At 44.2% G+C, this 130,516-nt stretch overlaps 11 protein-coding genes, 3 long non-coding RNA genes and 1 pseudogene across 19 annotated transcripts; 10 read left to right on the forward strand and 5 right to left on the reverse strand.

Moving 5' to 3' along the window:
- Positions 1 to 15,286: 15,286 nt before the first annotated feature.
- On the reverse strand, positions 15,287 to 24,850 carry LOC100836035 (receptor like protein kinase S.2). Of its 2 annotated transcripts, none has more exons than XM_010235715.3 (12): positions 24,641 to 24,850; positions 24,407 to 24,557; positions 22,423 to 22,675; positions 22,086 to 22,314; positions 21,276 to 21,426; positions 20,963 to 21,169; positions 18,556 to 18,613; positions 17,118 to 17,278; positions 16,772 to 17,033; positions 16,292 to 16,517; positions 16,047 to 16,194; positions 15,287 to 15,941 (listed from the first exon to the last, which is right to left on the reverse strand). In XM_010235715.3, the coding sequence occupies exons 2-12, from the start codon at positions 24,533 to 24,535 to the stop codon at positions 15,735 to 15,737; spliced, it is 2,031 nt and encodes a 676-aa protein (XP_010234017.1). In that variant the 5' UTR covers positions 24,536 to 24,557; positions 24,641 to 24,850; the 3' UTR covers positions 15,287 to 15,734. The 2 variants fall into 2 exon arrangements, with proteins under 2 accessions (XP_010234017.1, XP_010234016.1); XM_010235714.3 differs by having other exon boundaries at positions 24,679 to 24,849.
- LOC112271594 lies at positions 17,352 to 18,549 on the reverse strand. The gene is made up of 3 exons (XR_002964848.1): positions 17,859 to 18,549; positions 17,656 to 17,729; positions 17,352 to 17,416 (listed from the first exon to the last, which is right to left on the reverse strand). It is a non-coding gene; the product is annotated as an uncharacterized LOC112271594 (long non-coding RNA).
- Positions 24,851 to 33,781: 8,931 nt separating the features above from the next.
- Positions 33,782 to 39,901, forward strand: LOC100836344. The gene is made up of 2 exons (XM_010238029.3): positions 33,782 to 35,032; positions 39,497 to 39,901. The coding sequence occupies exons 1-2, from the start codon at positions 33,901 to 33,903 to the stop codon at positions 39,538 to 39,540; spliced, it is 1,176 nt and encodes a 391-aa protein (XP_010236331.1). The 5' UTR covers positions 33,782 to 33,900; the 3' UTR covers positions 39,541 to 39,901.
- Positions 39,902 to 42,437: 2,536 nt separating this feature from the next.
- On the forward strand, positions 42,438 to 42,856 carry LOC104583460. The gene has a single exon (XM_010235717.2). It carries the CDS (start codon positions 42,536 to 42,538, stop codon positions 42,779 to 42,781), a length of 246 nt encoding a protein of 81 aa, XP_010234019.1. The 5' UTR covers positions 42,438 to 42,535; the 3' UTR covers positions 42,782 to 42,856.
- Positions 42,857 to 49,743: 6,887 nt separating this feature from the next.
- Positions 49,744 to 54,726, forward strand: LOC112271531 (annotated as a pseudogene).
- Positions 54,727 to 58,271: 3,545 nt separating this feature from the next.
- LOC100824703 (plastidic ATP/ADP-transporter) lies at positions 58,272 to 61,723 on the forward strand. The gene is made up of 5 exons (XM_003571530.4): positions 58,272 to 59,081; positions 59,443 to 59,709; positions 59,794 to 59,937; positions 60,024 to 60,371; positions 61,050 to 61,723. The coding sequence occupies exons 1-5, from the start codon at positions 58,359 to 58,361 to the stop codon at positions 61,437 to 61,439; spliced, it is 1,872 nt and encodes a 623-aa protein (XP_003571578.1). The 5' UTR covers positions 58,272 to 58,358; the 3' UTR covers positions 61,440 to 61,723.
- Positions 61,724 to 62,588: 865 nt separating this feature from the next.
- LOC100826556 (U1 small nuclear ribonucleoprotein 70 kDa) lies at positions 62,589 to 67,749 on the forward strand. The gene is made up of 9 exons (XM_003571533.3): positions 62,589 to 62,801; positions 64,025 to 64,123; positions 64,197 to 64,630; positions 65,882 to 65,942; positions 66,070 to 66,123; positions 66,705 to 66,773; positions 66,935 to 67,000; positions 67,096 to 67,164; positions 67,335 to 67,749. The coding sequence occupies exons 1-9, from the start codon at positions 62,691 to 62,693 to the stop codon at positions 67,422 to 67,424; spliced, it is 1,053 nt and encodes a 350-aa protein (XP_003571581.1). The 5' UTR covers positions 62,589 to 62,690; the 3' UTR covers positions 67,425 to 67,749.
- Positions 67,750 to 73,049: 5,300 nt separating this feature from the next.
- On the reverse strand, positions 73,050 to 74,171 carry LOC112271566. Its single transcript, XR_002964696.1, has 2 exons — positions 74,030 to 74,171; positions 73,050 to 73,650 (listed from the first exon to the last, which is right to left on the reverse strand). It is a non-coding gene; the product is annotated as an uncharacterized LOC112271566 (long non-coding RNA).
- On the forward strand, positions 73,770 to 80,642 carry LOC100826869 (ABC transporter G family member 39). Its single transcript, XM_010235718.3, is given in 24 exon segments — positions 73,770 to 74,379; positions 74,469 to 74,589; positions 74,711 to 74,799; positions 74,891 to 74,975; positions 75,102 to 75,261; positions 75,381 to 75,457; positions 75,578 to 75,628; positions 75,711 to 75,801; positions 75,899 to 76,200; positions 76,271 to 76,552; positions 76,634 to 77,111; positions 77,190 to 77,293; positions 77,373 to 77,535; positions 77,622 to 77,744; positions 77,821 to 77,930; positions 78,023 to 78,355; positions 78,448 to 78,738; positions 78,839 to 78,922; positions 79,001 to 79,134; positions 79,213 to 79,440; positions 79,532 to 79,703; positions 79,797 to 80,051; positions 80,142 to 80,337; positions 80,340 to 80,642. Coding segments are annotated over 24 exon segments (4,347 nt in total). The 5' UTR covers positions 73,770 to 74,029; the 3' UTR covers positions 80,408 to 80,642.
- On the reverse strand, positions 74,533 to 81,310 carry LOC104583461. Its single transcript, XR_731215.3, has 3 exons — positions 80,943 to 81,310; positions 75,123 to 75,228; positions 74,533 to 74,969 (listed from the first exon to the last, which is right to left on the reverse strand). It is a non-coding gene; the product is annotated as an uncharacterized LOC104583461 (long non-coding RNA).
- Positions 81,311 to 86,454: 5,144 nt separating this feature from the next.
- On the reverse strand, positions 86,455 to 87,324 carry LOC100828400. Its single transcript, XM_003571537.4, has 2 exons — positions 86,964 to 87,324; positions 86,455 to 86,871 (listed from the first exon to the last, which is right to left on the reverse strand). Exons 1-2 carry the CDS (start codon positions 87,194 to 87,196, stop codon positions 86,781 to 86,783), a joined length of 324 nt encoding a protein of 107 aa, XP_003571585.1. The 5' UTR covers positions 87,197 to 87,324; the 3' UTR covers positions 86,455 to 86,780.
- Positions 87,325 to 90,365: 3,041 nt separating this feature from the next.
- Positions 90,366 to 95,129, forward strand: LOC100830830 (MOB kinase activator-like 1A). The gene is made up of 7 exons (XM_003571543.4): positions 90,366 to 90,569; positions 91,117 to 91,165; positions 92,543 to 92,651; positions 92,833 to 92,926; positions 94,212 to 94,345; positions 94,449 to 94,612; positions 94,712 to 95,129. The coding sequence occupies exons 1-7, from the start codon at positions 90,367 to 90,369 to the stop codon at positions 94,784 to 94,786; spliced, it is 828 nt and encodes a 275-aa protein (XP_003571591.1). The 5' UTR covers position 90,366; the 3' UTR covers positions 94,787 to 95,129.
- Positions 95,130 to 97,264: 2,135 nt separating this feature from the next.
- Positions 97,265 to 103,719, forward strand: LOC100836963 (death-inducer obliterator 1). Of its 3 annotated transcripts, none has more exons than XM_010235720.3 (5): positions 97,265 to 97,500; positions 98,163 to 100,363; positions 101,117 to 101,237; positions 102,229 to 102,288; positions 102,381 to 103,719. In XM_010235720.3, exons 2-5 carry the CDS (start codon positions 98,250 to 98,252, stop codon positions 103,395 to 103,397), a joined length of 3,312 nt encoding a protein of 1,103 aa, XP_010234022.1. In that variant the 5' UTR covers positions 97,265 to 97,500; positions 98,163 to 98,249; the 3' UTR covers positions 103,398 to 103,719. The 3 variants fall into 3 exon arrangements, with proteins under 3 accessions (XP_010234022.1, XP_010234023.1, XP_010234021.1); XM_010235721.3 differs by having other exon boundaries at positions 98,221 to 100,363; XM_010235719.3 differs by having other exon boundaries at positions 98,228 to 100,363.
- Positions 103,720 to 111,146: 7,427 nt separating this feature from the next.
- On the forward strand, positions 111,147 to 114,399 carry LOC104583462. Of its 2 annotated transcripts, XR_002965313.1 has the most exons (3): positions 111,147 to 112,082; positions 112,156 to 112,807; positions 113,921 to 114,399. XR_002965313.1 is itself a non-coding variant. In XM_024462022.1 (1 exon), exon 1 carries the CDS (start codon positions 111,563 to 111,565, stop codon positions 112,139 to 112,141), a length of 579 nt encoding a protein of 192 aa, XP_024317790.1. In that variant the 5' UTR covers positions 111,147 to 111,562; the 3' UTR covers positions 112,142 to 112,291. The 2 variants fall into 2 exon arrangements, 1 of the variants encoding a protein (XP_024317790.1); XM_024462022.1 differs by lacking the exon at positions 113,921 to 114,399 and having other exon boundaries at positions 111,147 to 112,291.
- Positions 114,400 to 118,970: 4,571 nt separating this feature from the next.
- Positions 118,971 to 122,292, forward strand: LOC100837268 (protein IWS1 homolog). Of its 2 annotated transcripts, none has more exons than XM_010235723.3 (3): positions 118,971 to 119,555; positions 121,103 to 121,361; positions 121,511 to 122,292. In XM_010235723.3, exons 1-3 carry the CDS (start codon positions 119,175 to 119,177, stop codon positions 121,882 to 121,884), a joined length of 1,014 nt encoding a protein of 337 aa, XP_010234025.1. In that variant the 5' UTR covers positions 118,971 to 119,174; the 3' UTR covers positions 121,885 to 122,292. The 2 variants fall into 2 exon arrangements, with proteins under 2 accessions (XP_010234025.1, XP_010234026.1); XM_010235724.3 differs by having other exon boundaries at positions 118,972 to 119,549.
- Positions 122,293 to 130,516: the final 8,224 nt, after the last annotated feature.

The raw sequence follows: 130,516 nt of genomic DNA on the forward strand, positions 1-130,516 counted from the left end.
CTCGCCGTACGGTTGCTACAATTATTGTTTGTACAACTGAAACCATCTCCTTCCTCTACGGCTCTAGACGTACAGATATCACATGAAAGAAACCATCATGTTTGCCCTTTAGCCACAGAATCAATGCGCACTTTACACCATAACATTTTATTCTACGATAAAGGAAACCAGATAAAATGAGCCTCTCTTACACAAAGAGTAATTGAAAAAAAAAGGGGTACAACAAAATGTACCATAGCATTGTGCGGTATGAGAGCGGCCAAAGCAACAACATTCGTGTTCTCTATACCCATAGAACTATAACGACGACCACGCTCGGCAATCCATTCAACAGAGTAACGAACGCCAACAACTCTACGCAAGGAACACAAGAGAAAGAACCACAATAAAAAAAATACACAAAAACAGTACACAACAAAAATACGTAAAACCACAACGCACCTGTTGCGCAGAGGTACAACATCTCAATTAGCGATATTGATACATATCTTGGAACCAAAACTCGCCGATAAACTTATCATCGCTGAGTTAAAAGAAAGAAACAACAAAATGTGTTCAATGAACCCATAAAAACCCGACACAACGCAAAATGAAACCCACGACCCACCGTCCTGCATCCTAAAAGTGCAACCCAAAATAAGCGTGACTACAGGCTAATGCTCGCTGAGTCGAACGAGTGCACGAGCGTCCAGCCTCTCCGCGTTCGTTCCCCATAACGAAACAATTGCAGTATGCCTTAGAAAAACAAAGCAGTTTTAATACAAATGACGTGCACATATCCACAAACATGTAGTGACTGCAATCAATAATTAAAAAAAAAAGACCAATCATCCCAATAAAAGGTTCAAACACACCGTGTATCCGTCAATCGAATAATTCTCCTGGATACAACCCGGCCCTTCACATCCACAGATAAAAGCTCTGACACACCAGTAACGATACCCAGCACATCTACATACGGAACAAATAATACAACTAAATAAAAAACCACATATTCCGCTAAATCTCGAAAAATAACAATAATGACATGAGAACAACGTACCAGCCAAAAATGTCTTGTCCGTGACACTTTCCATTATATTCTGAAAAGTACGTAGCTTGTATACATGCAAAGGAAATTCAGGAGGGACAGGATCAATCACACTGACAGTTGTCCATGAAGTAAACCTCATCTCGTACTTATGATCAACTGCCCGATAATTATCTCTTGCCAATGTCACCTAGAAATTTTGTAAGTAATAAACAGATCCCTCCTTGATAACATACTTAAACTTAGCGATCCAACCTGTTGGAACAAACCCATGCATACCACCCGCCTACACAAAATGACAAAGAATCTTAGGCCAACACGATAAATAAACAACAAACATAGGAAGAGAACATGCACGTATCTACAAATACACCCCTAAAAAACCCAACGCATACCTTCTCATCGACCACCACAAAATGGAGATGAATTAATTCATCATCCGTCGCGAAATCACGTTGTTCCCAGAGACGTGCAACCCTCACTCGTACACGCCAATCTTCGGAATCATCGTTGAGTTCACGAAGCAAGGAGTAAGGAACCGTCGACATGTCAGCCTGGTCAACAAAATATCAAATTCAAAAATGCACCTAATCCATCCGAACACCTAACACAATCACAAACTCCCACCCCCCCCCCCCCCCCCCCCGCCCACCATCTGAAAAGCAAACAAAGTTCAGCGAGAGGAAGAAGAATAAGAGAAAAAGAAATAAATATAAACAACAACCAAGAAACAGCAAAACACACTTTATTCATAATGGAGACAAAGCCGACAAACAAATACAAAGCAACAACACAATGAACACACCAATACAACTGTCCTACGACACAAGGCATCAAGCACTTCGGTATACACAATATTTTTAGTAAACAGGCCGGAAGAACCATCGTCCTCTTCTATGAGAACCCTAAGCCCAGACGGGGAAGTCACACGGGAAACGGCAACGTATAGCTGCCCATGTGTAAACACTGGACTACGAAGATACAACCCAACTTTTTGAAGAGTCTGACCCTGACTCTTATTGATAGTCAGAGCATAACAAACCCTAACGGGAAACTGCCGTCGCTGCAACATAAAAGGCCACTTCGGATTAGATGCATTGAGAACGATCCTTGGTATACATATATGCTGCCCAACAGCAAGACCACTGAGCACAACACCTTCGAAGACAAAATCGAACAATTTAGTGACCAAAAGTCTGGTGCCGTTGCACAATCCAAGCGACAGATTTATATTCCTCAACAATATAACAGGGACACCAACCTTCAAAACCAACCGATGATGAGGATAATTGGGAACAACAACAGTATTCAGGAATTCTGTAGGGTATAACAACTCCACATTCGGAACCTGCTCAGACGACGGTGCCACCCTGTCTGCACTAAGATATTCTCTTGACTTGCTGGGAACCATAGAAATAATATACTGATTGATTTCATCGACAACTACGTTTGTCGGACAAACAATAGCCCTAGCGGCAAGATAGTCTATGTTCCGGTAAGAAGACATAAAGCCATCATAAACCTCAGCAACAATGGAAGCAACCTTATTGTCACCAGCAGCAACCAAAAACCTATCAGGAATACGCACCCAACAACATTCTGGATCGTCACCACACATCTCACAGGGAAGAACACCATCTCCCATGGAAAGCACCCAATTAGCAAACCAAGACAATTGCTCCGTCTCAACCAACGACATTTCATCGGATTGCAACCTCTGTTGACAGTGAGACCAAACACATGAACATCTCGCCAAAGGACAGACCTACAAAGAGCAGCATCCAACACCTCTCGATTGGAGGCACCAGGAAGCACAGGCAAAACCTACCTAAAATCACCACCTAGCACAACAGGCAGTCCACAAAATATGAGACTCGAATTACCAGACTGATCTTCGGATAAAATGTCTTTTAAAGACCTATCCAAACACTCAAAACACCTACGATGAGACATTGGAGCTTCATCCCAAACAGTGAGAGAAGCTTGTCTGATCAAATCAGCCAACATTGTTCCACGCCGAAAACAACAGTATGACTTGTCATCAACATCGATAGGGATATGAAACCGCGAATGAGCAGTGCGCCCTCCCGGCAACAACAAAGCAGCCACACCCGAAGATGCAACAGCCAATACAATCTTCCCTTGAGAACGCAGTTTGGCAGAAATCGTCCTCCAAAGAAAAGTTTTACCAGTCCCACCATAACCAGATACAAAAAAAGCGCCTGGCCTTCGCTGATCAACTGCATCCATAATATCATTATACACAACAAGCTGATCGACATTTAACTTAGAATACAAAACCCCACATTCCAATGCCAAAGCATGCGCATCATAGCATGTCTCCTCGAGATCCAAACGATTAACAGACACACCACCAGCCGGAGTCACGGCAGACGGCAAATTATAATGAGAAATGGAACCACCATTGTCAGAGAATAAAGTAGATAGCTTCCGCAGTAAATGCACACGTAGCAGAGAATCCGGAATCACATAAGACTGATTACGAAGAGCTTGGTGCATTGTATACTTGATATCCTCACACATATACTCCCAATAAACAGTAAACAAGGACCCAGCGTCCGCTACATCGCAGAACATCAAAATAGTAACAAACAAATCACGCAACTGACGAGGTGTAGCGCATAAGACTGTCTCGTCAAACACACGTGCCCACTCTCTGTCATCACCAAGCAACCCACGTGCTTGACACGCCTCACGAAACGTCGAATAGAGCTGAGCACGGTAAAATCGCAGATCCTCAAATCTACGTGCACCACGTACAGACATAAGCAACATCCTCAAATAAAAAAGCTCGCCAGTCGTGGGATGAACATACCGAATTCTCCCGATCTTAGTCCCGCTGCCACGCGGAGTCCATCTCTTATGCTCGGCATACCAAGTAAACGTAGAAGTGAACTCACAATATGTAAGATCACGACAATGCACATACCTCTGATTCATAGCAAACCACTTCGTCAAAGCACTCTTCTGAGACTTTTCTCGCCTAACAACATCAACAAGGTTGTCATGTTCTGAATAAGTAACCCTATTCGTCCCAGGAAGATGAATCTCAAGCCTCTCCACAGAAGGCTTCCTAACATGCACATCAAACGAAAACAACCGCCATATAGCCTCACAAGATGAGAGATAACGACAATTGACATACTCCTCCACCTCGTCCACACCATCCTCCAAGCTATCGACATCACCGGCCACAGAATCTCTCAAGCAAATGGTAGGATCATGAATCCTAACCCTGGCACGATCGTTTCCTTTAAGAACATACTTGAAAAGATATTTCACCAAATGCGTCTTCTTGCACCACTCCACATTAATATGTCCTTGAAATTTCTATAACAACACAAGATTATAAGGAACAACCCATCGATTATCAAGCGCATGTATACCCTTCTGCACAAACATGCCATTATCACGCCGCCTATAAGAAACAAAACCATCCCTGTCAATAGATGTATGGGCATTGAATTTCTTAGGAAACCTCTTAGAACAGGACCCCTTTTTCATACAAGACAACCCTCGTTCATTCTACCACACGGACCATGAACCATAAATTCATCCACCAAGGCATATCCTAACGGATCAACAGAAATATCTGGCAACTCAACTGATATTAACCCATCAACGAAAGACACATTCAAATCAGTGCCAACATCTGTAGCCGTCCACTCAGTCGTGTCAAGCCAAACCAACATATGGGCATGCGGCAACCCCCTCTTCTGGAATTCCACAGTATAAAGAGCTGCAACGAATTAAAAAAAAATAAGCACCGAAACCCCAAGAAAAAAAACAAACACCATACCAAATAAAACACAATGGCACCTACCAGCATGAACTAAACCGAAAGCTTCTCCATGCCTAATATCCCAAAAAAGCTCATCGAGCTTCATCTTGAAGACACGAGAGACAATATCCGACCGGTCGGCAGACGACTGTCCAGGCTCCAAACGCAAAGCGTCAGATATCTCATCCCATTTAGGATTGCACGTGAATGTCACGAATAAGTCGGGAGCCCCAAAAGCCCTACAAATTGCCATAGCGTCCTGGTAATTCTGTGCCATATACCTCCGTGACCCGACAAAGCTAGCAGGCAACAAAATCTTCACACCAACGTTACTACCACAGGACGCACCCTGGCCAATGGCGTCAGTGAGCCCTTGATAAGACTCACCTCTCAGCTTCCTCTGATTACTCAAAACAAAAGACAGTCTGTCACATTCGACACAAGAAAAGGCATCCACTTTCGACCGATCAGACAAACGTCCAAAGCACACATAAGGATTTGGCTGATTCTGCCTATAATGACATCGGTAACAATGATATTCAAGCATAGTAACATCAGGACGACCACCAACATCATCTTCGTCCAAACGAACAAGTTTCATGCAGAGATAAAAACCTTTCTCACCATAAGGAAACAAAAGTGGATACTGCAACGCCATTAAAGCCGGATGAAGCTCAGACACATGCCGGAGAGGTCCATCCTTGCACTCAACAACAATATCAAACTTGCATCGATCCGCCGTGAAGTCACCAACCACCAGAGCAGCCAATTCAGGAGCCGTGGGAGGACTATAAACGCTTGGATTAGAAGAATCAGACCCAAGTATCCTATTGCCAAATTAGGACATTGAGTGGAGTGTAAATGCTCAGATGCCATCCGAAAAGTACGAACCAACAAATTATGCTCATCCAACATAGCAATCAGAGAAGCCACAATATCAAGATCAGGAGAACCACTGGGATCACCATCGCCCCCAAACACGCCAAGGCGATTCGACAATTCATTCGCCACATCATACACATAAAGCTGAGCAAACTGAGGGACTTTCCCATCAACGGGAACCAAAGACCCAATACGGTGATGAACTTTACCACAAGCACGAAAAACATACGGCCCGTTCCCAGTATTGATGCTCTTATCGATGTCAACATCCAAAGAAGTAAATGCAAACAGAGAATTATACGACCTGATCAAATGCATAAAATGTCTTGACTGCCGACCACCCGAAAAAGATGCCAACTCACGCAATGGAGAAGGCCACTCTCGATACACCGGCAACCGCACGCGTCCACGCCTGCAACAAAGATTGTACAGCACATTCCTGTGGATGCTACGAGTGACAATTTGCTCAGAAAACTAGAAAAGAGCCCCGCAACTAAGACACACATAATCGAGTCCACCATGATACGACCTCCCATCGTAACCAACTGCACGTCAAAAACAACAACCCATCAGTACAACTCAGGAAAAGAATATCTGAGACTAAAAACCCAACGACAGTACGAAGAACGGGACTGAAAGACGTACCTTTCAAAAAAGAAACATAATCTTTTGAAAGAACCACTCGACTACCAGCAGACACACAAAAGGACAACTGATCTACAAGACGAAACCACAAGACCAGCATAAAAACACAAGGCATAAAAACCTATCAATAAAACACATCCCTGCACACAAAAAAACACCATGCTCACCAAAAAGATAAGGACGAAGCAGCAAACGCTGGCGTTTTCTCTTTGACCTTGCCTCGAAGGCAGTAACATGAGGCAATATATGATTACCTGTTAAACAAAACAACATACATCAGACATAACTATGCAGATATACCAACACGCAGCGAAAATTCAGGAAAAAATGGGCAACTACCAATTAAATGCCCACAGACAACGGGAGGCCCTCCGGCAGGAACAATCTCCGCCACCGCAGTCACGGAAGCCTCAGACACATCAACAGGTGCAACCAAAACCTGGCCAGCACCACGGCCAGCACCACGACGACCACGGCCGTGGCTACGTCCGGAAGCACGGCCACGCAAAACATCTGTGAATTCCTCGTCATCTACATACGCAGTCCACCCAGCCCCATAACCTCGACCACGAACATGAACACCATTAGAACACCCTCCACGAACATCAGTCGACAAACCTCCAGGCCTCGCAGGCCCTTCCCGCCCAACTCCCCGGCCACGACTCCGACCACAGCCCCTACCCCGGCCCCGACCACGGACACCAGCATCCTCAATCGCATCAACAGGCCCTGGAACCTCAAAACATGTACGACCACGCCCACGGCTACCACGCCCACGACCACCACAACGACCACGCCCACGAGCAGGCACAGCCACAAGCTCCTGAGCCCTAGCAAAACCCAGCCTAGAACCATCCATGACAACAAAACAACACAACAACAACGTGAAAAGAAAACACAGACGACGCACGGACAGGACAACATGAATCAAAATCAAGAACTACGAAACGAAGGAACCCCAAGAAGTCACACACAAAGACGACAACAACACCACATACCTACACGCAACGATTAAGAGGCAGGAGAACGCACCAACCCAGCTCCAACAAGAGGACATGTCAATCGGAACCGGCTGAATCAAAACGAGCGACCACGCAGCCTATTTATAGAGCACGTACGAATAAACCATAAGAACCACATACCTAGCAAATGAAGCATCTCCTGAACACTCTCCACCGCCGGCACACACTACACGTATCACGTTTTGACGACACGTTAACGAAGAAATGCGACGACTCACCAAAATGAGCAACCCACGCGTCAGCACACACGCAAATACACCTAGCGCATGCAAACCATGCAAAGCACAGATGAACAACCTCCCATACCCGCAAGCATCAACCAACTGACGACGGACCCCGTAAGAAAAGACGGCCCACATCCAGGGACAGCACCAAACGCACAGAAAGTACAAAAAAAGACAAAATCGCCGCAAACAAAAACGAATAGGCATAAAACGCTATCGTGGAGCGCAGAGAGGCCGAATAACTCCTCGGTCTTAGGAGATGCATCTTATTAATATCGTGGTCATCGCTGGACAATTACTAAGAGAAATATACACAGGTAGTTTGACGTTTCAGAGCCGAGATGTGTTCATTTCCCTTTTGTTTGCCTCACATGTTGTATGAATTCAACATGAATTGTAACTACCGTCAAAATTTCCGACCTGCATAACTTTTCTTCTTTGTGTCATCATTGGACCACCCAGAACACATGGTAATAAGTATTATGCCTTTTGTTGTTTCTTTGGTTCTTTTGTAGAGTAGATTTGTGCTCGTGCGTGGCGGCACCGGCGGCCTCCAAGCGGCAGCGATCTGCATGTATGTTCTTGAACATATATGAAAAATGCATTGCCATCTTATTCTCTCAAAGCTAGCAAAATGGTGCCCTACTATTGTTTTTGTAGATTTTTGCAGTTTTTCAATATGAACTCACTAATAGCATTGGTATGTATTCCCCAAACCACTGGAACTTTCTTGGTACAAAAATGCATGTAGCCTGCACACTATTAATCGGGCTTCATATACTTATCACACATCATTGTATCATGGTGCACACTGGAATTTCCTATTTTGCAATGGCTTAGGCATGTGCAGACCAAAGTCTGAGAAGGGAAGAGATGAACCTGGTCTTATCGGTGTTGATCTTGCGACACGGCAGATGTTGGTGCCTCCATACTGCGTGTAGGCCCTAGCTGCGTGCATGTTAGCAGTAATCTCGCGCACGTAGTTTCCTTTATTCAGCAGATTAGTTTCTTTTCTATTTCTGTTTATTAGGCATGTCCCGACTCGTCTGCGCACGTTGCTTGGGGCATGCAGATCGGCCGCTTTGGCCATTCGTGGGGGTGCCTGGTTTAGCGCCTTGACTCGGCCGTGGGATGGCGCGGGATCACCCGATCGTGGCGTGGCTAGCTCCCTGTTAGTTGTTTCACTTGAATAAAAGGAAGAGAAAAACCGCCAGAAAAGCTGCGGCAGGTTGAGCAGCTCAAACTTCACTCTCTTCTCTCTGTGATTCTCCCGTCTAGTGTTAGGATAGCCACGATAACATTTGGTATCAGAGCCACGAAAGGCTCTGGGCGCCATGGCCGGCAGTCAGGATCGCTCACGCAAGCGGTCTGTCGGTGGTTCGCGGTCGGCTTCGTGACGGCAGCGAGGTTGGAATCCTGGCGCGCGGCAGAACGACAACCGTCAGATAATCGTCCCAGCGGTTGTGGACGGCCATGATCGCTGAGGAGGAGGACGAGATCAGCGAGGTCGATGAGATGAATGCCCTGGCGGCGTTGATCAAGGCCGTCCCGCTGGAGATGAAAGGCATCATTGCCTCCAAGGAGACGGCCAGGGAGGGCTGGGAGGCCATCAAGCTCATGCGCCTCGGTGTGGAGCGCGTGCGCGAGGCGGCGGCGGAACGCCTTCGCACGCAGTGGGAGCGCTTCGCCTTCAACCCCGGCGAATCCCTCGACTCGTTCGGCATGCGGGTCAACAACCACATCAACCACATGGTGACGCTCGGCGATTCGGTGGCGCCGGTCACGGTGGTGAAGAAGTTCCTCGCGTGTGTGCCGGAGAAATACATGCAGATCGCGATGTCGATTGAGACGCTGCTCGACCTCAAGCAGGTGTCTCTGGAGGAACTCATCGGGCGGCTTCGCGCGGCGGAGTCCCGATACGCTCTCAGCAGCGGCTCGTCCAGTGCTGCCGGAGGCCAACTACTCCTTACCGAAGAGGAGTGGGAGATGCGCCGCAGCCAGCGGCAGACGGGCCAAGGCAGCGGTGGCCAAGGCCAGAACATGGGCGGCACGAGCCACGCCCAGAACACGAACGGCAACGGGCGCGGCAAGGCTCCGAAGCAGCAGGGCGTTGGACATGCCCGCAACGCCAATGGCAACATCGACATGTCTAAGGTGAAATGTTTCAATTGCAATAAGATGGGCCATTTCTCGAAGCACTGCCGTGAGCCTAGGAAGGAACGGAAGGGGCGTGCCAATCTCGCCCAAGCCGACGACGAGGAGCCGGCGCTCCTCATGGCGCGCACGTGCGCGCTGACGGTGGTCACGGACGACGCCGAGGAGCGCGTCATGCTGAACGAGGAGCGCTCTAAAGCGCGCGCGGCTCCCGGCGACAGGCGCTGCGACATGTCATGGTTCCTGGACAGTGGCGCGTCGAACCACATGTCCGGGCGCCGTGAACTCTTCTCTGAGCTGCACGCCGGCGTGAGTGGGCGCGTCAAACTCGGGGACGGCTCGCTTTTCAACATCGAAGGGCGTGGCAAGATCGTTTTCTCGTGTCGCAACGGTGAGCACCAAGTGCTCATGGACGTCTACTTCACCCCACGCCTGGAGAGCAACATCATCAGCCTAGGGCAGATGGACGAGAACGGGTGCGAGACGAACATCCACCGCGGTGTCCTCCAGCTGTGGGATCCACAACAGAAGCTGCTCGCCCGTGTGAGGCGAAACCAGGGGCGGCTGTACGTGCTCCATCTCGAGGTGGCACAGCCGATCTGCCTCTCTGTCCGAGGCAACGACGACGCCTGGCGTTGGCACGCCAGGTACGGCCATCTTCATTTCGATGCGCTCCGGAAGCTGGCCAAGGACGGCATGGTTCGAGGCATGCCGACGATTGATCGCGTGGATCAACTCTGCGACAGTTGCTTGGTGGGGAAACAACGTCGAGTCCTTTTCCCCGCCAGGCAAAGTACCGCTCCGACGCCCAACTCGATCTGGTCCATGGTGATCTCTGTGGGCCGGTCACTCCGACGACACCAGGAGGCAAACGTTATTTTTTGCTTCTTGTTGATGATCACAGTAGATACATGTGGCTAACCCTGCTGTCCAGCAAAGATGAAGCTGCCGGCGCAATCAAACGATTCAAGGCGCTGGCGGAGAACGAGTCACAGCGGTCACTGCGTGCCCTGCACACGGACCGTGGTGGTGAATTCACCTCGAAGGAGTTCGCTGCTACTGCGAGGAGTTGGGGGTCACGCGGCACTTGACGACGCCGTACTCTCCCCAGCAAAACGGCATCGTCGAGCGCCGGAACCAGACGGTCATCGGGATGGCGCGCTGCCTCCTGAAGGCAAAGGGCGTGCCGGCGGAGTTCTGGGGCGAGGCGGTCACCACGGCAGTGTACCTGCTGAACCGGGCACCAACGGTGAGCGTGGTTGGCAAGAACCCATTCGAGGCGTGGTTTGGATGGCAGCCGGATGTGCATTACTTGCGCACGTTCGGCTGCATCGGCCATGTCAAGACGGTGAGCCTGCACTTGAAGAAGCTGGATGACCGGAGCCGTCGCATGGTCATGTTCGGCTACGAGCCAGGGAGCAAGGCGTACCGCATGTACGACCCCGTGGCAAGACGAATTCATGTCACTCGTGACGTCGTGTTCGACGAGGAGGCCGCGTGGAACTGGGGCGAAACTAGCAACGACGACAACACTGGTATGACAGACTCATTTACTGTTGAGTATGTTGTGCATACGGCCGCGCCCACGCCGCACGGGGCACTGACCCCAGCTCCAAGTGGCGAAGAGGGCGACCCCATGCCGGCTCCTTCGACTCCAGTAACGCCGACAGCTCCGCAGCAGGTGCAGGTGGAATTCGCAACTCCACCAATGATCGAACCTGAGCTGTTCGACAACGACGACAACGTCAATGTGCCTCACCGATATCGCACTGTTACGAACGTGCTTGATGCCGGTGCTGCACCACGTCTCAACCTCCTACTCGACGAAGAGCCTGTGAACCATCGTGATGCAGCTCAGTATGAGTGGTGGCAGAGGGCAATGTCTGAGGAGATGCAGTCCATCGAAGCAAATGACACTTGGCGTCTCGTGTCACTGCCAGAGGGACAACGTGCCATAGGATTGAAGTGGGTGTACAAGGTTAAGAAGGACTCGCGCGGGAAGTGACAAAGCACAAAGCTCGCCTCGTCGCAAAGGGCTATGTGCAGCGTCATGGTGTCGATTATGATGAAGTCTTCGCGCCTGTCGCCCGTCTGGATTCAGTCCGGCTGCTGCTCGCTCTCGTGGCACATGCCGGATGGACGGTACACCACATGGACGTCAAGTCTGCCTTCCTGAATGGTGAGCTTGAGGAAACGGTGTTCGTGGCGCAGCCGCCGGGTTTCGAGGTGGAAGGCCAGGAGCACAAGGTCTATCAGCTCCGCAAGGCGCTGTATGGCCTGAAGCAGGCACCCCGGGCGTGGAATGCAAAGTTGGACAGCTGCCTGCAGTCACTGGGTTTTGTCCGAAGTGAATTGGAGCACGCCGTCTATGCCTGGGGAGATGGCGAAGCTAGGGTTTTGGTCGGGGTCTGCGTTGATGACCTGATCATTACTGGAGCAGACGAGCATCAGCTGGGGAATTTCAAGGAGGAAATGAAGCAGTTGTTTGCTATGAGTGACTTGGGGTCACTCAGTTTCTATCTTGGCATTGATATGAAGCAGCACAGCACTGGCATCACCATTTGTCAGTCTGCATACGCGGCGAAGATCTTGGAGCGCAGTGGGATGGCCGGCTGCAACTCATGCCAGAACGGCTACGCCAACAGATGCCTCAGAGTACAGGAGCATTGTTGGATGCCTAAGATATCTTGTTCACACACGCCCTGACATCACGTTTGCATTAGGCTATGTGAGCAGGTTTATGGAGTCCCCAACTGTCGAACACTTTGCAGCCGTGAAGCATATTCTGAGGTACATCGCTGGCACTCTGAATTTTGGCTGCAAGTATGAGCGGGGAGCAAACGGCAATGCCAGCATCACAGGTTATAGTGACAGTGATCTAGCTGGCGATGTGGATGACGGCAAGAGCACCAGCGGCGTCTTCTTCTTCCTCGGGTCGAGCCCGATCAGCTGGCAATCAACCAAACAGAAGGTAGTGGCACTTTCGTCCTGCGAGGCAGAGTATATTGCTGCAACCACTTCCATCTGCCAGGGAGTCTGGCTAGCTCGTCTCCTCGGCGAACTGAAGATGGAGGAGGCGGCTCGCGTCAAACTGTTTGTCGACAACAAGTCGGCGATCTCTCTCAGCCGTAATCCTGTGTTCCACGACAGGAGCAAGCATATTGACACTCGGTATCACTTCATACGGTGGTGCATCGAGGACCGACAGGCTGAAGTGGAGTTCATCTGGACGGAGGTGCAGCTGTCTGACATTCTGACGAAGTCACTTGGCAAGATCAGATTTCTCGAGCTGCGGTCGAAGATCGGCATGATCGAAATAAAGTAGGTGCACGAGATTAGGGGGTGTTTGTTAGCAGTAATCTCGCGCACGTAGTTTCCTTTATTCAGCAGATTAGTTTCTTTTCTGTTTCTGTTTATTAGGCATGTCCCGACTCGTCTGCGCACGTTGCTTGGGGCATGCAGATTGGCAGCTTTGGCCGTTCGTGGGGGTGCCTGGTTTAGCGCCTTGACTCGGCCGTGGGATGGCGCGGGATCACCCGATCGTGGCGTGGCTAGCTCCTTGTTAGTTGTTTCCCTTGAATAAAAGGAAGAGAAAAACCGCCAGAAAAGCTGCGGCAGTTTGAGCAGCGCAAACTTCACTCTCTTCTCTCTGTGATTCTCCCGTCGAGTGTTAGGATAGCCACGATAACAGTGCAGTGAAGAGTGGCAGGTAAATATTCTACATACTTCAGTTTCATATGGTGGGTTGTGGCAGATTAGTAAAAATGAGAACAGTTTGATGGATTATTTTTTTATCTTGGCAAAGACGGGTTGCATTTTTGAGATGATAGTACAAGATGTAGCTTTTATTCTGCTAGAAAAGTGTGAGTGTTCTCCTGCCCGCTGAATCCCTTGTTTTGCTCACTGGTCGTATGACAACAGGTAAAATGCTTGAACTTCTTGGGAAAAAGGCTGGCGTGTTGTGTTGTCAGTTTCATTATGGCAGTGCATTTGATGAACCAAGTGGAAAGCTCATAGAGTTGAAGACATGAGGTATGTCATCATAATGTTTTTTTATGATATGACGATGTTTGTTGATCGCAGAAACTTGGTTTTAACAGCCTTGTTAAATTACTTAATTAATGAATGTCTAACAGGTTTTTTGGCAGAGGAGAATATGACAAGTTCTGTTACCAACCTCATTGATTTTATGTTTTTACCATCTGTAATCTGTTCTGTAGTTTGGTGACTACAGTCGTATGTATAATGTATGATGTCAGTGTATTTAATGTATGCTGGATGCATGTGTGTATTATTACATGTGCTGGATGCATTCGTGTATCACACTTGCTGGATGCATGCGTGCTTTTTTTTTAAAGCATAAATTATGATCACTGACGCTTCAAAGCAAGTACTGGTCAGAGCTGCATAGCCACTACTGACATTTCTCAGCATCTACATGTCAGTAGTAAGTTTTCATTTCTGACCCGTCTTAGCTATAAAGAAGCGTCAGCAGTGGGCTAAGAAGCGTCAGGGGAGACAAAGTCACTGCTGCTGCTTTTCGAAGCGTCGGAAGTATCCGAGCCATTGACACTTGATCAGTGACGCGTGTGATTTGCGTCAGACTAGAGGTTTTCGGACGTATCAGGATTCTGTAATAGTGTGCAACAATTTGCTAACAGTAAGTTGCGTGGACTGGTCGGTCCATAGTCGTGTTTTTTTAGTCCTCACGTTGAGGGTTTTTCACGTTAAATCATTATGCCACTTGTGCATGTTGATTTGTGTTTATTTAACTGCATGTTGAAGCTATCTCAAAGCTCATTGCAAGATGGGATTGTTATTTACTTTGTTGCTGTCCAAATACCAAAACCTTAAAGGCTCATCGGGACCAGGACGTCGGCATGTCGGCACCGCATTGCACCTGACCAGTGGGCCCCAATGGTCAGAAATCATGTCAAAACGCTTGAATTGGACGGTTAGTGATATTTGCGACATCATGACCTGTGACCCAAGGTTTTTTGAAAAATGCCCAAAGAAGATGTGTAACCTTGTTTTCAAATGTGGTGGTTTATGTCATTCACTCTCTCTTAAGACAAGACTTTGACCAATTGCAACTTTTATAATATGTAATTCATACGATTGGAAATCACGATTATCGGGAACTTTGTAGATGAATCTGTTGATGCAAGTTTAATGTCTTCAAAACCACATATTAATAAACTTTTGGTCAAAACAAGTACTAACGAAACTAAATACACCAACCTTTGTGAAATGGGAAAAGTACAAACAGTGGTGATTAATGGTTACTTTGTTCTGAAGAGAGTTTAACCGAGTCGTCCTGCAGCTCCACCCCTAAGTACAAGTGAACTATACTAAAGGCCAAAAATGACAAGCCACTACAAGAAAGAAAATGCCAACAAACACATACTCCATCCGTCCCAAAATAAGTAACGTGAATTTGAATAGATTCTTATACAAATCCACGTCACTTTTTTTTTGGAAAGGAGTGAGTAGTATATATGAAACATCCAAGAGCGAGGGTTGGTTCTACTAGTAAAAGCCAGTCCAAATTAACTTTGGATAATCATCGTCATATTTCAAATACATGTCCATGCACACGGACAATCAGACCCAACCAGCAAATTGTAGAATCACGAATTTCATTGTTGAGGTCGGGTTCAACCAATGAAGGTCATACCAGCGGCCCTAAAAACAACACTCCAACAAGGAAACTGTTATAAATAGACCACTACCAGGTGTGGCACTTACATCTCTCGGTCCTTATTACAAGAAAAGTGGTCTATTTTGAACCCTAATTACTGGGAATGTTTTCAGGAATAAAAATCTAGTCGTACTTCTCATATATTCTTCAAGTACTTAATTAACTTGCCTAAAGAAAGATAGTTGAACCAAACATGTATTCAAGATTTTCCTTCCACAAAGGTAAAAGATTTTCCGATGCATTACTGTAAACTACATCGTACCGACGTAGAGTACTATTGATGTTCTCCACCAATTCGATCATACCTTGTTACTACGCCATTTAGCCTGTCGACAATGTTCTCTATGGATGGCCTCTTCTGCCGATCGATCTCAACACATTCTAGCCCAATATCAATGCAGGTTGTTATTTCTTGAAGGTAATCGGCACTTAAAGACGGGTGAACCGATACTATGTGGTCGAATGTCCATTTTTCACGTACCTGTCAAGTTTGAACGAGAACGACAAATGCCAAGAATAATGTAAATATAGCAAAATAGTTTTCAAAAGAGCCAGATTTTGAATGTATCTTGTGCATTTGCCTTACCATCTTAATAAACCGAACTCCAGATGGTTCATTACTGGCGCTATTTTTCTCTGCTGTCACGGTTTCCAGAACTGTAAGACCTAGGCTGTATATATCTGTCTTGGTAGAGATTTCGCCTCGGTATAAATATTCTGGGGCGATGTATCCACTGAAGCACACATTAACATCAGCATTCAAAGCATTAATAAGAGGAGGCAAAAACAATGCAAATATTATAAAACTAAAATATATAATGTTGAGCTTACTAGGATCCCACAACATTCTGTGTGTTCATCCGTGTTTGTTCTTGACCGAAGAGCCTCGAGAGACCAAAATCCGCAATTTTTGCCACCATAGCATTGTCCAACAATATATTTTCTGGCTTAAGATCCATATGGACAATAGGAATGGAATGTAGAAAGAGTAAACCTTGGCAAATCCCTTTAATTATTTTGAACCGTATGTCCCAGTCATTTGATATACTGGATCCAGCTGAAGTAATTTAAACATGGGATCACGTAAGTATTGGGAGGAACAGAAATGAAGTTGACAAATGAGTTCTCCTATTGATAATATGCAATTCTGCATTAGTTACGATTACCCCCCTTTTTTGTCATTGGACGTATATCAGTGTAAAAGCTAAAAGGAATATATAGACAATCTGAACAGTGTAAAGAATAAAAGAAAACCGAAGATATATGCAAAGTATGTCGATCGGATAGTCTACTGTACAGCAAAGTACATACCAGCATTATACTTGCCAAGGCTTCCGTTAGGTAAATATTCATAGCAGAGTAAACTTTCTACTATGTCTGCAACAATATATCTTCCATTGTTCTGCACAACTTTCTTTTGTGTTTCTTGACAGTAGCCAACTAGCTTTACTATATTCTCATGCTCGAGAGCCATAATATTTTGAACCTCATTAGCAAATGCTTTATCTCTTGCCACTGGTGAATTTTCCGCAAGTTTCTTCACAGCAATTACTTCGCCATCTTCCAAAATTCCCTGTTTAGTCTCAAAGATAATGTACGTAGGCACCTTCTCAATATCAGGTTCCAAATAATAGAAAATGCTAAGGCAGGCTCATACCATGTAAAATGTTCCAAATGCACCCGTACCAAGTGTTCTCTCTTCAGAGAAATCATCTGTAATTTTCTTCAAAAAATCTAGCGGCAGGTCCTTCGGTAGTGAACTTAGAATGCTCGGCTTGCTCTCTCCGGTTTTACGTCTGCTGATGACAGTGGCCATTTCTGATGAATGAAGCAGTTATGGATATTGTCGGTCATTTCGGATGGCTAATAATAAGCTTTCGTCGAGAGTTTAGTTTGAGAGCGGTCACTTCCCGACCAAATGAGTTGGGCTCATTTTCCGATCATATTCTTCTTTTCCTAAGGGAAAAATGACCCTATTATCTTATTTGCTGACTTTTTACTGTGTTAACTAGATGATGTCCCGCACGTTACTACGGAAACATGTTAAAATATATAATGAGAAAGTGTAAATGAATACATGCAAGGCCTCAAAATAACTAAATACATGCATTTCTTGATAATGTGGCATGCATGCTTGCATGTTGAGAGAAATCATGTAGAGAGAATCTCCTATTTACATATAAAAGATTACTTACCAATCTCATCTACACCAACTAATTTTGCAAAGTGGATTTGGCAGATATGTATTCTTTGAGACCCATATTGTTCCCTGTGATATGATATCTTGCAGTGAGTAATTTTTTAGGGAATTTCAACTATTTACAAACATAGTCAACCTAGTATTTACAACCTTGGGACCATATTTTTAAGGTGGATCGTTAAGTATGAGGTATAGTACCTTTGCACAGCATTCTCTCTTTCCATTACATCGACCTTTTTTTAAAATTTAGGAGTTCTATTTATTCCGAATTGTAGTTTTTCTAATCCATAAAACACCTGATAAGCATTAAGTGTCCCTGCAGTAAGCGAGCATGCATTTGTGGGTGCCTCTCAATGCAAGCCAACATAAAACATTAAATCTCTGTTAGAAAATATCAAATAACAAGCTTTAGTTCCGCCATTCCCTTATACAACTCATATATGATTTTTTTTCCATTTATTTCATAATATTGCTCATTTTTCTTTTGGCTCCAGCACTCGGCCAATAACTCAAATTAATTTATTCTCAAACCAATTTAAATTGCCAAACACTAGAAATGAGAGTTGTCTTGGTTTAAGTGCACAAATCTATATGAGCTTTATTATGAAATGAAGGACGTAAGAAACAATACATTGAGAAGCTGATCCTTTAGAATTTATTGGACATTAAAAGATAACAACTAAAAGACTGTGCATTAAGAGAAGTCTTACGAGACGTGATTAATTAGCACGTCTATTCCCCCTTAACCTCCTTTAGTCTACGCAAAGAAGATTTTACGTTTTAATAAAACATTTTTTAATGGAACGGATATAGTATCTTTTATTTGGTGTTCTAAGGAAAAGGAAAAATTATTAAATTGAGATAAGCAAGACAGTTAAGAATATAACGTGCTAACCTTTAGGAGGCCTCTTCGGGGTGTCTTTCTTGAGAAGAATTGATTCTTCCTGAGTGAACTGTCATGAACATGGCCGAAATCAAGTAAGGATGATTGTAGTTGAGGTTTACTTGAAACAGCTCTAGAGGAGAAAAAATAAATTTTAGAAAACGACGCTATCTGGGACGAGGGTTTCACGGAGACACAACAGAAGAGGTTTTCATCAGCAATCCACCATCCTAGAGTCAAAATTGTTTCAAAAAAACCCTAATCAACCCTACTTTGACTGATTAGTGCATTTGGCAGCATATCCGACAAATCTGCCCGCATATGAGATGACAAGTAGCAATTTGGCCCCACCACTTGTCGACACCTAACGGGTCCGCGTGATAGTTTACTCATCCTCTCCTTTGCTCTGTTTTTCTTTTCTCCCTCGCGTTCGACAAACTCACTATCGTGGCACTCCACCCGCTTCGACCATCGGCTCGCAACTGCGTTAGAGAGTTGTGTTTGCTGCCGTGAGCCCAATTTGTTCCACCATCATGCCAATTTTCTACCAATTTATTACGATGAGGAGGAGCATGCTAATTCGTTCCGTGATGAGGCCAATATTCTCCCAATTGGAGCCCAAATCAGCCAATTCGCTCCCAATTCTAACCTAATTGGCCAATTCGATTTTGTTCGAGCCCATATCAGGAAATTTGTTCCGAATTCGAGACCAGATTCTCTCTTAGCGTCTACGGGAGCTACTACAGCTACTATTCCCTCCCTTCGATTCGAGACCAGATTCTCCCTCGACGGCTACGGGAGATACTACTTCCTCGCTTCGAGAAGCCCAAAATCCCAAATTCATTCCTTCTGGGTGACTGCTACGACATCATTAGGATTGAGCTTGCCACTGAAATCATTGCAACTGTTGGCAGCGTAACGTACCGGCCACCGGTGGTTAACGGGGAGATGGAGACTAGCTAGGTTGAGAGTTAGATTTTCACAAGGACCCTAACACCCACTATTGATAACCTATGCACATCTATACTACTTGGGATATCACACTTACTAGAAGGAAACTCAAAAAACTTTGTTCACTCTGATAATTTTGGTCCAATATTTTTTCAGCGTTTACTGTATTACCACGAAACCATAATACTCAATCACGATAGCTCACAATTGTTCTCATGGTGGTACTCTACTTCTTGGTGTGATTGTAGTACCCATGGGAAGGGAGAACACCCCTACTTATAGGATTACAACATCTTTGGATTAGTGCCAAGTTACAACCATCTAAATCTTACACCTACAAATATTTGTTACTAGAATACTCTACAAGTATTTTAGTTCTAGAGAATTATCACTTACTCATGAAGCTTACTTTAGAATCTTGCACGGTAAATATTATATCCTTTTATGCAATCTTTCAAGCCTTTTAGAATATTTCAATCTTCTCAAACATTTATTAGAAGGCTCTTTATAATATCTTATTTCTTTTATTATCCAAAGTATTCTAGAAACTTTTCAGGTATGCATTATTGCTAATTTTCAACACTCTCCAGTTATCCAAAGTATTCTAGAATTTTCTCAAGTATGAGAGAGCAGGCTGGCAGCAATAGCAGCAAGTTTTATTGACATTGGAGAGGAGGCAGGCCATCGAATTGTTGATCGTGATAGGAGGTGGAGATCGGCTATTAGGTTCGGGTCGGGTCAGGCGGAAACCATTAATGGTCCGACGTGGATGAGTGGGCTGGACCAAATGGCCATCTGGCACATTACACACGGGGCCATACCAGTCGGATTTGCTGGCAAACGGTCTAATCCGGCAGATTAGGATTTTCTGAAACAATTTGACTCTAGGATTGTGTCTTGCTGATGAAAACCCCTTCGGTTGTGTATCGTGAAGCTCTAGCACCAAATAGTGCGGTTTGTGAAATTTACACAAGGAGAAAACAAGCATGCAAGCACTTTCTCTTTTCGAAGAAGCAAAAGGTTTAGTATGCACTATGTTCTGACATATCCGTAAGAATTATGAAAATAATAATTGAAAGCTTCCGAAATACCTCAACCTGGTACGTGACTTTAATCTTGACTATCCTGACTCTTGTTGATCTGGATATTTCTAGAAAATAAACTTTGAACATGGGAATATTTTATGAGACTACTGAATCTACTCTTTAAAAGGTGAGCAACTATAGTGGAATCATAGTGCCATTGTTTTGTAAGGTATACATAGTGTCTTGAAGATTAGGATTGTTGAATGTTGATCCAAAGTGTTGAAAGCACAACTGCAATTAAGAAAATTTCAGACAACTTACCCGCTAATTTTTTTAAAAAAAATCAGGAAATTTAAGGTTGACAATGCAAAAAAACTGTACTCTATATAAACTATAGTCTTCAACAAATTGAAATGACAAATATGTGTAACAAGTGATTGAACCTGTTCTGTCTGTAGCCCAAGGTCACCTATCACTGTTTCTGTCTGGATCAGCGCAGTAACAATATCCTGAATTGTAGGTCTTTCACGTCGTTTCCATTTCGTGCATTCTAATGCTATCTCAATGCATCTCTTCACCTGTTGGCAATATGCTTCGAGCGATCTGGGACTCAATGTTTCACCTAACTTTTTCCTCCAATTACCATGTACCTGCAAGTTAAAATGTTGTACCACATAAAGGCCAAACATACCATACTGTTTGGTTCAATATGGACGGTTGGAATTTTTTTGACTCATTAAGGAAAACTTGTCTTACATGGTCAACAAATTCCTGGGTCGTCATGTCATCAATACATGAGTAGCCTTCGTGTCCGGCCATTATCTTTACAATGATAACACCCAAGCTAAATATGTCAAATTCTTTGGATATTATCTGACTATTTATGTATTCTGGCGGCAAGTATCCACTGCATGCCAAGATACACGGTACAAATTAGTGTTACTTAGTTGACGAAAAGGATGCGCCAAAAATAGATACGTACAGACATAAAACCCATATGCAAATGCTAACGCCTCTTCCACTACCACCAATATAGATTGTATCTTAGGCATATGCCTAAAGAAATCACTTATTAATGGCTAGCGTGGTACTACCTACTCCCTCAATTTCTAAATATAATATGGTAGTTTATAAAAAATTCTATCAGCATTTACAAGGTTGAATTAGTCTTATTGAGTTCATCATGATATATAACTTCATAATATATTCATCTGATATGGTAGATATTAGTATATATTTTTAAAATTTGGTCAAACTTAAAAGAATAGCTGCCGCCCCTAGCTCTCGACGGACTGACATCATTCGAATGTTTGTGTACCTATGGAAATTCGTGAAAACTCATAAAAGTACGAAAACATAAAAACCAAAATGTACAACAGAAAAAAGAGAAGTACCGAAACATATGTGTCCCCCTCATGAAATCATATACTGCCCTAGAGAATAAACTACTCCCTCCGTTCCTAATTAACTAAAACAACGACAAGAATTTAGGAACAGAGGTAGTATTCTACACTCTGCCATAGAATTGCCAAATAGGATGTTTTGGTTTATGAACTGGTAGCTCACCGTGTACCTACAGAACTCATTGTCTTTGTTGTATACTCTTCACCGAGGAGCCTTGAGAAACCAAAATCGCCAATCTTTGGCACCATGTTCTTATCTAGCAATATATTATCAGGTTTTAAGTCCAAATGCCATACAGGGAACTCCAGTCCCTCGTAAAGATATTTTAAACCTTCACAGATCCCTTTGATTATCTTGTAACGTGCTCGCCAATTCAGTCCCGTCTGTTCATCTGTAACAAAGCCAAGAAAAAGAGTATGCTAAAAAGCTTTATCTATAGAATCATTTCGTGTGTGCTGAAGAAAATGCACCTTCATGCGCGGGGAGACCACTTAATTACCAGAAATATGCTTCCCAAGGTTACCATTCTGTACATACTCCAAGCAGAGTGCTGTATGCATCTTGTCCGCAATAACTTCTTGTCCTCCGAACTTCACATATTCTTGTTTTGATTCATTGCAGAAGGCCACTAACTTTACGACATTTTGATGGTTGAACCTCCTCAGGTTCTGAAACTCTTTCTGAAATTCGCCATCCTCCAATCTTGGCACGTGAAATACCTTCACGGCGATCTCTTCACGATTGAGCTCACCCTGTTCAACATCACTGGCTAGTTATAATATTCTCTCTGATCCATAATAAATGTCGGAGATTTTGTACAAACAGTACAACTTTGTACTAAATATCCAACACTTATTATGTATCGAAGGGAGTACTAAACTTTGTTATTCGCACGAGTAGCGATGATATTGTACATGAATTACTAGTATGCAACTGTGCATTCATACTTTCATACTACAAAAATCTGATTTATTTGTCTTCTAGGTTGGCAGTGCGATCTTACTCATACATCTTTGCTAATTTTTCTACATTTGTCTTCTCACTACATGTAAAAAACTGTCACAGTACTAAATCATATATAACCGCAAGGCTGTAATTCTGAAGTTGTATACGTACTGTTATTATTTCCACCGGAAAAAATATCACTTGATCTCACATAATATAAAACAGTGATCCATTGGAGATTGACAAACATGCACACCAAGGGTCCCGTGAAAGAGCTCTACATATACTAGACCTGATGGGTAAAAATTGATGCGGAGGCCCAAAGAACGAAGGAGCTCTATGCTCCTTTGATGCACTTGTTGTTTTTCTGACAGGTCGTTTGGTCGGGAGTAATTAAATATAGGTAATTAATGGGAACTAAAGTAGATAAAGCTTTAAAGTCGAGTTTTTTTGGTGCACTTGAAGAAAGATTTCATTTCATCAAACAGAGTTTACATCCGGTGTGTCCCTATCAAGAGGATCACACCCCAACCAGCAGGCAGTCTGCTGCCTAACCTAGCTCCATCCGACTAAACCTGTCTTGGTTCGATCTTCAACCAAAGAGAAAACGAAACGCGTTTCATTTCCTCAACTAGGCTACAAAATTTAGACAAACTCACGATCATAGAAATCATATCGCTTGTGTGCAGTCCGTCTCCAGTACAATAGGACTATTGGACCACTGTATTGCCATAGCAAGTCCGTCCATGCTGACAATTCCGCTTCCGGTGCACTTGTACATCACTGCATCTCATTTCATTTCCCCAACCAAACATATAATGAACCATTCCATTCCACTTCATTTTATCTCGTCAATCAAACAGGAAACATTCCACTCCGTTACATTCTTATAGGAACAAAGACATTCCATTCCATCTTCCTCTGCAATCAAACACTACTAACTTTAAACCAGCACCAGCCCATGCTTAGAGGGATCCAACCTGCTGTGTTAGGCGGTTTCTTCTCCTTCTCCTTTGCACCCACCAGCTAGCTTCGGTTGGATGGATGTGAGGCAGTGAGGGAGACAATCTGCTTCCCTTTAACTGGATGTTTCGCCGGTGACTGTTTAGTGCCAAGAGTTGTTCCACATGCATAATTCTGCAAAAATCGCTGCTCGCTAGCTGAGGGTTTGTAGTAAATGTAACTTTAGCTGAAGTTTTCGCTTCGCGCGACAGTCTACTCTCCTTAACACGTTTGGTGCTGGAGGGGAGGCCCAAAGATCACCAGACGTCTGTATTTCGTAGCTATGGACGCGTTTCGTTTTCTCTTTGGTTGAAGATCGAACCGTAAGTTTCTAACGAGACAATACCAAATGGAAATCACATCTTCCATGCAAATCGGAGGGTTTCCCCTCGTTAATAGGAATCCAAGGGTTCCCATCTTAAATAGAGTAAGTGTTATTGGCAGAAAATGTATAGACATGCTGCGCCAAATTCCTAAATCTGACATGGACTGTAGATGCATGATCGAAAGCTAAGCAAACATGATCTTAATCATACCTTGTAAACTATTCCGAATCCCCCACGACCAAGTATTCGGTCCTCATTGAAATCATCAGTAATCTCTTTTATCGATTGATACGATAGCTTTCTTGGCTCATCGCTTAAAAGCGGTGACTTGTTCGCCATGATATCGTGTCCGGCGTGAATCCTGTGAAGCAAGGTTTGTGCTAATTAAACAAAACTGCGACGCAACCTTTTCAGAACCACCTGAAACTTTGGAAGGAATCACACCTGAAAAGAGAGCCCCTTTCCTGTGTCAAGGCACTTACTTGATGAGCAGGAGGAGAGGCCGGCAGGGCGATCTACGTGGACGAAGGCACCGCCGGTCGGAGCGAGATGGGGATAAGAGCGAGAGTAGCTTGGCCCTTCAACATACGGGAGGGAGAAGGATGGAGTCAAGATCTGAGATACAACTAGGATGGGGTATCGCAAGTGGCAGCTACATTAATGTGCACAGTTTTATTGACAAGTCTAATCTCACAAAAGCCTAGACGAACCAATTTAATTTGATCTCGATTCTCGATGGCCTATAGGCATGTGATAGATACTTCCAAACTACTCCCAAACTAATAACAATAACATAATCGGAACTTGTAACTTCAAGCACGTCTGCTGTTTTGTTCTTATATAGCGACCCTTTCTCGTTCGTCCCGTCTGGCATCCTTCCCGCGACACCCCTTCCTTCTCTCTCACACACGAGAAAATAATCGAAAATAGTGATGGGCGCCCGAGCTGCACATGGCTCGGTATCCTGCCCTAGGCCATTCCTCTGGGTGGTGAAGGAGTCCGAGCAGGCCTCGCCGAAGGCGCAAGCACTAGAGGCCCTGGAGACGCGCACGGCAGGGCAGTCTCGTGATGCGCGGCTGGGTGCCGCGGCTCGCCCTCCTATATACTCTCTCCGCTCCAAAATATAAGTCACTTGCGCATTTCAAGATTTTGTTTTGACAACCAATTAGACTAACAAAATATGAATTATGTCTTATAAAAATTATACCGTCAGAAACTTGTTTTAGATATGAATCTAATGGTATAATTTTTATAACACACAATTCACATTTTGTTAATTAGTCTAATTAATATTCAAAATTGAATCTCAAAATACGTGGGCGCCTTATATTATGGAACATGGAACCGAGGGAGTATCGCACCGAGCCCTGGGGGGCTTCGTGACGCACTGCAGGTTGAACTCACTGCTGGTGTCCATCGCGCACGGCGTGCCGGTGATGACATGGCAGCACTTCACCGACCAGTTCCTGAACGAGCAGCTGGCCACCGACGTGCTCGCTCGGGATCGACGTCCCCATCGGCGCCACGCCGCCCGTGATGATCTTGTACGACGATGCGACAACCATCGTGCTGGTGCTGCACGGGCACGTCGCGTGCGCCATGTTTGAGCTCATAGGGGAGGAGACGGAATAGAGGAGGAAGGCCAAAGGAGTACACGTCGAATTGTCGAAAGCTCGCGTGGCCATGGAGAAAGGATTCGACTCGTACAAGAAGCTTGTGCAGCTGGTCGATGGAGGCAAATAACGTTGGAACTTGGAAGTCCAATTGACTAGATTCTTCACCCCTTTTTTTTTGAAATGTACATCGAGCTGATAAAAACAATAAACTCGGGTCCTGCAACAAAATATATCGACAAAGCATCGAGTACACACATGCAACTTTTCAAAGGATATGTTGGGGTGACAATAATGATGTGGAAAGTCACTATTTTGAGAGTGGTAAAGGGCTGAGGCAAGGGGACCCACTATCCCCTCTGCTTTTCAACCTTATGGTAGATGTGTTCACTAAAATGCGCTCTAGAGTTTTTCAACCTTGTGGTAGATGTGTTCACTAAAATGCTTTCTTGAGCTACACAAAAACAACTTGATCTCTGGTCTCTTGACCAGGCTTATTCCTGGAGTTGTCATCAGCCTGCAATATGCTGATGACACTCTCATATTTCTAGAAAATAATTTTGTGAAAGCCCAAACCTTAAAATGGATCTTGGCTCTTTTTGAGGAGTTGTCAGGTATGGGAATCAAATTTGATAAATGTGATCTAGTTCCCATCAACATCCCTGAATCTGACTCTAGTGGACTTGCCCAGGTGTTTGGGTACAAAATTAGCCAGCTGCCTATTAAGTATCTTGATGTGCCACTCCACCACAGTAAACTGACCAAAGAGGATCTGCAGCATGTGGTGGACAAGGTTATTAAAAGAGTTGCTGGGTGGAGGAAGAAACTTATGTCATATGGTGGTAGACTAATTCTCATTAGGGCCTGCCTAGCTAGTAGAGCTCTTTTACGGTACCCCGGAATTAATACGGACCGTCTATCCAATCAAATCTAATGGCTAATTTTGTCTGGTACTCCAATCAAGTTCGCAGGAGTACCACCTCAAACAAGCAGAGAGTACCATGTGATATTTTGCTCTTTTATCCCTATTCTCAATGCTAATCCCTAATCTTCAAATTCGCCTAATCCGTTGCACTCACTGCGCCGGTGAGGCCGCCGCCACGATGTAGCCTGGTCGCGTCAGAGTAAGCAATTCACGAAATCCTATGCGTATTGCGTATACATGCAACGGAGATCGAGCTCATGCCCAATCCCAAAATCCAGGCCAGTGGCGACACCATTGCAGCCCAAGTCCGACGCTGAAGAAAGAACCATCCGAGTCGTACGTGCAGCGTGCAGTAGTTCATAGTCAAACCATATTCACAAGTTCTGATTGTATGCGGATCGAATAAAAGTCAGGATAGATGAAGAAAACACATCGAAGCTTTTTAGCCAACCAATCACTTGATCTATGGAGTATCCAGGGTTGTGTACTATTCAAGAGGAAAAAGATCCACATGTTCTGTCTGCGGCATTTCTCAAGTTTCTGAACAGAAGCGCAGAAATTGTTGGCACGCACGCAGTCCGCAGGGAGGAGCCGGCCTGATCACACTCGATGCAGAGGAGAAATGACGGAGCATGCAATGGCTGGAGTGATCGGGACGAAGAGGCGGCGGCCTGAGCCGCTTAATCGGGATGAGAACAGTTCGCAAACAATCTATTTTTTCCGACGAGACTGACGCTCGATTGGGGATAATAAAAGTCTAGCGTCAAAATCACCCTCTCATTGGTAAATATTAACAGTAAGACCCCTTCAATCGGAGGGCCAGATTTGATTGGTACTCCGTTTACTCTCCAGGGAGTACCGGGGTACCGTAAAAATTCTCAGCTAGTATTCCTATCTACTTGTTGTATGTGATTAAATTTCCTGCTTGGACACTCCATGCTATTGAATCCCAGATGGCTCATTGGCCCCAAACCTGAGTACATTGTGCCCATGCATTCTTATTAGCCGACGGAATCATCAACACACACTTTGCTCTCACCGAACACGAACACAAATCAATCAACATGAGCATTGCCGAGAACCAATCTCGTCAATTGGCGACGTCTGTGGGAACAATTTGTGTTGGATTCACGATTTTGACGGGCTCATCATCATCGATCGGCAAATTGCCGGACCTGAAGTAACCGATCTACCCGTGGATCAACGATCGATTTCCACGACTTCTCATCAAGCGCAGGTGCGGCCTACCCGTCTAGGCTCCATCCCTGCGGAATTCCCATGCCAAGCCGATCTACATCAACTTACACGCGGTCGTTATAGGGGTGCAACTTGGTGACCCTCAGTAGTTTTTTAAAAAGTTATGTCATTTTAAAACTTTAGTTCATTTGATTGAACTAAGTAGAGTCAATGGGTATCCTTGATGTCGTGAAATTGCAACTCTGGGTCGTCAACAACCACCGCCTGCTACGCGAGATCTACGGCTGGCCCCACGCGCGGCTGCACAGCCTGCATCTGCTCCGATCCATCGACTTCAACTCTCCAGCCGTGTCCTCATCCCCAGGAGAACGATCCCCGTACAGCCCAGGACAGAACGAGTCCGCCTCAATTTTTTTCCAAAGCCCAATTCAGTCCGTGGGCCTAGGCCCACCCATTACCTGAGCCATAACGGCACAGCCTCACGTGGCTACTACTTCACTGAAGACCAAAGTCAAGCACGAAGCCAGGTCCTGCGTGCATACGTGCGCATAGACTGGAGCACAACGGAGTTAGGAAACAAGGATCTCTTGCTGACCCAATCGGTCGCAAACAAAGAGAAATGACCGGCCCAGTCGGCCACGTTACAACGTCGAGATCGTCTACACGAAAAACACCAATCTACGCCGCGACGACTCCGTCCGTACCGTACGTGTCCATCCCGTCCGACCGAGCGTCCAGAGGCACGAAAATCGAAGGTAAGTTTAAATCCGTTACAGTATAGGTGTCTCAATTCAAATGTACTATTTCTATCTATTCGAAAAATATTTTAAGATTCTTATGATATAATTAAGTATATCTATTATAAGGAATATTGACTATTGTATTTTTTAGTTTGCAAAATAAATATTTTTATAGAAGATTTTTTTCTGTAAATACTGCGTATTTGATTCTATTATCATATGATAATAGTATATTTGATTTGTAATTTCTTTTTTTTGTCTCATCTCATATAATCAAGGAATTATATACATCTAAAATCCAATCCAATTTCGCCTATAAAAGAAAGATTACTATGGTAATGCGTAGGAAGAAGGGTGTCATCTTTTTCTTTTTTAGGGATAGAGAAATTTCGTCTATATGGTTCATTTTATATAGCATAACGTTCTTAGGCAAGAGTTTCTGATCACATACGTATTCCAATAAGGAAGGAGGATTTTCAATGCGGAATATAAAAACATATCTCTCTGTAGCACATGTGCTAAGTACTCTATGGTTTGCTGCTTTAGCAGGTTTATTGACAGAAATTAATAATTTATTCCCAGATGCTTTGCCGTTCACTTTTTTTAATTCTAGTTATTACAATGCGAGAAATCAAATTTTTCATGACATGAAGAAATTTTTACCCTTTTCAATCCTTTTTTAGTGTCGGAAGGAAAAAAAACGAAATGCTGGTCCGATGCGACTTCACTGTCTCATCGTTGCCGTCCACCGCACGCTCTGTCAGACTGAGCGTCCCCTGCGCCTCCGCTGCCTCTTCGACTCCGTACCCCCGAGCGTCCGTCACGACTCCACCGCCCCGTCGACTCCCTATGTCACGTCGACTCCCTACACCATGTCGACTCCGTGTTTCATCCGCCTCCGCACGCGACACTCGGGGGTTGCGCGGCACAGGCACATCGCCTTGGCCGCAACCGACAACCGGTAAGAAGCAAGAACGAATGAAGACAGAGTCGGTACATCAGCTCCACCGCCCTTCGGGTTCTCCGGCTCCCCCGCCCTTCGGGTCCGACCCCGCGACCCTTCGGGACCGTCAGCTTCGCCATCCTTCGGGTCCTCAACAGAGTCGACCATGATTATTTGCAGGCGCCCAACCAAAGTCAAGTCCTCTCCTTGGTCGGCCGCATCAGCCAATGCCACAGCTCATCTACACTTGACTACGAGCAGTAAAAAATTTACCAGGTCACATCTGCTGCGGAAACATAACCGAAGCCACGTCTGTGACGTGAAAGTAAGACCCGTAGGTTTCCTACTGGGCCTGGAAGAGCACCAGCTGTGTCTATCCAGTTAATATCCATGCCCACGTCGTGATTAAAAATCCCGATGGACGCATCGGGATCCCATATTTTGTACTTGACTTCGACTCTGTGAGACCTCCGCGACTTGAGTCGAATGACACCATTTTACCGGTTTCGAGCCCGAGGACTCGAATACTGATGTAGGCTGACGCTTTTTTTGCCCTAGTCCAATTAACTGGACCCGATCCGTCGTGCATTTCCAGACACGTTTTTCCATTATCCCTATGACTGCAAAATTGCCTATAACTGGGGGAAACTTTGACTCAACGTGCTTCTGAGTCAACGGTTTTCCCCTGGTTATATATCGAGTACCCACAAGGTCTCGACTCGGCATACTTCTGAGTCTATAAAACTGCTTTCGACGCGACACATTGTCGAGTCAATGGCCTCTGATTCTTGAGTCCCTACTCGAGTCTACGACTCAACTAGGCACTCGGGAGCTTTTTTTTAGGGGAAGGCACTCGGGAGCTAGTGACATGGGTACACCCTACCGGGTCCCCACTTTCGGTATACTTCCTCCGTTCCAAAACACAACTCATATAGATTTATGCACTTGAACCAAGTCAGCTCTCGTTTCTAGTGCCTGGCCACTCATATTGGATCAATAGTAAATGGTTGTGAGTAGTTATTGGCCGGGTGCGGGTTTCAAGAGAAAAATGAGGTGTATTGTGAAACAAATGAGAAAAATCTATAAGTTGTGTTTTGGAGTACCTGGCATGGTCCAATTGGAGGCCCACTTGATGACCCCCTATGGTCCATGAAGTTAAGAACCTTGGAGTGCGGCACAAGAAAGGAAACCGAATCAGGGTTTATCTCTAATTGTAATCAACCCATACTCTGCACCCGAGACCTAGCCTAATATATAAAGGACTATGAGAGAGAGCCGGGGAGGACAGATTACTCTCACATACACACCATGCTAGATCTCATCTGCGCACTAGAGCTTTCGCGGCATCATTGTAATCTCATCATTAATACCAGCACCAAAAAACATGAGTAGAGGTATTACCTTCTCGAGGGCCCCGAATCTGGGTAAATTGTGCCCCTGTGTCCTTGTGAGCCAACAGAATCACCAACACATACTCATTGCTCTCACCGAACACAGGTCCATCAACATGGGCATTGTCGAGAACTGATATCGTCAGACTGCACTTTTATCCAATTGATCACAAAAACATCACAAAAACAACGCATGTGCGTTGTGAGGCCAACGCCTCAACCTTAACCTATCGGCCATCCAATTCCTGTTCTGCGTAAGCAATCAGATGTACAATTTCACTTTTCTTTCCATCTTCAGAGTCCAGGTTCTTTTCAGAAGTGGCTTCACAATTGTGACAATAAACTAAATCTCATAGGCAGAGTTTGCAGAGTAACACCCACACACCGTAAATTTCCATCGAGCCGCGTCTCGCGTATAAGTAGCTTCCTGAATCTATTACCATAGGTGCATGAGTTGATCCAGCTGAGATGTAGCTGCTTAAAAAGGGCCTCATTTGGCGCATCAACTCTGGCTCCAAAGTGCGAATATGGCGAGATAACTGGATGCCTAGAGGCGATAATAGGCAGAGGGAGAAATTCAAGAGTGAGGTGGGTTGCTGATCTCATTAATGAGACACACACCTCGAAAAATGACTTGGTAAATGAAATTTTTCTTGCCCCATGACGCTACGGAGATCCTTAATACTATCAGATTGCCGGTCAATCCTTTTTTTGACCGGGTCGCCAGTCAATCCTCAGGAGGACTTGGTCGCTTGGTCTCTTTTTGTTGCCAGCAAAAACTCATCGCCTCTTATAAACTACAAAAGACTAAGATAATTAAGGTGATGTTTATCATTAAAGTTGGATAGAATTACTATCGAGTGTCATTAACATATAATAGTGATTTAGTCTAATTTGATCTATCCGTGACACAAATATTTTAGCTAGTTTTGTTCTAGTATCTCTGAGGTTCCACGAAAGATTATTGTTTTATAAAAAATTTCTTTTGGTTTTATTAAGGTTTCACAAGAGGCAAACTTTTTTTAGAATGTCATTCGGCTAACTTTATTGATCATCAAACATGGATACTGTTTATCAGAACCAGCAAAATAAAGTTAGGAGGATCATCGTCCCATGTACGATCAACTCTAGAAAGATAACAACTCCTCGCAATTTCGTCCCTTGGACAACGAGACCTTGAAAAACAAGATAAGAGCACCTTTGCAGTCGAGGAACACTCATACAGCCGATGTAACGGAAAAACCATCATCTTGCATTGCATCGACCAGCTGGACATTATCAAGTTGGATCGTGAACTTATTAAACGCGAAATGCTGAGCTAAACAAAGACCCTCACGCAGCACTATTGTTTCATTAACGCTTGATCTTGTTATAATTAAGACTAGGAATGTTCATGCATTTCACTGTTGGGTACCAAAAATCCTTACATTTTCTTGTATGCCTACTTTTAGAATGTACTCCCTCCGTTCCGAAAAGGAGGGCGCACAACTTTTCGATGGAAATTCGGAAAGGAAAGCGCGCTGCGTACTTCTCGTCAGTCCAAACTCCCTTTTTCCATCCCATTCTGCCTGCCCGGTCCAATCAACACCTTTTGTGCTAGCGCGTGGAAGAAGGAAGATGGAGCAAGGACGAGGAGAATTAGATTTTCAGTTGATGAAAGAGATGGCTATTCATAGGACACAGCCAGTTTCAAATTTCAATTTTGTTGGCAGCTAATCAGCTTAGCTTGTTCCCTCCAAAATTTCCCTTGGACAAACAATGTGCCATGCCACTGATCCGTGTGCTACCGAGCTGGCCAATGAGAAAGCAGTTCTTTTTTTTGAGGGAACGAGAAAGCAATTCTTTGTTATCTGTTCGCACACCGGCCTTCCATGGTGCATGCAAAGAAAAGGAGATGTGAGGGACGTGGGCAGCTACAAACAGGATAGTGGTGGGGCCAATGCAAATTCTTTGAAATTGAGTACGCACAGACAGGAGAGAAAAGAGCTTGCAGACAGAATGAGTAAACTTTTCGCTGCATTGGTCTTACTGCAAGATGTTATGCTCCCTCCTTTTTGGAATGGAGGGAGTAACTCACAATGCCGCTGTTGTTTTTATATTTAGGATGTCATTATGATCTTGCCGTATGTGAAATAACTAATTATAAAATATGTTTTTGTTGTGTTTTCTAAATGACACGAAAAGACATAAGAGAAGACACCTTTATCAACCATTATACATGACTGGAAAGCGAGTACAAGAATATAATTTCGTTTCGGTACTCGCAAAAAAAAGAATTTAGTTTCGGCGGCCGTTTCGCTGGAAATGGCCGCTCCTGTTCTGCTCTGTCCGATTTTTGTGTCCGTTTCTGTTTCTGTGTCTAAACTCCGTTTCCGCGGAAATTTATGTATCGGTACCAATTTTTATCCCAACATGCCAACTAGACCTGGTTTGGAGAACTGCACCTAGCACAGATGGTAGGACATGCAGTGGGGCAGCCTGCCCTCGCAGAGTTCGAAGCCTGGGGCCTCCGGATTTGCTTGCCTCACCGAACAGTGCTTCTACTAGCAGATGGCCTCCACGTTCAGTGCGTCTTAGTGGTAGTGTGACGTGTACCCGTCGTCGACAGGGCCTAGTGGTTCTGGGAGTCTATTAAAGCATGCCTGTTAGGTATAGTTTGTAGGTTGGTGTGCGTGCTTGTGGTGTGAGTTGCTGCGTGAGTAGGTAAGTCCAGATGCTACAGCTGTAGTACTAAATAAGAAGAAGGCCTTAAAAAAAGCTGGGCCTGGTTTGGTGTTGGGCTGTTGGCAGTCGGGTGATCCGACGAACGGCTTCAGTGTTCATTCCACTGCACTCAAAACTCTCCAGACTCCAGTCTCCCGTCATCTTCCCTAAGCCCTAGCGGCATCGAGAGGCATGGCGACGCAACCGCCAGCGTTGCGCCACCGCGACTCGGCGCCGGCGATCCCGGACGAGCTCTCCGAGGAGATACTCCTCCGCCTCCCGCCGGGCGACCCATCTTGCCTCGTCCGCGCCTCCGCCGTCTGCAAGCGCTGGCGCCGCATCGTCTCCCAACCAAACTTCCTCCGCCGCCTCCACGAGCTCCACGGGACACCACCCCCGTTGCTGGGCTTCTTCCACAGCGATTACTCCAAGCGCTTCGCCGCCCGGGTAGATTACGGCCCCAGCACCAAGTTCGTGCCCACCACCCCCTCCGCCTTTTCCCTTTCCATCCCCAACAGCCGCAAGTGGTACGCCCTGAATTACCGCCATGGCCGCCTTCTCTTCTGCTCCAAGGTGACCCAGGAGGGCCAGGACTTCCTCGTCTGGGAGCCCATCACGGGCCACCAGCGGATCCTGCCGGTGCCCGGGGCACCCAAGAATTATGTAATGGACGCGGCCGTGGTTTGCGCAGCCGACGGGTGTGACCACCGCGATTGTCAGGGGGGGCCCTTCCGCCTGGTCTTGGTCTACCTCGTCGAGAATGTGGACTCGCTGTTCGTGCGCGCCTACTCGACAGAGACCGGCTCATGGGGCGACATGTCCACCGTCACCTACGAGCCCATCAGGGAGAAGTCCAGCATCCTTGTGGGGAAGTCTCTATACTTCTTTTCCATCTTCGACCGCATGGTGAAATATGACCTGACCGGCCAGAGTGGCCTCTCAGTGATCAACCTCCCGGAACCGGAAGTGTTAGCTGATTGCCGCGGAGTCACTGGCCTCGTGCTCACGAGAGAGCGTGAACTGGGAGTTGCTGGAGTCATGGAGACACGTCTCTACCTGTGGTCGAGTACGGCGGGTGACAAGGGTGAGCTACAGAGCGAGAACTGCAGGGTCATTGAATTGCACAACATGCTCCCAGCTGCTGCTCTCTCAGCCTCAGAAAGGGTAGATGTGGTTGGCTTTGCCGAAGATGCAAATGTGATTTTCCTCAAAACAATTGCTGGCGTCTCTGCAATTAACCTCGATTCAGAGCCGGCGAGGAAGGTGTACCAGACTAGCGAGACCTATGAAACTTTGACTGCGTTCAGCAGCTTCTACATTCCAGGTACCGCACATTCCCTTGTTTTGTGATTTTTAATAATAATGTCAGTTGGCTGCGCTAGAATTATGAGATTGTGTATTTATGGTACCTGTGAGGCAGTTAAAAATTTAGATATGTAGTTTCAGTGAATTTCAACATTGTTTTGGACTGTCCAAGACATACATACAATGTGAAAAATTAAATATTTGTATTCTATGTGCCCTCAGTACTCTTAGTCATTTGCATAGGTAAACTAATTCGAGTCTTTGCTGTTAGTGCTAAAATTATCCGGCACTCCGGTCTCTAGCTAGATATTCACAGCAGCTTGTTTTTTCCTTGATATAGAGTGCAAGTTTATCTAGTACAAAGGACATGTTTGTACCAACTCCGATGCCCATATGGACAGCTACATAACTGCCAACACGGTTTTCTTTTTTGTTACTGCAAAGGCTTATGATCAGTTGATCACTACATATCTTTAAGCAGCCAGCCAGTTTTCTTTTTTCTGTTAGTGCAAAGCTTTTTATTTACTCAATTCAGTGGATGATAGTGACTCCTGCAGTGAGCCAGCAAGAATTAACTCAAACAAGTAAAGCATACAGAGCCAGTTACTACTTGTTGCCATATTGTTTGTGCAATTTGAACAAAGACCATGTTTGTATTTTAACCTTTTAAGAGCATTACTGTCATTTTGAATTTTAATTCTAGTTGCAATGTAGGTTTGTGAGGGTATAACTTGAGCAGGTCCAGCTCATTGATAAGGAGGACACTTTTATGTGAACTGAAAGCGCCCTGCATTTTTACCATGTGGGGTCATTACATGTGTCTTTCTATAGTGAATATCACATTTTCATTGTGAAAGCTTAACTTCCAAATTCTTGGTGACTGAGTAGGCGATTGATGCTAAAAAGAAAAAATCTCAAGAAAGTGTTCTCCGGTTCTCCCTGTACTATTTCATGATTTTGAGATTTGCTTGGTTACTGTGTAGGGGACATTTTTCTAAGCAGAAGAAATCTTAAGGGAATTAAAAAAAGTAAAGTATCATTGTACCTTTTCATGTTGAGAAGACTAGCTTTCAACTACATGTTCTATTTATTACCTCTAGCACAGTTGCCCGCGCACGTGATGAGGGGGCAATATCTTAATATATCTAATTATTTTTATTTTGTTGTTGTTTGATAATACTATTACTATCAATACTTTTTTTCGTTATACGTTTTAACCAATCCCAAAGAATCCGATAAATGTGGACATATATTTTTAAGCAAGCCAACCTAAGAAAAGTACTAGCTTTACTCCTATAAAAGACTTGATTGGTGGCGGCGGTCCGTCAGACCATCACACCTTCAAACTGCATCACTTGTTGATTTGGTATACATCAGTGAGATGAGAACAAATATGGAATAGATGATAGTACAACATTCCCTTTAAATAATGTAGTCTATTTTGTTTAATCCGTAGCAACACATGGATAGTGTGCTAGTACAAATGTACTAATTTACATTAATAATAATGTTTTCCTGGTGATTTAACTAGGGGTAATTATGCTTTAAATATTTGACTTGACTTTTTAGAATTTCTCCAAAGCCATGTAGATGTGTTGATCTGCTACTTGTACCGGTTGTGTGTGATTTGTTGATCCTTAAAATGTCTACTATACATGGTGTCAACATTCACAAATGACCATCAAAATATGCTTTCGTGGGAATGACCTCATTATATTAGCTCCACATGCATGAATGAACTATTCACATTTGAATTTTTCGTATCTGGCAATTTTTGTACTAGAGAGAGAGAGAGACAGAGATATGAGATGAGTGACAGCCATTTCTTCTTTGCACCCATAAGCCTTAGCCCATAGCATACCGTGGCAAAAATTGTGTATCTCGAGAAACAAACATTGCATAGGTGGTTAGTGCATGTAGCTGTGTTGATCTGTGACCAACTCGAATCTAACTCCATGTTTGACCTCCTGTTTTTTTCACCATGATGAACTATTTTTTGAGTGGTGGGTGACTTACCCATAGGCAGCGAGCTGTCAGTGGTGAATTTGTCAATCTTGAAAGTCAAGTCCACAGTGCACATTCGTATACAAGTATGTGCATGTGGTGGTGTGTCTGCTTGTGCATTTACGTGTTACATACTCGCTGTTTCAAAGAAAGGAACTTGGTTTATCTTGGTGTTGTTTGGCATTGACTAGCTTGCAACTTCTCTCGAATAAAGTTGGACAGCCCACCTCACTGAACATTAATAAATCTGAAAACTGCCTTCCCTAGTGTAGACCATCTCTCTGCAAATTCCTTCGGCAGGTCACATGCATCTCCATTCTCCAGATCTACCAACCGTTCTTCTCTTCCACACTGCAAGAATCCCTGATACATATTGTGTTCCCATTTTACATGAGCAGGCAGTGTATTCCTTGTGTAATATGTTTTCAACAATGATGACAAACATATAGAAGATAGGTCATCTACAACTTGGTCCGTTTTGATAAAGACAAATCATGTGTGGTAGGAAGTGACTTCATCAGGGAGTGGATGTATAATCCCATCACTCGGGTTCAAGTTCTCATGGACACAAATTCAAGTTCCTACTTATACCGTAGAAGTATCCCTTATATTTTACTTCAAAACAAATCAGAAAACGTTTACGATATACGTAATTGAAAAATATTTACCATATATGTAATCCGTTCTTTCCTAGGCATTTAATTCACCACAATGATCCACTTGAGCAAACCACATCTATCTAGACCTAAAAAGTATCGAGCCGACTACTTTATACATGACGTTGGATTATCCTATTATTTCATAAAACTAAATATTGGATCCCGAAGTGTGGGTGCAACACAATTGATGTGCAATTTTCAGTTTTGGATTTTCTATTATTACTTTCATACTGTCTTTACAAAATACATAGACATGTGATGTTGTGCTATTTTGAAAAAGGAAGATCCGGTTGTGTGAAAATCTCAAAATCATCCAAAATTTATACCTGTGCATAACTCTTAATAATGACAAATTATTATTTTATGTGAACATATTATATATACATTTATTAATGTATGAAATATATAGGAATAAATGAATGATGTATCTATGCCATATGAATAAAGGTCGAAACTATAAAATTTGTGAACATGTGAACGTTCTAATGAATTAGTACAATAAAATAATAGCTGTCACCACGACCACTTTTTTTTACGAAATATGGACAGTGCTGCATTTTCGTTTGCAGAAGAGGGAACCAGGTGCATACACATGTAAGTAACCTGCTGAAACGAAGGCAATAGCCAATAAGTAACCTGCTGACATGAAGGCAATAGCAAAATAAGGAAAGCTAAGAAACAAAAAACAGGAAAGGTGAAGGGGTGTGCTCTGTAGAAAGTCATTTTTTATAGTTTTACTAGAAATTCGATCCTTCTTTTTCTCTCTATAGTGGAGATCGTCACTCGTAATGACGGAGAAGTCTTTGTATGCTCTTCATTGCTTGTATGTCTAAGGCCTATGTTAGAGTATATAACTTTGATCACAGGGATCGATTTCTAGTCGCATAGCTTCATAATAAGTTTGCAAAGCTTCTGCATAATTTTCGTTGCAGTTATTCATTCTATTACAAAATTCTGCGTTACTCCCCAATAAAGCATATCTCTAGGCCTGGATGGCAAGAGTGCCACGAGAACGTCCAGAGGCGCCCTTCATCGAGGAGGATTTAATTTGTGCAGCACTTAAATGGTGTGTATTGTTTGTTGCCAGAAGTACAATAATCCTCCTCTCTCTCCTTTACTGTCTTCCAGCCTGGTACTGCTTAAGAGAAAAATTTAGGCAGGAAAGGAGGCGATGAACTGCATATATGTAGCAGCACATGATTTGTTTCCGATTAGGGAGATCTCTGAGAAAAAGGAAATCTAGAGGCTTGCAATACTCCAGTGCCTCGGTATGATAGCCTCATCCGATTCAATCGTGAAGAGTGCGCGAGGGTTTTGGTCGAGCAGCATCATAATCTGAACTGGCAAACAGGCAGGAGAGTAGAATACCACATTGTTAAGCTCCTATTAAAAGGCAATCATAATTTGGTATTGTTATATAATAATTTAGGTCAGTTTAGTGGGTGATTACATCAGCAATTTGTTGTTGATGTATCAGCCATTGAATCCACAAATTGGCAAGTACAGGCATCGTACCAGAGGACATGCACCCATGCCCTGTATTGCCGTTTGAAAGATCATGGTATACTTCCCAGCACCGCCTGCACAAATCCACCAGCCCAAGATTTGCGATGTTTCCTCCATGGCACATGGCTTCTTGCATTTGTTGTAAATTGAGACCTTTTTCTGCTCCTTGCATAGGAAGTTCCGTTATAAATGATTAGGGCGAGTATCTGTAACGGTTAGTCTAGCTGTTGTGTGCCAAGGTCGGAAACAAGGCATGATTTGTTATAGTATTACTGCATGATCCTAAGAGTGTGTTTATCACTTGATACCCACAGGTAAACGAGTTGCTTCGGCAGGAGGGGGCGAGGGGATGCCGTAGGTTGCTATGCTGAACTTACTTTGGGAAGAGAAGGGGGTTATATTCCTTTGTGAATGAACTCAACTGAAGACAGGAGAGAAACGCACCGCATGACCAAAAGAAAGTGTAAACGTTGTTTGTAAGGTCTCAATTGTATGTTTGCAATCCTTTGGAGTTTACTGCTGCTTATGGATTCTAGTTTAGTTTCTTTAAACATGCAGAAAGTCTGGGAAATGTTCATTTTGCATGCTATTGCCTCTCTTGTTGTTGCCTTTATGCTAGACACCGATGATGCTGTTCGTGGCTCACAACTTGGATAATTTCTCCAAGACGTGTGATACTTGCGTCCATTTTGTTTAATTTTAGCTGTGTTCAACTTGCAGATGGCTGTTCTGAAATTGCCGAGATATAGCTGATCAGTTGAAACGTACGTAATTTCTAGGTGTATTTTGGCGGCATTACTATCCAAAGTTATATACTCTAACAAGATGGCTGTTCTGAAGTTGGCTGATGTTATCTGCTATACTATCCAATAAGAGTAGGGAACTTTCTATGTCTGCTTTTTGTTTCGGTCAAAGCCATCCATCATCCATCCAGCCACATCCATCATTCGTTTGTCTGGCCTTACTAATGTTTGCTTTTCGTTTGTGTCAACATCTCAAAGTCATCATGCAACATGTTTACTAGACGTTGTCTCAATCCAACTAATTTATTAGAAGCGAACTTAGTTGTTATAATTAGGACCCACCATGAGTCAGCGGTGCAGATTATTTGGCCTATATGGACGAGCATGGTGGCTTCTTATCCTTGTCTTTCAATTAATTTTGATTCTTAGACCCGCAAATATTTCAAGTGCACGCTTGATCTCATATCCTTAATTTGTTACATAGAAAAACAACTGACATGCGAAGAAAATCGTCAGACTAGTCATTAGTAAACTATGACACTTTGCTGTTAAACGAACTTCAGCGATTGTGCAGTCCAAAATTTTGATGTGCTAGGCAAGTGTCATAGATAACTTACTACAAGCCCTCGCGGGTGTTATCTCTCACACTCTACTCTTGAAGCGTCAGAGGTAGGCTTGCGTCAGTGGTGCGCTTCCAGGAGTAACGATTTTAGTAGTAGTAGGTCCTCGAGAAAGGAAGAGCAATCAAGATATTTCAGAGGTCTACGATACACATATAGCCCAAGTGGACTCATCAATAATCCCCCATTGTAAATGTTGTTGTATTGTGTGGCTCCCAATGATACAATCAAGTGAGGAATATACCTATTACCCAATCAAATCCCCCATTGTAAATGTTGTTGTATTGTGTGGCTCCCAATGATACAATCAAGTGAGGAATATACCTATTACCCAATCAAAGGGGGTTCCGAACGAAAGTAACTCTATGTTTTTTATTTTGACAATAAAGTAACTCTATGGGTTCGTACAATTGATATCCCGAGATCCTCCCGCATCTAAATAATGTTGAGAAATTTGTCTTACAAAATCGCTAGAACATCTTATATAAATAATTCACCACGTAGTTTTTAATATGCAAATAAATATGCGCCTCCCTCTTCTGTATCTTTCGCAATGCAATGTCTCTTAGCACGTTATTTTAGGCTAACTCCACAATGCATTTTCTCTTATTTGTTGTCTCTGAATAATGTTACATTAATTATTGGAGAAATTAATTTGTTTGCCTATGTCTACGTGCAAGAGTAGTATCTCTAACAAGAGACAACCACTCTCTTGTTTTTCATGAATTAGCATGTCACATCAGCAAAATGCCTAAGATATTGTGTTAAGAGACCACCATTGGGAAATGCCTAATTAGCGAAACAGAACTCAAGATGGCAATGGGCCTCGAAACCCGAAAACACGTGGGTTTTTACCCCATTAGGGGACGAGTTTGGGTCAAATTCAATCCCTGCGGGTTTGCTCATGAGTCAAAAGGGTTTCACGGGTTCAAACCCGGTCCCGCACTCCCCGAACCCCGTACCCATGAAACCCATGAAAACACAATATGGCCCATAAAAATGGCCCGATACAGCTCATATTTCTATCCCAAAAGGTGTTGTTACATGTGAGAACTAGTATATGATATTGTTATATGTGTGAAATGGTGCCTAAATTATAATGTTTTGTCTTATCTTGGTGCTGAAACGGATTGTTTTTCATTCAAGTTGCTGCTGCAACTTTGGCTTGGTGCTGAAATGCTGGTGGTTTGGGTTCCCTGACGAGGAAAAAACCTGATGGGGACGGGGCTAGGAGAAAACTGAAACCCGCGACCGGGGACGGGGACGGGGATGGATGATGAAGGTCGTGGGGACAGGTTTGGGCAGCCACTACCCGGCGGGTTTCGTCCCCGTTGCCATCCGGAAACAGAACTGCTGACATGAAAAACTTAGCCTGATGCTGGCTATAAGATTTTACCATGTCATCTTTAACTAACATATAGTTAACATGTATAATAAGTTGGTTATAAGAATGTACTATTTTATTATGAGCAGACCCATATTTTAGTTTCATAGAGTCTCTAGGAGCACGTGCCGCAACTGGCTATTAGATAATAGTCCACCTCTCCTCTCTCTCATTTTCTCTTCCCTACAACTAAAAAAATACTTTTATTATTTATATATATGCCTCTCCTACTGTTTTCTAAAAAAACTAAAAAAATACAATAGTTAAATCCTAATAACCTCCCTCCGTCACGTTATTATTTTTGCTCTTAGCAAGGCTCAGCTGCTAACAATAATCGTGTTGCGCTTAAAGAGGAAGTACAGAGTTTTTTTTAACTCTGTTCCAGATGCCTAAAAAGCTCACACGTGTCCCAACCACAGCAGGTGACGTGGTGGTAAGATGCAACACGTGTTACTTTAAGAACAGTCTAGACGAGCCCGTGGCGCGTCTTCTTAAGGATGGCGTGTCCTTGAAAATTTTCTACACATCGCAGCTGACCTGATCTCCCACGAACCAAATACGGCCCGAGCCATCGACCGATCCAATTCCAATTCCAATCCATCCCCGATGGAGCAGCGTCACGCGGACCAAATGCAGGGCGAGCACCCGAAGCGGGAGTCTCCTGACCATGGCCAGCAGCAGCAGCCTTCCTCCCTGAACCCGACGGCCGCGAGGCTGGTCCGGGAGTCCATCCTCTCCAGCAATAACCCCAAGCCGGCGGACGGCGAGGATGGGAAGCCGTCGGCGGACGTCTCGTCGGACATCCTGGCCTTCGCTCGCTCCGTCGACAGGGTGGACTCCAGCCTCGAGTGACCTTAATTACCTCGCGTTAATTTGTACCCACTTGACTGTAGTACCGTAATAAAATGTTTGGCCATTTCTTTCGCATCGTTGTTCTCTTGGGTCGTCGGGTACCTATGTTCGCTGAGATTACCAGCTTGGTAAATGGTGTCTGCTGCTGCTGTGTGTGTGTGCATGGTTCAATTTCATTATACTAGCGGAGGCGGCCCTGGGGACGGCGGAGTGATCCAGTGCGCGGAGGTGCTGCCGCTTGCGAGGACGCTGAATTTTTAGCTGATGGGATCTGGTGACAGAAATATCTTGCCTGTTTCCACTATATACTTTAGTTTAAGATTTTCTAATCGACATCTGAAAGGCCAATCTCACTTCGGAGGAGCCCGGAATCTCGAGTGGCGCACGTTCTGGCCTGGCGACCTGACGATGCCCGTGAGCACTTCATGGTGCTGAATTTTGTTATGTGCATTTCATCGTTAATCTGTGTGGCTGTGTGCAGTGCTTATGCCCTTTCAGAACAAAAATCATACACTCACATTTTGTGCATTGATATAAATACAATTGAGGATTTGAATCTGCATGGAGTTCAGTATCTAGCAATTGGAAAGCTTCTAAGCGGACCTGCAACAGGTGACTCTTGTAGTTGAAATTATATATGCATGGATTCATCTTCAGATATACCAGTAAAGAAATTCGGGAGACTACCTGAAGGTATCTAAGAAGCCTTTTATTTCCTATTCAGATATGACCATAATGTGCTGTATTCATGAACAATGCAATCATACAGAAGAGGAAGTCCACAGCAAACATTGTGTATGGGGCCTTGCTTTAGCCACCTGCTGTCACCATCTTTGCCAATTGACGCATTATGCAAGTAATTCTGCCTGACAAGCTGAAAAACAAGATAAGAGCACCTTTGCAGTCGAGGATGATTAATTCATACAGCCGCTGTAACGGAGAAACCATCATCTTGCATTGTATCAACCAGCTGCACATTATCAAATTGGATCGTGAACTTATTAAACCTGAAATGCTGAGCTAAACAAAGACCCTCACACATTGCTTTATTGTTTCGTTAACGCTTGATCTTTGCTATAATCAAGGCTAGGAATGTTCGTGCATTTCGCTCTTTGGTACCCAAAAAATCCTTGTCTACTTTTAGAATGTAACGCACAATGATGCTCTTGTTTTTATATCTTGCCGTATGTAAAATAACTTGTTGTAAAATATGTTTTCCTTGTTTAACACGAAAAGACATAAGAGATGACACCTTTACGGACAATTATACATGCACTAAAAAGCGAGTAAAAAAAGAATCTCGTTTCGGCGGTCGTTTTTCTGAAAATCGCCGCTACGTTTCAAGTCTGTCCTATTTTTGTGTCCGTTTTCTGTTTCCGTGTATCAACTCCGTTTCTGCGGAAAGTTACGTAGCGGTACCAATTATTATGAGAGAATCAACATACATACAGTACTGCTATTTGAAACCGAATGATCCAAAATTCCACTCAAATACCACTACAATTCAACTTTTCATGCCAAAATACCATTAGAGACTAATAGCCCTTGACGGCCACAAAAATGAGCACATATATATACCTTTATCTCTTCACAATTCAACAACATTTGCTTGAATTTCATCGGCAGTTGTAACATCCCAAAATTTCAAACTTTTTCATGTGCATTGCATCCATGAGTATCATGCCACAGTTGCATCTTTGAATTCAAATTTGAATCTCAAAAGGCTTTAAAATATTTTTATTCCAAATTAAACCCTAGGGTTTACACCGATTTGAGCTTTGGATCTTCAAACCAATAGGGTTTACATATAAAAGGGGTTTATTGCATAAATGAACTATCCCATAATTTTTGGATAATTTTTGGAGTTGAAAAACTATTTTATTTAAATGGTTATATAGCCCTAAAGGCATTTATAGGGCAAAGGTATTTTTATATATTTTATTTTGAGGGGAAACTACTCCCAAAAGTTAAATCATGATAGAACATGATTTTACACATTTTCTGGAATTTATTTGGACCTATTTGGATTTCAAATCAAAAGTTATCAAAGAAATGAGAAAAGGGAAAAAAAGAAAAAAAAAGAGGGGGAAACCGGACCGGTCCGACCGCTTGGGCCGAACCGGCCCAGCTTCGCCCGCGCCCGAACCGGACCGAGCCGGTCCGCAGCGCGCGCCCGCACGAGCCACCGACAGGTGGGCCCCACCTGTCGGGGTCGTCTTCCCCGCAGGGAAAGCGACCGCGCGTCACGCCACCGAATCTGCGCGCGTCGTCGCCGCCCTGATGCCCGCGCCGCCCTTTTCGGCCTTCCCGAAACAAGCCACTCGCGTCCGTATAAAGCCCGGAGCCCCCTCTCTCCTTCCCCTCTCTTGCTTCCCCGTCTCCCTGCGACCACGCCGCCTAATTGCTCGCCGGAGTCGCCGTCTGCTGCCGTCGCGTTTCCTTTGTCGCTGGTGACCTGGTGAGACCCCGCCGCCGCCTCTTGCTCTATTTTTCTCCGCTCGTCATCGCGCGCCTCCTGACGCGGTTGTTTCCGCGCTTGGTGCACCGCCGCTCGCCGTCGCCGTCAAGCCGAAGCTCCGCCGCCCGCCGTCGTCTTCCCGTCGTCCTAGACGACGACCCCGTCGCGCCCGAGCCTCGCCGACGCCGCCAAAGTCTCCGCCTCGCCCCGCCGCGCCTCCCGCGCACTTCCCCGACCCGGAATCTCGCCGGAACCACCCGCCGCCGTGTCCCCGCGCTCGCCGGAACCCTAGCGCTGCCGATGAGCTCCATGGTCCATCTCGGTCGTTGGATCTTGATCAACGGTCAAGATTAGATTGCCTAAATTCTTTTTAAATGAACTGGTACCAACCAATCAGGAGCTGACACGTGGCATTGCTTTATTAAAATAAAAATCTAAATTTAATCCCCAGAATTTTAGAAATGGCACTTTTGCAGAAAAGCCCCTGTAACTTCAAATGCTTATAACTTTTAAACCCTTTGGCCAAATTTGACAAACTTGACCTTTTTGGAAAGCTCTCAACCTGTAGAATCTTTTGGCACTATCCAATTTCAAATTTGAATATTTGAATCACATTCAAATGACAGAATAGGTTTTAATGTCAGTTAATTCATAACTAATTATTTAGAAGTCTTTTTTAATTGAAACCCGTGCCCAAAATTTTGTTTAATTATCCTCTGTCCAATGGGACAGAGAAATAAATATTTTGAATTAATTTTTTTGGTTGGCGCCAATAAAATCTCATTTTAGGGTTTAAACCCCAACTTTTGCTAATTGTTTAAAACCCAAGTTACATGTGTCTGGTTATCAACGTTTTGGACCAGTAGATCACCCGAATAAAATAAACCCAATCATGTCACATGTTTGCATCGCATCATAGCATACTTTCTTTTGTCATGTTTGAATTGTGTGTTTATGTGTGTGTATATTGTTTGTATTTGAATAATTTTCTCGGAGAGCGAACCTTGTGATTGTGACGAGTGTTTGAACTCCAACTGTTACCAAGGCAAGTTCACTTTGATCATTTCACCTATTATTTTACTATACACTAGATGTTTTATTAGTTGCATTGTTAGGAATATTATTATACCTATGCTAGCTATGAATCTCCTAATAGTATAGGATACCCCTGCCATGTTCTTCCCACCAATCGCCAACGTAGGTAGTCAAATGCTATGCTATGTTAGTAATCGAGGGTGGTATTATTACAATATGTTATCATTGTCATTGAGGAGTAATTTTGGATACTTGGCAAAACAACCCCAATGAACCATCCTGGGTGGGCTGCTTTGAGACTTTGAGATGTTATGCGACGTCAGGTCCATTTCTATGGGTCCCTCTGAGTCGAGTCTCCGTGGATTCGGAGATGGATCATCCATGGACGTCTCTTCCGTGGATTCGGTGAGCGCTTGCGTCGCAAATGTGGAATGCCACCTGGGGTAACGGAGACTGGACTAGTTTTTCTGTTTAATAGCTTCCAGTACAACCACATGGTAATATGGGCTCTGCCAGGATGGATGTAAGACATATGATCCTGGATCCGAGGGATTGTGCAGATGTAGCCGTGTAGGTGGGAACGTAGGTCCCTCAGGTGGTCCGGGTGATTATGGTCTGAAAATTCCTGTAATCGATGTCGTTGCTACTCTACCCTGAGGACAGCAAGGGATTAACACGTTGATTTCTGTGGGGAATGTGTACAACCTCTCGAGAGTGTCAAACTAAGTACTTAGCCGTGTCCCCAGTTACGGACAATTATGAGCAACTAGATATGGGGGCTGTAAGGAAGGTCTCACTCATTCCAATTTTTTAAATAAAATGAATGGTTTGAACAGAGTAGGGGCACTTGATGTATCTACTCAATGTGCTCTAGGTTAATAAGAGCATGGGTGTTTCTACCCCGTGTCCAATAGTGATAAAACTATTTAATAAAATGATAGGATGATATATTGTTGCTTTTATGCAATTAGCCAAACCCCACCTTGCCAAATACTGCATATATTTGACAGGATCTGTTATAACCCTTTTGTGAACTTGCCAATACATTCAATGTATTGACCCCCTAGTGGCTGCAACATTTAAATGTTGCAGGTTAACCAGGTGAAGAGTGAGGTACGAATTGTTAGGGTTACGAGTTTACATTCAACATGTTTCGACTGTGGAGTTGTTATGGGGCTCCTACATCTTCTGCTTTCCGCTGCAAGATTTTATCTTCTTCTGAGCTAACCCACGAGGTTACGCAATATGTAAGGTTCTGGATCAATGCGATGTAATATACTTTTGACCTTTGTATCTTGATATTACATCTTAAAACTGTGTGTGCTAGCGAGTCGATCTAGGGACTAGCACTGTAACACAGAGATCAAACCCAGTACGGGGGCGGTCGCTTCAGATGGTATTATTCAGCCCAGGACAGGTTTCGAACCCAGTACCGGGCTCGGGCCTCATTATTCAGCCCGGGACAGGTTTCGGGCTGGGCTCGGGCTTTAAAATTTGGCCCAAAAAAAACCCGGCCCGGCCCGATAATACGTAACAGCAGCAGCCCAGAGGAAAATAGCCCATTAGCAGCCCAGCAACAGACACATGTATCATGTATTCATGTATGCTCCTCGTCTTCCGCACACGGCCGAACCCTAGAAACCAATTCCCCACTCGTCGTCTCCCGCACATAGGGACAGCGCTATGCCGGCGGCGGCGGCGCGACCCGTCAACGGCCTGACCGCCTCCCTCCGTCCCTCGTCCGGTGCTGACTGAGCTCGCCGGCGACGGCCTCCCTCTCCTCCGACCGGTCGACGCCGACAGCGACCCCGTCCGTTCCTCTCCTTTGACCGTGATCCGTGAAGCTCGAAGTCGACGGCCTCCCTCGTCCGTGAAGCTCTCCGTCTCGCTCTCACTGAAGCTGACTGAGCTCGACGGCGACGGCCTCCCTCTCCTCCGTCCAGTTTACTTCATTGCTCACATGAGAGTGAATTTAATTCTTACTCTTTTAATTGTAGGTGGGGAAGAGGAAAGGGAAAAGCAAGGGCAATCTTCAAATGCCAATCCTAATGACAACGAGCTCTCATCAGATTCTGAAGATGATGGCTGCTGACCTGTTGTTGAAGAAGATGGATCTGGCCGCTGCTGTTGATGCTACAAAATGGCTCTTTTTACATGCTGTTTGTGATTTGTGAACCTGTGTTTTGGTCCTTTTGGAAGATGGAACTTTATTTTGTGATTTGTGACCTGTTGTTGAAGAAGATATAACTTGTAGTAGTTAATTTATGGCCTTGGTGCTAGAGTGCTGGACAGTAGATGAAACTGAACTTTTATGCATGTGTCTGTCAATGTGTGGCTTGGTGTTGGTGTGCTGGACACTTGGACAGTAGATGTTGAAACTGAACCTTTTATCATGCATGTGTGGCTTGGCTACAGCATATGGAGGAGGCTTATTATGCATGTAATTTTGTAGTTGTGTTAATTGTTGAACTGTTAGCTGTGTTATTAAGATTTACAAACCAGTATATTGTCATTGCCAGGCTTCGGGCTTTTTGTCGGGCCGGGCTCGGGCCTGACTTTTGAGAAAATAATGGGATTCGGGCCGGGCTCGGGCTTCAATCTTGACGGTCGGGCTTTTATAAGCCCGGCCCGGCCCTAAAAATGCCCAGGTATACTGGATGGGAACGAGTGGAGTTGGTCGAGGATAAGGTGAGTTTTTTCTTTTCTTCAGAGAAAGAGAAGGGCATTGTTGGAATAACATGATGACTCACATCTTTCTAATGGTTTTGACTAACAGTCAACTGATGGCGGTGCTAACTTGGCATGAGAAAACTGGATTAGAGTGGTATTTTGTAATGGGTGCTTATTTTAGTTGTATTTTGGAACATTAGGTTTCACGTGGTGGTACCATGTCAATTTTCTCAATTTTATCCCAACGTGCAAACTGAGCCTGGTTTGGTGTATAGGTGGCTATCGGGCCGCTTTGGCCCGGCTCGGGTAAATGGGTCTGGCCTGGGCGCGGTCCGGTGAAGCTCGAAAATAGAGGGGCCAGGCCAGCCCAGGCCGGCCCAAGAACGAAACCTCCAGGCCGAGGTGTGGCCCCAAGCCCGCCCGGGCCCATTAAGGCCCGACGGGCCTACCTCGGCACATGGGCCAGATCTCTGAAAAAGAAAAAAATATATGTCTAGCCCTAAGTTGGTTGGGCTGGGCCAAATTAAAGGAAAAATGAAAAAATGAACAAAGTGGCTGGGCCAAAACAAGAAGAAATGATGGGCTAAAATAGAAAATAATAGCCAAATGTGTAAAATAAGAAAACATAAACGGGCATGTGCCGGACCGGCCCGTCAGGCCTCGGTCTGAAGCACCGGCGCGGCGGGTATAGTTCGCTGTTGGCAGCAGAGTGATCCGACGAAAGGGCTTCACTGTTCACTTCACTCAAAGCTCTCCAGTCTCCCGTCATCTTCCCTAAGCCCTAGCGGCATCGAGAGGCATGGCGACGCAACCGCCAGCGCTCCGCCACCGCAACTCGCCGCCGGCGATCCCGGACGAGCTCTCCGAGGAGATCCTCCTCCGCCTCCCGCCCGGCGACCCATCGTGCCTCGTCCGGGCCTCCGCCGTCTGCAAGCGCTGGCGCCGCCTCGTCTCCCAACCAAGCTTCCTCCGCCGCCTCCACGAGCTCCACGGGACACCACCCCCGTTGCTAGGCTTCTTCCACAGCGATTACTCCAAGCGCTTCGCCGCCCGGGTAGATTACGGCCCCAGCACCAAGTTCGTGCCCACCACCCCCTCCGCCTTTTCCCTCTCCATCCCCAACAGCCGCAAGTGGTACGCCCTGAATTACCGCCATGGCCGCCTTCTCTTCTGCCTCCAAGGTGACCCAGGAGGCCCAGGACTTCCTCGTCTGGGAGCCCATCACGGGCCACCAGCGGATCCTGCCGGTGCCCGGGGCACCCAAGAGTTATGTGATGGACGCGGCCGTGGTTTGCGCAGCGGACGGGTGTGACCACCGCGATTGTCACAGGGGCCCCTTCCGCCTGGTCTTGGTCTACATCGTCCCGAATGTGGACTTGCTGTTCGTGCGTGCCTACTCGTCGCACACCGGCTCATGGGGCGACGTGTCCACGGTCACCTACGAGCCCATCATGGAGAATTCCAGCGTCCTTGTGGGGAAGTCTCTATACTTCTTTTCCATCTTCGACCGCATGGTGAAGTATGACCTGACCGGCCATGGTGCCCTATCAGTGATCAACCTCCCGGAACCAGAAGTGTTAGCTGATTGCTGCGGAAACACTGGCCTCGTGCTCACGAGGGAGCGTGAACTGGGAGTTGCCGGAGTCATGGAGACACGTCTCTACCTGTGGTCGAGTATGGCAGGTGACAAGGGTGAGTTACAGAGCAAGAGCTGCAGGGTCATTGAATTGCACAACATGCTCCCAGCTGCTGCTCTCTCAGCCTCAGAAAGCGTAGATGTGGTCGGCTTTGCCGAAGAAGCAAATGTGATTTTCCTCAAAACAATTGCTGGCGTTTTTGCAATTAACGTTGAGTCAGAGCCGGCGAGGAAGGTATACCAGACTAGCGAGACCTATGAAACTTTGACTGCATTCAGCAGCTTCTACATTCCAGGTACCGCACATTCCCTTGTTTTGTGATTTTTAATAATAATGTCAGTTGGCTGCGCTAGAATTATAAGATTGTGTATTTATGTTACCTGTGCAGTCGTTAAAAATTTAGACATGTAGTTTCAGTGAATTTCAACATCATTTTGGACTGTCCAAGACATAGATACAATGTGAGAAAAATAAATATTTGTATTCTATGTGCCCTCAGTACTCTTAATAGTCATTTGCATAGCTAGACAAATTCGAGTGTTTGCTGTTAGTGCTAAAATTATCCGGCACTCCGGTCGCTAGTTAGATATTCACAGCAGCCTGTTTTTTCCTTGATATAAAGTGCAAGTTTATCTAGTACAAAAGGCCATGTTTTTACCACCTCCGCTGCCCACGCCAACACGGTTTTCCTTTTTCTGTTACTGCAAAGGCTTATGATCAGTTGATCACTTCATATCTGTAGCAGCCAGCCAGTTCTCTTTTTTCTGTTAGTGCAAAGCTTTTTATTTACTCAATTCAATGGATGATATTGACTCCTGCAGTGAGCCAGCAAGAATTAACTCAAACAAGTAAAGCATACAGAGCCAGTTACTACTTGTTGCCATCTTGTTTGTGCAATTTTAACAAAGTCCATGTTTGTATTTTACTTTTTAAGAGCATTACTGTCAGTTTTGATTTTAATTCTAGTTGAAAAGTAGGTTTGTGAGGGTATAACTTGAGCAGGTCCAGCTCATTGATAAGGATGACGCTTTTATTGGAACTGAAAGCGTCCTGCATTTTTACTGTGTGGGGTCATTACATGTGTCTTTCTGAAATGAATATCACATTTTCATTGCGAAAGCTTAACTTCCAAATTCTTGGTGATTGAGTAGGCGATTGATGCTAACCAGAAAAAATCTCAAGAAAGTGGGAATTAAGTTCTCCCTGTACTATTTCATGTTTTTGAGATTTGCTTGGTTACTGTGTAGGGGACATTTTTCTAAGCAGAAGAAATCTTAAGGGAATTAATGGTAAATTATCATTGTACCTTTTCATGTTGAGAAGGCCATCATTTCAACTACCTGTTCTATTTATTACCTCTAGCACAGTTGCGCGCGCACGTGATGAGTGGGCAATATCTTAATATATCTATATTTTTTTATTTTGTTGTTGCTTGATAATACTATTACTATCAATATCTTAGTATATAAGTATGTGCATGTGGTGGTGTGTGTGCGTGTGCATTTGCGTGTTACATACTTGCTGTTTCAAAGAAAGGAACTCGGTTTATCTTGGTGTTGTTTGGCATTGACTAGCTTGCAACTTCTCTCGAATAAAGTTGGACAGCCCACCTCACTGAACATTAATAAATCTGAAAACTCTCTTCCCTAGTGTAGACCATCTCTCTGCAATTCCTTCGGCATGTCACATGCATCTCCATTCTCCAGATCTACCAACCGTTCTTCTCTTCCATGCTGCAAGAATCCCTGATACATATTGCATTCCCATTTTACATGAGAAGACAGTGTCTTTCTTGTGTAATATTCTTTCAACGATGATGACAAACATATAGGACGGTAAGTCATCTACGACTTGGTCCGTTTTGATAATGAAAAATCATGTGTGGTAGGAAGTGACCTCATTAGGGAGTGGATGTACAATCTCAGCACTCAAGTTCAAGTTCTCACGGACACGAATTCAAGTTCCTACTTATACCATAGAAGTTTCCCTTGTATTTTTACTTCAAAACAAATCAGAAAACGTTTACCATATACGTAATTGAAAAATATTTATCATATATGTAATCCGTTCTTTCCTAGGCATTTAATCACCTCAACGATCCACTAGAGCAAACCACATCTAGACGTAAAAAGTATCGAGCCGGCTACTTTATACATGACGTTGGATTATTACATAAAACTAAATATTGGATCCCGAAGTGTGGGCAACACAACTGATGTACAATTTTCAGTTTTTGATTTTCTATTATTACTTTCATTCTGTCTTTACAAAATACATAGACATGTGATGTTGTGCTATTTTGAAAATCTCAAAAATCATCCAAAATTTGTATGCTGTGCATAACTCTTAATAATGACAAATGAACATATTGTATATACCATTTATCACCCGTTCTTTCCTAGGCTTGTACGAGCACAAAATCCGCGTTTTGTTTTATGTGAACATATTATATACTCATATACCATTTATTTATGTATGAAATATATAGGAATAAGTGAATGATGTATCTATGCCATACGAATAAAGGTTGAAACTATAAAATTTGCGAACATGTGAACGTTTTAATTATTTAGTACAATAAAATAACAGCTGTCACCATGACCACTTTTTTTTACGAAATATGGACAGCGCTGCATTTTCGTTTGCAGAAGTGGGAACGAAGTGCATACGTATGCAAGTAACCTGCTGACACGAAGGCAATAGCCAAATAAGGAAACTAAGAAACAAAAAAAAACCGGAAAGGTGAAGGGGCGTGCTCTATAGAAAGCCATTTCTTTTCTAGTATTTACTAGAAACTCGATCCTTCTTTTCTCTCTATAGTGTAGATCGTCACCCGTAATGACTGAGAAGTCTTTGTATGCTCTTCAATTCTTCATTGCTTGTGTGTATAAGCCCTATGTTATAGAGTATATAACTTTGATCATAGGGATCGATTTCTAGTCACATAGCTTCATAATAAGTTTGCAAAGTATTTTTCGTTGCAGTTATTCATTCTATTACAAAAGTCTGCATTACTCCCCAATAAGGCATATCTCTAGGCCTGGATGGCAAGATTGCCACGAGAACGTCCTGAGGTGCCCTTCGTCAAGGAGGATTTAATTTGTGCAGCACCTTAATGGTGTGTATTGTTTGTTGCCAGAAGTACAATAATCCCCCTCTCTCTCCTTTACTGTCTTCCAGCCTGGTACTGCTTAAGAGAAAAATTTAGGCAGGAAAGGAGGCGATGAACTGCATATATGTAGCAGCACATGATTTGTTTCCGATTAGGGAGATCTCTGAGAAAAAGGAAATCTAGAGGCTTGCAATACTCCAGTGCCTCGGTATGATAGCCTCATCCGATTCAATCGTGAAGAGTGCGCGAGGGTTTTGGTCGAGCAGCATCATAATCTGAACTGGCAAACAGGCAGGAGAGTAGAATACCACATTGTTAAGCTCCTATTAAAAGGCAATCATAATTTGGTATTGTTATATAATAATTTAGGTCAGTTTAGTGGGTGATTACATCAGCAATTTGTCGTTGATGTATCAGCCATTGAATCCACAAATTGGCAAGTACAGGCATCGTACCAGAGGACATGCACCTCAGGATGCACCCATGCCCTGTATTGCCGTTTCAAAGATCATCGTATACACAAATCCACCAGCCCAGGATTTGCGACGTTTCCTCCATGGCACATGTATTCTTGCATTTGTTGTAGATTGAGACCTTTTGCTGCTCCTTGCAACATGTACCATGCATAGGAAGTTCCGTAAATGATTAGGGCACGTATTTTGTAACAGTTAGTCTAGCTATTGTGTGCCAAGGTCAGAAACAAGGCATGATTTGTTATAGTGTTACTGCCTGATCCTAAGAGTGTGTTTATCACTTGATACCCACAGGTAAACGAGTTGCTTCGGCAGGAGGGGGCGAGGGGACACCGTAGGATGATATGCTGAACTTACTTTGGGAAGAGATGGGGGTTATATTCCTCTGTGAATGAACTCAACTGAAGACAGGATAGAAAGGCACCGCATGACCAAAAGAAAATGTAAACGTTGTTTGTAAGGTCTAAATTGTATGTTTGCAATCCTTTGAAGTCTACTGTTGCTTAAGGATTCTAGTTTAGTTTCTTTCAACATGCAGAAAATCTGGGAAATGTTCATTATGCATGCTATTGCCTTTATGAGACACTGATGATGCTGTTCGTGGCTCACAACTTGGATGATTTCTCGAAGACGTGTGATACTTGCCTCCATTTTGTTTAATTTTAGTTGTGTTCAACTTGCAAATGGCTGTTTTGAAATTGCCGAGATATGGCTGATCAGTTGAAACCTATTGCATGTCATTTCAAGGTGTATTTTAGGCTTTAGCGGCATTACCACATAGTTAGATGATGTTATCTGCTACTCCCTCCGATCCTAAATTGTTGTCGAAATATTAAATGTATCTAGATGTTTTAAAAAAAATAGATACATCCATATTTGGGCAAATTTGAGTCAAGAATTTAGGATCAGGGACTAGTATATACTATCCAACAAAAGTTGGGAAATTTCTATGTCTGCATTTTGTTTTGGCAAAAGCCATCCATGCTGCATGCAGGATTTTATATGAAAGTAAAGCATCCAGGATTCCAATGGAAAGTTCGCTGTAAATGCATTTGTTTCGTAGGAACAAGCAAATTGATTCCTTAGACATCTTATTGAAATCCTTTGTTTTTGGAGGAAATTGAATATTAGGTCCAACCTTTTTTTCCATAGAAATGAAGTTGGACAATTTCTTAGGATAGCAGGTGCCACCTATGACAATATTAAGTTTTGCTATTTTTCTATGTTTTGCTTTTCTTTGAACCAGAAGAGCCCTTAATGACTTCGTTTGGCTGGCCTTAACTAGCTTATCTATGCAACCTGTTTAATGTTCACCGGTGCATGTGTTCTCTGCAATACCTGGAACAGAACCACGAAGCAAAAGGTGACCCCCTCCAAGATGAAATGGCAAAAATGGCCTGGCGGAAGGTCCGGAAGATGCCACGTAGCACTTCATGCCAATGGCATTGGAGGAAAGTTCTTAACTCCAATTGTGTTGGAGGAAGGGCCTTAGGTCCAATTGCATTGGCGGAAGGCCTATGCATGGACACTTTAGGGCACCACCCGATTGATTTCTTTTTCGTTTTCTTCTTATACTTACTTGTTCTGATATTTTTAAAATTTATTTGAAGATCCAAACGAACTCTGATATTTATAAAATTTTGAGGATAAGTTTAAAATGTTGTTATCCACCTAGGGTAAAAGTTTAAATTATTTTGGAGCAATTTTGAAATTCTGGGATCTATTTGAATCCAAATCTTTTTTAATTCAAAATTGCTCCAAAATAATAATAAAATTACTGCAGGTGGGTAACACCATTCTAAACTTACCTTCAAAATTTCATAAAGATCGAGTTCATTTGGATCTTCAAATAAATTTACAAATATCAAAACAAATCAGTATAAAAAGAAAACGAAAAGTAGAACAATCGTGCGGGCCCGTTTGTCCTAAACTGCCCATGCATAGGCCTTACGCCAATGCAATTGGAATTAAAACCCTTCCTCCAATACAGTTGGATTTAAGTACTTTTCTCCAATGCCATTGGCACAAAGTGTGACGTGACGCATTCTGGGCTTTCCGCCAGGTCATTTTTGGCATTTCGTTTGGGAGGGGGTCATTTCTAGCATTTTCGTTTGTAGGGGGGCCAATGGTGCAAAAAATTCCAGAACCACTGCGTAGTCCATGTTCTGTGCTTAGGGATCTGCAAGTATGAATCCAAAACTGAAACTCAAAACACACAAGCATGGCATGCTCTCTTCGATAGAGTTGTGCTCCACTACCTACCGGTATCTAGAGCCGGGCCCGTGTACTACTGTTTTCTTATATACTCCATCTGTCGGAAATAAGTCACTTATTTCGGAGTGGAGGAAATATATTTTTCATCTTCGATGGAAATTTAGCTGGTCATGAGAGTCCGGTAATGTTGACAGATGCTAAGGTCACAGGGCCTGCCGGTTGCGCAGTTATCCGGATGATCTTGCTCCCGTGATTTGTATAGGCTACTCGCTAGTCCAACCTGCTATGTACTCCCTATGTTCATAATTCTTGTCTTAAATTTGTCCAAAATTTGATGTTTTTATTTCTAAAAAATGTCTAGATACATGTAAAATTTCGACAAGAATTATGAAATGGTAGAGTAGTTCCGTTCCCCCATCTCTCTCTCAAAAGAATGGTTCCGTGCGAGAAGCCACCGGTTCCAGGTTCCAGCGTCCAACTCCTGTACAACACGCGACGTCAAGCAAAGCTACGGACGAAATTTAACCGGGCCAACAAACCACTCACGCGACGTCGATTTATTATTCCACAGGAGGGGAAAGCCGGAGAACGGAACAGCACGGGACGTGGACATCGGCAGTGTCTTCTTCCACAGAGAAGAGAGTCGTACTCGCCCGGCCCTGCCTTTATGATGGCAACTCAGGCCGTCCATCGTCGGAAAGCATCCGAATCTCGTCCTATCGCCGGCCCTGTATATTCCCGATTTTACATCAGAAGATCCCAGATTCAAGACGAGGCACATGGGAGATTGGGATTTGGGAGGTGCCACCGTGTGCCAGCAACGGAGCAGAAACCAGCGCTGCGAGATGCCATGCCACGCACGAAACGAAGAGGCCAGGCAAGAGGGCGCGTTGCTGCTGAAAAGAGAAAGGGGAAATGAGTCACGGCAGCGAGAGATTTCTTCACATCTCGCGCCGAGACGCCCGTGAAGGTCACGCGCGCGTGAAGCCAAAAAGAGAGCCATGCCCATGCATGCACCGAAGAAGTGAAGAACCGCACCCCACCCCAACTGCACAGCGTGCGAACCTGCCACCCCACCCCGACCACGAATTTTACCACGAGCCGTGGAGTCATTTCACTCGCATTCACGTGGGATTGGAAGGCGACGGACGGTCCAGCACAGCCGAATCGCTGCAGTGTGCAAGTGCACGGCGCGTACTGGCTACTGTCCACTGACATGGCACCGTGCAACAACGGTGGGGAGAAGAATCACTGGGAACGTACGGCGCGTTCCTGGCCGTCAATCCGGGCCGTCCCCTCCCTCGAGCTACGAGCCCACCCGCCCAGGCCGCGACACCTCTTCCCTGGGGGTATATACCAATGATTCGGGCACGCGGCTCTGCGATGCGAGTCCCGACAGGGGCGTTCGTCTCTTGGGATTGGGGGTGGCATGGGAACGTTCTCGACACGCACAGCAAGGCTAGTTCGCTTCTTCGGGTAACTTGACTCGAGGCACATGGCACGTTGTACGCTCGAGCGAACCAGGTCGTGAGAGTTCCCCAAAAGATGGAATGCTCCTTCTTCCCTTTTACGGCAGGCTAGACACTTTTGAGATTGAAGTACGGCATAACCAAAGAGAAGAGAAAAATGAGAAATCCACCTTCAGGAAATAAAAACAAGAAGCCATCAGTTGGATCCACTATTGCACATTTGTCCGTGGGAAATAATCTACTCGTCGAGAATGTCGCCGGTGTGGAGTACAGTACCTTGTAATTGTAGACGAACTCCGGAGGCCACAGTGTTTCTCCTAACCACAATTACCGATATTGATCTCCTTCTCTAACCTCCCTCGTCAGTGCTAGGGCGCAGCATCAGTGGAGTGGTGGTATAAGACAGAACCCTCCCTTCCCAAACCCCTGCTTTTGCCCGAGCGCCTGACCTTATCTCCTCCCTCCATCATCCCCGAGAAGAGAATCCTCCCACCTCCGCGCGCGCGCCCATGGAGTCCGGCCTCGTCGCAAGCCACCGCCTCCGCCTCCCGGCCCTCCCTTCCGCCGCCCACGCCCACCTCCTCCGCCACCGCCGCCTCGGAGCCGCCGCACCCCTCCACCTCCCCACCACCCCGTCCCCTCTCCGCCAACCCGCCGCGCTCCCGCTCCGCCCCTGCCTCCGGCCTCCCCGCGCCGCCGCATCCGTCGCCTCCCCCGCGCCGGTCCCCGGCGATGGGGCCGACAATTCCCGCAAGTTCCTCGGCGTGGACGCGCGCACGCTGAAGAAGATCGTGCCCCTGGGGCTCATGTTCTTCTGCATCCTCTTCAACTACACCATCCTGCGGGACACCAAGGACGTGCTCGTCGTCACCGCCAAGGGGAGCAGCGCCGAGATCATCCCGTTCCTCAAGACCTGGGTCAACCTCCCCATGGCCATCGGCTTCATGCTGCTCTACACAAAGCTCGCCGACGTGCTCTCCAAGGAGGCGCTCTTCTACACCGTCATCTTCCCCTTCATCGCCTTCTTCGGCGTCTTCGGATACGTGCTCTACCCCATGCGCGACGCCATCCACCCCACCGCGCTCGCCGACCGACTCCTCGCATCGCTCGGCCCCAGCTTCCTCGGACCCGTCGCCATCCTCCGCGTCTGGAGTTTCTGCCTCTTCTACGTCATGGCCGAGCTCTGGGGCAGCGTCGTCATCTCTGTCCTCTTCTGGGGATTCGCCAATCAGGTACACTCAGTTCTTCTATTTTAATTCGCAATAGCTGATGGCGTTGCCGTGTTCATGTGCAAAATTCCAAATTCTTGGTGTGTTGCTTTGCGCCCTTGTTCCAAAGTAGTGGGAATAACTAAGTGTGTGTGCATAGGAATTTAAGTACTCCCTCCGTCCAACAAAAGTTGTCTTAAGTTTGTCAAAATTCGGATGTATCTAGATGTGATTTAGTGTATAGATGCATTCAAATTTATTCAAAGTTGAGACATTGGACGGAGGGAGTATAAATTATTATTCCAAAATCAATTTAGTAGTCAAATTTTGCTACAGTAGTAATTATATAAATTCTCAAGTGCCGTGCTGCCCTTCGTGTTTGTAGATTACTACGGTGGAAGAGGCTAAAGAGTTTTACCCACTGTTCGGACTTGGAGCCAACGTGGCTCTCATCTTCTCTGGTCGCACGGTCAAATACTTCTCAAATATGAGGCAGAATTTGGGTCCAGGGGTGGACGGGTGGGCAATTTCACTGAAGGGCATGATGAGCATAGTGGTTGCACTGGGTTTTGTCATTGCTGGTATCTATTGGGGAGTGAACAAGTTTGTTATTGATAAATCATCTCTGCCAGCAGTCGAGCGGAAGAAGAAGGTTAGATTTGTTCTGGTTTCTGTGATTTTTCTACTTGCGTTTATGGAGCCTCTGTTGATCGTGCTGTAAATATTGACCTTGCAGAATAAGCCAAAGCTTAGTATGGGGGAGAGTTTGAAGGTACTCGTGTCATCTCGTTATGTGAGGGATCTTGCCACACTGGTCGTTGCTTATGGTATAAGCATTAACCTTGTTGAGGTGACGTGGAAATCGAAGTTGAAGGCACAGGTAAGTTTATCCGTAAAACACTGCTTTATAAATTCTGTGCAGTATATACAAGACATGGTAGTCAACTCTGTGTTGTTCTGTTGCAGTACCCAAGCCCTAATGAATATTCTTCATTCATGGGTGATTTCTCAACGGCTACTGGCATTGCTACGTTTACAATGATGTTGTTGGGGAGAGTAATTCTTAGAAAATTCGGGTGGGGAGTTGCGGCTACAATCACCCCTGCTGTGTTGCTTGTCACTGGAGTTGGATTCTTCTCACTACTTTTGTTTGGCGAGCCACTGACTCCTCTTCTAACCAAGTTCGGAATGACGCCTTTGCTTGCTGCGGTCTTCATTGGGGCATTGCAGAACATTTTCAGCAAGAGTGCAAAGTACAGTTTGTTCGATCCCTGCAAAGAAATGGCATACATTCCTTTGGATGAGGACATGAAGGTTGGTCTTCAAAATTACTTGTTATTAATTTAGTGAATGTCTCTGTACTTTACTCATGTCATATGATAGTGTGGGCTGCTGAACGCACCAGATAAGCCCTGGCATATGCTAATTCTGCAGGAACCAGGATTCAGTTCCTGCCATTGACTGGACGCTAGTATTTAGATCAGTAAATCGGTTACTGGCAGGAACCAGTCAAATTTCGTATGGTTTTGGAGTTTGAAAATCTGAATTCAAAATGACTTGTAACTGAACAAAAAAAAAACAGGACATGGCATGAATCATGAATCATGAATAAGCTGCTATCAGCATAGTATAAAATAATACTACACATGTGAAGCTCTGTAGTTCAACTGTTGTGTGATTAATTCTTTGCTTATAACTGGAATGTGGTTGTGTTGATATGATAGAACTATGTTAAGAGTTATTGTGCTTCTTTACTCTTAATTCTAATCGTAGTTGTCTCCACACACTAAACACAAGAATACCCTTTCAACCTTACTCGTGTTATTTCACTGTTATCTTCACTTCACTCTCAAAAGTTTTATGATGGATACAGTATTCATGATGTGTCAGAGACCTTGACACTAACACACATATCTGACTATGCCCAAATTCTTGATACATGTTGAATAACATTTTTCTCTATGTGTTTTTTTGCCATGTTCACAATTGTAGGTCAAAGGTAAGGCAGCAATTGATGTGGTGTGCAACCCTCTGGGGAAATCGGGAGGTGCCTTGATCCAGCAGTTCATGATCTTGTCATTTGGATCTCTTGCGAATTCAACGCCATACCTTGGGGGAATACTGCTGGTGATTGTTCTTGCGTGGTTGGGTGCCGTGAGGTCCCTCGACTCACAGTTTTCTCCCCTGGCAAAGCAAGATCTTGAAAGGGAACAGATGTTGAAGGCAAATGCAGTCGAAACAACAGCTCAAGTTGTTGGGACAGGAAATGGCACCCTTCAAGAAAATGTTGCTAGCCAGAGCTACACGAATGGTGCGGTCATCAAACAATCTCAAGAACCCGAGAGTGCCGAACCTGAAAAATCTGGCCAACAGTCCCAATAAGTCCCCCCCCAAGAATTTTAGTTAGTACAAATCTTTGAAGGAACCAAATGTTGCTTGGTTATGTTCAGGTTAGGCCTGGCAATGGGATCTGTTGGTGAAGACAGCAGAGTGATAAGAAAAATAAGAGGCCTGTTGTTGTAGCATATATTGACTTCACCGTGGGAGAGTCTGTAGCTGTTTTCTTGAGAGTATCTGTAGCTGTCTGGAGTTCCATACGGTAGATATGAAACTGGTTTTCTTTAATGTTCATTACAATTTTGCGGAAAAATCTGTTCTGTTATCTAGTCCCTGCCCCCAGTCCCAGATAGCTGTTTCTGATCTTGTCTTGAAGGTAACCATCGCCTTTCCAAATATCTATTGTAGCAAATTGTAGTCAGGGGTTTGCCGTTCTGTCTGCCTGAATCCTAACCAGCGTTGGCATTCGACGTGGACTGAGCAGGGTAGACATATTTCGGAGCCTCTGCAAAGCTAAAACTCCTTATTTCTTGCGCAAACCAGTATATTGTTTTCTGTAAAAAAAAAGTGCTCCATACATGACCTGATGCCCAAAATACAACAAAGCTTCCAGCAAAGTTCAGAAAGGAGCATATGCTTCCACATCCATGTTTCTACACATTCTCAGACCGAGACGACGGCCCTATAAGCCGTATATCACAGATGATTTAGAGAGGTAAACAAAACATCGTCCTAATCTGAACCTCTAATTCTTTGTGTTAGGCGCAACATTTACGTTGATGCTTGTTGCTGTGTGTGTCACTGATCGCTCACACCATCCCTGGAGAGGATAAGCACTCAATTATCAGAACTCCTGTACGACACAAAAATAATTATCCGAACTTTTCCATACAGAATATAAAGATATAGACGCAGAGTCCTGTTTTTTTTTAACTAGAATACAGGCTCTTCTTAGGAAAAAAAAACGACACGAAAATGTGCAACATGTATAATTCATCATGGGCTCATGGCTACTTTACCAAACAAGGAATATATTGCTAAACCAAACAGGCCGTAGAGGTCAACCTGGGCCAGATTTCGGAGGTTCCGACCTCATCGCGTCATCGGCCTTATCAAAATGGACGGCGCAGATTGCCCGAGTGCAGGAATCGACGGGCACACGTGGATCTGGAATCCCGTACTACTTCGTCAGATCCGACAACTCTCTCCTCACCTCGCCTCGTCTCGACCCTCTCGAGACTCGTGGCACAGGGGAAGAAAAAACCCCAAACCCTAGTCCTCGTCGCCGGCGACGAGATGGCGGTGAACGAGGACACGTCCGTCTACGTAGGCGGCCTTCCCTACGACGCCACCGAGGAGAAGCTCCGCCGCTACTTTGGGTCGTGCGGCGAAATCATTGCCGTCAAGGTCCTCACGCCCCGCCGCTTTCTTCTTTCCGCTCCTCTCCTTAAATCTGAAAAGTGATGGGCTTGGTGCTATGGGGCGTCTGGGGGTGTGCGTTGTGCCGTGTTTTTAGATAAAGAGTGCGTTGTTCCATGTAATTAGAGGAAAACGTATTTGATTTCTACGATGCAAAAGCATGCGCCTTTCGGGTTTAGGTGGCTGAGATGGTTCAGGTTAACAGACGGGATTTTTATTTATGTTTTAGTTATTATTACGTGCAAATGAGAGCGCGTGGAGTGGTTGTGTAATCGCGATTCTGGAGTGATGAATTTAGAGTGCTGCACTGATGGTAGCAGATGATGTTTCATGTCACTCGTGGTTGAGCTTAATTCTGTGTCTAGCTGTATTGTAAAATTAGACAAAACTGGCTGCAGATTCCAGTTCTATTTTTATCCTAGAAGAGGCTTCACATAGATTTCGTCCTTCCTCTTGTGTGTGATTTAATGCATAGAAGAATTTGGTAGTGGAAACCACTGCAAGCCAGTCCAAGATATTAAGGCATGAGTTTGAGGGCGTAATGGTCTAGTTTGTGAGTATAATACTCTGGTTCGAGTGGAAGAGGTATGGCCATATGCAGGCGTCATTTATGGCCAAAATCAAGAACAAAGATGGTTTGAAAACATCAATTGTTAGGTTGCTGATGTAAATCGCAGCATCATAAATGACAATGGATTTATAGGTCATGGTTCTGGCACATTGATTGCCAACTTACACACACTCCTACCCAAAGCCAAGCCTTTGGGTACGTTCCATTCTTTCAAGTCCAGTTGTAGAATTCAACCATCTCAACTTTCCTTTGGGTATGTTCCATCCTTTGCCTCTGTACTCCACTCGGATGTCCAAACCATCTCAGGTGGTGTTGGATCAACTTTCCTTACATGGTACTACTCCTGCCTTCAAATCTGCATGTTCCTTTTATGACCACAGACCCACCATAGCATATGCATCTCGGCTACAATCATCTCGTGGATGTGTTGTCCTTTAGTATGCTAACATTCTGCACCTCACAACGTCACATGCCGAAAGGTCTATGGAAGCAAAACAGTTCTTTTTGTCGTGCATGTTTGCTATGAATTGGCCAATGCTAAGTTCCTATCTGAAGTGGTTTCCTATTATATGGCCAATGGGAGACTAAGACCGTGCAAGATTGAATACCCATTCTTTCATAACCAATTTGTGCATTGCAGGTGATAAATGATCAGAGAGTCAGGGGCAAGTGTTATGGGTTTGTTACTTACAGTCACCCTAAGGCTGCTCAGCGTGCTATCAATGAAATGGATGGCCAGGTATGATTTCTATTTGGAACTTTAACACCTTTTTTATTTTCTCTTTTATTAAATATTTTGCTATTTGGAACAGCAAATAGGTAATCGCGCTGTTAAAGTAAATCAAGTGCGTTCTGCAAGAAGTGGTGGACGTGATTTTGGTGGTCATGATGGCTTCCGACGAGACCCTGGAAGGGATGGATACTGGGACCGAAGGGATAGGGATAGGAGTTATGATCGTGATCGTGATGGAGATCCATACCATGACAGGGATATTGATAGACCTCGTGACCATGATAGAGACAGGTACTATGAACGTAGGGGATTTGATCAGGATATTGACTATCCGATGGATCGGGATCATGAAGGAGATGAGAGGAGACCTAGAGACCATGATCGTGGAGACCATGATCATCCAGTGGAGACGCATAACATGGATTCAGATAATGACAGAGACAAGGAGAACTCTAAAGGCTATGGTAGCGACAGAGATAAAGACAAGGATCAGCCACCGAGGAAAAGGTTCAGGTATTACTTTTTCATAGTTTAGTCATGTTGATATTGCTCACCATGAGAACTCATTTGGGCCAGTATGGGATCATCATATCTTCTATGAAAAGTATTTATACTGCCATAAAGTTTTATTGAAATTTTAAGCCATCCTAATTGAGTTGTTGCAAGTATGGTACACCTCCCTGGGCATTGCATTTTATTATCTTGTTAAATAAATAAGATCTTTCACCCTATCGTAAGTTTGATCAGTGAAGGTGGATGATATCCGTATGTACCATGCATGTTATTCTGTACATTCAGTTCTTTTCCTAATGTAAATCTTCAATTGGAAATCCATAAGTTACAGATTGACTACTTGCTGAATTGTATGTTGATCATGCTTAATGTTAGATTGCTTTAGTCCTGCTAAACTGTGCATCCAGACAAACCACTTGTAGAATCTAACAACCTGCTGTTATCTGCATCGAAATTACTTCACATACGACACTTTTGGTCCGATGCTTGTACGATGGTTAATCTAGCCGTCTGCTGCACTTTAGAATGTGACATGGATGGTGCGATGCAGAGTGTCGGACAAAGTTTGGATGAATATGGTCGTACGTGTAGCAGCTCTGTATCTGCGTATGTGTCTTTCATTGTTGATTTTTTTTTACTTTGTTAGTTCATGGTAGATTTTTAGTTGGTTTGATACTTAACTAAAGGCATTGGAGGTACACAGTTCAAGTAAGCTCACACTACACTGACAAGCCAATACACGAATCGACAGGTTCTAATAATGAATTTATGGTTAATGGTTTGTAATCATTTGAAAACAAGTGGTCTACTGGACTGAGATATATAATGTCTGGGCCCATGGTACTCAATTTGAACAGTCGAAGTACTTTCTTGTTTTGTCATGCTTGAACTTGGCAGCCCAATATTACTAAAAATATTACTGGTAAAATATTTCAAATGCTTATTTTATTTACTTGTGCTTTCATTGATTAGAATGAAATTCGCAAATGGGACAGATGAGTTTCGACATTGAAAATGTGATTTCTGCAATGGTGCAACCTTATCTGTTTGTTTCTGCTTCTTAAAAACCAAATATTTTACTCCCTCGGGTCCTAAATTCTTGTCGTGGTCTTAGTTCATGAACGTGATTGAACTAAAACCACGACAAGAATTTAGGATCGGAGGGAGTAGATGCAAACTTTTTTCTAGTCATCAAGTTGCAAATAAGACTTTTCCAGGATTAGCTGCTTATTTTCCTAAAAATTTATGCAGCCGTCCAAAAGGTCGTGATAGCAGAGATATATCAAGTTCCAGTGATGATCTTCACAGTGACGTAAATGCATCTGTCCTTCTTCTATATTATTTCAAATGCTTATTTGTCCTCCACAGCTTTCGTGACTCTTGCTGTCAATCGCTTCTTGTTTCGGTAAATATGCAACATTTCCTTGTGTTTGTATCAGGTGAAACATCAACTGGAGAAGGCCATTCAGACGCACGATGACCTTGAAATTGAGGTGCTCCATTTATGTTAAGAGCTCTGTGCTATAGTATTCTTGATTTTTGGATGGTAAAACTAATTTATACCATCTTGTTTGGATGGTCAAACTTGAATCTACCTTGTGCTATAGTACTTTTTTTTGGATGGTCAAACTAGAATCTAACAATTGATGCATCATGTTTTCACTGAATCCATTACAATTGTTGACTGATAGAATCCATTTGACAAGGCTAATGTGAATTTCTTATTCATGGAATCCATATGACTCAACATGTCTACGTTCCTTAAATATGAACAGCCAGCCAACGAAAGCCCATCACGTGTTCAAACCTACACACGTGTTTACTTGTCCTTAACAACTTTTATCTTTTTAATTCTAAAACGAACTGCTGTGTTTTTTTTGTTTAGTGTAGATATATATATCAGTGACATAGTATGGAGGACTCAGGATATACTGATCTCATACCCAACTGTCATAATTTTAAGACCTTTCAGTTGCTTCTCAGCTAGGCAGTGCGAACTTTGTTAACAGCTTCATTTGTTTGCATTCCAATTCCAAGTTATGAAAAGAGTATTTTTAATGGTGGGATTTTGCAGGTTGCTCAGATTAAAGATAAAGTTACATCCAAAGAACACCAAATTGCTGATTTGCAAAGGAAATATCAGGTAATGTTTAGACCTGATATCGGAATATTTCTTCTCTTCATTTACCACATTCTTATTGAGCTAGCTACTGCTTGGTTCTCCCCATGAGGCCAAGACTCCCGAGTCCCGACTGGCTCAAATTGTAATGACAAGTTCCAAAATATTTTCTTGAAAAAATGCAGAAATTAGAGGATGAATTGGCTGCTGCACGGAAAGTTTCAACAGAGCGACAGGTAGTTGTCACAAAGGTATGTTTTGTTCACTGTTTAACTTTTGTTTCATGAAAAGAAGCGAGTCGAGCAACTGATATTTAATACACATCATATTTTAACATTTTATGCAGTTGTACAAAACTTTTCTTCAAGTCCAAGACTTCAGTGAGAGGGCCAAGATATATGAAAAGGAGCTCCAGGTTGTTCTCCCAACACAAGCTTTCTTTATCTTACATGGAATACCATTTCCCAGTATGAAGTAGTGTGCTGTTGGTTAAGCTGGCTGCAACATGACAGTTGCTAGTTCTGACAAGCACATTTTCTTTCTACGGTACATGCCATATTGATTTGCTCTTGTTTTCCATATCAGTTGCTTGTCGATGCTGCGATGGTTGAGGTCGACATGGCTGAAGATGCGACAACCAAAGATGGTTCAGGGTACGAGAACGGTGTGGTCTGACGATCTCCACCTTTCAAAACCGATCCTTCAGAATTATGACTTGGCAATGTAGAGCTCGGACAAGTAGCTCATGCAAGCGAGGTCCAGGACCATGTATTAGTTTAGTTTGCACATTGGTTAGTGATGTTGTGAATTTTTATCAGGGTAAGTTGTTACCCTGATGCTTTCTTGTCTGACATCTCCATTTGTAATGTAAGCTGCCCGCAGTACGTTTTATGTAGGTTTGACTTGGGAAATCTCTTCATTGGGCGGCCAGAACTTTGATGTATGCTGTTCAGGATTTTTGCCGCGAAGTATTTATAATTTCTGCTCTTGGTTTGAGGAATGTACCGTCGCATGGCACTTGTCTGAAAACGAGGTCGAAGCTTAGCCCGGGTCCAGCCGATGCAAAGTTCTTGAGGATTTTTTAGATTCTGGTCGAACTTACAAGTCAAATCAGGACCGGGTTCCAATTGAAGACATGCTTAGGACCTTTTTCGATCAAAGGAGTTCAAGTAGGAGCTGCAATCCAAAAGGATATGTTCCTTCAACATCTATTGAGCAATATTTTATTGCTCAATTAGAGAATATTTTATTTTTCTAAAAAGGAGTAGCAATTTCTATAATTAGAATAAGAATAAGGTTTCACCACCACTCCACCAGGGCTGTTTGACTACCTAAAAATGGCAGTATATGATAGGTTCAATCTTGCGATCATCTTCTTTTTTTAAAAAAAAATCAATGTTTTTATGAAATTTTACTCTAAAAACTCAATTGGTGGCTACGGTGTACGGTCCATCACCTTAGATTGCATCACATGTTTTTTTTCCGTCACTTATTGATTCCCACACCAAGATGACAATAAAAATAAATTACCTAATATAAAATACTCCCTCCGATCCATAAAGTGTCTAGGGTTTAGTACAAAGTTAGTACTTCCTCCGTCCCATATTAAGTGCCGAAATATTACATGCATCTAGATGTATTTTAGTATATAGATACATCCGTATTTAGATAAATTTGAGTCATTTAATATGAGACGGAGGGAATACAAATTTGTAGTAAATCGAAGACATTTATTATGGATCAGAGGAAGAAATAAATAATAATACAACCCACGTTAAACTTTTTAGTCCGCAGCAACACATTTGATAATGGCTAGTTTCCAATAATTCCTAGTGTAAACACGAGTTAGAAGTTAAATATACTACTTCCTCCGTCCCATATTAAAAGACTTTTTATTACATATATCTAAACGTTTTTTAAATATAGATACATTTGAATCACTTAATATGGGACGGAGGGAGTATTAAAAATTTACAAAATCTACCTCCACGAGCTTGTTGGGCCCACATATCTTTGTTTGTTCGTCAGTGTGCAAAAGTTATCTTGTAAAGTTGTACTCGCTGAATAACATCCAACAAGTTTGCGCTGAACTTGTGGTGCGAGTGTAAGGCTAATACCCTCAGTAGCCAGTACCAAGTTCCAAGTGTTTTGTTTGAATTAAAAGATATTTAGAAAGATAATATTCCATTTCCATTTGTCACCCAAACGATGGATCAAAACTGAATTCTAGAGCGCAAACGAAGAATAAGAGTATTAATAAGCCCACAACGTTTTGCACATTATGATTTCGAAGGATCACAATGATTTTTTTTTATGTGAGGGCAAACGTTTTTTTTAACGTGAACGCGTAGCTCAGGTGATCTGGTTCCTTCTGGTGGAATTAGCCCACCCAGGTTCAAGTCCTAAACTTGACATGGGTGTCACATTTTCCTGGATTAACCGGCGCTATTTTTTCAATGGTAGGTGACGTAGGTGAGTGTACGCGCGTGTTGTGAGTTTTACAAATTATTGAAGTATCCATGCTTTTTTTTGACCGGAAAAGTATCCATGCTTTGCTATAGATAAACAAATTAGAAATCTAAAAAATGTCGAGCTAGTTTTATCTTCCTCGTGCCGATCGTTAAAAAAAATTCATTATCCGTGTTTTTCCAAATAGCTCCACGTGCAAGAAAATGAAAAAAAAAACATTGGACAGACGATCGTCACTGATTGAAATATGTATATTTGTATAAATATATCGAAGCGATAAATGTATAGGGGCATGGAACCCCCTAAAATTTTGCAAAATAACTGATACCATGTGATATTTGTACATCAATCTAGCAACTTAGCTAACCCTAGCCTCAAATATACTCTTCTAACCAAAGTCTTTATGGGCTTAAAAACAATTGGGATGTAGTTTTGACCAAAAAAAAAATTGTGTAATATTTGTGATATTGTGTGATCTATGCTGTCAAAGGTGGCACCCCAGCGTTAGCATCCTAGATCCGTCACTGAATACCATGTTCTTCATGCTCCCTCCGTTCCTTAAATTAGGGCGTATATTGTTTTCTTTAACCGAGTCTTTGACCAAGAATTACTCTATCAACGTGTGATTTGTGTGATACAAATCATAACTATAAACATATTTTTTTGAATATGAATACAATGATATAAATTTTAGTTCACAAAAAATATATATCAATAGACTAATTTTTTTTTGAGAGATCAAAGGGGGGGGGGGGGGGGGGGGGATCCCCACCTGAATACCATTACTCAAATGAACGGAATTACATGGGTCGAACCCACGAGGATAGGTAATCACGCCACATGGTGACCGCTACCTTAAGATCGGCGTTCTTTAGCCGATGAGACCAAAGCATAAAGTCTTCACATGAGGAGGTAATGTTACATGGTGAAAAACCACACTATTTCTTGCATCCCAAAGTTTCCAAAGAATGGAGATCACCATAGCCGGCCATAGTAGTGTTGAGGGAGCTTCGCCCGGCGGCGATAAAGTCCAAGGCGCAAGCGTCGGCGGTTGAGGGGCGAAACCAAGTAGATCCCAGACCATGCGGCTCTCTGTACAGTGGAAGAATAGGTGGCTGGCTGTTTTGGAAGCACAGCCACACCTGGGGCAACCACCGTCGGAGACAATCGTCTTCTTAAGGAGGTTCTGCATGGTGTTGAGTCGATCGCAGAGAACCAGCCATGCGGAGATCTTCACCTTTAAGGGCACATGACAGGACCAAATAATCTCCGCGGACAGATCGGGATCTCCTGACAAAAGCATCAGGTAAGCGCCGCGTGTGGAGAAGGGTCGTCCGGAGAGCAGAACCCGCGAGTCATCGGCATCAGAAGGTGTGAAATCCTGCAAAAGAGAACACAGCGAGGCAAGTTCCTCCTCCGCAGCCGCAGTTAGCCTGTTCCGCAAGCTCAAATTCAGTCCATCGCAAATCACAGCACTAACACGGGCAAAGGGCGAGGTGCAATGAGAAAGAAGTGCAGGAAATGTGGTGGACATGGGCTCCGGGAGGAGCCACCTATCTAGCCAGAAAAAGCATGATTTGCCATTACCAACATGAACAGACGTGATATGTCTCAAAACTAGGAGATGTTGTTTGATAATGCTCTTGAGGTGTGAGAGGGGGATGGTGGTGGTTTCTAACTCATCTCCCAAGTCACGATGCAGCCATGTTTTCCATGGCAGATTGTCTTCGTGCAGGAATTTGAATGCAAATTTTAAAAGCAAACAACAATTTTGAACCTGCAAGTTTTTTACACCAAGACCGCCGAGTTTTTTTGGTTTTGAAAGAGCGTCCCAAGCAACCAAACATTGTGACCCATTACAGGTGTCCTCTTGTGTCCAAAAGAAAGCACGTCGCTTCTTGTCAAGACTCTCTGTTGAGGTCAGGTTTAGGTCAAAGGCGGACATGAGTAGGTCGGTAAGCTATCAAAGACCGCCGAGACACGGGTTAGCCTACCTCCTTTTGACAGGAGCTTTGCTCGCCAACCTGCCAAGTAAGAGCTACACTTGTCGATTAAGGGGACGAAGGCAGCACTATGAAGTTTATACGGGGACAACGGAAGCCCTAGGTATGTCTGGGGGAAGGACGCAATAGAGCACTGAAGGGCTGAAGCCATTGAGAGAGCATCGATGTCAGACACATTCATGGGTATAAAGGTGGTCTTATGGTAGTTGATTGCTAGGCCAGTTGCCTCGGAGAATTGTTTCAAGATTTCTTAGGGCTGCGGGTACCGTAGCATTAGCAAGTATTAGCGTATTGTTCGCGTATTGCAGCACGGCCGCCGGTAGGTTATCACAAATGGGATGGCAAATTAGACACTTTGAAGTTTCGATCTGATCATTCGCCGCAACAGATCTGCAACAATGATAAATAGGTATGGTGACAACGGGTCGTCCTGACGAAGGCCGTTTCTGCAGGTGATTCAAGGTTTAGGGATGCCGTTCAAAAGAATGATAAATATGCTAATTTTTGGTCAAAAGCTCGGTCAAAGAAAACAATATTGACATTAATCTAAGAAACGGAAGGGGTACATCCTATGATCCTCGGTTCCGCACTTGCATTCTTGCTAAGACAACGCTAATTTTCCACTATTCCCGTGTTATCCCTTCACTGTTTCTTTTAACCCGAAGTCCACCGCAAGCAACAGCCCCGTATCTCTGTACGACAGATCCCCTTCTTTTGTTCAAGGAAGCACGGTAGAATCCAATTAAAATCAAGAGCTGGTCACGTCACGGCCAGGCCATCCATCCTTGACCAGACCCACGAGACTTCATCAGAGTCAAGACAGCGACCGAGAGAGAGATTGAACAGGGCCAAAAGGCCCTTTGAGATGTGAATGAGCTGCGCTGCGGTGGCCGTGGCGTGCATAAAAATCAAAATCAAATCGTTGCCGCTGCCGGCCGCCTTAATTGCTCCGTGGCGTCCGGAGGCGCAGGCCGTTGTTGACCCATCCGTGAACTCTCACGCGGCGCAGCTCATCCATCGGCCCCGCGCTGATTCCTCTTGACTCGCTCTCCATCGACTTATCCGAGAAGATCGAAATAATCCTTTTTGCTGCACCAGGATCCTCTGATGTGATAGCACGAGCTGCTGACTGATGAGTGACGCGAGATAAAGCTCGGGCTGGTCTCCTGCGTGGTCTCCGGATAAAGCCCACGGATCGTTGTCAGAATGGTACAGTGACCCATTGCAAGTCATGATATTTTTATAATTACCATTTTTGCAATGACATCCTCGCATTCTTTTTTTTTCTAGAATACACTGAAACAGGTGTATCATCCATTAAATAAAAAGACTGCGGAACAGTTTAGTTCTGTCCTAGACGGGCAAAGGAGTAAACTCACATTCTCAATCATCATGGTATTCCCACAAATTTTATCATTCCAATTTTATCGGATGTCACCTTAGGGTGGAATAACTCGGTCATTCAAGGTTGACCTTTTATTTAGAAAGAATCCCTATTTCATGGAGAAAAAAAAGGGGTAAAAACCTCCCCACAAAATAGAACAACTCGAGATACATCCAAGACGTTAAAAAGGAAGAGCATTTAAACATCCAAACTCACAATGAGTTGCAAACTTAAAGAACGAAAACGTGTCCACCCGAGCGACCAAGACGGCTTACCGACCATCCCCGCATCCACCCATGTGCCGACCAAAGCAGTCGTCAAGCCGCATTTCTATCTCTAGCCACCACCAACAGAGAGAGGACACTAGCAAACGATCAGCCTCTGAGAACAAAGGATGTAGAAGCTTCCAAAAAGGAGCCTTCTCGATATTTTCTTGGGTTTCCATTTTGCTCGTGCATGTCATTGTAATGCACGCCATTTTCTTTCTGTGGTATATACGGTTAAATCTCATCTCATCCCAATTTTGCTACTCCTTCCGATCCATATTAATTGTCTCAACTTTGCCCACATATGGATGTATGTATGAATAAAAAAATGTACAGATACATATAATATTTCGACAACTAATATGGATCGGAGGGAATAGCCTTCTCGACATTTTCTTGGGTTTCCATTTTGTTCGTGCATGCCATTTTGTCGTCATAAACGCACATTTTCTTTCCATGGTACATACGGTTACATGCATCTCATTCTATCATAATGCATGCATGTCCGGAAAACCCGTGGAAATATGGAAAATCCAGAGCCCGAACACGCAGCCATCATCCGTTTACCTGCACAGCTGACTTATGCCAGCCCTCCCCGTACGGAAGCCTCGCCGACACGCCACGTGTATCATCCATCGGGCGATGGACGGCCGCGATGACCCCGATGCGATGCCCCGGCCGGCCGGTCCGAGTCCCATCCCACAGAGGCGCCCTAAACTGAACGGGTCAAGCCGCTCAGGCGCGCGGCGCGGGCAGGTCAAACTATGCATGCTCAGGACCTGATATAAAGAAAGAAAAATTTAGCACGCCAGCAAGCACCAAAGTAAGCCTTCCTAATGACGACGACCCATGCAAATTAAGCAAAGCAAATCAACGCAGCGCTCGCCAGCTCGCCGCCACCCCCGCGTTAATCTTTGCTTATCACGCCCTGATACTTCCTGCCAGTGATGAGCTGAAGTCTCGAGCATATATACTTCCTGCCGCGGCACCTTGCTAGTACGACATCACAGTACTAACTAACCTTTCCTTTCCCTCCCCCTCTTCTTCTCCGTCAATCTCCACGGCAGCGGCGAGAAAGTAAAGAAGAAGAACTCGGGCGGGGCAAGGAGAAGGACACAAAGAACAAAAGGAAGGAAGAAGGAGAGAGAGATCACCAACATGGAGATGATGAGGATGGGGAGCACGGCGGCGGGCGGCGGGAGCATGCGGCGGACGGCGTCGTCGTGGCGGGGCGCGTCCGGGCGGAGCGACGCGTTCGGGCGGTCGGTGCGGGAGGAGGACGACGAGGAGGCGCTGCGGTGGGCAGCCATCGAGAGGCTTCCCACCTATGACCGGATGCGCAAGGGCATCCTCGTCCCCGGCGCCGGCGCCGGCGGCGGGGCTGGACAGGAGGTGGACATCCAGGGGATGGGCCTCAACGAGCGGAAGAACCTCATCGAGCGGCTCATGCGCACCGCCGAGGAGGACAACGAGCGGTTCCTCCTCAAGCTCCGGGACCGGATGGAGCGGTACGTGTGATCATTCATGTCACGAGCTCCCAATTCTCCAACAACACTCTTGATTCTGAAGAAGAATGCTGTTTTTTGATGTTTGGCAGGGTTGGGATCGACCACCCGACGATAGAGGTGCGGTTCGAGAACCTCAACATCGATGCCGAGGCGTACGTCGGCAACCGGGGGATCCCCACGTTCACCAACTACTTCTCCAACAAAATCATGGTATGTGCATTCTCAGTAGGACCAGCTCTTGATGCTTCTTGGAATGGCCTAAAAGTTCAGTACATATGCATGTTGAGTGGTTTCAGCTATGCTGCTTCTGATTCTAGCTTGGGTTATTCAGGGTTTTTTGAGTGCCCTGCGCATTGTTTCAAACGGGAAGAGGCCCATCTCTATCATCCATGACATTAGCGGAGTTGTAAGACCCGGCAGGTGAGGAATCAATGACAGTTTGTTTCAAATCATCTCGTTTTTGTTGCCTTCTCTGGAGGTTGCAGTTTTTGACCATGTGGAGTTTCTCCAGAATGTCTTTGTTGCTTGGGCCCCCTGGTTCTGGAAAAACTAGCCTCCTCCTAGCTTTGGCAGGGAAGCTGGACTCAAGCCTGCAGGTACAACATCTTCACATCCTTCTTGATTTTGAGCAAAAAAAATTCATACTATATACAGAATAGTTGATCAGGGAAGATTAGTTGTGTATTTAACTAGATTGATGGATTTGAATTGGCAATGTTCAGGTGTCAGGGAGAGTGACTTACAATGGGCATGACATGGATGAGTTTGTCCCCCAGAGGACCTCAGCATACATCGGGCAGCATGATCTTCATGTCGGTGAGATGACAGTGAGGGAGACTCTGGCCTTCTCTGCGAGATGTCAAGGGGTCGGAACTCGTTACGGTACGTATACACACACGTGAAAGGGAAAACCTTAACATGATAATTATTCTGGCATCTTTTTTGTTGAAATAATTATCCACATATTGAAAAATAATTCTTATCGTGGTTTCATATTACAGACATGCTTTCTGAACTCTCAAGAAGGGAGAAAGAAGCCAACATTAAGCCGGATCCTGATATTGATGTTTACATGAAGGTGATTTGTTATTTCATTTGAACCGAAATCCTTATTTATTTAGAATTAAAGAATACCTTTTTGACGGGTATAGAAATAAACAAGAAATACTCAAGTTACTCTGCTCTTCTGTTCAAACAGGCCATCTCTGTTGAAGGTCAAGAGAGTGTGATCACAGATTACATCCTCAAAGTGAGTACCATATAGTAATAACATATAAAAGAAGAAGCCACAGAAATGCATATGCCCTAACAGACTTGCATTTCTCGTGCAGATTTTGGGTCTGGAAATCTGTGCAGATACAATGGTGGGTGACAGTATGATCAGAGGTATCTCAGGAGGACAAAAAAAGCGGGTCACAACTGGTACGTGCAATATACAGTCGGGGAAAAAATACACATAACTATACTCTTCTGATCATGAAAGCAAAATGTGACCTCCCAAATTACTGAATTCACATAGGTGAGATGCTTGTCGGGCCAGCAAAAGCATTGTTCATGGATGAAATCTCCACCGGTCTGGACAGCTCCACCACGTACCAGATCGTCAACTCCCTCAGGCAGTCCGTCCACATTCTCGGAGGCACCGCAATGATCGCATTGCTTCAGCCTGCACCCGAAACATATGAGCTGTTTGATGACATTGTTCTGCTCACTGAGGGGAAAATCGTGTACCAGGGCCCTCGAGAAAATGTCCTCGAGTTCTTTGAGGCCATGGGATTCAGATGCCCTGAGAGGAAAGGTGTTGCAGACTTCTTGCAAGAAGTAAGTAATCCACCAGAGTTCTCTATGCTGCATGTTAGGACTAGGAACCGTTCTCATTCTGAATTTACAGGTTACATCTAGGAAGGATCAGCACCAGTACTGGTGCCGCGTTGACGAACCATACCGATACGTCTCGGTCAATGACTTCACGGAGGCATTCAAAGCATTCCATGTTGGCCGTAAGATGGGCTCAGAGCTTAGGGTACCGTTTGATCGAAGTAGGAACCATCCTGCTGCGCTCACAACTTCGAAGTTCGGTATCAGTAAGATGGAGCTTCTCAAGGCATGCTTCTCTAGGGAGTGGCTGTTGATGAAGAGGAACTCGTTTGTTTACATCTTTAAACTAGTCCAGGTATGGACCCTGCTTCATGAAACCTTCTTTACCTCAGAATTCAGAAAGTAAATTCTGATGAATGTTACATATTTGTACCAGCTCATAATCCTTGGGACCATCGCAATGACTGTATTCCTGCGTACGAAGATGCACCGTGGCACTGTCGAAGATGGGGTGATCTACATGGGTGCGATGTTCCTTGGCCTGGTAACTCATTTGTTCAACGGATTTGCAGAGCTCGCCATGAGCATTGCAAAGCTGCCCATATTCTATAAGCAGAGAGACCTACTCTTCTATCCATCATGGGCATATGGATTGCCTACGTGGCTGCTCAAGATCCCAATATCATTCTTGGAGTGTGCAGTGTGGATCTGCATGACATACTATGTCATCGGTTTCGATCCAAACATTGAGAGGTTCTTCCGCCATTACCTGCTGCTTGTACTGATCAGCCAGATGGCTTCCGGTCTTTTCCGGGTTCTTGCTGCAGTAGGAAGAGACATGGTTGTTGCCGACACGTTTGGATCATTTGCTCAGCTTGTTCTTCTGATTCTCGGCGGCTTCTTGATAGCTAGAGGTATGTCAAATCGTCATTCAGCAACCGTTTAGGTAGTGTCAACTGTCAAGAACATCATGCTGAGTCATGTTTCTGCAGATAACATAAAAAGCTGGTGGATATGGGGCTACTGGTGCTCCCCTCTGATGTATGCGCAGAATGCCATAGCGGTGAATGAGTTCCTTGGCAATAGTTGGCGGATGGTAATGCAGCGTCTCCTGGTCACTTGATCAGTCTAATTTCAGATAGATAACTTACAGACAAATGTCAATCTTTTGACAGGTGGTTGATCGGACAGTAAGCAACGACACACTTGGTGTACAAGTCTTGAATTCCCGCGGCATCTTTGTCGACCCAAACTGGTACTGGATCGGTGTTGGTGCCTTACTTGGGTACATCATGCTCTTCAACATACTCTTTGTTGTGTTCCTCGACTTGCTTGACCGTGAGTACCTTCTCAACCATAAAATGCACTGATTCACCCAGAGCAAACATCTTATGCTGGTACTGACATCCTTCTTGGAACTACAGCTCTTGGAAAGGGACAAAATGTTGTTTCTGAAGAGGAACTGAGGGAGAAGCATGCCAACCGTACTGGAGAAAATGTAGAGTTGCGGCTTCTTGGAACAGATGCTCAGAATTCACCTTCCAATGGTTAGCAGCGATTCTCATAAAATGCAATATAAACTCATGCACTGTTGTATCTGTGTAACAAGTAAAACAAATACAGGAAGAGGAGAAATCACTGGAGTCGACACCAGGAAGAAGGGAATGGCGCTTCCATTTACTCCTTTGTCGATCACCTTCAACAATATCAGATACTCAGTGGACATGCCTCAGGTAAGCATAACCCAGGCCAGAAGTTCTGTCATGTATTGAACCCTGTCATTGCTGATGACAAATACTAATTCTGATTCACAAATCTTTGACAGGAAATGAAAGACAAAGGTATCACCGAAGACCGGCTACTGCTCCTGAAAGGTGTAAGCGGCGCTTTCAGGCCAGGAGTTCTTACAGCATTGATGGGTGTTAGTGGGGCTGGTAAGACCACTTTGATGGATGTGTTGGCGGGACGGAAAACTGGCGGTTACATTGAAGGAGATGTCAGCATCTCTGGTTACCCAAAGAACCAAGACACTTTTGCGCGAATTGCTGGCTATTGTGAGCAAAATGATATCCACTCTCCACATGTTACTGTGTATGAATCCCTAGTGTACTCAGCATGGCTCCGGTTGTCTCCTGATGTAGACTCAGAAGCAAGAAAGGTAAGCTGATGACCTAGTACATAAGTAGCGCATTATACATTTAGTATTGCAACTGATCACTGGAGTCCTCCGGATTCACTTCATGGACGCAGATGTTTGTCGAACAAGTCATGGAACTCGTCGAACTAACATCACTGAGGGGATCATTGGTGGGACTGCCAGGAGTGAATGGTTTATCCACTGAACAGCGTAAAAGGCTCACCATTGCTGTTGAACTTGTTGCCAACCCGTCCATCATATTCATGGATGAACCAACTTCTGGACTAGACGCAAGGGCGGCTGCAATCGTGATGAGGGCGGTCAGAAACACGGTCGACACAGGAAGAACAGTTGTTTGCACCATCCACCAGCCCAGCATTGACATCTTTGAAGCTTTTGACGAGGTATTTAATTCGCAGCATGGATGAAAAAGTTGGGATCTTTAAAGTATTGGACGTCTCTAATATGAACACACACTCACATGTTATTCTTGAACTGATGCAGTTGCTCCTGATGAAACGGGGAGGTGAAGAAATTTATGTCGGCCCCTTGGGACACAACTCGTGTCATTTGATCGATTACTTTGAGGTGAGCCTCAGTACTGACTATTGAACAATTTCGAACTTGTGGCATGCATGATAACCTTGCTTGGTGCACCAAATCTAGGGAATACATGGAGTGAAGAAAATCAAGGATGGTTACAACCCTGCAACATGGATGTTAGAAGTGACCACCCTAGCTCAAGAAGATGCCCTGGGGGTCAACTTTGCCGAAGTATACATGAATTCTGACTTATACCGGTATGTTCAGTCCCAGAATGATGTTTCACATTTTTTGCTATTCTCTCTCATTTCACGGATTCAAATGCATAATGGCAGGAGGAACAAAGCTTTGATCAGTGAACTAAGCACACCCCCACCTGGATCGACGGACCTGCATTTCCCAAACCAGTACGCACAGTCCTTTACCACACAATGCATGGCTTGCCTGTGGAAGCAGCACAAGTCATACTGGAGAAATCCATCCTACACTGCAACTAGGATATTCTTCACGACAGTTATTGCCCTCATCTTCGGCACCATCTTCTTGAACTTAGGCAAGAAAATGTAAGTACCTTTGCTGACAACCCCAACTGAGACCATATACACATAGCCATACTGTGAGAAAGAAACTCATTTGTACTTTAATTCCTTTCAGCGGCAAGAGACAGGACCTGTTCAATTCTTTGGGATCCATGTATGCAGCAGTTATTTTCATTGGGATTCAGAATGGCCAATGTGTTCAACCAATTGTAGAAGTTGAGCGAACAGTCTTCTACCGAGAAAAAGCTTCTGGGATGTACTCTGCTGTGCCCTATGCATTTGCACAGGTAATGATTGTCACAGAAGATTTTAAAAGAAAATATTGCACTTTTATTCCTTAAATGTACTTCTAAATTCTAACAATGTTAACTTTTCAACAGGTTCTTATAGAAATTCCACACATCTTTCTACAGACCATTGTTTATGGTCTGATTGTCTACAGCTTGATTGGCTTGGACTGGGCATTTATGAAATTCTTTTGGTACATGTTCTTCATGTTCTTCACATTCCTGTACTTCACATTTTATGGGATGATGGCAGTCGCCATGACACCAAACAGCGACATTGCTGCCATAGTTGCAACTGCATTCTATGCTGTGTGGAATATCTTTGCTGGTTTCCTAATCCCCCGACCAGTAAGTGTCCATGACTAGTTCATTTGTAAGCACTAACCCTTGCATTTTCTCCATACTGTTGATGCTAAATTATATATGGCTTACTTGCAGAGGATACCAATTTGGTGGAGGTGGTACTCTTGGGCTTGCCCAGTGTCATGGACTCTGTACGGACTTGTTGCCTCACAGTATGGAGATATCGCAGACGTTACGCTGGAGGGCGATGAAAAAGTGAATGCTTTCATCAACAGATTCTTTGGATTCAGACATGACTACGTAGGTATTATGGCTATCGGTGTTGTGGGATGGGGCGTTCTCTTTGCTTTCGTCTTTGCCTTCTCCATCAAAGTGTTCAACTTCCAAAGAAGATAAGATAAGCCATCGGAAAACAGATTCAGCTCTGCTTCAGCGCACTACAGTGTTCGGCTGTTTGCAGTTTGTCACACAGCGGAGTAAATGAAGAGACAACATATCAGTATTTGTTTTATTCTTAGGAAATTAACACTGTTCTTAAATCAGAAGTTCAATCATGTATATATATTGTAGTTGACAGAAAAGGGCCTGCTGTAATTTTGTAAAATTATCTACCGTTCAATGATAATGTTTTCACAAGATTGTCTGTCCGGTTCGATTGGTACTTGTTTCCTTACAAGATCCTAGCATCAAAACCTAAAGGAGAAAGAACTCAAAATTGTGGACAGCATGGCAGTAGGTTATTTTTTTTAGTAATATGCCAGTAGGTTATCATCCGTTATCTGGGGGCTGCTATCTGAAGATGCACTTCAGACCTTCAATTATGGAGGAGCCCCGAATTCAATTGCGTCAGTTTAATAACTAGTCATAATAATCAAATTTGAGAACGGGCATCCACTAGTCCACCAGATTGTAAAAACTACAGAGTATAGAGACTACCTCGATGAATATCGCGGTCACATCCAAGGGGATCACTCTCTCACCTCCCCTGCCACCAATCGAGCCCGTCGCCGGTCGATCGCGCCTTGCCCGCTGCCGAATCGACATCGACTCCTCTGATCCGTCACGGGCACGGCAGCACCACAAGCTCGTCTGCTTCGAGGTAAAGCTTCTTCCCGGCTTCCCCCTCTTCCTCTCCTCTGCCCGGCTGGGCTGATGCAGTGCGCTTGGTTACTTGTGCTGTGCAATTGCTCATATACTACGCGCCGCCATGGTGCGGGCGCGAGCGCCGCGCCGGGCCAGGACGTCGACGGCACGAGCCTCCGCCCGCCGCCGCAGCCTCTTGGTTTTATTGAGCACAAGGGATTGAGGATTGAGTGTTCACGTACTAAACCCTGTACGACCGTTGGATAGGAAACGGATGCGCAGGATCGTACCCAGATTACGTATGCAGTTTTTTTTTTTGAAACTGATTACGTGAGTCAGTTTAATACGGAGTACTAACAAATCTTTTATCCCTGCGTCAGCTTTTTCTTAACTATGCCACATAAAATAATGGCTGACGTAGAATAGAAAAGAACAAAGAAAGACACGAGCTTTTTCTTAATAAAAAGATAATCTCTTCACAAGAAGTATAAGGGCATGTACAATGGTTTATAAGACCGTCTTATCTTATGCGTTCCACGTCATTTACGAAAACAACAAAACATGTTGTACAATATGAAATATGATATCTTTTGGTGTCATATCTTCAATTAATACTTATACATAAATAAATTTAACTAAATAAATGTTACGCAAATGGAAATCTAGTACAATGAGAAATTTGGGTGATCTTTGTCTTATGATCCTTCTTGTGAAGAGATCTTCTCTTAATTAAGAGAAAGCTTATCCATTTTCTTCATTCTCTCTCTTTCACGTCAGATTTTATCCTACGTGCCATCATTAAGAACTGGCTGACGTCACCCGGTCACCCCACCATTGTACATGCTTTAAGGCAATCATAAGGCAATTTCCCCGTTGTAAAAGATTTCACTTTTTCGTAACATTTATTTCATTAATTTATCCATGCAAACATTAATTGTAAAATATGACACAGAGAGATGACATGTTGTATATCAAGTTTTGTTGTCTTTTCTAAGTGATGTGTAGCACACAAGAGAAAGCACTCTTATCAAGCATTGTGCATTACTTTAGTGATTCAGATTTCGTTTTAAGACAATCATCAGATTTAGTAAGAAATCTTTTATTCTTTTTATAGCTTATTAATTAAGGGAACTACTGTAAAAAAAGCCATCTATGTAGGACACGATAACAACTACAAGATATTTTCACCAAGGTTACACAAAGTTAAGAAAATCAAACCTGAACTTTCAATAGAGATGTAAAATCATAGTTCCCTCCGCCTCATGGTGTCAGATAGGTCTTCGAAGACAAGGAAAAATAGCGGAGAGCACCGGAGCTACGGCGGTCAGGTTTCTTCCCTCTCATGGCTCTTCGTGTTAGTTGTACACTTTTCCTTTTTGTGCATGGAGGTTACTCATAGAATGGATTAACATGGCTTTAAGATTCGCGACTAAGAATTTTCCAATAAACTTTATCAACCCTCGTGAATTTGACTTGTCCTTTAATTTGATGGTTTATGTACAGAAAATTAGACTCTCATTTTTTATTTTTCATGTTTTATGTGAGACTAATACCTTTATTGGGGTAGACAATAGGAATATGTACACAAGGGCAAGAAAACCAAAGAACCAAAAAAGACAGATCTCACAAACTCTATATGAATTGAAAACAGAGGTCGTTGGAAAAGTATAAAAACAAAGAAATTTTGGTGGGATGCTTCAATGGGAAAGATGGGAGAGAAAGAACAAAAATCTTTGACTTCTCGAAGAAACTTTTTCAAGAGGTTTTGGACCTCTTGGTTTGAGGGGATTCCAAAACAGATATGAAGAAAAGACAAGTGGCTCAATATCACATTATCCCTAATTCTATATATTTATTGCACCATACAAAAAACCCAAGGGCCTCTTGGGTTGAAGAATTTCCACAAGAACTTTGTAGCATTCTGATCCGCATGATTGTTTCCCATGGAGATCCTATGTACCAAATTATAAATGAGACCATAAAGCTTTTATGAATTGCTTTCCTACACCCCCAATTTCATAGGATTTCTAGCAAGAAATCCTAAATATCATTTTTTTTCTTATGTGCCTTGTACTCTCCCTCCCTCTCATGCAAAATTCTTGCAGCATCCAAAGAGCCATACTTGTGTTTTCTGTAGGATCCAAGGAGTCATGAGATTATAATTAGTACCAAGTTTTCCCTATTTCTTCATTTTTAGACTTTTGCATTTCAAAGAGTTAATGAAAGTCATCGCTTGATCGGTCACTTCCTTTTTCCACCAAGTGTTTGCTTAGGGACCACAGCCTACAATCTAGGTTGTTTCCTTCTTGACTTTTGATGGGAATAGAAAAGAGAAGCCATTGGAAAAGTATAAAAACAAAGAAAATTTGGTGGGAGGCTTAGATGGGAAAGATGGGAGAGAAAGAACAAAAATCTTTGACTTCTCGAAGAAACTTTTTCAAGAGGTTTAGAACCTCTTGGTTGAGGGGATTCCAAAACACATATGAAGAAAATACAAGTGTTTCAATATCACATTATCCTGAATTCTATAGATTTATTGCACCATACTAAAAAACCCAAGGGCCTCTTGGGTTGAAGAATTTCCACAAGAACTCTGTGGGATTTTAATCCACATGATTCTTTTTCGCATGTGAAAAGGCATTTCGATCCCTAAGTTTTTTGGTGTTAATGACAACATGACTCGTGGACTAACCGTGTGCTCGAGTGTTTCAGATGTGAGATCAAATGGCACAAGACGGTTCGTTGCCCTCAAAAAGGAAAGAAGCGTAGAAAGATTTACGGCTTTTTATTTATATTGAGTCGTAGGAAATCCGTACTATTAAGAGGGAGTCCACAAGGGAAAGATTTGGATGAATCAACTTCACGTACACAAATCTATTATATTTGCACCCACATAAAGCCGTTTCCTAAGTGGGAGAGAGACCACCTCATAATCTTAGCCTAAAATTTAGTGCCTAAATGTCTCCAAGGCGGCAGTGCAGCTCTATCCAGGCCGGTAGTACCGGGGCCGGTAGTTCCGCCCTAGTATCGGAACCGCACCTAAACGCTACTGTCTTCTAGTGGTACCGGAGCGGTAGGTAGTACCTCTGCGCGAAATACACATAACGGTCATTTTTTGAGGCGCCCTTTAAATAGGAGTCATCCCCTACCTCGGGACTACTCCTCAACCGAGCTATTCCTCTCTCCCCCAAATACAAGAGCTTCAAATCCCTAGATCTCCCTCCCTAGTGCTTCCCCACTCTTGATTCTTTGAGGATTGGAAGAGAAGATCTTGATCTAGGGTTTCACCAAATTGAAAAGTTGATTCTCCTTGTTTCCTTTGTGGATTTTGTTACTCTTGAGATTTTGGGATCCCTAGATGGAAGGTGTCTTTTCAAGGCCTCCAATCTTGTGAGGTGGTGCATGAGGATTCGGAAAGGAGCCTCCAATTAAGTTGTGGAGTTGTGCCCTTCTCCTTGTTTGTAAGGGTTCGGCATTCGCCCTCAAGGAAGCCACTAGTGGAACTCACCTCACCTTTGTGGTGTTGTGAGAGCTCATCCCACCTTTGTGGTGTAGTGAGTTGGAGAATAGAGTGAGCTTTTGTGACGCCTCTACCTTTGTGGTAGAACACTCCTCCAAACGGAGACGTACACCGACCCTAATTGGTGGAACTCCGGTGAAATCTTCATCTCCCCGTGCGGTATCATTCTTGTCCCTTTACTTACTCGCAAAACTTAATTGTTTATCATGTGCTTCGGCTATCAAGCAAGTTTCAATTGATTATCTATTGCTCGTGCTCGTACTTCGGCTATTGCATCATACTAGGGGTGTTCATCATTTAGACGTTTTAGTGAACCCATGTATTGATGCTTGTATCCCATAAAAGTGAAAAGAAAAAGTAAAATTTGTTAGTCGCCTATTCAACACCCCCCCCCCCCCCGCTTCTAGTCGACCATACCGATCTTTCACCATGGAGATCGATCCGATGTACCAAAGAAATGAGACCACAAAACTTCTATGAATTGTTTTCATACACCCCAATTTCACAGGATTTCTAGCAAGAAATCCTAAATATCATTTTCCTTTTGCGCCTTTTACTCTCCTACCCTCCCTCTCGTGCAAAATTCTTGCAAACCATCGAACGAACCATACTTGTGTTTTCTGTAGGATCCAGGGAGTCATGACATTATAATGAGTACCAAGTTTTCCCTATTTTTTCATTTTTAGACTTTTGCATTTCAAAGAGTTAATGAAAGTCATCGTTTGATCGGTCACCTTCTTTTCCACCAAGTGTTTGCTTAGGAGTTTAAAAAAAAAGTGTTTGCTTAGGGACCCCAGCCTACCATCTAGGTTGTTCCTTCTCGACTTTGGATCTTAGAACTCAATCAGTCTGTTTGTACTAAGGATGACGACATGTAATAAGGGCCCCCCTAGTCTATTGAGTGCTCTACCTTGGGCCATCGACATCATACACTCTATTGATATAGATATCGTGGACAGCCAGCTATATCCGACCTCCCTAGCCACAACCATCCCCATGTATTGCCACATAGGTGGGTTCGGTCTTTGAAACAGGATGCACCAAATCTCATAGAAAAAGGTTTCTGTGGAATACTACACAATCTTACAAATCAACAACCAACAAATGAAGACTCGTAAGGATTAAAGCCTCTGAAATCCTATGTTTCTTTCAAAGAAAAGGCCTAAGCAAAAAAAAAAAAACCAAACAAATCATAAAAATATATTCCAAAGATATTTTCTTTAGATTCAGAAAATCCTACAAATCTCAGCTAATTCTCTTTTGTTCCAAATGAGGTCTAAACACTTATCCGTGAAATTTCTATAGATTTCCTATGAAATTTATGCAAATCAAGGAGACCTTAAGATGCTTATACATGCTTCAACTAATGTCTTGAAAGGACTTGCATTGTTCTTTGATTATCATCAAGCATGACGTTTTGGCTCCTGGGTGCGCGCCTGCAACCGGGATGAACTATAAAATCGGCAAAATATTAAACGGTGTTGGATCTTTTTTTCTAAAGTAAGCACTACATTTGTGCAAGCCTTGACATGCTTGTAAAGTTTCTTCATGTAAAAGGAGCTTTTTTTGTGTCCTAAAAGAACAGCTTTCATTGTTTAAAAAACCAAAATTTTAGCACTAATGTCTTTTTCCATAAAGTAACAAAGCTTATTGTGCACCTTTGAATTTCCTGGTCCTCTACTCCTGTTGTACCAACGAAATTACACAAAATATCCACAAAGTAGAAAGATCAAGCAAGCAGCTGCAAGCAAATAAAGTAAAACCTTCTCAGTCTTCTGTCAATCAGATGATGATGATGCAAAACTGCATATATGACGAGAGGACATGCAGCAGAACTGTGCACCATACGCAAACGCAAGAGGCCAAGATCTTATTATTCGATAACAGGAACATCTGACCCCATCTACTGAATCCTACAGACAGTTGTCTCACTCGACATCCCCATGCTGTCCGTTCTTGCAGATGCAGATCGAGCATCAGCTAACTGCAAGCAAGAGGAAGAGCAGATGTACTGGTTGCGCCTATGACATGGCAAATCGATCGGCAATCAAACTGTAAATATACAATTCGCAAATCCACAAGTACAGCTGCTTCAAATGAAACAGAAGAATCGACCACACTAGCTAAGTTTTATATATTTTGGATAAATACAAGCAGGTTCTGGACTTGGGTCACTCGTCCTTGTTGCCGCAGCAGCAGAAGCACTCGAGGCAGTGCTCGCAGGCCTCGTAGCAGCAGAAGCAGCAGCACAGCATGAAGAAGCTGCAGCAAACAAAGGCAAGCTTGTGTGATCGATGCTGCAGAACCGAACATATATACTGCAGATGCTTGCAGTGTATTAAATTTATACTGACCAGGCATAGAGGAGGCCCTTCTCCTCGTGGCGCTTCTTGACGTGACCCATGGCCGACAGCTTCTGCTGGCCCTCCTCGCCCTCGTCCATCCTCGGCCTTTTCGCTGCGGTTGGAGGGAATTGGAAGTTGGAGTCGAGCGACGAGAACAGGAAGAAGAGGGTAGGATGGATGGCGAAGAGACCGGGGCTGGGATTGGTGGCAGCTTCAGCTTGTTCTTGCTTCTGTCCTGGCATGATATATAAAGAGGAGGAGGAAGAAGAACCTGGCTAGGCTAGCTGCTGATCCCCTTGCTTCATATGGAATTGTTTAATCCAGCAGGACAGCCAGTGCATTATTGTTTCTTTGTTTTGGGTGTCTGACTTCTGCTATTTATTTCCTGTCTTATTTGAAGTGCTGATACACGCGTTAATTCCCATCGTAATCATTTTGCTCCCCATCAATTTTTGAAGTTAGAGACGTGGATCGAACAAACAAATGATAGCTAGGAGTTAAGGATACCTTGGAAAGATTCTCTGAAATATATCACTGTCAGAAGGATATGTTCTTGTTTTTTGCGATAAAGGAAGGACATGTTGGTGGTTTGTGTGGTTACATTAACACCTATACCCTCCGAAGTCTGAGTCTTCTTGCGAGATGGATCAATGGATGGCTTTGGACTGAGATAGAGATCTTCGACCAACCAAAGGAGCGGTTCATGGAATCGTTGTCTATCACATAACTCTTTTCATTCTGAAGATAACCATGGTAAGCCTGTCTGAAGATAACCAGAGCGTGGATGCAACAAGTTCTGCGGAATCAAACATTCTGCCATCACTCGCCAGCTGCTAAAACATACCGTTCCTTCATTCATCAAGCACAATCCAAAGTCAATGTTTCGTTTAGGTCATTAGGTGATATGCCACCAAATGAGTGATAGCTCCTTATCGTCTGACCAAATGAACATTATTACAGAGTAACATAACCGCATGTTCCAGGAGCATATTAAATTTAGACACTGAAGAATTAATTATTACAGAGTATCTATCTTTCGTGTCAGGGTAGTAAAGATTAAAAGTTAGACACTGCATAGATCTCAAATAAAAATAAAGAACATGAGCAGCATACCACATGTTCCAGAAGCATATTAAATTTAAGAGTTACATTGGCAGTTGTAAAATTGTTTTCAGGTGTTATTTTCAGTGACTTGGCTTATTATGCCAAAGTCTCCACTAGCTGTAAACATCATCTCAAACTCTCAATAGGATGAGTGGCCTAATACTAGAGGCATCAGGTGTGAATTTTTAATGAAGAAAGGCAGATATAGAGCAGGTCAAATTTGCTGAGATAAAGGATCAGGATTCAGAGAATATCTTCTGCATCAGCATATCCCATTCATGAAGAAAGAATGTTGGTTAGAGATCATCTGTATGTGCATTTTTCTGTCTGGCCTGAACTACTATGGTACTACCTCTGTTCCTAAATACTATAAGACGTCATAACTTTGTCGTAAGTTAAATTTCTTCAAATTTGACCAAGTTTATAAAAAAATCTACCAACATCTACAACTCTAAATTAGTTTAACTAAATATGTAATTAGGTTTTTTTTTGCATAGCATACCTATTTGATATTGTAGATCTTATTAGATTTTTCTATAAACTTGATCAAACTCAAAGAAGTTTAACTTAGGACAAAACTTGTACTTCTTATATTTAGGAACACAGGGGATATCAAATAAGTATATTATGAAGATATATATCTTGATGAATTTAATAAAACTGATTGTAGTTATAGATGTTGGTTTATTTTTTATAAACTTGGTCTCAAAGTCCAGAACCAAGCGAACTTAACTCGATCTTTACGACGTAGATTGTGTCCGCCTAGAGTGACAATCGTGCTGCGTGAGACGCCTGCTCAGTGCTCACCGAATTTGTTGAAGAATCCTGTTTATTGAGATTCATGTGTTCTTAAGTACTCTATCAGGGAAACAGTCTAGGAATAATAATCCTGGTGGATTAGTGACCATATATATAATATATTCGTTCATAGAAGATAGAAGGTAGCATGTGTGGTGTCCTCAAAGTGGATTGGGCACCTTTGTCGCTGATTCAAGAGAGCGTGATCCTCAAAGTGAGTACCATATACAATACGAGGATTTCCCCTTCCCTGCCGCCTGGCTGCTCAGCAGCAGGGTTGCGCCGTTCGTCGTCATCATCGGCATGTGACTGCTCTCTCGCTGGCGAGGCTTTCTCCTTGTCCTCTGCGGGGGCTGGCGTGTTGGGTTGCCAATGGTGTTGTTCGACGTTCTCAGCGCCGTTGGGGCCTGCTGTTCGAGCCGCCCGTCGTTCTTCTATCCTTCTCGTGCTTTTTTTTTTAATCGAGTAGCTCACAGTCATACCTCGTAGACTCTGATGTGTATGTATTTATTTTGTCAGTTGTTTTTTGATTTATTTTTTCTCAAACATGCCCAATAGCGTGTCTTTTTCATAAAAAAAAGGGAGAGGCGCAAGAAACGCAATTAGATGCAACAATATAAAGCAAAAGTTACATAATAAAGTGAAACAAAACTATAAGGGGCAAGCGGAGGGTGGAGTCAGGTAGCGAGTGTACAGTGGGAGGCCACGAAGAGCACGAGCACCAACACTGCCCCACAAACTAGCCTCGTGAAGTATATTCTAAACGAGAGAACCAACTACAGGGAAGACATCATTGAAGACGCGGTTGCAAAGCTTCCAAATGCACCACAACAACAAGGTGAGGAGGGAGCGAGCAGCCTTGGACCTGCCGCTCGCTCTGGCGACAGCGGAACCGAGCCATGAGATGAGGTCCTCATCGGGCAGGGGCGAGCATTGGGACAACCCGACTCTCGAGAGGATCGCTTGAAGCACCCCACAAGTAAAGACGCAATCCTTGAGCAGGTGAGCAAGATCACGAAAGGGACAGCAGACATTGAAGAACAGATTGCGACGCCAGCAACATCAAGAAGCCAAAGCCAAACTCCTGGTATGTTGTTTTTCCAAAAAATAATCAAAAACAAAATAAAACGAGGACCGCCAAATTAGAAATGGAGACCCGTTTAAATTTTTGAGGGGGAGAAATGCAGACCCTTTTTTTTAACATGTGCTGTTCTCAAATGGAGACCCATGTGTTGCGTACAACTGTACATTTTTTTTTAGTGTTGCGTACAACTGTACATGCACGAGAGTACGGCAGAAACGTTCCACGGACGCAGGCACGAGAGGGCCACTGGGCCAGCCAGAGATCTTGATCCAGAGCCCGGAATCTCGGGCGCTGGATCATGGATGCCAGCCAGGCCTCGGCCATCCCGCCGTCCATCTCCACGATCCGACGGCCTACGCCCCTACACGGGGCCCCAGCTAACTGCCGCCTCAGCCGGCCCATGAAAGATGCCTCGGGCGCCGCATCATGCGCTGGGGCGAGCCAGCCAGCGACCGGGGCCAAAATCATTTGTCCGCGTCGCAGTCCACCCCGCCGCCCAACAGCAGCAGCACCACCACCACCGGCACAGCTCCATCCCCCCTCTCTGCTTTTCGCTCCTCGGATCGGGAGGCGAGAGGAACCGGCGGCAGCGGCAGCGGCGGCGGCATGAGTCTCTTCGGGCTCGGGCGGTAAGTGCGCGCGCGCGCGATCTCGAATTCCCCAGTCCCCTTTTCGCTTTGCTCTGTTCTTCCGACCACGATCCTCACTTTCGCGACGGCGTCACCGAACCTTCTCCGGCCGACACGCTTCCGGATCCTGTACAAGGAATTCCCGTCGTAGTCGGCGCTGTCCTTATCAGTTAGTTGTATGCTGGCGTGGCGTGGCGTTGGAGTGGGAGATCCATCGCGCTGGTGACAAGCCCTAGCTTGCTTGGAGCTCGTTGCGGTTTTGTAGCCGAAATCGTCGATCCTCCCCAATCCAGTTTCGGATTTGTTTGCTGCCTGGTGGAGTAGTACTTACTGACAGGAGCAGTTTAATTTCCGAAATTCGCTGCTATGATCAGTTCCAGTCTTCTACGGTTGGTACATTCCTGGTTTTCTCCTGAGGAAAGGAAAAGGCAGCCTGGGGGCATCGGATATGTAATCATGTTCATACGCCGCCACTGGGTTGCTCGTTCTATATTTCCCAGTTTGTTTTGCATCAATCACCCTGACAAGCCTTCTCTGTTTCCACCAGGAACCAGAAGACGTTCCGTCCTAAGAAGAGTGCTCCATCAGGCAGCAAGGTGAGGATTCTGGACTCTCACCTAATTCCTTTGTTCTTGTTACCAGCAAGAACAAATTGTACTAGCCTGTTGCCATTCCTAGCACCTGTATTCATGTATTGTGCTTGTAGGAAGTACTGTACCGCTCTGCTTTAGGTCAAATCAAAAGGGATCTAATGTTATCATGCATAACTGCGTAAGAGCCTGTCTAAATAGTCAGTAAATGATGGTTTATTGTTATCACAGGTGTTGCTTAAATTGTGTTATATCCAGGGTTTTCATTACTTGTTGTGAACTATCTAGGGGGCATGGATAGCATAATTCGTATATTTATATTAACTTGAGGATTACGGAAAAATGTTTCTCATGGATTGGTGATGATAAATCAGGGAAGCCAGATTGATTAATTCAGAGGTATTACAAAATTCAATTTCATGGTATTTCAAAATTTGAGCTCCTTCGATTCAATTTCAAATCTGCATACAAACATAGATGAATATTACGATGTTTAAGCTTAAATAGAAGCTTCAAAAACCTGACAAATCTTGGGCCCCTTTAATGTACTAATTAAATTTGAACCACCAATTCATCTTCAAAGCTTTCTTCCGTTGTCTGAAACAATACCTTATACTGATTAGTATTCAATGAACTAGTATTGTTGCCGCAACAATATTGTAATTAATGCTCTTTATGGAAGCATGCCACCATGCATACCATTGCAAACTGAATTGTGCAACCTGGACCCCACTTCCCTTGTATTACGTGTCATATTCTCTCCTTATCCTTGTGAATTTTGTTTATTACTATATTAATCATAGATCATGAAGTACTGATTGGCTATCTATGTTTAAGGAACGCCTACCACCATTTCCTAAAGATTTGCGCCCACTTTCAGTATTCCTACTCTACTCCAATTTGTTGTGCAAAGCAGTCAGTACCAAGCATGTTAGCAGATCCAGCTTCTGAGATTCAATTCATCACATATCATATATCCTATATTCGGCAAATACATTATTGCGCATTGTGTGGGAAATGGTGCGTCTTACAAAACCATGCCACGGCTCAGGATGAGTTTCGTTAACACATGGTTGCACTGGATTGTTTTACCAGCATTGAACTATGTTTATTAGCAGATTCAATTTTCACCACATATCCTGGATTCCAAATCACCAGATGAGCACAGATTTTGGTATAAAATATATTTCATGCTATATTTGGTATATGTAATGAACGTGTATCTCTACGCTGTCCGAAATATATTACATTTGCCAGAGTTTGCGTGTTATATACGTCATTCAGAATTAGGAACAAAAATGTAATTGGATTACACTGCGAGTAATGCTGTACAAAACTTGACACTATCCATTTCTTATGCAAGTATTCCTTTTTCATCTACAGGGGGCACAGCTCCGAAAGCACATAGATGCAACCCTTGGCAGTGGAAACCTTAGGGAGGCTGTGAGGCTGCCTCCTGGAGAGGATATCAATGAATGGCTTGCCGTGAACAGTAACGCTCTTCCCTTTCCTTTTTTCACTATGACCTGTACTTGACATATTTCATTTGATTTTTAATTTTGGAATTTGTTGAATGTAGAGTATCCTGCTGTCGGTGCTGAATAACATAGCTGTAACAACATTGTTGAAACCACGCGTTTCATTAAGGCTAACATCTGTGTCTTCCTTTTCAGCTGTGGATTTCTTTAACCAAGTTAACCTGCTGTATGGCACACTCACAGAATTCTGCACATCTGAGAGCTGCCCGACAATGACTGCTGGCCCAAAGTAAGCCTTTTCATCAATCTCATTTGCTTGGAGTTTGGACTTCTACAAAAGAACAAACTGTGACATTTAATTTCTTATTTAAATTGCGATTTGACTTGTATATGTTGGTGGTTATATGTGATTTATAGCGGTTGGTTGTTATATATATTGGAAACATTCTAAAGTTCAAAAATATTTTTGGGACTTTTGAAGGCTTTAATTTATGTTTTGATGCTTATAGCTAGCAAGTGACTCACAAACTGGTTTATCGTTTTCTACATGAAGCTAATATACACATGAAGCACCTGATCATGTTCAAAAAACAAAGGAAAAAGGGTTCTACTTACAGATTCATTGGATAGAAATTGCACCAGTAGGTTTCTCATGAAAAGTACTTTACAGTGTAATGGTTTACTTGCATATTCATACAAAGATTAATGGTCAAAGTTGCTCATTGGAGACTGCAAATTCAAATAGTTCATATATTGTCGAACAGAGGGACTGTTATTTAAATTTTGTTCTATACTTGTCTAATAATCAATTACTAGGGTGTTGAAGCTCAGGATGTGGTTTAGACAGATTAGTGCATCAAGGAAATGTATGCTGCATTGCCCTCTTGTTACTTTTCACCCAGAATTCTCTTCTCTGTCTTGCTCTTTCCACATGTTGTGATCAGTGACAGAGCCAGGATCACTAGAAACAGGTGTACAGAGAAAATCATTATTGCACTAATTACCTAAGATTTACTAGAGCAATCCACACTGACTAGTAGACGTTGAAGCCCGTCTTTGCCGCGTGCTGCTGCTGCGCCTCTCCGCTTGCAGTGTACAATGAAACCCGAGAGAATAGGATTTGGAAAAGATTTCATTGGGAGTGGGCCAGGGCTGGGGTATGTAGTGATGTATTTTTGTTTTGGGCTACCTGGGAATGGGCTTCCTATGTAGAATGGAGGGGGGCTAGAATGTGAACTCACAGGGTATTATGAATTTCCTAGCCAAAATTTCAGCGTACAAGATTATAACTGCGCAATTTATGTTGTCTTGCCAAAATTAATGGGTGTACTGTGCATCTGTACACCCATGCCCTTGATTGGCTCCATACCTGGTCGTGATAATTAGTTTGAACATTGACTAAGTGGACAGTCATGGTTAGTCCCCTTTCGGAAAGATGCAAATTTCCAGTGTGCAAGCAGTACTATATTACATATGTTATAATTGGACTTATCTCATGCCCATAATTCTCTGATTAGTCAGAATTTTGAATATTTAGGTCATATCATGAGAAAAGAGGTGTCACTTTTATGCAGGTATGAGTACAGATGGGCTGATGGTGTACAGATAAAAAAGCCCATAGAAGTGTCAGCACCAAAATATGTGGAGTATCTAATGGACTGGATTGAAGGCCAGCTTGACAATGAAACCTTATTTCCTCAGAAGCTTGGTACTTTGTTCGCATTATGGAGCATTCTTAGTTTTTTGCAAATGCTTCATACTATTGAAGCAGTTCAGCATTCCTGATCTGTGTTAATTTCCTTTTTATCCAGGCACACCATTTCCACCCAACTTCAAGGATGTCGTAAACACAATTTTCAAGCGCTTGTTTCGTGTTTATGCCCACATATATCATTCCCATTTTCAGAAGATTGTCAGCCTCAAGGAGGAGGCTCATCTTAACACCTGCTTCAAGCACTTCATTCTGTTTACCAACGTATGTCCCTTGCCTATGTGTCGCAAGCTCATCACTCACACTACTGTTGGTTATAAAGAAAGGGGCCGCATAATTTAAACGTGTTGGCTTGTAATGCAGGAATTTGGGCTGATTGACAAGAAGGAGCTGGCTCCACTCCAGGAGCTCATTGAATCCATCATTGTTCCTTACTGAGAAAGAAATACCAAGGCGGAACTGAGCATGGCTACGGAGTCCTCTACATGAACACATCGCTATCTGGGACAATCACTTTCTGGCATGAGAGCTTAATGTTCCATTTATTAAACATAAAAAAGGGAAGACTTGTAAATTACTAATGCTCTATCTCTGTGTAACCTTGTTCTCCCTTGTTCAACTATATTAGCCGTGTAAGCGTGCTTGTACTGTTATCACCTGCTAGATGAGGTTGTGATATAATACTGAAATAAACAATTTTAAGATGAAGTCAGACAATAGGTGATGGATGTAAAAAAACGTTTTTCCCTCCTAATGAAATGCCATGTGGAATTGGGGTCTATTCGGTTCATAGCATGGACACTGTAGTGCACCGAATAAGGTTTCTAAATAGTGGCAAATCATTTGGTTGCATCTGGAGTTATGGCCCACGGAAAGCTAAATGATCTAGAAACGGAATAGGACTGCGAATTAGGACCTGTAAGAGGTGTCTGCTTGGTTTGTGAAGTTGTCAAACATTGATGACGTCTCTGTAGTCCTGATTTCTTCAAGTGGTGTCATCTGATATTTGGGTTTTTGGGTTGCAATTCAGGCTTGTTCAAACACCACCAGAAGAAAAGAAAAAAACTCGAATAAAAATAATTAGGCTTTACATTTCTACAGAGTTGGGCCCAGTATTGGGCCACGGCCCATAGTTGATCCAGCAGCGGACGATACGATCGTATAGAAAGCTCGTCTGCTCGGTCTCGTCTTCTCCTCTGCCCACTTTGCCGTTGCCAAGTGCCAACCCCCAAATCACGAGGACGCCGGCTGTGGGTCTGTGGGAGTTGAGAAAAGTTGTGGTAAAGGAGAAGGTGGTGAATATGATTTCGCCAATGGAAATGAGAGCCTCAAAACATGCTAGCCCCAAATTCCCGATTCCCCTTTTGTCTCTCTCGATTTTCCTTTTTCCCTCTTCCGATTCCACTTCCCCCCCCTTTCTCTGGTGCTTGTCATGGAGATCGGTTCAAGCTGCTTGTGGAGGGGTGTCAAGAAGTTCGTTCGCATGACCAGCAAGAATGGCAACAAATAACATGATATATTGTACTCCCTCCGATCGGAGGGGGCACAATTGTTTTTGGAGTGTTTTGGTTTCATGCAAAAAATTGGTCGTGCTGTATTGGAATTTGTTCCCTTTTGTATTTAGTATGGAAAGGAGACAAAAGGATTTTTGCAAATAAAGAAAACACCTAACATTTGTGCTAGCCTCCCGTACACTCCACTATGCACCAGGGCGTTGACTATACTCTCTGGTCAAAAATTAAAAGCCTAAGCATATCAAGTCATATAGCCCTCATGATGAAAACTTAGCACTTTCTAAGTACTGAGGACTAAAGTGAGTCGAGCCGGTAATTAAAAGGACCAGTACTTTTTTTCATTCTTATGTTTTTTTAGAATTACTTGCAATTTTATTCAACCTCGAAAATCATTACAAGTGCAGTGTTTCGGATCATAGACACAAGAAATTACAAAATACTTCCTATGGCTAAGAATTACAATGCGATCTCTCGAAACCATATTCTCCATTGTATCAATTTTTGCAACATGAAATACTGCCCAGGCTTCAGCTAAAAGAGGCGACAGCGGCAATGTCGCTGCTTGTACCCCTGCACGGACTTGACTACCTTCAAAGGTTTCAAAAAAACCCTTGAGTCGTCCATCTAATAGATGAGAAGCCATAAGCGTTGAACGTACTTGGGCCGGGAATGATCCTCCAGTGCAGGTCGTTAAACCACATGATCTTCATCAGAACACCAGAGTAGCACTCCAAAGTCACGAAAGATCAAACCAACAAAAGCATCATGACACGTTAGCAAAAACTCATCAAATCCACATGAACAGATTTGCGAGAACACAAACTCAAAATCCACAAGATCGAACGCATTAAATCTGCGGTGAGTAAAACTGTCTGACCCCGTGACACTGCCTGATAAGGCATGCAGCAGAGAAAAAAATCAGAGTACCTTTATTTTTTACGGCATCACATCCTTCGTAATAGCGTTGCTGATGAAAACGACAAGCTAGCCTCATAATGCTAAAAACTTGATACATTTAGGAGGAACCGAAGTTCCACCACCTCGCAGCGCCAAGATGGCGGCAGGAGGTGAGGGGAAGCGACGAATCCCTACCACGAGGATGCCCTTTAGAGCAAACCCTAAATTTTCTCCTCATCTATACTGGCGGCGGCTTCTGTTCCTCCGTCCTGCAGAGTTTTGTGGCCTCCGCTCGTACTCTCCTGTGTCGTTCTCGCTGGCCCATGAGCCCATCCCTACTGTTCCCCCGTTCCAAGTTTGGATGGGCCAGCGAATCGCGGCACAATTTTTTGGTGCCAGCCCAACCCAACCCAACCCAGCCCAGCCCAGCCCAGCCCAAGATATAATCAGATTCGGACCTTCCCCTAGAAAAAAAGAAAAAATAGATTCAGACGGACCCGCCGCCTCTGCACGCAATTCGCACTCCGCCCACCTCATCCGCACACACCCAACCAAATGGAAACAAGATAATCCCTCATGGCTCCACGGTAGCTAACCCTAAACCCCCCTCCTCATCTCCAACCCGTTCTCTCCTCTCACTTCCTGATCCCGATCTCGCCGCCGCCGCCGCCACCGCCGTCCCCGCTGGCGGCCTCTTCGCGGGACTCACCTGCTAGCTCGTCGCCGCCGGCCTCCCCCGAGGTAAGGTTTGTGAATCGTGTTCGGGATTGGAGAAAGATTAGGGTTAGTTACCAGCCCTCTCGGGGATTTTTTTTTCCTTCCTCGCGGCCATAGGATGGTCGTTATATCCCCCCTCCCCGCCCCAATATGTTTACGATTTGATTGTCGGGGGAATCTGCAAGGTTGCTGTAGAGACCTCTCCTCTAGTTGCCCATCATACGTCGTTATTTGATATTAGAATTCGTGGTATTTAGCTGTATTTCGATGCCAAGTTTTGCTTATCTATTATCAGGGTGCTGTAATGTTGCACTAAAACAAATGAAATATGCACGATTCCATTAGTGTGAGATGCCATGTTTTACGAAAGGAGTGCTTTTATAGCACCACTTTTGCATACAAAATACTCCCTCCGTCCCATATTAAGTGTCTCAAATTTGCCCAAATATGGATGTATCTATACCTAAAAAACGTCTAGATACATGTAATATATTTGTCACTTAATAGAGTTTTTATATACACTTCTCCTGTTGTAAACTATAATGGATTATTTACTCTACTCATATCGATGTCCCCTCAACCCAGGATGAGTCACACTTGAGTAGCAAATTAGTGCAATAGTTTCTTGTTCGATCTTCATGGTTTTATGCTTTCTTGCTTCTCGAACTGATTATCCTCATTCTTAGGTATAGACATCTGTATACGTCTTGAAGTTGCATTAAGTAACACCACCTTTTTGCCAAGAATTCAGGGCTTTAATAAGAAGCTGCATAATGGAGTTATCAAAGCAAGGCCAGGCACCCATGTCAGCTAGCATGGGATCTCAACCACTGCCCTCTTCAAATATTCAATCTACTCAGGCTGAGTATCCTGCTGCGTTCTATCCACCCCTTCCTGCTGACTGGAGTGCACAGCCAATGTTCTCTATGGGCGGTTCTGTGCCTGTTAGTTCATATTATATTGTCCCTATGAGTCAACAGGCACTCCAAGTTGGTGCTTCCAGGCCAGATACTTCACATCCTTTGGGGGTGCAATCTATAAGTAGAGTATCACTGAGGCCGCCCCAGCAGGTGCTGAATATTCAGACATCTTTGCCAGCAATGATCGGATCGCAGCTGTCCCCATCTATTGCAGGAAAGAAACTTCAACAGAGCGCTGCTTCTCCAAAGGTTCAAATGCTGAAATCTACATCATCTAGCAAACGTCCTGCACAGAAAGAGCTACCACCAAAGGTCAAGCCTCAGCAATTTGAATCCGTGAGATCAAAGTTCAGAGAGTCACTTGCTGCTGCACTGAAAATGGATTCAGACCAGCAGGATAAGAAGCAATCTTCTGATAACTTGCAGTCTGATGGGTCCGCAGACCAAAAGAAGGTGGATGGAGATGAAGTGCCGGGCCCAGAGACGACGACATCCAAAGATGTGACTATGACCAACTCAGAGGCAGTCACTGATGATGGTGCTAAGAAATGTGAGGAAGATGAGAAGTTAGGCAGTGGTTTAGCATCGAACATGATCACAAGCATAAATGATGATCTGCAGCAACAGTCAAAGTATCTTTCTTCAGAAGATGATCTATTAGGTCAGTGTATGGTTGTCACAGATGAACTCTTGCAAGGTCATGGCCTTTGTTGGGTTTCTGATTTTGATGCTGGGATTTCTGAACCTATGTCACAACCTGATTTAAAAAGGTCCAGGACCTGTGATATTGACCCTGGGGTTACAGAGTCTTTGGCAGAGTCTGGATCAAAAAGGATGAAGTCTGCTGATGAGGCCGCAATGGATGTAGATAGCAATAGCATTATTCAAAAGGCTGAAAGTTTGGCACTTAGAATTGAGGAGGAGCTGTTTAAACTGTTTGGTGGAGTTAACAAGAAGTACAAGGAGCGAGGTAGATCCCTTCTGTTTAATCTAAAAGATAAAAGCAATCCTGAGTTAAGGGTGAGGGTCTTGTCTGGAGATATTGCACCTGAGCGCCTTTGTTCAATGACCGCGGAGGAACTTGCTTCCAAGGAGCTCTCAGAGTGGCGGTTGGCTAAAGCTGAAGAACATGCAAAAATGGTTGTACTTCCTAATACTGAAGTTGATGTTAGACGTTTAGTGAGGAAAACCCATAAAGGAGAATTTCAAGTTGAAATAGAAGAAACTGATGGTATTTCAGTGGAGGTTGAGCTTGGGGGTAATATTCTATCTCATGTTCCATCAAAAGCTGATGAGATGAAAACTAACGATGAAACAAATATGGGTGATAAAGCTGGTGTAGAAGGTAAAGACAAGGCCTCTGAGGGCATGTCGCAAGATGAAGATGGTGGGACAGGAGACAAAGATTCGTCAGGAAATGTAGATTGTATTGATAATGAGAAAACGGATCTTATTGAGGAACTTATGGTGGATGATTTAAAAGATGCGGAAAATCTTCCACCAATTCCTTCATTAGATGAATTCATGCTGGGCTTAGATTCCGAGCCGCCTTTTGAAAATTTGTCAGTTGAGACACCACAAGAAGATCTCAGCGATTCTGATGAACCTACCTCCACCTTGGAGTCTGACAAAGTCCCTGAGACAGAAGATAAGGCCTCTGCACAAACGAAGACCGAATCTGAATCTGATGTGCCATCTTCACAGGGTAAATGCGAGTCCAAGTTAGAGTCATCCAAACATGAGGTAGGTTCAAAGTTAGTTGCCGGTGAGCCGCGTGACCAAGAGCTGATCAAATCCTCCCCTGGTAGAGTCGAGACCAAAGAACCAGCTCCTGATAATGTCTCAAATCCTGTTTCTGCTATGCACAGCAAGGCAACTACTGTTCCAGTGATCCGTGAGAGTATTTGGGAGGGTGCGATTCAACTGACTGTATCTTCACTCACAAATGTTGTTGCCATCTTCAAAAGGTTTGTTTCATTACATTCTTTCCCTTGGGTGAACGTAGAAAGTTTTTTGTTGTTACCAGCTAGCATGTCAGGTTGATCTAGATTCTAGGCACATTCCCTCTTCATTCTCATGTTTTTAAACATGATCAAGTAAAATTGACATTCTACAGAAGAAATACCTTTCTCATGCAAAATAATAACAGTTTTGATTTTGTATATTGCATGCTTGGCCTTGCTTGATGCCATTGTGTTATGCTTATGGAACTATGGACCTAGAATCAGGGATTTTTTCTGTACCAAGTAGAAGCCAACTAGTATAGTGTGTTACAGAAGCATACTGCCACTTTCATTTTTGGGGGTTGTAACTTGGGTGCAAGTTCTTCCTGTGAAGTATCATTTCTATAGTGCTGCTCAAACTAGCTCGCTCATTTTGAACCAGATTATATTGCTGGTACTGTTTTTTTTTTCATCCTGGGTAAAGGGGTGGGGGTGGGGGGGTGGGGGTGGGGGGGAAACTTGCTCACTAAGGTAATTGATTTTATAGATAGGTGAAAATTTAGTGTTTACAATTAAGGGGGACACATATTTTCTTGGGTGAATCTTGTGTGCTTGAAAGATATATTAGCTATTTGCACATGATCTGCATGAAGAAGATAAATGTGAATGTCAATGCTTAACAATTGACTATAAACTGCTGTTTTGATATGTATTGACTCTACTCTCTACTTCATATTTGTACTGGTGCTGACATATTTTTAAACTTCTTGTCTACAGTGGTGAAAAGCCATCTGGGAAAGAATGGCGTAGCCTTATTGAGCTCAAAGGGAGAGTTAAACTTAGTGCTTTTGAGGAGTTCGTTGAACAACTTCCCAAATCTAGGAGTCGTGCTATAATGGTAATTCTAATTAATGTGTAGTTTGTTTATGGATGTTCTTGCGGGAAAAATATGGTTTAATTATATACTCCGTATACATTTGGCTCCGCTTCAATGTGCTTAACACTTTATGCTGGTTGTGTTCCATTTTGTCGTGGATATCAGCCAATTCACCATATATTGAAATAGTGCTTTTCTGTTGATTCTGGCATTAGAGGTCTATTTCATATTCTATGCCGTGTCTGGAGCTTAGGAATTTCACTAGAACTTTGGAGGAAAGTTGCCATTCCAATCAGAAAAGAACAATAACAAGGAGATAGTCCTACTTGAAAATAACATTTAACAAATGCAATGCAAGCAAGGGTCCGGCTTTTAGAAAAAATGTCAAAAAAATGCTACTCCCTCCGACCCATATTACTTGTCTCAAATTTTCCCAAATATGGATATATCTATGTTTAAAAAGCATCTAGATACATGTAATATTTCGACAAGTAATTCTGGCAGGAGGGAGTAGTACTTCCATTTCCCTCTGCCTCCTGATTTTGCTGGATAGATATACCCCCTGAACTTTGTTGAGAAAATACAGTATCTGTTAAATTTTTCAGGAGATTTAAGATTCATATAGGTTGGTGCTTTTATGCTGGACACCACAAATTTTTGAAAGTAGGTGCCCAAACCCAAACAGCTTAAAAACAACACACATTTTATCACACGTCCTTGATAAATGTGTTCATATTTGTCAAATTATCTGGCGCATATGTGATGAATCAGGACTCTATATACTTGCAGTTGTTATTGTGCTTAGTGTCTAGAGGTATTATGCAATTTGGTTGTTACTACCCAATTTATTATTTAACAAGACGTTGTGACTTGTGTGCCTTTTAAATCTGTTTTTATGTTGATACATGTATATAGATAAATGATGTGTTCTGCAATCAACATATAATGATGTGTTCTGCTATCGAATATATGGTCTCCATCTGTTTTAATTACCTTTTTGCTACTTTTATAGGTAACTGAGTTGTGTTGGAAAGAGGGTTCTCTGGAGGGTGGCCGCCAACATCTCTCACAGGTTCTTTTTCTAAGCCATATATCACCCACTCAGGGGCTAGCTTAACATGTTTTGAAGATTGTACTTTGCTAAATTGGCTTGTTCTTCTGCAGACAATTGATTCATATATTGCAGATGAGAGAGTGGGGATAGCTGAGCCTGCAGATGGACTAGAGCTGTACCTGTGCCCTCCTCAAGGGAAAAGTGTGGATATTCTCTCTCGGCATTTGCCGAAGGAGCACTTGGAGAGTCTTGCTGTGGCAGCAACATCCATCATTGGAGTCGTCGTCTGGCGGAGACCCAACGTTCCAAGGATACCCTCCCATCAAAGGCATGATGGTTCCAAGAGGCAGTCAATCCTAAGGAAACCACAGGTTGCTGGTTCTACTTCGGTCCCTAGGCCCTCCTTGCCGCAGAACTCTTATGGTGCACCACCAGGTTTCCCCAATCAGCGTCACCACCATGAGGAGGATGTAACTGATGATGCCCCCCCAGGCTTTGGGCCTGGTGTTGCCAGGGATGAAGATGATCTTCCTGAATTTAATTTTGTTAACTCTTCAAACCCTGCTGCTAATGTAACAACACAGGCCTTCAGGGGCAGGCAGCATGTACCAACCCCTGCTCGTCCAGTAGAGCAAATGAGGGAATTGGTTCAGAAGTATGGTAAAAGATCGTCTGCTCAATCGCGTCCTTGGGATGACGACGACGATGATGACATACCAGAGTGGAACCCCATGCAGGGTAACCTACAGCAAAATAGGCAGCCAGCATTGACACCCACACCACATCAACCGCTTCCTCCACCACCGCCCCTTCACCAAATGCATCCTTACCAGCATTACAACAGCCCAAATGCAATGCAGCCACTTACAGTAAACCATCAGCAGCAGGTGCACAGCAACCCCCATGCTTACCTCCGTACCCAGCAGCAGCCCGTGCAGCAACTTCCTTTGATCCAGCAGCAGCTCCAGCCTTCGCAAACATGGCAGCCTAATACTTGGTGGCCGCCGGCGCAGGACCCAGCTGCTTCCTCCGTTCCAGCGCCCCAGTATGGTGTAATGCCTAACAGTAACGGCGCCCAGGGCTACAGCGCTGGGAATTTAGGTGGCATGTCCTGGAGACCGAGATAAAAACTTGTAAAATTCTCTTGATTTCTTTGTAGCCGTGGTGCAGCCCGCGAGCGTTCGTTGTAGGGTTAGTTTCTTTTCCTTTTTTAGCTTACTGATTCATGCAAGCATGAATCTGTCGTGGATACCCCCTCTGTACTGTACACCAAAAAGGATGTAAATCTGGATAAATTAGATGACTGTGGGTTGTATCCGTAATAATCTTTAGGATCGCTTCGAACAAATGCTCTCCCCGATCGTTCTCTTCATTGGGCACCACGAAAATTAGCAATAATGTTTGTGAATCCAGGACTTAATTTTATAAACTTTGTGAGCTTTCTGAACTCGTATTAATATGCGCATCGCACTTTAACTCTGATCTCCCTTTGCATTTGTCATGATGGTGATGTTGAGACAAGTTGCTGTACGGCACTACTATTTCTGTGCCATTTTCTTCCGTACACTGAATGTGATTCTTCCTGACCTTTAAACAATGAGAAGTTGCAATAAAAATCCTCCGTCTTTTTTTAGCTTATTGTCCATCACTTTGCACATTTTATCTGGAAAAGCAATGCAAGAATTCGCAGTGTCTTCCCTTTTGATTTTTACTGGCTGCCCTTTTCTATCTCCCATTTTCCTGTTTTGCTATGTTAATGTCGGGACCCATAGTATTTTCTCTGTGATGTATCATTTTATCGAGATAAATAAGTGCAGATATATTACACGGAATAATATGTTTACCTCATTCAGCTCACATGCTTTCGAAGATGCAAATGCAGGCTCGCAGCTCCTCTCCACGGTACATGAAACCAAACCAAACGAGACAACGTTTCCATGGTGGGTGGCTGGGTGCAAGCCACATACAGGTTCACAACCAAACATGCCCAAAAAATTTCATGAATGGCTTCAAGTATTGCCCATGCGGACTTTAAATGGCTAGGGTGGCGACAGCAGGGACAAGGAAGACCGACGGGATTGAGGAGGCGGCAGAAGTCCCATATTAAGTGACTCAAATTTGTCCAAATAAGAATATATTTATGTTTAAAAAGCGTCTAGATAAATGTAACAGAAAGCCACTTGATATGGGATGGGACGGAGCGAGTATATCACTAAGCATGAAAGGAGAACCACGAACTATAAACTGTGTGCAGCTTTGGATATATATGGCTCCGTGAAATTCCATTTCATTTTGCCGAACGAGTCTTGCATGCATCTCAACATGAATAATTCGAAAATGGAATCCATCTCAACATATATAATCTCAAGCCTGAAGCTGCTCCAGCAGGTGACTTATAGAAAAGCAGTGCCAAACTCGAAAAAAAAAATGCAGCCGAACTTGATCTGCTTCTGGAAGGGGCATGGGCATATCCTCTCACGCTCGGCTGCTTCTGAAAGTTGGTTGGCTCACATGAGAACATGACTGTGGGTGCGATGGCCTGTAGACTGGCCTGGAGGAGCAATTTCACATGCTGTAGGGTGCGACCTGCGACGGCAGCGCAAGCCGCGGACGGGGTCGAGGAGGTGCGGGGCCATCCGGATCGGGATTCGCTGAGATGTAGCCGCCGCCGGCGGAGGTCACGGAGGAGTGAGGAGAGGACGGAGGTTCAGCCGTTCAGGGTGTGCAGGGGAGCTCGGGAAAGGGGCGGAGGTTCAGCCGTTCACGGCGTTCGGAGGCGCTCGGGAAGGGGCCGGAGGTCGTCACGTTGGGAACGGCGCGGCGGCGGCGGAGGAGTAGCGGGCGGCGGGAGGCAATTCCAGGCATCAGGATGGGGAGGATCTTTTTTACGTGGCCTTTCTCCGTCGGCAAGGAGCAATCGGAACGCGGGTGGAGGACGACGTACGAAACGGCTCGGGATCGGGAGAGACGCGGGCACGCGGCTGGGGGAGAGAGAGAGAGAGGGGCTGATCGAATCCGGTGCGGTGGCCGGCGGCCTCGGGAGGTGGAGGAGGGTTCGAGTCCGGGGAGATTTGCAGAAAGAACCCCGAGTTTTACAGAAAAGCCCAGTTACGTCTTTAAATCAGACTGCGCGTTGATTTCTGAAACAAGGAAGGACGAAAACGAAAAATGTCCGGGACGAAAACCGTGGTATTATTAGGTGTAGTTTAATAATTGAACTCCTGATACTCCGCCTCGCATCACGAGTTCAATTCTAGCCGCCGCCCGCCTCGCATCACGAGTTCAATTCTAGCCGCCGCCCATGCACCAGCTCCGGACGTGGCCGTCTTTGGCGAGGTATCCTAAAGAACGATGCATTGGGAGTGATCTAATGGTATTTGTTTCCCGTACTTTCTCAATGAACCGGAGTATCACAGTTCGATTTACGTGTGGAAGATGTGCAACAACATATAGTTACTCTGTAGTCTGAACCAAGTTCTTGGTGTTTTTGGACAAATCCTAAAAGTATTGGCATGGTGTCACCTAGGTCCTAATGTATGAAAATGCAGTCTTGATTCTAAATTTTTTTAAGTGTGTCACAGGTGGTCCTAAGCACGCTACAGTAGATCTGACCTGCCCTCATGTCCCGTTGACCAACGTTGATCTGACACATAGGATTAAGAAAGGATACTCAAATTTACAATTTGCCCCTCAAAATCCCCTGACCCCAAATCGCGGCCCATCTCTCTTCTTTTTCACATGGGCGGCTCTGGCGGCGGCTCGGGCCAGTGATTGGGGGGAGGGCAAAGGCGGCGGCGCCTGGTTCTCCTCCAGGGCAGACACGGGCTCTCCGGCGCAGAAGATGTCGAGGCGCAGGTACGCAAGGCGATAGAGATCGGCAGCAGTGACGCGGGCTATGGCGTGGAACCCAGAAGCTGCTACATGTGCAGGTCCTCGAGGGCTCGGCAGCCTAGGAGGTGCCCGATGAGACGAGGCAACCCGGCGGTATGGTGACCCCGACGAGATGCAGCTTGCTGAGGCGGGCCAAGGAGGAGAGATGGGCCTTGAAAATTGAAAATTTATGTATCCTTTCTGAATTGTACATGGCCGGTCAGCTCTGGTCAATGAGACACATGGGCAGGTCAGACCTGCTCCGGCATGTTTAGGACCGCCGATGACACACTTAAAATACTTTTAGGACCAAAACTGCATTTTGACGGATCTGGTGTCTCTGTCGGCTTACGACTCCGACGGGACGCTGCCCAAAGGCCAACCTCTAGGGTGCTGGAAAAGTACGCGTACTTCGACAACAGCCAAAACGCCACAACCGCCGTCTGTGACCTCGACGGGGCAATCTCTTTTGTAAACCATTGAAGATGGTAGATAGAGAAAGAAAGGCGCGTTCTTCTTAGTTGCAGCAATGAAACCATAGGGCTCACTTCAAGTAAACCAAAGGGGGGTAAATGTAAAATTTCCCGTGGCAAGTTATCATCATCAACCGGACAGTTCTAAGTAGAGTTTGGTTAGAGATCTGTGGGTCCCACGAGAACTTGCCACGCGGCATATGCAGACATGCGAGACCAGCACTAGTTGCCATCCGCCATTCTTCCTCGTCCGTGAATAAGTTATTTCTCTGTAGCAGTAATTTCATTCAATTGCCGGCGATTTGATTTCTGTTGGACAATTGCTTGCAGGGGGAGGAAATTGATTTGGTTGCGTGGCCTGTAGGAATGAACACCCCTCGATGGAAAGGAACGTCAAAGAGTGCGGTTTCGTCCTTCCATTGGGAAGCTAGACGACGGCAGCGAGAAGTTGATTAAGAGGAATTCCATAGAAACGGTGAGAATCAAGGCGGATGGCATCAGTGTTGAAGATTTCATACGGGAGTTGGGTAAGACGGTGGTTTGGGGTTCAAGGCAAGAGCTGGAATTAGGTAGCTATGGCTGGAGGGGGAACTACCGGTGAATCACGACAGCTACGTAGCTTTTCGAAGCGATCGTACACGGTCGGAGAGGTACAAGGGATCCTGAGATAACAATTTATGCGCATATATAATTGATGCCAGCGAAGACTCCCCTGTAGGATTAGTTCGGTCGCAAGCTGCAGATGCCATGAATGACGCATCATTCCTTGCAGACAACGAGCCCGTGCGGAATGTGCGAGATTTCGGTCTGATAGTCTAAATCCGCCAGAAGATTTGGGGTCGGGGCAGGGAGAAGGACCATTTGTTGATTGGAATAAAGTAGATATTGATTTGCCAACAGATATTGCTCCGCAAATCTTCAGCGAGAAAAAATTGGCCAAACTTCTTGGCATTCGATTGCCTAATGATAAAAAGACGTTGCTGCCGCCCCCTCCTGAACAGAGTGTGCCCCCAGAGCAACATGGTGACAACTACCAAGATGAAGTTGATCTCCTCTTTGAACAAGGAGAGGAAGTAGATGACGGAAATGAAGAAGAGATGCGCGCGGTTTATGACAAAGATGATCCTGATATATCAGTGGGCACGTTTTGGTCTCGTATGGAGGAATTGAAGATGGCTTTCATGTCATATGTTGTGAAGAAAGAGTTTCAAGGTAGGACGGCATGGACTGACAAGAAAAGGTTCACTGTGAAATGCAGGGGTAAGGTGCCTTGTCAATGGTATATGTCTGCGAGAAGGCAACCTGACAGGAGGTTCATACGGGTCAATCGGATGCCACATGACCACATATGTATGACATCCGGGAGGAGAATTACGAAGATGACTTCTCAAGCCTGGGTTGCAGAAAAGGTGAAGCCCATTCTGACCAAAAAAACTAAGCACAACTGCAAAACAACTTCAAGACGTTTTGGAAAGGTATTACAAGTGCCCAATTAGCTACAGCACTGTGTGGAAAGGGAAGCAAATAGCAATGAAGGATCTGTATGGTGACTGGGGTAATACATTCAGAATGTTGTACAACTTTAGAACCGAAATGCAATTGAGGTCACCTGGCAGCGTAGTTGAGATAGTTACATATACGAAAGATGATGGCAATGCAGTTGAGATAAACTTTAAGGCAATGAAGCCTTGCTTGGATGGTTTTAAGGAGGGTGCCGTCCATACTTGAGCATAGACTCAACTACGTTGAATGGGAAATGGAATGGGCAGTTGGCTGCGGCCATTGCTGTAGGCTTGTTTCAGTCAGAGACAGAGGCTGATTGGACTTGGTTCATGAATCAGTTGCACAGTCACTAGGACCCGGGAATCCTTAGCAATATGCACTGATGCTTGTAATGGTCTTGAGAATGTAGTAAAAAATGTGTTTCCACTTGCAGAGAAGAGGGAATGCTTCGGCCATTTGTGGCTCAATTTGGTTAAAAAGTTTCAAGGAAAAGTTTTTGGAAGAATGTGGCCAGCAGCAAGAGCCTACAAGCAGGACACTCACAAGTACCATATGGATAAGATGTTGTCAGTCTCTGAGGGGCGTTGTCCAGAATTTGGTGTATAGCTGAACACATACCATTCTTTGTTATGGTACAGAAGTGGCTTTAATACAGATATCAAAGTTGATCATATCAATAACCACTTGGCAGAAAGTTTTAACAGTTGGATAAGAGATCTGAAGGGCCTGCCTGTTCATGAGCTGATTGACAACATCAGGATAAGATTAATGAATCTATTCAATATCAGAAAACAACTAGGTGAGAAATTGCATCAAGACAAACTATCAACAGTGGTTCAACAACTTGTATGCAAGAGTAGAGGACTCATGCACTACACTGTTGTGAATGCCTCAAGTAGAGGACTCATGCATCAAGAACAACTACCAACGGTGGTCGAATTGAATCGAGGAAGAGGAACTCTGTCAGATGGCGGATCTGGTGCCTCCGCCGGCTTACGACTCCGACGGCGACACTCCCCAAAGGCCAACAACCTCTTGGGTGCTAGAAAAGTACGCCTACTTCAACAGCAGCCAAAATGTCACAACCACCGTCTGCGACCTCGACAAGGGAAGCATCCAGGAGACCTTTTGCATCACACACCCACCACGCACATCCTACTTGTGCATCTACACCACCCACTTCGCCCCTCCCGATTCGGCGCCGCACCCCAGATCTTGGCAACGGAAGGCCCCCTCGCCCTCATCCGCGTCATCATCGGCCATCAGAAAATCCTACTTCTCGCCCGCCGATGGAGACTTGTTCATCCACCACGCCGGGCCACCGTCGCTCAAGCGCCTCCCGAGCACTGCGTCCCACTTCTTCGATGATTCCTACGCTGCCATCGTGCGCCACTGCCCTCGTGGCTAGTGCCCCCAACGACGAGGCATCAAGGAGGACCACGACTGCAGCAAGTGCAACTACGTCATGGCCTCGATGAGGCATCAAAGTCTCACTCTATTCTCCTCTCACAACACCACAAAGGATGTGGCCTCGTGGAGACAGCTTCCGGTTAGGATCCCAAATCCCAAAAGTATCAAAATCCACAACGAGAACAAGGGAATCAACCTTTTGACTTGATGAAACCCTAGATCTAGCTCTTCTCCTCCAATCCCCAAGGAATCAACAAGGAGGGGTCCCAAAATCTCAAGAATAACAAAATCCACAAAAAAAACGAGGGTAATTAACTTTTTCTTTGGTGAAACCCTAGATCGAGCTCTTCTCGACCCCTCCTCAAAGAATTGGCTTGCGGGATGCACTAGGGAGAGAGATCTCGAAGATTTTAAACTTTTCGGAGGTGAAGAATGGTGGACATGTCGGGGGTGCATGAGATGTTGGGGAGGAAGACGCCCTTTATAGTACGTGTCTCCGAAATCTAATATTTATGTGTAGTACCGCCCTGACACAGCGGTAGTACTGCAAGGGTATCACATCAGTGATGTATGAGATCTGTAGCTTTTTGGGCTAACCCTCGCACTGATCCGATACGGGGGCGCTACTACCGGCCCCGGTACTGCCACCCTGGACAGAGTGGTACTGTGGCCCTGGCAGCACACATGCAAGAAACCCCGACTCAAAAAATGTTTTTCGCTAATCTTCACTAGTGGGTTTGTATGCTATTTGGTGGGTGCAATCTGATAGTTTTGTGTACGTGAAGATGATTCATCCTAGCCTTCCCATATGGACTCCCTTTTTATAGTATGGATTTTGTACGACTCGATAAATATTAAAAGCCGCAAATCAATATATGCTTCTTTCCTCTTTGATGGCTACGAAACGTGTCACATCATATGATATCAACTCTGCAAACACTTAGCGCACGATTAGTCCACATGTATTGTTGTCATTAACACGAAAATACTTTAGGAATCGAAATGCCCTTTCACACCTACAAGGCCAAGCGCGGCATCGAGCCCACGACGGGGCCACTAAAATAGCCCGGACCCGTCTCAGCCGAGCAAAGAGAAAAAAAGAAAAAAAGAAAAAGAAAAACACTAACTTGGCCTAGCCCAACAAGGAGAAGAAAAAAGAATAATGCTAATTGGGCTCAACCCAGAAAAAGAGGATGCAAAAAAGAAGAAGGAAGAAAGAGGCCTAGGCCCAGCATGATATGAGAAAGTTAGAAAAATTAAACGGCCCACCGGCACTGGTCCGGGGGCCTGCGGTTGAAGCCAGCACAGGCCAGGCCATGGGCCGGCGCGGCCTGATTAAATCTGTGCCGGGCTTGGCCCGCTTGCTCTTTTTAGCCCGTTGGCTCTAACCCTAGGGCCCGGGGACTGAGGCTCCGCCCTCCACCCATTCTCTCTCACTCTCACCCTGTCCTTTCTGAAGGACTGAACGGGTCCATTGTTAATAAATCATGTGCACGTAGTCTAGTAGTTTATCCTTTCCGTTTTCAAATTAAACTCTGTTTCAGTTCTGTTGGGCTTGAGCTCGCGACGTGTGCGAGTCATGCGCGTCATTGCATGGGCTGTTAAGCCGTGCGAGTCTTAGGGAGCCACCGGCCAGATTGCTGCACGAAATCGTGCGATGGCGCGATGCAAAATTCGTGCAGCCTGGAGGAGGTGTGATCCGCGTTAATCGGGAACACGAATTGTTGGCCGCTTGAAAAACCGAAAAGCCTGGAAAGTTTACACGGCGCAAACTTCGTCTCCTTTTGTTCGTCTACCTCACGAGCGAGAGAGAAACCAGAGCGAAGAAAGATCGAGAGTGCGAGGGAGAGAGTTAGGCTGTCATCCACCTTCAGCTAATCGCCCCCAATCCGGCCGGCCTTGAGCTTCCCTTCCAAATCCGGCCGGCGGCAATCCGATTTCGATTCCAACTTTGATTCCTGAATACCTCCTCAGAACCCCACAACCAAACAAGATCGGGTCGAATCGAATCGAGTCGACGCGGAAGAGGAACTCAGATGGCGGATCTGGTGTCTCCGCCGGCTTACGACTCCGACGGCGATACTGCCCAAAGGCCAACCTCTTCGGTGCTGGAAAAGTACGCCTACTTCGACAACCGCCAAAACGCCACAACGGCCGTCTGCGACCTCGACAAGGGAAGCATCCAGGTGACCTTCTGCGTCGCACACCCGCCGCGCGCATCCTACTTCTGCGTCTACACCACCCACTTCGCCCCCGCCCAATTCGGCGCCGCGCCCCAGATCCTGGCTACGGAAGGCCCCCTCGCCCTCATCCGCGTCATCATCGGCCGTCGGAAATCCTACTTCTCGCCCGGCGTCGGAGACTTGTTCGTCTACCACGCCGGCGGTGACCTGCCACCGTCGCTCAAGCGCCTCCCGAGCCCTGCGCCCCACTTCTTCGACGATTCCTACGCTGCCATCGTGCGCCACTGCCCTCGTCGCCGGTGCCCCCAACGACGAGGCATCAAGGAGGACCACGACTGCAGCGACTGCAACTACGTCGTGGCCGCACGTCAAGGTACGAGCTTTGCCGCTACCACTCCAAAACCGACGCTTGGAGCTTCCCCGTGCCGATGATGGTAGCCGACCAGGACCACACGCCATACCATTCCGGCTCCCAGTGCAAGGCCATCACCATCGGAGGAGAGGAAGGCACGGTGGCCTGGGCCATTCTGGGCAAGTACACCAGGCGCATCATGTTCTGCGACGTCCTCGCCATCACGGACACCAGCCCCCACCCCCCCGTGCTCCGCTTCCTCCACATGCCGGGGATGGAGTCGCCCGGGGAGTACACGGTCTGCCTTCAGGACATTGACCTCCTCGACGACGGCTCCATCGCCTACATCGAGCTGCAGCTTACAGAAGAATACACTTGGGAGGCCAACACATGGAGGATCAAGATCGACCGTTCTTCGCCGCTGTCGTCCACCCAGTGGCAGTGGGAGTGCACCTTCCGATCCTCGGACATCTCCCAATCCCTGCACGATAGGCTGGATGTCGGCGATGCGGAGGCTGTCTTCTACGTAGGCCCGCCGATCCTCAGCCTCCAAGACGACGGCATTGTCTACATCCTTACCAAGACCGACCCGGAGGACCCGTGCAAGTCATGGTTGCTTGCCATTGACATGAAGAAGAACAAGGTGCAGCAAGTGCAAGAGCTTGTCGGCGACAGAGGATTTTTTGTGTTCCAGCCCTACTTTACAACAACTAGTATCTCCAAATACATCCAAGTTATTAATCCAGGTAATCCTGCTGCCTAGCTCCATTCTTAGTTAGGGCAAAACTTGAATCATGTCTGAGTACGTGTAAAAATCAGTGACGATTAATCTCATGGGAAATCAGAAAAGTTGTAGATTGCCGCAAGGCAGCAGATTACAAATACATAAGGGGGTGGGTCAATGGCAACGTTCGTTCGCTAGTGCTAGGTGGACACCATTACTCTCATGTCAAAGTTTGTTAAAGAGCTTGATCGGGGTTCACGTGACAAACGTAGTATGTAGATATAGCATAGGTAGAATAAATATAACCTGAGTGTTATTGCATTCCTCAGCTATAATTCAATTATAGCCTCTATGTCATTATCAAACCTTTTGCCTCATAGGGACGGCTAGAGTAAGGGTTATTCTGGGGCTGCTACGTACGCAGATGTTCATTTTCTTTTACTAAACTAAGGACATGTCCTTTGTTATTATTACTTTGAGAAAAGGAGCAGAAGGCTCCCCAAATAAAATTGATAATAAGCTGTTTTATTTTAGACAGCCCTGTATCCTGAACGCAGACTCCTAAGTCTCAAAACTACTAGTTTCAATCAATCTGGCAGCATCTTGAGATGAACCAAAACAAAGACCTACTACCAGTGCCACTGCATAATACTACTCCATCCGATCCAGAAGAAGTGTCTTTGATTTAGTACAACTTTAGGACAAAGTTGTGCTAAATCAAAGACATATATTATGGATCGAAGGGAGTCCCAACCAAGAAGCAGGTCCGAGAGCTGAAACAACATTGATAGCCATCGCTGGCTCAGCAGCAGGCTATTTTCTCTGTTGTTCTATCTATCTTTCAGTCTTAGCAAAAAGCCATTCTTTTCTAACGTCTAAACATCTAATTTGCTCCTCTCTAAGCACTAATTATGATTCAGTTTCCTCTGCAAGACCGCAGTCAATATTCTTCTAAACCTAATACATCCCCAACCTTCTGAAAACACTTTCCCGTTCAGTGAAGCTGAAAGTATGATTATAAATTTTATCATATGCTGGCCATTACCTATGATTATTCTGTCAATATTTTCGTAGCTTTTATCAGCCCATGACGAAAGTGCGACTGATATGTTCGTTTTTGTTACTCCGGGTACAGGAAAGCAAAAGGCAAAGCGACAAAAGATGGTACCGTCGCAGTGCAAGAAGCTGGGCGGAGTCTCCATGGAGCCTCATTGGCAGGATGATATGGAGTTAGACGATGAGGTTGACGACACGCAGTCCCTGCCAGAGCCAGTACCCCTAACCAAACATGAGTCAGAAATGGATTACTTAAGCAAGCCGGCTCTTCAGAGCACTGATAGAACGGGAACGGGAAGAGGCATGTAAGCAATGCCAAATACCCCAGAGCCAAGGCAGCGTAGCTCCAGCTTGGGAGGGAGAAATGTAGGAGTTGAGCAAGAAAAAACCTATATGATTGGTCTTTTGCACCTGGCTGCTTGGCACTTAGATTATCTATGTGGTCTCGTCACTTGCGACTTATTTAATACCTGTTTTGAACTCTGCTACCATGTCAGTTGTTCGGGCTTTGTCATTGCTGGAACCTTGCAGAATTATGTTTTAGTAGCATTCTTGGTTGACACTCGAGGCCTGTGGCCTTCTTTATTGGTCTACTGTCAGTTGTGTTTCATCCATTCACATATAAGATTATTATAACTATGCCATACGGCGATAATATTTTTATTGTTATGCACATCGCGTGAAGGCAAAGACACAATTATTTATTACATCGTGAAAACAAGTTTGTATTTACTTTTCAAATATCATCACCAACTGTTTAAGCTTAAAACTGAAGCATGCTAGTACTTAAAAAGTGTTGACCATAGATTGCAGAGCACTGCAAGTTAGGTCATTTCAAGTAGTACCGATCAATACATCACAAACTCATTTTGTACAAAAAATGAAAAATTTGTATGCTTTAAATAGAGTCTATGCGTTTTACTATTAGAGATTTATAAATTTGTTATTTTTATACAGATCGCAGATTAATGTATTTCTTCACGCAAATTTGTAGGTGTATAGTTTTTATCAATATTTATATTAGAAAAAAAATCATAACTTTTTGAAACTTAGAAATATGTTTTTTTTTCTTTTTCCCCCAATTATATGGATCCCTAGATCCCGGGAGCCAAAACTTCATGCGTCTCGAATGAACAAGTGTTGTGACCTGATGGTACGAGTATGACCCAACAGAGGGAAAAGTCCTGAAACCCTCAGTTATAGTCGTCCCAACGGAATGCAGCATTCATTTTTGCCCCGTACGATCTTAAAGTAACCATCATACCAAGAGTTTCACCAGCCAAAGCACATCAAGAGATAAAACATATGTCAAAAGCATTTTAAAAACAGGGTATAAAACAGAAACTTACATCGAGCTGCAAATAATAGAAGAGGAGCTACAAGAAGAAAAAAAATTAGGAGATGATTGTGCATTAACAAATAGAGAAGCACAGAGAGGCACAAAGAATCTACAGGGTACCCCTCCCCCTCGCTGCTGGTTCCCCAACCAAACAACTTGACGACATGACCTGAGGCCATCATCGATGTGCTTGTATATTCCTGATTTGCAGTGCGTAAAGTCCTTGAAAAATAACTGAATTAAATCGGCATACCAGAAAGAAAATGTTTCTTTTCACAATGAATATAAAGAGTTTATAATGTTCATCACAAAGCGTATGAATTATCTTTTGTAGCTTGAGGGACTACAAAGAGTATTTGATATTTTCAGGATGCTCATCAGAGTGAGTAGTCAGTGTCTTTGCTTGCTTCTTTTCCTATTTCATGTCTTTTCTTACATGGCTACGTATCTGGTGAAAACTCAGTCCAGTGATGTCGGCTCCGGGGATACGGGGTATCCCGAACCCTAGGAGGACGGGCCACGCCACCATAACAGAACAACGGCCCCGGGGGAGGGGATATCCCCAGGAACCGCTATCCAAACCCCATGTCCTTCTCTCCTTTCTCGGATCTGGAGCACCGAGGCTCCGCGGGGGCAAAAGTTAGCAATAATGTTTGTGAATCCAGGACTTAATTTTATAAACTTTGTGAGCTTTCTGAACTCGTATTTTTTTTGCGGGTTCTGAACTCGTATTAATATGCGTATCGCACTTTAACTCTGCCAGCATGGTGATCTTCCCTTTGCATTTGTCATGATGGTGATGTTGTGTTTGTTCGAGAAAATGATGGTGATGTTGAGGCAAGTAGCTGTACGGCACTACTATTTCTGTGCCATTTTCCGTACACTGGATGTGATTCTTCCTGACCTTTAAGCAATGAGAAAGTTGCAAAAAAATTCCCCCATCTTTTTTTAGCTTATTGTCCATCACTTTGCACATTTTATCTGGAAAAGCAATGCAAGAATTCGCAGTGTCTTCCCTTTTGATTTTTTACTGGCTGCCCTTTTCTGTCTCCCATTTTCCCGTTCTGTCCTGTGCACTCCTTTTTGCTATGTTAATGTCGGGCCCCGTAGTATTTTCTCCGTGATGTATCATTTTATCAAGATAAATAAGTGCAGATATATTACACAGAATAATATGTTTACCTCATTCAGCTCACATGCTTTCGTAGATGCAAATACAGGCTCGCAGCTCCTCTCCGTGGTACATGAAACCAAACCAAACGAAACAACATTTCCATGGTGGGTGCAAGCCAAATACAGGTTCGCAACCAAACATGCCCAAAAAATTTCCATGAATGGCTCTAAGTATTGCCCATGCAGAGATAGTAGGGACAAGGCAGAACGACGGGACAACAATTAGATCGCGGATTGATCGATGACAGCTGACGTTGCTTAATTGAGGAGGCGGCAGAAGACAAACCATATAATTAGTGGTAGCCATTGAAAAAAAGACGTGATTGAGCAACTATGAGTCGTAATGATCATGACGCATGGGAAAGCATTTTTGACATCCGAACCCAGACCTGAACGCCAAAGTTGACGTGGCAAGGAGGCGATTCTAGTGTGGGTATGTCTGGTCCCGACCAAATCAAAATAACCCGACGCACCTGGTCTGACCTGACTAGCTCACTACCTATTCCCCTTCTCACTCTTGATTGCTGCTCCACAGAGGGGCGATGCCATCGGCAATTCCGTGGGATGGTGGCGCCAATGCTAAATTCGCCGCTGCAACTGCATGAGCCTGAGCGCTCCCCCCACTCTTTTTCTTCCTTGGCGTGGGTTAGTTTTGTCACCATCGATTTCCCTCCGGCCAAGCCTTCTCGTGTTTCATCACTTCCTCCACTAGCTCCACGAGACACCGAGATGTTTTCCTCCAACGCTTTTCCTCGAGACTCCTGAGCCCCGCTTCATCCTTGCAACAATTTGCTTCTCCGTCCACTGCTCGCAGTTGACAAGATCCCCACTTCGAAAATTCTTCGTCACCCTCAACCACTTCTTCATGTTTGTTACCGAGCTCCTCATGATTTTCCAACACTTCCCCATGCCTTCTAGCGTCCTAGCACCGTGGCTATTCTGCCTCTCGGGCAAGGGGGTCCGACAAGGGAACATGGACACGTCATGCTGGTTGGGCCCGCTAAGACGCTCCTTCGCTTCCTCATAAAAAGGTCAACAATGGCGTGTTCCTCATATGCAATTCCAGTAGTTGCTCGTCTTCATGGACACATGGCCGGATAGCATGAGCCCGAGCTCGCCAGACTACGACCAGTAGGCAATGTTCTCATGGATGGGGATTCAATTGGACATCGGCAGGGGTAGCATTAGAGACGAAGGCCATTAGGACGAGGGAAGGAGGCGCCAGATTACCAAGGTGGCATCGCTTCTTCGGCACGTCAATCCTGATGTGCAACCCCACAAGATCGGTTGTCAAAATGCTATCAAGCGGCTATCAGTGCAATTTATCATGCGCTACCAATATTTGGTGTCTTTTGAAAAAAGTATGAAAAGATTATGGTTATGTTAGAATGTTGCCTTCAATGGGGGCTTTTATTTGGCAGTCCTCCGTTGGATTGGAGCCGATCTATTCCGACTAACTCTTTCTTTTACTGTCGGAAGCAGACTAATCCTTTCTTTTTACTGTCGGAAACGGTTGTTTTGTCCTCTCCATTTTCACTTCTCTCAACTTTTGGTTTCCTTACCATTTTGTTTTGCAAAATTCATGGAAAGAACTAACAATTTTGGAAACTTCTAAATTTATAAGATGAACTTTTAGTGATTTGGGGAAACTTTGAAAAAAAAATGAAACGAATGAGAGCCTACCTGGTGACGAGATCTGCAGGACCCTCCTGGCAGTGCCGAATTCGCGGCGCCTCCCCTGGTGGTACAACGATGGAGGCGACTCCTGTCTATGCTTGACCGTAGCGGCGGTGCACAACGAGATCCGTCACGTGATGATGGTGGCGTCGGCGGCACAACTCAGCTACGTGCGGCGGCATCCCCTGATGGTACGACGGCGGAGGCGACTCCGGTCAATGCTCGACCGTAACAGTGGTGTGCAACGAGATCCGCGGTGTGATGATTGCGGCATCGGCGGCACAACTCAGCTACGCGTGACGGCATGAAACGTAAGTACACGGGGAATGAAAAAGGAGGACACAAGAGGAGGATAGACAAGGGAGTGAGAGAAGAAAAGAGAGAAAGTGGAGAAAAGCAGACCCAGCAGGGTCCCCGCGCATGAGATGGACTGCTCCGCGTGACGCCTGACGAGAAAGTGGTTTGGCATTCACTAGCCTAGTGGTTTCACGTAATTGTATTCCCTTTCCAGTGGGCTCTGCACGAAGAGCTACTAGTATTAAACGTGACGGACTTGTCCTTGATATCAGATGTTTCTTTATCCTCCTTTCCTTTTTCCTTTTCTAATAACGTGCCATACTCCTTGCATCCTTTGTCTTGTAGATTAATCAAATCATGTTAGGTCTTTGTAAATACTATCGCATTCGCACTCATCCCCCCTCCGGCCTCCGTCCACGTGGAGCCATGGACAGAGAGAGAGAGAGAGCGCGCGCGCTTGTTGGACAGCGACCAACGCCTCGAACCGGCACCAAATTCTTCCGGACGCCTACGATTCCTGCTGCCCAACCCAACCCAAGTACCCAACCCAACCGGACTGAACCTTCACCCACTGACACTGACACTCCACCGATAGTTGCGGGGCCCACACGCCCTTCCCTTCTCCACCTGGCTTCACCACCTCACTCTCTCTCCCTCTTCTCCGTTGCCGTTTCTTTCCAGAGGGTCTCTCGGTCTCGGTCTCTCCTTCCTTCCCTGCCCTAGCCCCGGCTTCCATTCGGCCATTCCCCGCCTCCCCGGCCCGACCACACCCACCCACCGTTCCTCCTAGGAACCGGCTTCCGGCCGGTGCATCACCCCAGCCCTCGCTGGAGAAGCGGCCCCGGCCATGGCGGGAGGCGGCGGCGGCCGGAGGGACGCGGATGCTGGCGTGAAGATCGGCAGCGGCAACGTGTTCGCCGCGCTCGAGGCGCTCAAGAAGAAGAAGAAGAAGCCTCCGTTCGCGTCGTCGTCCGCTCCGGGGAGGAAGGGGACGAAGGGGCCCAGGAAGGCCGCGCCGGGGGAGGAGAACGCAGCGCAGCCGCCGCCACCGCCAGAGGTGTTCTGGGCGCCCGCGCCGCTCAAGTCCAAGTCGTGGGCCGACGTGGAGGACGACGACGACGACGACTACTTCGCCACCACCGCCCCGCCGCGGGCCGTCTGGGGGACCCCCGGCCCCGCCGCCGCTGCGGAGGAGGAGGAGGGCAAGGCCAGCGCCGACGAGGTACAGGTGCCCGTTTCGCTCTTACCTGTAGTACGCATGTTCTTCGCGTCGCAGTTGGTTTAGGGCTCCGCGCGGATGTGATCTCGGTCTTGAGAACGTTGGAACCGATTTGTTCGCCATGGAAATGATTCTTTTAGAATCGTTTGAAGATTCAGTTTCGTGGGAAGGTTGCAGTCAGTGAAGACCGTGTTTATTCTTGTTCTACACAGTGGGCTCATGTTTTTATGATGTGGGCAAGTTTGAGTACTAGTACTAGTTGGTGGTCCTCCTTTGCATCTACAACTGGTGAGGTGAGGTGAGATGATACCGGGGAACGATGTTTTGTTGGATGACCCAAGTATAAAGCTTGGAATCTTGATAATTGGACATGAGGTGCCTTCTGTTATGGGTTTGCTATATTTATGCATGATATGGGGCGGGCAGCTTCATGAGTGGAGTGGCTCTCTTTTCGTGTGTGCATCCTTTTGGGTAAGTTGGGTCCTTACCAAAGCACTTGTGAAGAATCGCAGTTGGTAGCTGTTTACAATTTTTCCACTGTGACATTTTAGGAAGTTTGGACATGTGATTCAGATGCAGAATATATTGATGTTGTGTAGGATGGACTGGCCATGATGTTGTTTTAGGAGGATTAATGTCCACCTGTATTTCTACTTTTGAATGTACTTCACAAATTCTTCTCATTACTACATACTGACGACATCACTAATTCTTCTGGCAACATGTTCACTATTTTTTTACCACTGCCTTGCAATTTCTGTTGGTTATTCGTATTCCTTAGCTTTCCATTTATTCATGTCTTTTGTGTACACAAATATTCTCACGTCATGTAGTTATCCTGAGACTTTTTTCATTTTTATAACCTCATATCATGAGGTATCACGTAGAAGAAATACACTTTCTGCCAATAGTTGCATTTTGTGTGTGCATTTAACTAGCTTGTCCCATGGTAGATCTAAGGAAAAGTAACTTATCCATACAAGGGTTGCATCCATGTATGGTGGTCTATATAAGATTTGTTGTTACACATCAAAATTTTGTGGTTATGTGTTGCTAATAAACAATAAGTTTACAGATATAGATGTAAAAAAGAGAGAAGAAACCAGATTTTTCCAAATGGGAACATAAGTTACAGAAACAGAAAAAAATGTTTATGTATGCGCATTGTCATCCTTTTTGTTTCTTTTGTGTGATTCAATGGGAGAAAATACGTCCCAGTGGCTAGTAAGGTGCGCAATGATCTCTCGTAGTGTTACTCGGATACGGTCATGGGTGTCGGAATCCGACTCGGATTCGCATATCTGATTTGGCAAGATACTTTTGGACGACCAATAACATTCGGAATCTGCACGGGTGTCAAAATTCAACACCGATTAAGAGTGTTCGATTTGACTAAAAAGGGTGTTGTGTCTGCGTAAAAGTGCTGCCTCCTACTTTCTCTATCTATATGACATAACTGTGTCCACTGTTCCTTTTGTTGTTCTCTGTTTGTACATGTGGTAACTTTTTTATTTGCATCTAGTCTGGTTTTGTTAATTAGGGCTGCATCACTACAGGAAACTGAGAGTGAAGATGATGGTCTTGATGTTGACATGGGTGATGATGAACCAGAGGAACCTGAGCATCGACATGAAGTTGATGTACCATCTGAACCTGAAGTTAAAATATCTGCTGCAATGCCTGTCCATTCCAAAGACACAGAAAAGCAACTTTCAAAGAAAGAATTGAAGAAGAAAGAGCTTGCAGAACTAGATGCTGTGCTGGCCGAGTTGGGGATCTCTGAAAATGCTACAAAGGTTGATGTGACTAGTAAATGTATGTAATGCAACCCAATGCTGCGACTTGTACAAACTAATCTAGCATTTCAACTGTTTTTAGTATTCAGTAACTGTCAGCTAAATTTTTTTGTAGTGTAGTCTTTAGTCTTTACAAAACTAACGAGTGTTAATTCTGTGGTTTTGCAGCTGAAAGAAAGGCTGGTGAACAGAATGGAGATTGGGATAAGAACGGTCTTCCTGTACCTCCAGAAAGCAAGAATTCAAAAAAGAAGAAATTAAAGAAGGACAAACCGACGAAGGATTCTAAAGAGCAGCCCAATGAAGTGGATTCCAGCAAGGATCATGGAGAGGCAGCTGATACAAAATCTGACGAGGAAGCTACTGCGGTGGATGTGAAGGAGAAGATGAAGAAGATAGCTGCTGCGAAAAAGAAAAAATCAAGCAAAGAAGTGGATGCCGCTGCCAAGCATGCTGCAATCGAGGCTGCTGCTAGGAGCGCGAAGCTTGCTGCTGCAAAGAAGAAAGAGAAGAACCACTACAACCAGCAACCTGTACGATAGACTGCTTTCATCCCGAGCTTCAGAATAAGCAGCGTGCTTGTTGGATCTATTTCACATCATGTGATACGGAGTACTTTCATGCCTTCCCAACAGATGATGCTGTTTTCTCTGCTTGCTTTACATTATTTAAGCTGAATATATTGACCATACCTGTTGACTTTTTGTTGGAGCCCCCATATTCACTTATGGGAATTTCCGCCTTTGATATGGAGGTTATCAAACATCAGACTAGTGATTATAACAATGCACAGTTCATACTCAGTAAGCTAAGTTGGTCCTGATTTCTGGCTATTTTTTATGCACCTTTGGCCTTTGTACGTTACCTATTAGATTGTGCCTAGGAAACAAAAATATATATTTGCCCAGGCAGGAGATTTGCTCCTATTTTAATGTCAGATGTTCTGTTCATATATGGTCTGAGTTGAGGTTTCTACACATGTGTGGGCTTACCATTTATCCTAGTCTTTTCTTAGCCATGTATTGTACCGAAACAATTTAGCGGATGTAATCAGGAATCAAGGAGTATGCATCTAGGGCAACTTCATGACGGAAAAGATTTTGCAGGAACCAAAGGTTCTTTTTTTTCTTAACTACGATGGATCCCATCGCAGACTCTTGGTGATCAGGTAAAATCTGGTGAAATTCTGTCCTTGACAGGTGATTTCTGTTTGCTATGACAACCTTGAAAATCTGTACCATGAGGATTAATGTCAGCTTGAGAAATACCACCAAGAATTAACTCTTCGTTTCTGTTTTCTTGTAAGATGTTCTAGTTTTGTAGCTCGTCTTCTCAGTCACCTATGCCTGGGAGCGCATCTCTTCCACTATGCCCCAGCGGCCCAGCCCCTCCTCCCCTAATCGCCGCCCTAGATCCCCGTCATCCTCAATGCCATCACCGACCTCTGGATTCTTCCACCACGAGCCACGCGAGAAGGGCAGTAGTTTCTGATTTACCGGGTGGAAATCGAGCCTTGGAGCCAATCCGTGAAATCCCTCGTCGGCAAGCTCGGGAGCCTCCCTCATCAGGAGCACACCCTGATCTGGGGCGTCCGCGACGACATCCGGTACGTGAGTATGGGCAGGAGAACCTTTCAGAGATGGCAGTAGTTGAAAGGTGTTTGTTGAAATGTCATAAAGAGGAGGCGGACACAGCTCATGATTGGAAAAATCCACAGAGAAGAGTGTTTTTCCCGGGCATGAGGCATCCCCATGGGAAAATCATGACACTTCCATAGCTTCGCCAGACAAGACTTGCATTCACATGCAGAAATTTACCACACTGTTTTTGAGTTTTTTATGTGGACTGTTGCTGCTCTCTTTTTTTTCTTTTTCTTTTTTTGCAGACTTGTGCCGAATCTCTGCTGCTTCCTACGCAAGAGCTGGGCAGTTGCAAAGGGAAGAGCTTTATGCATTTCTCAGCTGTTATTGACACCTCGAAATGCAGTTAGGAAAAATCGTACATGGCTGCCACCAGAAAAAGGTTCAAACTGTTTTGTTTCTTTTCTTTGAGTAACTGGAGTTCTTCTCATGAAGTGTGCTACCAACAGAAGTAAGTTCCCATGTTCCTTTGCTATCCATGTTTTCACTAGTCTTTAGTGTCCATTTGGTCCTCACTTCCCATTGTTCAAGGGATCAAACTTTTGAAGGCAACGAACTTCTGAGATAATTTGTTAATTATTCATTAAAAAATCATTCCAAATAAATTGTAGCATAAAAATGACAAAACGAGATTGTATAACTCCAAATGCTTGCTTTGTGTCATTTTCGTTGCGCTGTCTTCTCGGCATGCAAATACTTTATCATTATTATTTGCTAGGAAAGGAATAGTTTTCACAAAATGCAGCCCATTCGGGATATATCCCATATGCTTGCTTTTTGTGGGTGTACCCCATTCAGTTTTCACAAATGCTTGCTTCTTCGGTAAACTATAAACTGAACTGAGGGATCTTGCCCTTGCAATATATTTTAACAAAAAATATTGATTCGACACATTGATTTGATTGTTTGATCCAGTAACACCAAAAAAATGCATGCCATCTCCATCGATCTTGAGATGCCACCACATTGAGTGATCACCACAGTTGAATTTCCCCTGCCATGCAGCCGACAATTTTTTCTATTTCCAACATGCAATCAAGGCTTCCCAACATGCCTGGAAAGCCACAAAGCCTGGCCTATTTGAATCAGTCAATCGATGTCTTCAGGTGTCGGTTGACAAAGGTGACATTCATGGTTGTTTAGTGGAAACAATCTTTTAGGAACAAATCAACAAGCAAAAATGTAGTAACAACCAAGTCGTACATGTGACCTGGTCGTTTAGGTTCAGAAAAATAAATAGAAACACTCTTGTACACGACTAGGTTTACTATAAATCACTTACTTCCTCGGTGGCATGCACGAGAGCTTATTTTGTTGTAAAAGAGTTGCTCAAGTTTTTTTTTGTCAGATCATCAAACTCTAGTTCAATCCATTTGATCAGTCGCCGAAATAATCGGACCTTTTTTTATTTCTTAACACATGCACTAGCTATGATGTACAAAACAAAACTTCTATAGCTGAATGCAAATAATGCACCAAAATACGAAGTACAAACTTATTTATCTGAGAATGCAAGCAGGTATTCTAATAAGAGTTATTTAAGAACATAATGTAAATTGTATAGATAAAGTGTTGGGCTCATTATTTAATGTCACCACCTCCTACAACTAGTTGTTGCTAAAATATTTCAGTGCTCTCTCATGTTCCATCCTTTGAAATAGTCAGCCAGGCGTCAGCCATTAGCAGTTCCCTATATGCACTAGCTGTTTCTCTCTCTCTCTCTCTCTGTTTTTGTTTGTGCTACTTCAAACTTCTCTAACGAGAGCCCAAGCTGCACTCCTGCCCTCTATTGCAGCAATGATGCTTGTAAGGACTACATATCTTTTCTATCTTCTCGTTTGCTATATATCAAACGGGAGTTGGTGGTCCGTGGCGGCGGCGGCGGCGGTGGTGTCACACCTCTTCCCCCTCTCGTCCCCACACTCATGTCACTCCCCCTGAACATCCTCATGTGGTAAGCTACCAAAGGAAGGGTGATGACAACAAAGGGCCATTGATGACTTCTAGTTTTTCTTGACTTTTGCCATTTTCGTACACATTTGCCGATTCTCCTCTTTGAGTCCTATCTAGACTATACCATTGTCTTTAGTTTTGACTTATGGATTTTGCTTCATTTAGCATGAATAATTTTACCTATCCCACTAGTAAATAAGTGTACTACTTTGCCTAGTCTCCTTGTACGTTTCAAGGGTTTTCTTGTTTAGCTGCAAGTCGCACTGGCCACTCGCGTATGCATCTTTAGGTCTACACTAAATCCAATGAAAACGTATGACCATTTTGTTTGTTTTTGCCCAATGATCTTTGCAGTTCTTGCTTGCCATTCTATTCGGTGGGTTGTTGTTGCTGTAATCTTTGGTGACCTCAGCTTTTCTGATATTTCCATTGGGATTGGTTGATATCTTCCAACCAAGCGCTTATATGCAGCCAAAAAGCAACTGCTTTTTTAATAAATGTTTTTACAAAAAAAAGTGCAAACCAGTCGGATGTCGTCTTCTTCGGTCCAAGCTCTTCTTCTTCAATGTTGTTGCCGTCTCCTTCTCTGTTGCCAGCACTGGAGCGTGGTGTGCAAAATCGGTAGAACCTCGGTGTTCCTTGATATGGATTCATAATATTTAGTGCAACTAGTTCAATATGAATTTGGCGCAAAATGGTAGTGTTACAATGCTGATAATTTTCCAGGTCAGTAACTGGGGAAGCGGGAGAAATTTAACTAATCTATGAATCTGAGAATCCATTTGGGACAGTAGCGGAGAGGTGTTGAGAATGTGTGCAAGGAGTAGCTAGCATGTCCAAATCCCTAGCTAAGGACTAGTTCCCTCTTCCTCTAAAGCTAGCTCAAGTTTGTGCGTAGCAGTTACTCCCTTTACCACATTCTCACATGGCTTCATATTAAATTTTTTCAGTTCCCTATACAATGACCCTGAAAATTACCAACATTCAAAAATATTGCTAGTTTGCACCAAAATCATATCCCGCAACCCACCGCACACGCTGCTGGTAGTAAAATAGAAGGAGACGACAACAACAATGAAGAACAGTGGATGTTGCCGAAGAAGGGAAATCCAAGGTCAATGTCTGGCTTGGACCAAACAAGACGACATCCGATTGGTTCGCACTTATTTAAATATGCTTTTTTGCTTCTTCTTTTTGTTAAAAAACATGTAAATGATATAGTTCCGTTTTGACGCAAATAAGCGCTTGGTTGGAAAATTCAATTGATCTCTTGGGAATAACAGAAAAGAGCAGGTCGACTAGAAAAAAGTTAGTGAAGATCACAACAAGAACATCCTGACGAATAGACGAGGGACAAGCAAGAACCGTAAACATCATTAGGTTAAACAAATAAAGAGGTCTTATGCTTCCATTATATTTATTCTAGACTTAAAGGTGCATGCAGGAGTGGGCATTTCTACTTGGAGCTAAACAAAAAGGCCCTCACAGGGAGACTAGAAAAAGTTTCCACTTATTCACTTGAGGGAGAAGGTAAAGTGTCATGCTAAATGGAGTAGAATCTAGTCAAAACGAGAGACAATGTTATAGTCCAAATATAAGTTCGAAGAGTAGAATCGGCCAATAGGTATGGAAACGGCAAAATCCAAGAAAAAAAGGGAATGCCATGGATGACCGTCCTTTGTTAGCATATCACATGACAATTTTCAGTTGCACCATGCTAAATAGGCTTTTACAAGCATCATTGGTGGATAAGATGTCAAACATGCAACTTGGGCTCTCGAAGAGAAACTTGAAGTAGCACAAAGAGAGAATAGCAAACAACCAATACCTATAAGGAGCTAATAATGGATGACACCTCTTGCTTGACTGATTTTCAAAGGATAGGACACGAGAGAGCGCTAAATATTTTAATGACAAGCTATTTGGAGGAGGTGGCAGCATTCAATAGTGAGCTCAACACTTTATCTTTAGAAATTACTTTATCATCTTACATTAATTTATTAGAATGCCTACTTAGCATTCTGGGATAAATAAGTTTGTACTTCCGTATGTAGAAAGTTTTTTCGTATTCGGTGGTAGAATTTTCTTTTGTGCATCATAGCTAATGTTTGTATTAAGAAATGAAAGCAGGCTCGATTATTTTGGTGATTTATCAAATGGATCAAACCAACAATTAAATATCTGGTAAGAAAAACTTTACTAACTTTAACTACAAAATGAGGTCCCATTAATGGATTAATGGTCACGGAGGCGGATATATGGTTCTTTTAGCAAAATCCAGCCATGTTTTATGTTGTTTCGGTTTATTCTGAACCTATAGGACTAGGCTGCATTTATGTTGCTTATTGATTTGTTCTTAAAATATTGCTTCCTCTAATCAACCATGCATATTAATTACCTCATAGCTTGAAACGTGACTTGATTCACTAAATTATCTTAGTGTTGTCCGCTGCGCTCATTAGTTTTCTTCAAAATAATATGTTTTTGTCATGTAATCTATTAATTCAGAAAGATTTTTGGACAGTTTAGGGGCACGTCTCGCGCCTAACCATGTGGCTTTATAAAGAGGTGCGACGCCAACTGGAGATTGCATCTCACCATCTCAACTGTTCCAATCTGCTCACTTCGGATTGACTACTTCCTCAATGACATCTTCATCACCATGGCGACAACAGGGACAACCCCGACAATGATGGTCTGCCTGTACCATAGCCGGCAACCCCACTATTTCTCTGAACATCTCGTATTTGATACCCATCCTACCGCTAGATTTGTGTTTGATTTTACTATTTATGCAAGTGAGATAGATTTGTTAGCTTGCTGCTTAGTATTGTGTTGCATGTCTAGTTTGGGTGTTGTGATTTGCTTTAGTTTACATACCATGTTTTTCTGGATTGATCTTGTACAAATTGCCTACATTCTCAACAATCTAAGAGCCTTATGTGCCTTGACGAATTTCGGTATCTGCTTTTGCTGATGTGTTAAAATGGTCCATGTTCATTGATGTGCAGTTTAGGTGGCAGACCAAAACGATGATATGGCTCTGAGCAACAAACATCTTCTTGACAACGAATGGAAAGCCTAGAGGAATAGTGTCTCTTGCAGAGGAGGCAGCGTTCGGGGCAGCCAACGACCTCTTTGTGGGAAGTGTCATTGGCGTGACCAGGGACAAATTAGGTAATACTCCTTCTGATCCAAAACTGAGGGATGCACTCAAAACGTAGTTTAGCGCAACTGGTACTCGCAATGAATTGTATGTCATGGAGAAATTTTATAATCGTGCAATAGATGATAACTGATCTTTGGTCGAGTGGGCTCATCAAATACACTGCATTGTAAAGGAACTGAAACTCCTTAGGTATGTGTTACCTGGCAAGTTTGTCGCTGCGGGCATGATTACCCAGCTTCCTCCAGCTTGGAGGAACTTTGCCACTTCTATGAAACACAAGAAGTAACGGATTTATGTCTAGTATCTCATTGGGTCTCTTGATAAGAGAAGGCGAGGGCAAAAGACACTGACGCTAAAGGAATTGAGGGACAATCTAGTGTCAATGTTATGGAGAAGAACTCGCACAAGTTCAAGGCGAAGCTGAAAGCCAATCATGCTAGCAACTTCAAGAAGACAAGGGGAGGAAGACCAAACTCAAAAGTTTGTCAACCTGATCATTTTGGCAACAATGATAAGGGCACATCCGTGTATGGTAATCTACCCATTGTATTTTCTTTTGTCATGTTAGGGACGAGGGAGTTACTGTGCTTGTATGTCCATGGCATAGTTACATTTGACACTAATCTCAGAGCTTTTAAAGAGGTGAAGAATTTATTACCATATATAGAGCTTTGATACGAATGATCTCAGTGTACCTAATGTTATCTTATACATCGAGATTTTTTACAATACCCCATTACTCCAAAAACGAATATGGGAGTACCAATTAGATCTGACCGTCTATATCAAAGGGCAAATTAGACATTTGTCAAAGGAAAGAAACTCATTAATTGCCCGTACAAAAAAAACTCCATCAATTTAGCCCGGCAGTTACAGGTTTCCTAACCAATCAACAATTTCCTTAATCAAAGCTCATCCCTCTCCTCCCTGTGACGTATTCCGCCAAGGAAGGTCTGGCCGTGGCTCAACGGTGCAAGCTAGAACGTCGACGGCTCGTCTGCTTCAGAGTTAGAAGAAGCTAATGCGGCCAGCTCCAGCGAGGAACCTGTTCCAGCGAATGGTGGTGACGACGCCTCACACGTTAGGGGACATGTCCGGCCACGTTCCGTCTTTCCTCGACGGCGGCTACGTCCGCAACGGTCGACGACGCATGCGGCTTCATGTCGAGGACTGAACGCTAGCACGGGAAAAAACCAAAAATATAATCACGCAATTATGATTTTGCCTCCAAATCAAGGTACTCCGGTGATTTTCGACCCCGTACTCCACAGAATAAACCATGGAGTACCAGACAATATAGGCCAGTAGATCAAGACAAATGAACGGTTCATATTAAATTCGGGGTACGGTAAAAGAGCTCTAAACATCAAACTAATGAGAGTTGATGGTAGGATTACACTGCTTCAGTCTAACAGTATGGAAAAGTTATCGAGCCGCTTGCTTTACTTATTGCAACCTTCTCCAATGCCTTAAGATCCTATTGTGTTGCTTCAAAATAACTTTAGGACAACTAGAGATCAACTATGTATTCTGAGATAATTGGCTCGCTAATGAATTTAGCTAGCGCCATAAGTCCTGACATCTCATTTGTTGTGAGTAGACTGAGCCGATTTGTCTCGAGTCCAAGAGATGATCACTGACGTGCAATCGAAATTTTATGCACTATGTAATGAGAGCCATGAGCTATGACAACTATATAAGTGTCCAGGTGTGCTAGAGAGCTATCACACGAGGTGAAAACATCTATTAAGTGAAAACTCGAGAATTTCAGTCATATCCATTAGATCCCACATAAAGATATGGGATAAAATGTGGAAGTTCACGTATTTTATGAAAAAAAACTTAGACTTTTCAACCTCTTTTTATAGATACGATTAAGTGATTAGAGGTTCCGTCTTTTATCCCGTTAATTTTAGATCTAGTGGTTAGGATTAAAGGTGTTCATGTTTAGGACACCGTTATATTCCGACCTCTGCCGAAACACACCGTCGAATTGCGCTTTGGGCAGTACCATTACAATTTCATGGTCATTTTTCACAACACATCGCCCGCTAAAACATAAAGTTTCATTTTTTTCCACAATAATACATGCTTAAATTTTAAACCTATGATTGTTTGAACTGTAATGGTTCGACTTGAGGCTAAACGTTGATCAATTTTGTAATCAAATAATGTCCAAAGTTGATACTTAAGTACTGCGTTTTGGGGCCAAAATTTTCAATTAGGAAAAAATTGTTCCTCACAAACAAAAAATGTCATCCAAAGGCAAAAAAGAGTCAAACTTTCCATTTTGAGCTAGGACAAATAACCACAAAATTGTAATGGTACTGTGCAAAGACACAATCCGGTTGTGTGTTTCGGCAAGACCGGATACTAAAAGTGTGCTGTGGCCAATTTTTCCCAAAATAATTA

Source organism: Brachypodium distachyon, chromosome 3, assembly GCF_000005505.3.
Source record: "Brachypodium distachyon strain Bd21 chromosome 3, Brachypodium_distachyon_v3.0, whole genome shotgun sequence".
Lineage (NCBI taxonomy): Eukaryota > Viridiplantae > Streptophyta > Magnoliopsida > Poales > Poaceae > Brachypodium > Brachypodium distachyon.

Coding starts and splice junctions, on each gene's coding strand:
- LOC104583460 (XM_010235717.2), top strand. CDS start 42,536: ATGGAGCAGCGTCACGCGGACCAAATGCAGGGCGAGCACCCGAAGCGG.
- LOC100830830 (XM_003571543.4), top strand. CDS start 90,367: ATGCGCTGGGGCGAGCCAGCCAGCGACCGGGGCCAAAATCATTTGTCC. Junction 92,927..94,211: donor ACAATGACTGCTGGCCCAAA/GTAAGCCTTTTC, acceptor ACTTTTATGCAG/GTATGAGTACAGATGGGCTG. Junction 94,346..94,448: donor CTTATTTCCTCAGAAGCTTG/GTACTTTGTTCG, acceptor CTTTTTATCCAG/GCACACCATTTCCACCCAAC.
- LOC100836344 (XM_010238029.3), top strand. CDS start 33,901: ATGGCGACGCAACCGCCAGCGTTGCGCCACCGCGACTCGGCGCCGGCG. Junction 35,033..39,496: donor CAGCAGCTTCTACATTCCAG/GTACCGCACATT, acceptor TGATACCCACAG/GTAAACGAGTTGCTTCGGCA.
- LOC100828400 (XM_003571537.4), bottom strand. CDS start 87,196: ATGCCAGGACAGAAGCAAGAACAAGCTGAAGCTGCCACCAATCCCAGC. Junction 86,872..86,963: donor AAGGGCCTCCTCTATGCCTG/GTCAGTATAAAT, acceptor TGTTTGCTGCAG/CTTCTTCATGCTGTGCTGCT.
- LOC100837268 (XM_010235723.3), top strand. CDS start 119,175: ATGGCGGGAGGCGGCGGCGGCCGGAGGGACGCGGATGCTGGCGTGAAG. Junction 119,556..121,102: donor CCAGCGCCGACGAGGTACAG/GTGCCCGTTTCG, acceptor GCATCACTACAG/GAAACTGAGAGTGAAGATGA. Junction 121,362..121,510: donor GGTTGATGTGACTAGTAAAT/GTATGTAATGCA, acceptor GTGGTTTTGCAG/CTGAAAGAAAGGCTGGTGAA.
- LOC100826556 (XM_003571533.3), top strand. CDS start 62,691: ATGGCGGTGAACGAGGACACGTCCGTCTACGTAGGCGGCCTTCCCTAC. Junction 66,774..66,934: donor ATTTGCAAAGGAAATATCAG/GTAATGTTTAGA, acceptor GAAAAAATGCAG/AAATTAGAGGATGAATTGGC. Junction 67,165..67,334: donor TATATGAAAAGGAGCTCCAG/GTTGTTCTCCCA, acceptor TTTCCATATCAG/TTGCTTGTCGATGCTGCGAT.
- LOC100824703 (XM_003571530.4), top strand. CDS start 58,359: ATGGAGTCCGGCCTCGTCGCAAGCCACCGCCTCCGCCTCCCGGCCCTC. Junction 59,710..59,793: donor CAGTCGAGCGGAAGAAGAAG/GTTAGATTTGTT, acceptor TTGACCTTGCAG/AATAAGCCAAAGCTTAGTAT. Junction 60,372..61,049: donor CTTTGGATGAGGACATGAAG/GTTGGTCTTCAA, acceptor TCACAATTGTAG/GTCAAAGGTAAGGCAGCAAT.
- LOC100836963 (XM_010235720.3), top strand. CDS start 98,250: ATGGAGTTATCAAAGCAAGGCCAGGCACCCATGTCAGCTAGCATGGGA. Junction 100,364..101,116: donor GTTGTTGCCATCTTCAAAAG/GTTTGTTTCATT, acceptor TCTTGTCTACAG/TGGTGAAAAGCCATCTGGGA. Junction 101,238..102,228: donor CTAGGAGTCGTGCTATAATG/GTAATTCTAATT, acceptor CTACTTTTATAG/GTAACTGAGTTGTGTTGGAA.
- LOC100836035 (XM_010235715.3), bottom strand. CDS start 24,535: ATGGCGAACAAGTCACCGCTTTTAAGCGATGAGCCAAGAAAGCTATCG. Junction 17,034..17,117: donor CATTTGGAACATTTTACATG/GTATGAGCCTGC, acceptor GAGACTAAACAG/GGAATTTTGGAAGATGGCGA. Junction 16,195..16,291: donor CAGAATGTTGTGGGATCCTA/GTAAGCTCAACA, acceptor TGTGTGCTTCAG/TGGATACATCGCCCCAGAAT.
- LOC104583462 (XM_024462022.1), top strand. CDS start 111,563: ATGGCGGATCTGGTGTCTCCGCCGGCTTACGACTCCGACGGCGATACT.